A 130098-nucleotide genomic window follows, 5' to 3' on the forward strand; every position below is an offset into this window, starting at 1 on the left:
TTCCTCAAGAGATATCCAGCTTACTTTTTGAGACAGTCTCTCACTGAGACTTGGAACCTGTCAAACAAGCTAAGCTGGCTGCTTAGTGAACCTCAGGGATCCATCTGTCACAGTCTGACCAGAGCTGGAAATACAAAAGTTTGCCACCATGCCTGGTTTTTTGCGTGGGTTCTGAGGAATCAAACTCAGATCTTCGTTGTTGTTGTTGTTATTGTCACAAGGTCTCTAACTGAATCTGGAGCTCACTGATTTGGCTAGACTTCTTGGCCATTGCTCATTGATCTGGCTAGTTTGGTTGCCCATTGAGCTACAGGGATCCACTTGTCTCTTCCTCCCCTGGCTTTTCATGTGAGTGCTGGGAATTCAAACCCAGGTCTTCGTGCTTATGCGACAAACACTTTGCCCACTCAGCCATCTTCCCAGCTCCTTTTGTATAGTTTATCACGGGCAAATGTTTCCAGGACTCTTTTTTTTTAGATATGATTTGTGGGTCCTCATGAGCGGTACAGTTAGGATTGAGAACCTAGAAAACGTTCTCCCCAATCATACGATTTTAATTCCTACCAGCAGTTCAAGAAAATTCCATTGGGACGGAGAAGATGGCTCCTCCATGAAGAGATACTGGCTGCTCTTCCAGAGGGCCTAGGTTTGGTTTCCAGCACCACATGCCACATGGCGGCTCACAAATGACTGTAACACCCTCATCTACCCTTTGTGGGTACCAGGCATGCAAATGGTATCTAGGCATACATGAATAAAAAAATAAAATAAAAGTAAAATTCCTTTTCACATCCTTTCCAATGGCTGCATTTGGGGGGAATTGTGTTCATATGGGTTGTGTTTTCACTGCTTCTGCTTCTGCTGTTGCTGCTGCTGCTACTGCTGCTGCTTTTGAAAGAGAGTCCTGATGCAGCTGAAATTAGCCTGAGACTCATTACATATTCCAGGCTGGCCTTGAACTCTCTATAACCTCCCAAATTCTGACAGTATAGGTACATTCCACTACATCTGGTGTCAGTTTGCTTTTTGTTGTTTTTAATGTTACTTATTAGAATGCTATCTTAATTGGGCTTTAATTCTATTTCCGTGATGGTTAATGATGTCATACACCTGTACATACTCTTATTTGACATTCCTGAATCTATTTGGGCATATATCAAAATGCTTTCAATCTGTCCTTTCTAAATCCTGACTTAATACCCTTTAAATAAAGTTATCTAAGCAGACACAGTGGTTCATGTAATCCCAGTACTCGGGGAGTAAAAATAGAAGGATCAGGAGTTCAAGATCACCGTTGGCTGTATAGGGAATTTGAAACAACCTGGACTGTGGGGGACCCTGTCTCCAAACAACAAAGAGCAGTTATCTGGCGGGTATTGTTACTCATATCTGTACTCCCAGTGTTTGGGGAGTTTAAACAGGAAAATTACCCCAAGTCCAAAGTCATTTTGGACTATATAGTGAGTTCCAGGTCAGTCTAAACTACAGATTGGTACCCTGCCTCAAATAATCACAACAATAATAAAACTTTTAAATCAGGCAGTGGTGGCACACACCTTTAATCCAAGCACTTGGGAGGCAGAGACAGGTGGATCTCTGTGAGTTCAAGGCCAGCCTGGTCTACACGGAAAGTTCCAGGACAGGCTCCAAAGTTAGAGAAACCTTTTCTAGAAAAACCAATAATAATAATAATAACTTTTAAAAGGGAGAAAAGTGAGCCAGGCATGATGATTTATACCTGTAATGCTAACAACAGAAGACTAAAACAGGAGGGTTACCATGAGTTCAATACCAACCTGGGCTACATAGAATTATGGGCCAGACTGCTACATAGCAAGACACTATTAAAACGGGAGTGGGGAGTACTTACACAGCAGAAAAAATTAAATCTTTTATTTTGCAGGCAAATGGATGGAGCTAGAAAACATCATATTGAGTGAGGTAACCCAGACACAGAAAGACAATTATCACATGTACTCACTCATAGGTGGTTTTTAAACATGAAGCGAAGAAAACCAGCCCACAAATCACAATCCCAGAGAACTTAGACAACAATGAGGACACTTAGAGAGACTTACATAGATCTAATCTACATGGGAAGTAGAAAGTAGAAAAGACAAGATCTCCTGAGTAAATTGGGAGCATGGGGACCTTGGGGGAGGACTGAAGGGGAGGAGAGAGGCAGGGAGGGAAACAGAGAAAAATGTAGAGCTCAATAAAAATCAATTTTAAAAAAAGGAGGGGGAAGGAGAGGAGGAGAAGGGGGAGGAGAGGAATTGAAGGAAGGAGCTGTTAGCTCAGTCTGTTGTCTAAAAGATTTCCATGATGAAACAGATCCGTTTGAGGTGCATATTTAGCCAAAATTGCTTTTTATTCCGGTCCAGTTTCACTGTTAAAAAGCAAATACACAGCCGGGCATGATGGCTCCTATCTATAATCTCAACACTTCAGAAGCTGAGGCAGACAGATTGCTGTGAGTCTGAGACCATCTTAGGCTATATAGTGGGTTCTAGCCAGCCTGGGGTATAGAGTGAGACACTGTCTCAAAACACATATAATAAAAATAATTATAGAAAAACAGGTCATGAATTTGAGAGGAGGTGGTTAGGGGAACAAAGAATTGAGGAAGGCGAGGGAGGCGTGGAAGTAATGTAAATACAGTGTACTCATGTACGAAGTCTTCAAATAGATAAAAAAAAAAGGAAGAAAGCAAAACCTCTCCTCAAATAAATTCATCTAACTTTCCCAAAGTCAAATGCTGACTACAGTGTTTTATTTCCAAATTGGAGTATAAGCAGTTTCACCACAAGCATGACAGCTGGAGGCTATGATCTATTATAAATAAATTATGTTTCTCAAAACTAACCTATCTGATTTTGAATGAAGCTGGACCCAGGGGAACATTGCAAATCATAACAATTTCTATTCCCACAAAATGAGGCTGAAGGAACAAGAATATATACATTAATTTTCAGTTGTGTTGAGGGTGTAACCCGAGGCCTTGAATATGCTAGACAGGGGCTACAGCTCTGCCCATTAAGTGTGTGCGCGCACACACACACACACACACACACACACACACCCTTGTGTGTATATGCTAGTCAATGAGTCTTACAAGGTTTTAGAATGGTTTGGGGAAAAGAGACTTTCAGATTTGATTAAAGGATGATTAAGAAAAGTCTATTTTGGTCACTATCAGAAAAGTGTTTCAAACTGGGAGGAGTGGCATACACCTTTAATCCCAGCACTTGGGAGACAGAGGTAGGTGGATCTCTGTGCGTTCAAGGCCAACCAGGGTTACAGAGAGAAACCCTGTCTCAAAACAAAACAAAAGAAAGTGATTCAAAAAAAAGAATCAAAATATTAACCAGATAAAAGAATGTTACAACTGTTCCAGCACTCAGGAGACAGAAAAGGCAAGAGGATTTTAAATTCAAGGTCAACTTGAACTACATACTGAGACCTTGTCTTAAAAGAAAACCGAAAGGGAGACTGGGAAAGCTTGGGGTGTAGGTAGAGTGCTTTGTTAGCACCATGAAGCCTGGGTTTGAGCCTTAGCAGTGTCTTGAACTGTAATGTCAGCATTCGGGAGGTAGGGACAAAACCATCAGTCCCAGCTACACACTCAGCTAAAAACTCCCTTTTTAAAAGGCAGGGATGCTAGAAAAAAAAAGAAAAGAAAAGAAAAGATCTTATGTAAAGGACGTCTTGGATTTCTGAGGAGCAAGCCATCTGTCTGTAAATTGGATCTCCCTGGTTTCACTGGATTCTTCCTCACATTGACCATCTCCCCTTTGCAGGAGAAGACTTGTTAACTGGTATCTTCTATGCTGTGTAGAATTTAGTATGACAGAATAGAATTATCAATGTGACATTAGTGTGTTGGTACAATGGCCATCAGTCTAGTTCATCTTCGCTCCTTTTGGGGTATCTTGCAATATATTCACAACACAATTCAATACTTTATCATTTTCCTCCATCTATTATATTCAGTAAGACAGAATCTCGTGTGTCCCAGGCTGGCCTTGAACTGTACAGCCAATATTACCATGAAGGCCCAATCCCTCGGCCTCTACCTCCAAGGTACAAGGGTACACCATATTTCCTGGTTTATATGGTGCTGGGGATGGTACCAAGGCCTTCGTGCATGATAGGCAAGTACTCTACCCACTGAGCTACATGGCCAGTCCTCTTCTCTCACTGTTCTAGAATCCAGAAACCTGAACTGCCAGAGTTGGTTCCTGTCCCCAAGCTTGAGGTGTCTGGGGAAGTCCCTGGCATTGCTTGGGTCATAGAGATCCAGTCTCTGACTCCAACTTCACGTGGCCTTCTCCCCCATGTGCCTTTGTGTGATCCTTTCCTGTCTCTTTATTTTTTTTATTTTATTTTATTTTATTTTGATTTTCGAGACAGGGTTTCTCTGTAGCTTTTGGTTCCTGTCCTGGAACTAGCTCTTGTAGACCAGGCTGGTCTCGAACTCACAAAGATCCGCCTGCCTCTGCCTCCCGAGTGCTGGGATTAAAGGCATGTGCCACCACCGCCCGGCCCTTTCCTATCTCTTTAAAGGAGATATCTGTCATTAGACTTAGAGCCTACCTAAGACTAAGACAAGATGATCTTTATTTCATGTGAATTGGTGTTTTGCCTGCATGTATGCCTATGTGAGGGTGTCAGATCTTGGAGTTACAGACAGTTGTGAGCTGCCATGTAGGTACTGGGAATCGAACCAGGATCCTCTGGAAGAACAGTCCAGTGCTCTTAACCACTGAGGCATCTCTCCAGCCCCTCAGATGATCTTATTGTAAGATCTTGCTGTGATTCTAGCACTCTGGAGGCAGGGGCAACAAGACTGCAGCAAATTCAAGACCAGTCTGCTCTCCACGGCCTGCCGAAGTTACATAGTAAGACGCTGTCTTAAACATCACAAGACTAGGCCAGACAGTGGTAGTGCAGGCCTTTAATTACAGGACAGCCAGGGCCACACAGAGAAACACTGTCTTGAAAACAAAAACAAAAACAAAAAAATCACAAGGCTGGGAACAGAGCTCAGTTGGTAGAGCACAAAGCTCTGGGTTCAATCCCAGCACCCATGCCTCTAACCCCAGGACTCAAGAGACAGAAATAGGCTGATCAGATATCTAAACTGGGACTGAGGAGACGGCTCCATCAGCAAAGGACTTGTAATCCTAGCACTGAGGTAGAGAGACAGGTGGATCCCTAGAGTTCACTGGCCAGCCAATCCAGCCAAATTGGCAAGCTATGGATGCAGTGAGTGACCCTACCTCCAAAACTAAGGTGGGCAGTGGTTGAAGCAAACAGTGACCATCAACCTCTGCACACCCGCAGACAAGTATGTGTACATATACATGAATATGAGAACACACACTGAATAAATAAACGAAACAATGAAAAACACGGACTGGCTTTGGGGGATCTTATTCTCTTTGGATGTATACCTTGCTCAACTTGGATTAGTGGGGAGGGCCTTGGATTTCCCACGGGGCAGGAGGCCTTGCCCTCTCTTAAGATTGAAGGGGGTGGGGAGAGGGGGTGTGGAGAGAGTGGGAGGGGAGTGAGAGGAGGGGAGGAAGTGGGAATTTGGATTGGTATTTTTTAAGTAATAAAATAAAATAATAATTAAAAAATCAGGGGCTGGAGAGATGGCTCAGAGGTTAAGAGCACTGGCTGCACTTCCAAAGGTCCTGAGTTCAATTCCCAGGAACCACATCGTGGCTCACAACCATCTGTAATGAAATATGCTGCCCTTTTCTGGCCTGCAGGGACATATGCAGGCAGACCACTGTATATTTAATAAATAAATAAATAAATAAATAATAATAATAATAATTAAAAACAACAAAGTAGAAGGCAACTAAGGAACAGCTGAGATTGTCTTCTAGCCTCCACAGGTATACACATACATGCAGACATATACACATACACACATGCATGAACACATAAATATGTGCTCACACACACACAACTACAATAGAACTAGTGGATGACCCAGCTATACCATCCCAGGGCATACTCTCAAATGACTATACCCTGTCACAGAGACACTTGCTCGGTTTATGCCCACTGCTGCTCTTTTCACAAGAGCCAGGAAATGAAAACAGCCTAGATGCCCATCAGCTGGTGAGTGGACAATGAAAATGGGATTTTAGCCAGTCATAAAAATATGAAGTCATGAATTTCACAGGAAGTAGATGAAACTGTAAATTATCTCGAGCAACATATCTCAAACTCAGAAAGAGAAATATCACACCCATTCCTCATACAAAGATCCTAGATTTTAATTTTTATATGCATGTATATATGTAAGGGGTGAGAAGTATATGTCATGATAATATATGCAGACATAGAAAACTAGAAGAGGAAAGCAGATTTTAAGGGAAGGTTGGGGAGGAGAGGGAGGAATAAAACAGTGTATTAAAAGAATACATGTAGCATGGAAGAAGAAGGGCGGTGTGGGAGAAAAGGGGCCAGTGGAGGAGCAACGGATTGGAGAAGGAGAGCAAGGAAGACAAGAAACAAAAGCAAGTGAGTTCCCATTACTGTGTATAGTGATGTCAACTAAATAAAGAAGAGGCTAGGAATGGTGGATTGCCACTGTAATTCCAGCACTTTGGGGCTGGAAGCAGAAGGACCAGGAGTTTGAGGTCATCCTCACCTTCACAGTGAGCTCAAAGCCAGCCTGGGCTGCCTGAGATCTTGTGGTTTGTTTGTCTGTTCAAAAAAAAAACTTAGCCCAGTGTGATATCACACTCCCATAGTCTCTGCACTCCAGATGGAGCTCCGTGAGTTCAAAGTCAGTCCAATCTTACAGTGAACTCCAGGCAAGCCAGAATTATGTGTAAGACCTTATCTAGAAAAGAGAGAGAGACTTATTTTAGTAAGGTTATACAAAAACAAAACAAAACAATTCTCAGCTGGGTGGTGATGGTGCATGCTTCAATCCCAGCACTTGGGAGGCAAAGTCAGGCAGATCTCTGTGAGTTCGAGGCCAGCCTGGTCTGCAGAGCCAATTCTATGACAGCCAGGGCTACACAAGGAAGCCCTGTCTCGAAAATAAAATAAAAAAATCTCCCATGTATTTCCTATTCCTATAATGTATCAGGCTTTCTTTTGGGCAGTCAATCAGCTCCCAAATCATGACACGGAGACATTTTCTTAGTTATGAATACTCCACCTTAGTTTAGGCTTGCCCCACTACCTCTTATAACTTATTTTAAACTGTTTCTCTTCCTATATGTTTTGCTTCAGGGCTTTTTACCTTTATTTCATTCTGTATGTCCTACTCTGTGGTCTGGCTGGCTACGCCTTTTCTTTTTCCCTGGTTTTCTCCTCTCAAGCCCAGATCCCTCCTCCTGCTTTACCCTCTCTGCCCGCCAGCCCCATGTGTCCCTCTGCTGCCTAGCTATTGGCAATTCAGCTTCTTATTAAACCAATCAGGTGCCTTAGTCAGGCCAAACAACACACCTTTACATTATTAAATGAATACAACATAAACAAATGTAACATACCTTTACATAGTTAAATCAATACTCTGCAACATAAGCAAATGTAATACATTGTTGCCTAGTTAAGAAAATATTCCACAACACTATAAAAGATGAACAAAACATAGAAGCCTTCATCTCTCTTTGGAGCTTAAAACACTGGAATATAGGGGCTAGGCACAGTGCCATGCATCTGTGATACCAGCAGTTTGGGAGGCAGGGGCAAGCGGATTTTTGATAGTTCCAGGCCAGGTAGGGCTACATAGGGAGGCCATTTTTTTAAAAAGCACTAAAATATCATTCCTTTTTTTCTTCTTAGTTCAGTTTATTTAGTTAGTTTTGAGATAGTCTCATTCTGTAGTCCAGGCTGGCCCTGAATTTATGATCTTCCTGCTCAGCCTTTCACGTTTGGGATTACCAGTGCAGAAGACCAAATCAGGCTTCTTAGTCTGTTTTAGTTAGAGTTTTTATTGCTGTGAAGAGATAGAACAACCATGTCAATGCTTTTTTTTTTTTTTTTTTTTTTTGGCTTTTCGAGACAGGGTTTCTCTGTAGCTTTGGTGCCTGTCCCGGAACTAGCTCTGTAGACCAGGTTGGCCTCGAACTCCCAGAGATCCGCCTGCCTCTGCTTCCCGAGTGCTGGGATTGAAGGCCCATGTCGATTCTTATAAAGGAAAACATTTCATTGGGGTGGGTCGCTTATAGTTTCAGTTCAGAGGTTCACAACATGGCAGTGTGCAGACAGACATGGCGCTAGCTACATCCTGATCAGAAGGTAACAGGAAATGGTCTCTAACACTGAGCAAAACTTAAACAAAAGAGATGTCGAAGCTTGCACCACAGTGACTTACTCCCTTCAAAGAGGGCACATTTATTTCAACAAGGCCACATATCCCAATAGTGCCACTCCCTATGTACTCACGGGGGCCATTTACATTCAAACTACCACATTCCACTCCCTGGCCCCCATAAGCTTGTAACAATATCCTAATAAAAAATGTATTTAGTCCAACTTCGAAAGTCCTCATAGCCTATCACAGTCTCAACCATGTTTTAAAAATCCCTGGGACCCATGTAGCAGAAAGAAAAAAAGACTACAGGATATATGTTACCATTCTAAAACATAGGGAAGGGAGCATAGAGAGGAAATGCTGGGGAAAAAAAACAAAACTCAACACCAGCTGGGCAAACTGCAAACTCTGCAACTCTGTATCTGATGTCAAAATAGTCTTCATATCTCCAATTCTATTCAGCTCTGTTGACTGCAGCACACTTCTTTCTCGTGGGCTGGTTCCACTCCCTGTTAGCAGCTCTCCTCAGTATCCCACGACTCTGGCATCCCTAACATCTTGGGGTCTCCAAGGCAATCCAGGTTTCAGCCTCACAACCTCATGCAACAGTCTTGGTTTTTTGCCTTTTGTTTTTGTTTTGTTAGTTGGTTGGGGGTGTTTGTTTGTTTGTTTTGAGATAAGGAATAACTGTATGATCCAGAATGATCTTAAACTTACTGTGTAGCAAAGAGGTCTCAAACTCCTGATCCTTCTGCCTCTGCCTGCCAACCTGCCAAACTGCTGGCATTGCAGGTGTGAGCTACCATGCTCACCTCTTGGTCCAGTTTCAATGCTGTTTTGAAGTTCTCAAATATCCTATGAAATGGGGAAGCTCCTGACCAAATTCTTACGCTTACAATTTTAGAACTGCCATAAAAGAAAATGTTAGCCTTGCAAAGCTAACCACAAGCTGACAAACAAGAAGAAATGAGAACTAAGCCATTTATGGTGTTAAAAATAGGCATTCCAAATAGTAACAGTCCCACCCTGCATCTGGGTGCTTCATATTCATTTCTTTCAAAAATTTTTTTAAAATTTTTAAATAATTGATTTTTTTCAGATTAAGTGCTGTTAGAATTTGTTGTTGTTGTTGTTAATTTGAGACAAGGTCTCACTGTGCAGTTCTGGCTATCCTGGAACTCACTACATAGACTAGACTGGCCTTAAACTCACAAAGAACTGCCTCCCTCTGTCTCCCCATGGTGAGATTAAAAGAGTACACACCACTACATCTGGCTTCTTTTTTAATCTTCATTACATTTTGATTTCTTTGCGGGAGGTGGGCATGCTACAGCATGTGGGAATTTGTGGAAGCCCTTTTTCCCTCCACCATGAAAACTCATATTTTAAAGATTTGTTTATGTGCACCAGTGTTTTGCTTGCGTGTGTGTCTGTGTCATGTGCATCTTAGAACTTGATTTATGGATGGTTGAGAACCACCACGTGGGTGCTGAGAATTGAACCTTGATCCTCTGCAAGAACAAGTGCTCCTAACCACTAAGTCATCTTCCAGCCCCTGCAGTTATAACTCTTAATGGATACCCATTTCAAAGGAAATCGTTCAAATAGTCTTCCTTTTCTCCTTAATGTGTGATCTCTACATGTCAAGTTGAGCATGGTTGGCTTCTGTTAAGGCTATGTGTGCTTGCTGTCAGCATAAGCACTAACAGTAGTTTTAATATGGGTTTTCCTCCCATAAAATTTGCTCTGGAGTTTCTAGGTTTTCAGATGTCCTTGGGATTTATTTACAAAATCAATAAAATGAAACAGAGCCGGACGAGGGAGCATTCCAGAACTCAGGAGGAGGAGACAGGAGGGGGGGGGAGGAAGAAGTTCAAGGTCATTCTTGGCTACAAGACAAATTTAAGACCTTCCTAGGACGTGTGAGACGCGGACACTAAGGAAAAAGAAGAAGGAAGCAGAAAAGAAAGAAGGAAGAAAACACAATAAAAGCCCCATAAAATACATATGTTTTGAGAATGTTTGAGTTCCTCACTTCACATAAACAATGTCGATCCCATGAGAAAGATTCAGTTTTAAGCAAGCACACACATGAAAAATGTCTAACCAGTTGTGCTGGTGTGGTGATATTTAGTTCATGCTAAAACAAAGCTTGCCTGAAGATCAGAGTGTGGAGCGAGCCACTAGTTAGCCATAGAGGCCGGGCGGTGGTGGCGCACACCTTTAATCCCAGCACTCAGGAGACAGGGGCAGACTGATCTCTGTGAGCTCAAGGCTATCCTGGGCTACACAGTCTGGACTGATCCAGTCTCAAAGAGAAACAGAGCCAGGCTGTGGTGGCTCACACCTTTAGTCCCAGTATTTGGGAGTCACATATCTTTAATCCCAACACTAGGGAGGTGCAGACAGGAAGGGATATGGCTGGCGGAGAGAGGAACTCATGGCACTCAGACTGAGGACTTGTAGAGACAGGACACCCCATTCGGTCTGAGTATTTCATAGAGGTAAAAACTAGCAGCTGGCTGCTCTCCTTCTCCGATCTTTCAGCTTTCATCCCCTAATATCTGACTCCAGGTTTTTGTTATTAAAACCAATTAGAAATTGTACCACATGCTGACTAGTTTTTGTTTCATTTTGTTTCCTGAAACACAGTCTTTCAGTCTGGCCTTGAACTCACAAAGATCCACTAGCCTCTGCCTCCTGGGTGCTGGGATTAAAGGCATATGCCCAGCTATGTGCTGGCTACTTTTTATGCCAACTTGACATAAAAACCTCTATTGAAAAATTGCCTCTGTAAGATAGGGCTATAGGAAAGCCAATAGGGCATTTTCTTAATTAGTGATTGACAAAGGAGGGCCCATGCCCCTGAGGGTGATGCCATCCCTGCATTGGTGGTCCTGGGTGCTATAGGAAAGCAGGCTAAACAAACCATAAGAAACAGACAGAACTCTGTAAGTTTGAGGCCGGTCTGATCTACATAGTGAGTTCCAGGACAACCAGGACTAGCTGCATAGTGAGATGCATCTCAAAGAAAAAAAATTAAAAATGAAAAGCATGGCCCAGTGGTGATGGTGCACACCTTTAATCCCAACACTCAGGATGCAGAGGCAGGTGGATCTCTATATAGGCCCTGCACCTGTTCAGTTTGCGGCTGCCCAGTGGCAGAGGCAGTCACTCTCCTGGATTCCTCCCTCCCAAAAATCTCTCTAAAAGGTTTAGGTGAGCCTTCTTTTGCCTGGTGGGGTGGGGCTGTAACACTTTCACTGCTGGAGGCCTTCCCCTAGCAGCACCAAGTTGTTACAACTTACCTGGGGAAGTCAGAGATGAACCGCAGTGGAGCTGAGTGGAGCAGGGCTGTAACACTTCCAATGGGAAACCTTCCCCTAGCAGAGCAGTTGTTACACTCCTGGGCACTGGAGTCGAACTGTAACAGCTTCGCTGAGGAAGTCCTCTCCTGCCAAAGCACAGCTGTTACATGGAAGAAGCCTTTCCCCAGAGCAGAGCTTATGTTAGCTGCTACTTCCTGGCTACCAACTGCCAGAATACTCTTCCATCCGAGATGTAACACTCAGCATTCCTTGGCTCCTAAGTGATCCCTTCCATTCGAGCCATAATGCTTACAGAAGCTGTTTAGGTATTTAGGTGTCCGTGAGACTCTAGGCTTCAAAGAAGGCAATGTTGTCCTCAGGAAACAGAGGTGGGCAGATCTCTGTGAGTTCAAGGCTACCCTGGTCTACGGAGTGGGTTCTAAGACTAGCTCCAAAGCTACAGAGAAACGCTGTCTTGAAAAAAAAAGTTCAAAAATCAAAATTCATTGTATTTATGGTGAGTGGCTAACCCTCTGAAGTAACAGGAACAAAGAGGACAGCAAGCGAACCTGTGGCAGTTTGTCAGACATCAAAAGCAAGGATTTGGAGCTTTATCTCATAGGGGCTCACTGGTGATAGACAGGTCAGTTCTATTTCTTTCCCTAGCTCATTCTGACCAGGGCAGCTATTATGGTCAACGATTGATATACTCAATCCTTCACAAAATGACTTCCATCATATTCCTCTCCGTGCATCCATGCCTTAATTAGACCCTTCACTACCTTGTTCCTTACTCTAGACAATGTAATAGTGACAAACACTAGACTTAAAAGGGACTTGACTATTAGGGCTGTGCCTGGAACCTATTCAGCCATTACCACATAAAAAAGGCCAGAATGACCTGTCAGAGACATGTGACTCAGTCACCCTCATCACTCCAACCAACAATCCAGAATGTTCCCCAGGTATATAATTGGTGCACATGAGACAAACAGATGTTGTTTTGAGACAGAGTCTCACTATGTAACCATGGCTGGGCTAGAGTTTACTATGTAGACCATCCTAGCCTCATACTCATAGAGATCCACATGCGTCTGTCTGCTGAGTGCTGACATTAAGGGTTGCATTACCAAGCCTGACAAGGCAGTAGTTTCTATGAATAAATACTCACTAGAGAAAACAGAAATAAGAAAATATTTCCCTGGTTATAATATATTATAGCCAGTATCTTAGTTAGGGTTTCTATTGCTGTGACGAGACACCATGACCATGGCAACTCTTATAAAGGAAAAACATTTAATGGGGGTGGCTTACATTTTCATAGGTTTAGTCCATTATCATCATGGTATGACATGGTGGTATGTAGGCAGACATGATGCTAGAGAAGTAGCTGAAAGTCTTATAATTTGAAGGCAACAGGAAGTGGTCTGAGACACTGGGTGTGGATTGAGCATATATGAGACCTCAAAAACTCACCCCCATGGTGACATACTACCTCCAACAAGACTCCAATAAAACTATACCTCCTAATAGTGCCATTCCCTATGAGCTTATGGGAGCCAATTACATTCAAATGACCACAGTTGATATGAGTTTTATTGGTTTCTTGATTCCTAATCTTTTTCTGTACATATTCTTTTCTTTTCTTTCTTTCTTTCCTTTCTTTCTTTCTTCCTTTTTTTGAGTTTTTTGTTTGTTTGTTTGTTGTTTTTCAAGACAGGGTTTCTCTGTGTAGCTTTGGTGCCTGTCCTGGAACTTGCTTTGTAGACCAGGTTGGTCTTGAACTCACAGAGATCTACCTGCCTCTGCTTCCCAAGTGCTGGGATTAAAGGCATGCGCTACCACTGCCCAGTCATTATTTTCTTTATGGTTATAAAAATTAGATTTCATGCCGGGCAGTGGTGGCACACGCCTTTAATCCCAGCACTCGGGAGGCAGAGGCAGGCGGATCTCTGTGAGTTCGAGACCAGCCTGGTCTACAAGAGCTAGTTTCAGGACAGGCTCCAAAACCATAGAGAAACCCTGTCTCGAAAAACCAAAAAAAAAATTCAATTTCATTTTACTTATTTATTTTGTGTGTGAGTCTATGTGTGGGAATGTGTGTGCCATACTGCACATGTGTGGAGGTCAGAAGACAACTCTTGGGAGTCACTTCTCTCCTTCCACCTTTATGTGAGTATCAGGGATTAAACTCGGGTTGTCAGGCTTGGCAGCAAGTGCCTTTACCCACTGAGTCACGTCACTAGCTCATAATCATTCTATATAGATAATTTTATATCCTGCATTTTGGGGTTTTTTGTTTGTTTGTTTGCTGTTGTTTTTCAAGATAAGGTTTCTCTGTGTAACTGCCCTGGTTATTGACAGAGGTTTCTGTCCCACCTGGTCCCATAGCTATTCAGTCCCAAATAAACACGCAGAGGCCTACATTAATTATAAACTGGTTGGACTATTAGCTCAGGCTTTCTTTTTTTCTATTTATTTATTTATTAAAGATTTCTGTCTCTTCCCCACCACCGCCTCCCATTTCCCTTCCCCTCCCCTGATCAAGTCCCCCTCTCTCGTCAGCCCAAAGAGCAATCAGGGTTCCCTGTCCTGTGGGAAGTCCAAGGACCATCCACCTCCTTCCAGGTCTAGTAAGGTGAGCATCCAAACTGCCTAGGCTCCCCCAAAGCCAGTATGTGCAGTAGAATCAAAACCCATTGCCATTGTTCTTGACTTCTCAGCAGTCCTCATTGTCCGCTATGTTCAGAGAGTCCGGTTTTATCCCAGGCTTTTCCAGACCCAGGCCAGCTGGCCTTGGTGAGTTCCCAGTAGAACATCCCCATTGTCTCAGTGTGTGGGTGCACCCCTTGCGGTCCTGAGTTCCTTGCTCGTGCTCTCTCTCCTTCTGCTCCTGATTTGGACCTTGAGATTTCTGTCCGGTGCTCCAATGTGGGTCTCTGTCTCTGTCTCCTTTCACTGTCAGACTTTCTTATTAACTAACTCTTACATATTATATTAACCCATAATTCTTGTCTGTGTTAGCCATGTGGCTTGGTACCTTTTATCAGTGAGGCATTCTCATCTTGCTTCCTCTGCATCTGGGTGACAACTGTAGACTGAGCCTTTCTTTCCAGAATTCTCCTGTTCTGGTCACCCTGCCTATACTTCCTGCCTGGCTACTGGCCAATCAGCATTTTAGTAAACCAGTACAAGTGACAAATATTTACAGGGTACAAGACCATTGTCCCACAGCACTTCCCCTTCTTTTTCAAAACCAGAACTCTAAATCTAATCTCCTTTGTTTAGCTTTTTTCCTATCCATAATCCAAAACAACTTGTAATCAACATCCTAAAAAAAGACAAACATCCATAATCCATTTTGGGGTAATGTGGGCATAGTTTTCTAGGCTACTTCCTGCAGATTGGGAGCACTAATATTCTTATAGGAACCTAAAGAAAATTTTGGATTATGGTCAAGTCCTGACTAGAATATTCAGTGAGACTTGATCATCTCATCCAGCAGTCTTGAAGCTGTTTTGGATATAGAACTCAGAGGAAACTCCAACAGAAGTCCTCTGAAATGTTGGATCATCTGGGCCATCTGCTCCTATTGGAGATTTTTCAGGGGGTCTTCCTTGATTGAACCTGATTTTTTTCTTAACCAAAAATGAATCCACAACCTCTTATTTCCTGTGGAAACAAAAGCAAAACCACCTCTCCAAAGTAACATATCTTTTGACTTAAATTTTGAAATCAAGGCATTTTCAAAATGTATATGTTGGATTAATCCAGCAGCATTTATAATCAAATGTCTTTTAGTAACTATTGTTCCTTCCTTAGCATTCAAACAATTCAAAGATAACACAATAACATACAGTATCCAGATTCTCTGTGTATTTTCCATTTCTACGTGGCCTTATTATAAACTCTATTTCTGCTATTTTTACTTTTAATTCTTGGTTTTTTTGAAACAGAGTTTCTATTTGCATCTTTGGCTGTCCTGGTACTCACTATGTAGACCAGGCTGGTCTTGAATTCACAGAGATCCACCTGTCTTAAGCTCCCAAGTGCTGAGATTAAAAGTGTGTGCCACCACACCCAAATACTCTCTTTTTAAGGACTTTATCCTTTTTCTTTTCTCTCCCAAGCATACATATATTTTTAAACATACTGTAAACCATTTAGGGTTTTTTTTTGTCTGAATCTATCTTTACTGTTTATCTTTCTTTTTCTGACCACATGAGTCTTTAATTTGCTAAACAATATGGCTAGGATTAAAGCAGTGGCTTTGAGGGTTAGATCCACCCCATTCCTTAGCTTTCTGAGAGTCTAGCTTCATTGTGAAGGTACTAGGGGGAGCCATGATTATTGCCACAACTATATGGAAATTTCAAGGTCCCTGCCACCACTAAGAAACAGATCCTACCCAAGAAAATGCGGCTACCAAGAAGCTGTGCACTGTTCTTTTGTGTCTAGAATTACTTCCCAAGATCTCTCAGGTTTTATGTGGATGTGGTTGTCCACATTGGTGCCATTTGTTGTTGGAGGCTGTTCATGCATTTCCAGCTGTACAGACCAAAAATAATCACTTAGAAATTATATCATTTGCAATATTGTTTGGCCAATAGCTTTAGTGTATTGTTAGCTAGCTTTTATATCCTAAACTAACCCATTTCCATTAATCTGTGCATCACCGTGAGGTTGTGGCCTATGGCAAAGTTTCAGCAGACTCCAGGAAAATACATGGCTTCCCCTACCTGTTTCCTCTACATATCTTTTCCAACCTGGCTATATTTTGTTAAGCCATTGGCTGAAAGTAGCTTTATTTATTAACCAATAAAAGCAGTACAAATACAGAAGAATTTCCCATACCACCTGGCTGTCCTGGAACATGCTCTGTAGACCAGGCTGGCCTCAAACTCACAGAGATCCACCAGCCTCTGCTTTTACCCTGCTTTTTAATTTATGCTATCAAGTATGTTTCTCATAAATTACTCTTTCAATAGTCCATATATAATGAATTTTCTGGGGGCTGGAGAGATAGCTCAGTGGTTAAGAGCACAGACTGCTCTTCCAGAGGACCTGGGTTCAATTCCCAGCACCCACATGGCAGCTCACAACTGTCTGAAGATCAGTTCCAGGGGATCTGACACTTCACACCAATGCACATAAGTTAAATAAACCATAAAAATGTTAAAAAAATGAATTTTCTGATGAAAAATGAACTATAATTTCTCCACAGTTTCTATACGATTAGATATATGATATAATAAGCTTTTGTATAGATAAAGGTCCTACCAAATTAGGATTCTTTCTTCAGAAGAGTTTTATTAAGCACAACAATTGGATGAAAGCCTATAAGCGTTGCATTAGTTACTTTTGGATCACTATGATCACAATACCTAAAAATCAACTCAGGGAAAAAACTGCCCTTGCACAGCAGCTTGGATCAAGGGAACAGAAGCCTTTGATAGAAGACAAGTGTTCCCATCACAGGGAACCAAGAAGAGAGAGTAAGGCTAGAACCAAAGGCTGGGCACGATCTTCAGAGTCCCACTCCTAGTGACCTACTTCCTGCAGCTAGGCCATAGCTCCAGACATTTCTAGAACCTCCCAAAACAGCACCACCAGCTTGGAGCCAAACATTTAAAAGTTGAGCCTGTGAGAGACATTTCTGATAATTCTAATATTCAAATAACAAATATTAGTTAGGACCAATAAATAGTGACAAAATTTTTTAAAGGATTTCATTATTATTTACACACCTATCACCAATGTCTGGATGCTCTTTTGCTTTGCATGCTTGCTTGCTTTCCTTCTTTTTAAGATGAGGTCTTGCTATGTAGCCCTGGCTGGCCTAGAAGTCCCTATATAGATAGATCAAGTCAGTCTCAAACTCACAGAGATACATGGCTCTGCCTCCAAAGGGCTGGAATTAAAGTCATGCACTACTAAAAGTGGCCCATCTTTTATTTTGGAAAAATTTAAATTTTTGATTGCATTTTATTTGCTGTTTGTTTATTTATTTATTTGTTTGTTTGTTTGTTTTGTGGGGTGTGGACACATGCATACCACAACACACATGAGACAATCAGAGGATAACTTGTAGGAATTGATTCTCCTACTACTTTGGGGGTCCTAGGGCTTGAACTCAGGTCATCAGGCTTGGCAACAGATGGTTTTGCCTGCTGAGCCATTTCACCGGCCCCATCACTTGTTTCTTAAAGACAGGGTCTCACTGTGTAGCCCGCTTCACACACACTGAGCTTACAGATGTGTACCGCTGTATCCAGTTATGTTTGTTAATTTTGATCTGAGAGGAATTTTGATTTCTATTTTAATTGTTTCTCCAATAAGGTTGAAGAGCTGGAAAGTAGCATTTTTTCCATGCCTGTCAGAACAATAGGTTAGCTGATTTTTATGTTGCTTTGATTTGGGTTTTGGTTATGTGAGCCAGGGTCTCATTTATCTGAGGCTAGTCTTGAACCCCTGACTCTTCCACCTCTGACTTCTGCATGCTGGAATAACATATATGCATCACCACACACAGCTTGGTTTCTTTTTTTGAAGTAAGTGTTTTATTTTTTAAATTAAACTATATTTACATCATTTCGGCCTCCCTTTTCTCCCTCCAACCACTCCTATGTACCCCTCCTTCCTTTCTCTCTCAAACTCATAGCCTCCTTTTCAGCTGGATTTCTTAAAATAATTTTCTTCATATGATTCACACAATAGCTGCTTCCAAACTTGTTCCTATATAGGAAGTATCTGGAAATAGCTATCTGTTTGAATCTGTGCTTGCACAGCAATGTACAAATACTGAAAGAATGCCAGTTGTCCATTTCTAAAAATGGACCTATCTACATGAAGATTATTGGTTGAGGCCTAAAGCTTCCCCTCTACTACTCCTGGCCAGAAAATTCACATCATGATATTGTCCTGATTTACAGATAACCACCTTGGATGATTATCTTGGAGATCTTTGCTTAAAACTAACTTAAAGATGAAATTCTGAGGTCATACCTCCATGGTAGAATATTTACCTCTCATGCACAAGGCCCTGGATTCAATCCTCAGCAGAATCCATATTAGAGAATGTAAATCGACTATCAGGTAAAATGAATGATAGTCACAGCTCATAAAATGAAATAGCAAAGAAGGATAAAATGTCATTTCCAGATCCTTCTTCACTGGCATAATGACACACACCTTCAATTCCAGCACGTGGGAAGCTGAGACATTGAGATCTCTATGAGTTTGAGGGCAGCCTTCAGAATGAGTTATAGCTCTGCCAGGGCTACACAGAAACCCTGTCTCAAAAATTATCTTTTGGGACAGTGGTGGTGCACACCTTTAATCCCGGCACTCACTAGGCAGAGACAAGTGGATCTCCAAATAAAAGGCCAGCTTTGAGCTTGTCTGTAAAGCTAGTTCCAGGACAGCCAGGGCTACACACACACACACACACACACACACACACACACACACACACAAACTGTCTCAAAAAAAAGTCTTAGTATGAACATGTCAGAATGAAACCCATCATTTTACATATGCTAATTTAAGAAAGACTATATTGTTTATATCTCTTTAGATATTGCTTTAATTTATAATGTATGTTAACAGTTATGCAAACATCAGAAATTTATAGGCAGGATGGATGGCAAAGCATCCAGGTTAGGAGATGGAAGAGAAGTCATCAAGCCTTCCTTGATGCTTTGTGGGGAGTGGACTGGAAGAGTCCAGAGGGCAGTGGGAAGAGCACATTCTGCTCAGCCAATAGCTAATGGTGGCTGGGACTAGGTTAGTGGCTCTGAAGATGGAAAGAAAGGTTGGGTTGTAGCTCAGCGGCACAGCCCTTGCCTCCTAGCGTGGGTGAGGTCCAGGCTTCTAGCCCTAGCACTGAGAAACAAAAGGAAAAAGTGAAAATGTAAGGAATTGGCGGGGGGGGGGGGGTGTCTCAAGCTACTTGTGACCGGTAGACTCAAAAGAGAGGCTTGGCAAGCATGGTGGCACACTCCTGTGATCTCGGTACTTAGGAGGCGGAGGCAGGAAGACCAGGAGGTTAATATCAGTCTTGGATATGCATTGAATACAAGGCCAGTCTGGGCTACATGAGACCTCGTCTAAACAAGCAAACAAAACAAAAAGGAAATTGCTTTCAGAATCCACTTTCACCACACCGTAATAGACTCCTTTATTTATTTGTTTTCATTTTAATTTTTTGTTTTGAAAAATAGAGAGTCTCACTGTATAGCCCTTGCAGGCCTTAACTAACTATATAGATCAGGCTGGCTTTGAATTTGTGGCAATCCTCTTCCCTCTCTCTGCATTCGAAGTACTGGGATTATAGATCGGGGTCACCAGGGCTGGCTCATTTGTTTGTTTTTGATTTGCTTTGGTTTTGGTGTTTTGTTTTTTCTTTGATTCTTTAATTTTTGATACAGGGAGCGAGGTGCGCCAGGCTGGTCCCAAATTGGCTACACATTAGAGACGGCCATGCACATGTCCACTTCCTAAATGCTGGGATTACAAACACGTGCCACCATGTGCTTGCTTTCTCTCTCTCTCTCTCTCTCTCTCTCTCTCTCTCCCCCCCCCCCTTTCTCTTTTTCTGAGACAAAGTTTCACTGTGTAGTCCTGGCTGTTCTAGAACTCGCTTGGTAGAGCAGGGTGGCCTCAAATTTGCAGAGATCCACCCAAGTGCTGGGATTAAAAGTGTGTGCGGCCACCACCCAGCTTCGTTTGTGTTTTTTTAATAGTAAAAAAAAACATTACCCCTAGATGAAAATGCCAAAAAGATAGGTGAAGATTGTTCTAGAAAGAAAAGATCTTATACTGTCAGTTGTAATTTAAATTTGAAATAATTACTCTGAAGGAATTGGATGAAGCAAGTACTTATGACTGATGACTGATGATTCATAATGTCTAATCTCCAAAAATAACTTCTGAAAGAGAAATCGCTTACGGGTAGAATGTAAATGGCAGAATCAAGGATGTTTCCAACGCAATAGCTGAGCCATTAGCTGACTAGCACTGTCTCATACAGGGATAAGGACAGCAGAGTAAGGCACGAGGCGATGGCTCCACGTGAGGGCTACGCTCTAGGTTGGGTGGCAGAAGATGAGGGAGATCATATGGGGGGAAAACTCCAATCAAATGGTGATTGGGGGCACTTTCTTCAGTGAGATAGCCACTGATAAGGTGCTCGCGTTCCAGTAAATACCCTCCCATCCATGTTTATGATGGTAACCCCATTCAAACTCAGTGGATCACACACACACTAAGATAGGAAAATAGGAGAGGGACTTGTTGGAAAGAAGAAGAGTTTCTGTGGGAGAAAGACTGTCAGTGAGCTGGGGATGATGGGGGGAAAGAATCTAAAGTCCAGTGTATAGATGTAGAAAATTGTCAAAAATGAAAATGATGTATAAAGGACCTAGCAAAGGCACATGGAGCATGCTCTTTACCTGACCTGTGAATACAAGAGTGGGCAGTTACATTAAGACGATGAATAACTAAATGAACCAATGGTAATGCCACATACATGCCTTTGGATCCTAGCGCTTGGGAGGCAGAGGCAGGTGGATCTCTGAATTCAAGGCCAGCTTGGTCTAGGAGTGACCCAGGACAGCCAGGGCTACACGGAGAAAGCCTGTCTCGGAAAACCACTAAATTAATAAATAGCCAGGTGGTAGTGGCACACGTCTTTAATCCCAGCATTCGGGGAAGCAGAGGCACGGGGATCTTTGTGAGTTCAAGTCCAGTTTGATCTGCAAAGCTAGTTCCAGGACAGCCAGGAACCCTGTCTAGGAAAATCAAACTAACTAACAAACAAACAAACAAATATAAAAATCAATTGCAAAAGCATGTTTAAAAATAAATTTTAGAAAAAGAAAAAAGTTAAATAATTTAACTTTAAAAAAAATCAACCCGCCGGGCGGTGGTGGCACACGCCTTTAATCTCAGCACTCGGGAGGCAGAGGCAGAAGCAGGAGGATCTCTGTGAGTTAGAGACCAGCCTGGTCTACAAGAGCTAGTTCCAGGACAGGCTCCAAAGCCACAGAGAAACCCTGTCTCGAAAAAAAAAAATCAACCCTCTAAAAATAGTCTGGCATAACGGCATATGAATGTAAGGCCAGCACTCTGAAGGGGGAGGTGTGGGGGGGGATCAGGAGTTCAAGTCATAATGGAGTTCAAAGCCAGCCTCAGCTACATAGGGCCTCGACTCCAAAATGGTGAGAGCAGTTGGAGGTGCAGCCCAGTGGTAACGCACTTGCCTAATATGCACAGTACCCTGGCTTTGATCCTCAGGACTACAGTGGGGGCGGGGGCGGGAGGGTAACGTCACCCAAAACTACAGAGATAATAAAGATAGGCGTTAAGAACATATAAATTGCAGTAATTTGTGATAAACATAGGAAAAGATTACCTTATTTCTCTAAGACATTTTCTCCCAGCTCCGAGCCTGTGTTCTGAGGGATGATGTCAGAAGGGCCTCTGAGAACATTTGCTTCGTCAGGTGCTCATCTCTAGGCTCTGCCAGGAGAGGGCGCTAGAGGAAGACTATGAATCTGGGCGCTAGTAAAGAGACTTCCTTCTGCCCTTCTGCTTTCTCGACCTTGGCCTAAGTAGCTCCTTCCCTAGGGGGAGAGCACCCCTCCTTGAAGGCTCTTAAGCTTCTAAGCATTCTAATTCCAGTCTCTTCCTTCTGTTCATTCAAGAATGACAACCTAAGAATTTTCATTTTTATCCTAGCCTACTTAAAAACTTCCGATATTAAATGATGTGTGCCTGGATTGGCAAATTGGATCAGCAAGTAAAGGCGCTTGCTGCCAAACCTGAGAGGATCTGATGTTGCTCCCTGAATCCCATATAAAGGCTGAAGGACCCAGGCATGGTGGTGTATGCCTTTTATCACAGCACTCAGAAGAGTCCAGACTGGTCTACATAGCAAGTTCTAGGACAGGCAAAGCCACATACAGAGACCTTGTCTCAAAGACAAACAAACAAAAAAAGGTGAAAGGAGAGACCCTAATCCACAAAACTGTCCTCTGATTTCCAGCGTGCTTTGTGGCGCATGCGTGTGCACACACAGACATGCACATTATGTCTATATCTACACAGTATAAAAGCATGTGACTAACGTGGTTTCTGTCTCATTATATCCCTAGCTGATAGAGATTGGAAACTATAAAATATCAACTGATGTCATTTTTAAATGTAGATGTGAAATCCTAAATCAATTGTTTTGTTTTTGTTTTTCAAAACGGGGTTTCTCTGTGTAACAGTCCTAGCTGTCCTGGAACTAGCTATTGTAGACCAGGCTGGCCTCGAACTCACAGAGATCTGCCTTCCTCTACTATCTGAGTACTGGGACTAAAGGTATGCACCACCGGGCTCAAATTTTATTTTTTTTTTATTGATTTGTATTGAGCTTTACATTTTTTTCTCTGCTCCCCTCCCTGCCTCTCCCCTCCCCTTCAACCCTCTCCCAAGGTCCCCATGCTCCCAATTTACTCAGGAGATCTTGTCTTTTTCTACTTTCCATGTAGATTAGATCTGTGTATGTCTCTCTTAGGGTCCTCATTGTTGTCTAGGTTCTCTGGGATTGTGATTTGTAAGCTGGCTTTCTTTGCTTTATGTTTAAAAATCACTTATACGGGGGCTGGAGAGATGGCTCAGTGGTTAAGAGCATTGCCTGCTCTTCCAAAGGTCCTGAGTTCAATTCCCGGCAACCACATGGTGGCTGACAACCATCTGTAATGAGGTCTGGTGCCCTCTTCTGGCCTGCAGACGTACAGACAGAGTATTGTATACATACTACATAAATATTTTTTTAAAAAATCACTTATGAGTGAGTACGCACCGCCCAAATTTTAATGAACTCAACATCCAAACAGTTAAGATACAGCCTGCAGCCATGACCTGGACTATCCAGGTAGAGTGGGCCTAGTTTGCCAAACCATTTATTTGTTTGTCCCCTCTTTCAATATGGTCTTTTATCAGATCTAGTCAGGAAGAGGGGAGACAATAGTGACCCAAAGGAGAGCCATTCCTTCCTGGAGCTTACTACCTTCAGGAGGGACAGCTGATGCTACTTCAATAGTCACATAACCCTATGAGAGCTGGTCATAAGATGTGTGGCGTGGTGAGGAAGGTCATGGAGAACTTACATAAAGGAGCCTGGGATTGAAGATACAGATATACATATAAATAAAGAACTATACGTAGATATCTTTCTGAGTGAGCACATAGAACAGCACACACAAAACGTTATTTGCTAGGTAGTAAGAGAAATTGAGATACCAATTTGGCAAGAGCTGAGAAAGCAAAGGCGAGTGACCTAGAAAGTAAGACTGAAGAACTAGAAAGCACACCAAGTCACAATAGACCCTGTGAGTCAAATCTACAATACACCTAAGCAGTGGTGCACCGGTATGAGAACAGATATAGAAGACAATGGAACAAATTGAGATCACATATCTGTGGCCAAATGATTTTTTTTCTTTTTGAGACTGAGGTTGTATTTATTTGTAAGTTATGTGTATGTCAGGGCAGACAGAGTATGTGCAGTGCCCATAGAGGCCAGGAGATGGCGTCAGATCCCTAGGACTAGCGCTACAAAGCCTTGTGAGCCGCCATGTGGGTGCTGAAACTCGTCTCAGCCTTCTGGAAGAGCAAGCAGTAAGTACTCTTAACCACTGAGCCATCTCTCCAGCTCATGGACAGTTAATTTTTACGAAGGCGACAACACCAATAAATAGAGAAAGAAGTTGGGCAGTGGTGGCACAGGCCTTTAATCCTAGCACTTGAGAGACAGAGGCAGGTGAATCGCTGTAAATTCCAACCCATCCTGGTCTACAGAGTGAGTTCCAGGACAGTTAGGGGTACACAGAGAAACCCTGTCTCGAAAAACATAGGTAGGTAGGTAGATAGATAGATAGATAGATAGATAGATAGATAAGAATTGAGACGGTGTAGTTTCTATAATAAATGGTACTGAGACAAATAGATACATGCTTGCAGAAGAATGTATTCTAAGTTCTAGGACTGTCTGGGCTAAATAATGAAACTCTGTGTTAAAAACATTAAACAAAAATGTACATTTAGCCTAGTAATTCCACTGCTAGGTATTTCTAAAAAGGAAAATGAAACATGACCATACAGGGCTTGTTTTAAAACAAGTACCATAATACCATTCATTACTCATGATCACTCCAAGCCGAAAAAACAACCTAAAATACCTACCAACCACTGACTGTTTAGAGAAAACGTGGTGCTAAGAAGACCTGGGTAGGCCTGGAGATATGGCTCAGAGGTTAAGAGCACTGGCTGTTCTTCCAGGGGTCCTGAGTTCAATTCCCAGCAACCACATGGTGGTTCACAACCATCTGTAATGAGACATGGTGCCCTCTTCTGTCTGGCATCCAAGCATAGAAGAAGAGGGAGGAGGAGGAGGAGGAGGAGGAGGAGGAGGAGGAGGAAGATCTAGATAATCCAAGCATGGTGGTGCATACCTTTGGAGGCAAATGCAGGCATCAGGCATATCTTATGAATTCAAGGCCAGCCTGGTCTACAGAGCAAGTTCTAGAACAGCCAGGGCTACACAGTGAAAATCTGTCTAGAGAAACAAAAAAAAAAGCATCAGATCCCCTAGGACTCCAGTAATATGCAGGTGGTTGCATGCTATCTGATGTGGGTCCTGGGAACTGAACCTGGGTCCTCTGAAAGAGCAGCAAGTGTTCTCAACTGTTGAGCCATCTTTTCAGTTCCTAGGTTTGTTTTCTTGAAACAGGGTCTTATGTAGTCCAGGCTAGCCTCAAATTCACTAAGTAGTGAAGTATGGCCTTAATGATCTTGCCTCTACCCCTACCCCAAGTGCTGGGATTATAGGAACATGTTGCTACACCCTGCTTACCAGCTTTGAAAAGAACTGTTCTGTTCCCTATCATTCACCAAAAATAGATACATTTTTAATGTTATTTCTGGTTAATCATGATAGCTTCACTGATTAAAGTATATTTAAGGATGTTTAGCTTCTATTCTTAATATCTCTTCTTTTTTAAGATTTACTTATTTATTATGTATACAGTGTTCTGCCTGCAGGACAGAAGAGGGCACCAGATCTCATTAGAAATGGTTGTGGGTCACCATGTGATTGCTGGGAATTGAAATCAGGACCTCTGAAAGAGCAGCCAGTGCTCTTAACCTCTGAGCCAACTCTCCAGCCCCTCTTACTATCTCTTAAGACCTATTCATGTACCACATTACAAAGAAAAGCATTCCCCTTTGGTCCTGTTGACCAGAGATAGCAGTGCTAACACGTTGGGGTATCCCCCAGCTTTCATTTGTGCATATGATTTTATTGGGTAAGAACATACTGGATCCTGAACATTTTATCATTTCTTCACTACATCTGTGAAGAATTACCACAGGAAAGAGGAAGATCTAAACAATGCACCTAAGAAAGAGCTCAGAGGCCTCAGAGGAGGGGCCCTGTTATCTCACTTTACAGAAAGAAAAAAAAAAAGCTCAGGGCTGGAGAGCTGGCTCAGAGGTTAAGAGCATTGACTGTTCTTCCGGAGGTCCTGAATTCAAATCCCAGCAACCACATGGTGGCTCACAGCCATCTGTGATGAGATCTGATGCCTTCTTCTGGCCTGCACACATACATGGATGCAGAACACTGAATACATAATACATAAATAAATCTAAAATTAAAAAAAGCTCATTTCTGTGACTCATGTCACCTTTCCAAGATTCTGCCTTCCCAGGCTGAGTCATCTCTGTCTTGTGGGACTGTGAGATGGATCTGAGTTTGAAGCCAGCCTGGTCTACACAGTGAGTTCCAAGACAGCCAGGACTGTTACACAGAGAAACCCTGTCTCAAAAGCCAAAAACAACAAAAGGATGTTTCTGTGGTGGGTTGGAGGGATGGCTCAGTGGCTAAGAGAGCATACTACTCTTGCCTAAGACCTGAGTTCAGTATCCGTCACTCACATCAGACTTCTCACGACCGACTGTAACTCCAGGCCCAGGGGTAGCCTTTATCCTCCAGCCTCTGTGGAACCTCTAGCCTCCACCTATGCCAGTAGTTTCTGCAGGCAGCTGAATTCACATGCACAAACACAATCACACAGAGATACACATTTTTTAAATGTGTATGGTGGTGCAGGCCTTCAATCCTAGCACCTGAAAGTCAGAGGCAAGTGAATCTCTGTGGGTTCAAGTCTAGCCTGACTACACAGTGAGTCCAGGCCAACCAAGGCTACACAATAAGATCCTGTCTCAAAAAATATGTGTGGCGAGGGGTGTTTTGCTTTGCCTGTATGTCTGTATATCACATGGCTGCCTGCTACCTGAGGAAGCCAGAAGAGGACGTCAGATCCTTGGAACTGGAATTACAGATGGTTATGAGAAGCCGTGTGAGTTCTAGGAATTGAACCTGGATTCTCTCGGAGACTAGTAGCACACAACTTCTGAGCCAGTTCTCTAGTTCCCATGTATTACCATGAGCCAGGTATAGTGATGCATGCCTGCAATTCTAGAAATCAGAAAGTGGACCACTCCCACTTTAAGGTTCAATACCTTACATAGTGAGTTTGAGGCCAGTCTAGCCTACCAAATGAGACTGTAGCTCTAAAAAAATAACAACAACAAAAAAAACAAGAAGAAAATGAGGAAGAGAAGGGGGAAGAAGAACAGAGTCATTGCAAAGGAAGTCTCTGGGACAGACCCCTTGACCACATATTAGAACCATCTAGACTGCTTTTTGAAGGTCTCCGGGCCTGTTACAGAGGATTTAAGTCAAACTCTGGGCAGAATGAGCTAAGCATCAGCATTGGAAAGATCCCCTACGTGATTCCAAGGTTTAGAGTCACGAGATTACCGTTGTACCGGAAGTCTTAAGCTGTAAAAGCACACCAAGTGCACACCTACGTGCAGATGTGCTTTGCAAAGTTGTTTGTCCTTGAACATTTCTGTCTGTTCAAGCAACTAAAATAAACGGGCTGGTTTAGTCATTTGAACTCCTGTCTGTCTGTAACTTATTACTGCCCACTCCACTAGAGTCTGTGGGCTTAAGATGCAAATGGAAACTGTGATTTCAAAGCAATCAGAAAGTTAATGATTTGTCTTCTTCCGTTGTTATAGAACGATGACTTTGATAACCCTGGCTCCTGCTTTGAAAACACAGGAGATACCTATCTGTCATAAACAGTGATTCCAAACTCCTTTCCTTTCAAGTAGAAACCTAAAATGATAGCCACATTTGGAAGGTTTTTGTTTCGGGGTAGGGTAGAGACAGGGTCTCTCTACTTAGTTTAGCCTCATCCTCGGGAGTGCTTTTGCCTTTAGCTTCTCAGGTGTTGGGATTGCAGGTGTATGCCACTATGTCTAGGGTGTGTGTGTGTAACTGGAAACCAAACCCAGGATCTTACAACTACTAGGCCAGCATTCCTTCCACTGACCTATACCCCAAGCCTGAAAAAAGTTGTAAGAATGGCATAAAACATTTCCATACATTGTTTACCCCTTTCCCAAAACCCAATGAACAATTGCCACGTGTGCTTATACAGAGGTATGTGACAGATAACTAGGTAGATATAAATATATAAATGATAACTAGATATGGAGACAGTTTGGGTACATAAAAAAGTAAGTTTATCTTGTTCCTTTAACCCCTCCCCAAATGTTTCTCCATACTTCTCAAGGGTAAACGCAATCCCTTACAAAACCACAATTCAAGCACAAGAATCAAGATATTATCAGGGTGTGTGTGTGTGTTTGTGTGTGTATGTGTTATGCTGGGGGTTAAACCCATGGCCTCGTACATGTTAGGCAAGCCTCTACCAGGCTCCATATTCAAGTTTTTCCAACTGAACCAACAAAATCTTTTTCTAGAATCTTCTCCAATCCAGGATTTAGTGTAAGAGTACATATGACTCGACCCACAATGGAGCACAGGACTGAAATCTCAAGGTCCAAATCAGGAGCAGAAGGAGAGAGAATGCGAGCAAGGAACTCAGGACCGCGAGGGGTGCACCCACACACTGAGACAATGGGGATGTTCTATTGGGAACTCACCAAGGCCAGCTGGCCTGGGTCTGGAAAAGCCTGGGATAAAACTGGACTCTCTGAACATAGCGGACAATGAGGACTACTGAGAACTCAAGAACAATGGCAATGTGTTTCTGATCCTACTGCATGCACTGGCTTTGTGGGAGCCTAGGCAGTTTGGATGCTCAACTTACTAGACCTGGATGGAGGTGGGAGTTCCTTGGACTTCCCACAGGACAGGGAACCCTGATTGCTTTTCGGGCTGAGGGGGGGGACTCAATTGGGGGAGGAGGAGGGAAATGGGAGGCGGTGGCGGGGAAGAGACAGAAATCTTTAATAAATAAATAAATTTTAAAAAAAAGAGTACATATGACTCTTTCATGGGGAGACACCAAAGGTCTCTTGTTCTTAAGGGTATGACGTCAAGAGTTTCACGAAGTTAGTTTGTCTTATTACTTTATCACTTTGGGAGTTGATTTGTTTTTGTTTTGAGACAAGGTCTTATTATGAAGCCCAGGCTTGCCTCAAACTCAAAATGATCCTCTTGCCTCAGCCTCCTAGTGCTGAGATGACATGTCTGAAAAACCGTGCCTGACCTTTGAGCACTTGATTAAGATTAAGATAATGTCTTTTTATAAACTGGGCGGTGGTGGTGCACACCTTTAATCCCAGTACTCAGGAGGCAGAGGCAGGTGGATCTCTGTGAGTTTGAGGCCAGCCTGGTCTATAAAAGCTAGTTCCAGGATTGACTCCAAAGCTACAGTGAAACCCTGTCTCAAAAAAACAAAAACAAAAACAAAAAAAAACAACCAAACAACAAAAAGATGATGTATTTTTTTCTCCAGGTTTCTGCTAGAAGAATTTCCTTTTGTCACGCCATTTACAGTGACACGCAGGGGCAGGTATCAGCCAAGTCTCACTTAGTGGTTCTCAACCTTCCTAACGCTGCAACCGTTTCATACAGTTCCTCATGCTGTGCTGACCCCAACCATAAAATTATTTTCATTGCTACTTCGTAACTATAGTTTTGCTACTGTTATGAATGGAAATATAAATATTTTTGTAGATAGATGTTTGTCAAAGGGGTCTCAGCCCACAAGTCTGATCCTTTATGGGTTTATCCCCTTTTAAAAACACGTAAGTATTGGCTGGGGAGATGGCTCAGTTGGTAAAGTACTTACTGCACAAACATAAGGACCTAAATCTGGATTCCCAACACCCACATAAAATGCCAGGAGTGGCAGCACTGGAGAGACAGAGACAAGTAGATCCCTGGAGCTCAGTGGTAAAGCTGCCCATCCAAATAATGAGAGATCCTGTCTCAACAACAACAATGATAACAACAACAACAATAATAATAATGTGGAAAGAGGCTACAGAAAACATCTGGCACAACCTCTGGACTCTGACTCCAGGTATGTGTGCACATGCAGATGGGGTGGGGTGGGGGGGAGGAAGGGAGCCTATCAGCAAACCTAGCCCAGTAGGACAGGTCTGTATTCTCAGCTATTTCAGAGGCTGAGGCAAGATTGTAAGTACAAGGCAATCCTCAGTAACTTAACCAGACGCTCTCAAAACTGAGAGCTATGCCGGCGCTGAGGTGATAAAACCAACTGGAGGCCCTGGTTTCAGTTCCAAGCATTCCACACCGACAAACACAGACGCATGAGCAGTTCACCTGCCATCTCTCACCGGGTGTGGGTGATAGTTCAAAATAGAACTATCCGAGCAATGTGTTAAAACATGAGCTTGCTTACATTTTCTTTCTTTTTTTGAATTTTTTTTTTTTTACTTTATGCACATTGGCGTTTTGCCATGTGTGTTGGGTCCCCCAGAACTGGAATTACAGACAGTTGTGAGCTGCCATGTGGGTGTTGGGAATTGAACCTGGGTACTCTGGAAGAACAACCAGTGCTCTTAACCACTGAGCAATCTCTCCAGCCCCTACATTTTATTTCTTTAGGTCCTGATTGATAATGTTAGTTGATAAAATTTGTAGTTTGCCTGATAATTACAGTGAAGTTCTTGGTAAAGAAATAAAAATGGCCAAGCATAGACCAGCAAGAGGGCTCAGTGGGTAAAGGCATTTGCTGCCATGCCTGTTGATCTATGTTAGATTGCCAGAACCCCCACGGGGGAAGAAGAGAATTGACTCCTCAAAGTTGTTCTCTGACATACAGGAGCATGCTTGGGGCTACCCCCCCATACACACACCACATACACAAAATGAATCGATGTAATTTTTAAAATAAAAAATAAGTAAAATTTTGTCAGGTCATATTTTAATAAGTCATGCTTGCAGAGCATTTTAATATTTATTTTCTCTTGGTGCTACTGAATTATTTTGTAGCAGATATTTAAAAAAATTTTTCTTAAATTCATTTATTTTAAAGTTTAATGGGGGCCAGGCAGGGTGGCGCACAACTTTAATCCCAGCACTCAGGAAGCAGAGGCAAACAGATCTGTGTGAGTTCGAGGCCAGTCTGGTCTAAAGAGTGAGTTCCAGAACAGCCAGGGCTGTGTAAAGAGAGAGAGAATGAGACTAGAGAATAGAAAATGGAAGATAGAAAATAAGAAGAGACACTACACTTAATCTTAGGGCCTTTTTCCTCCTACTGGGTCGCCTCATCCAACCTTGATAAGAGAGTCTGTGCCTAGTCTTATTGTAGCTTCTTAACTTGTGTTCAGTTGCTATCCCTGGGGAGGCCTGCTCCTTTTTTTTTCCTTTGAAGGGCAAGGAGGAGGAGAGGACCCGGAGGACATAGGGGAGGGTCTGGGAAGAGTGCAGGGAGGGAACAGAGCAGTTGGGTGTAATGTATGAGAGAAGAAAAAAGAGCAAAAAGAAAAGGTAAGAAAAAAAAACTAGAAAATAATCTTAGCCTTTGTAATCTTGTAGGGTGGTAGAGGCTCACGTCTTTAACCCCAGCACTCAGGAGGCAGAGGCAGGCGAAACTCTGTGAGTTTAAGGCCAACCTGGTCTACATAGTGAGTTCTAGGACAGCCATGACTGTTACACAGAAAAACCCTGTCATAAGAAAAAAGAAAGAAAGAAAAGAAGAAATTGCAACTTTATTTCCTCCTTGCTATTTTGAAGAGTTCTTCTTTTTGGAAAATATATGTTTATATCTTTATTGTAGATGTGATTTAGAATTTAAGTACCTTTAAATTTACATCAAAAGGATAAAGCCAGCCTGGTCTAGTGAGTTTCAGGTCAGCCAGGGTTACATAGAGAGACTCTGTCTCAAAATACCAAAAAAAAAGATGTAAAAATTAAAATGAAACCTACATCACAGAATATACAACCTTTCCTTTTTTGCTATTGTCTCGAAGCTGGAAAGCTAACCTTATTTTTAGCACCTAAAATTATGCTATCAAAGATTTTAACGCAAAATGAAACTACAGTGTCAGTTTTAGTTTAAATAAGAAGAAAAAACGGGGACGTGGAGTAGGGCGAGGTAATCCAGGTGGATGCAGGTCCTGGAACAAAATCAAACACCGCAAGCAGGAACAAGCAGAGAAGGTAAGCCAAAGTTCCCTGGGGCCTGGAGCAGAGGGTGCCAGTGAAAATGGTCATGAAAGCCTCGCTCGTCCCTTTCCGTCCCCTTCAGTCTGTCTCAACATAGAAACTCCTGTGGACAAAAATGCCATTATGCAAGCACACCCCCACTGCCCCCAGAGCAAGAAGCTAAGGGCTCAAAAGGGGCCCTGTGGCTGCGCCCACACACGCCCCTTTCCGACCTCTCACCCACCACTGGTCATAGCTCACCGACCTCACCAGGCCACTCTGTACTGCTTAGTTCCACCCTGGGAGAACAAAGCAAGCTCTCCGCCAGCCTCCCCCGACCCGTCCCTTGCCTTGCAGGCCTTGGGCGCTATTAGCTACTTTGCTGGGCCAGGGACACTGTGTTCCTCTTAATCAAAGGGCTCCTCCTTCCCTTCTGCCGAGGTCGGCCTGTCCTCCCCAGTAAGGCCTTATCTGATAACCCACAAACCCCCCTCTGCTCAGTCGCCCTCCCACTCTCTTCTCTCTTTTTTATTGGATTTTATTGAAACTCCATCTCTGGTAGCTCAGGCTGGCCTCGACCTCCCTTGGACTGGGACTGCAGGAATTCGCCACCGAGGTGGCCTACCCTCTCCGTCTGTAATCTTGCTTTTCCAGCTTCCTTGCAGGCATCCACCATAAAACAAGCTTATCTGCTCTGTTTGCTCCACCTCACTAGAATGCAAGCCCCACACGGTGGGCATTTCTTAAAAGAATGTGTTGTTGGGGGCCCGGGGCTGAGGCTGGAAGCCAGAGCCCTGCCCATGTTATGCGAGTGCTCAATACTGAGCTACGTGGATCCTCAGTGCTAGATGTACGTAAGGCTTGTCAGGGGAGAAAGAAAAAGGGAGAGAGGCAGAGATAGAGAAACAGAGACAAAGAGAGACAGAAACGGGGGGGGGAGAGACAGAGAGAGGTTGGGGAGGGGGATAGCGTCAGAAACAAAGCAGCAGAGAGGAGAGGACCGAGAGAAGGGGAGGGGAGGTCAGATAAAGGGGAGAGACAGGTTGGAACTAGATTCTGTTGACTCTGTGACAAGGATTTGCCATTAAGTTAATGAGGCTTCGGGAAGAGCCCTAGCAACGAGTTGAAATTTGCCAAAGTAAAAAGCACAAGCCATGATCACCGTGTCTCTTTCCATTCCAAATCAACCTTTGCTGTGGTCGCTTTGTGCTGGGTCAATTTAGCTAAGCTGAATGCTGTTTCCCAGAATTCCCAGCCCTGTGCTGTTGCAGGTCAGTGCTGGCTTCTAGAAACATTCTGTAGGCAAATCATTAGGAAAATCTACTCCAGCATGTATATATTTAGAAAATTTTTGAAGCTTAATTCCAGGCATTGTGGCAGCTCTCACGGGGACACTGTTCTGATCTCAGTCCCACGGTCCCTTCGGCTGCTCTTGGAAAAGCCTCCACACGTTCACACTCTTGATCAGCTTTCACGGCGACAGGTTGAAGTCCTGAGGTTCAGTGATAGAGCAGCAGCCTAGGAAGCAGGAGGCTCCAAATCCAATCCGAAGCCCTGCAAAACAAGAAAGGACGAGGGCTGGCAAAGCAGAAGGTCTCAGGACAAAAACCACTCCGACCTAACATGATTTTTTTATTGTTTGTTTTGGGGAAAGAATCTCACTATTTAGTCATGATTGGCTGCGCACTCACAGAAATCTATCTGCCTGTGTCTGCCTCTGCCTTCTGAGTGCTAGAACTAAAGACATATACCACCATGCCTGGCTTTTTGCTATTTATTACATGTGTATGTATGTATGTATGCACGTATGTATGTATCTGCTTATTGTGTGTGGCCTATGTGTGGACATCAGAGGACAGTTTGCAGTTGGTATTTTTCTTTCTGCTATGTGGGCTCCAGGGATTGAACTCAGGTCTTGAGGTTTGGCAGCAAGCACCTCTACCCACTGAGCCATCTCTCGTGCCCTGCCTGAGAAAAATTCTTGGTGAACTTCAGTTCTATGCAGGCAGGGAGCTGCTGTGGAGATTTTTGAGTTTGTGTGTTGTGTGCCATGTTTTGGCCACTTTTAGAAGCACTGATTATAGCATGCGTAATTTACTATTCTACACTGGGTTTAGAATTACAGGAAAAGCTCACTGTCTTTGCCTTAGGGGAAATTAAAAAAAAAAAAACATACACTAAGACAGAGGTTGGGGAGATGGTTTGCAGGACCTGAGTTCAAAGAGCCAGAACCCAAGTGAAAAATTGAACACGGAGCCAGGCAGAGGGGCACACACCCTTAATCCCAGCTTTCAGGAAGATTTCTGTAAATTCGAGGCTAACAGGGTCTACATAGCAAGCTCTGGGCTACCCAGGTTCACATAATGAGACCCTGTCTTTTTTTTTTAAGTGGCTACTTCTAACCTCAGTGCTGGGAAGGAAAAGACAGGAAGGTTGTTGAGATTTACTGGCAGCCAGCCTAGCTCCAGGCTCAATGAGTGACCCTGTTTCAAGGGAATAAAGCAGCCTTCACATTCGCATGAAGAAGCGCGCGCACACACACACCACAAACGTATAAATACCGTATTCATACACATATATACACAAAATAAGTAATTTTAAAAATTTTATTCTACATATAAACATTTTTCACTGACAGTCTTTCTTATTTTATACGCTAGAGATCAAACCCAAGGCCTTGCACGTAACTCAACGTGCTCTTCCGTTGACGTTCTTAAACTACAGAAGCCCTATTTTCTCAAGCACAAGATGACATGATTAGAAGACACACCATTTTTATATTTTAAAAACCCAAAACACGGCTGGAGAGGTGACTCAGCAGTTAAGAGCACGGGCTGCTCTTCCAGAGGACACAGGTTCATTTCCCAGCACCCTCAGAGTGGCTCACAATTGTATGTAACCCCAGTTCCATAGGATCTATCTTCTTCTGGCCTCAGTGGGCCCTTGCCCAACACTCACGCACATAAAATAATAAAATGAATTTTAAAAAATACTAAGAAAACCGGCACCAGATGTACTGTGGTATGCTGTTGCTGTCAGATGGAACCTGAGTTCCGGAGGTGACGCAAAGGTAAACGGTGAATGGAGTCAGTGACACATGAACTGGCGCCGAGAGTCCTGGAGCATCTGGAGCGCCTGGAGCGCCGGGGGTGCCTGGAGCTCTGGGAGTCCTGGAGCACCTGGAACGCCAGGGGAGTGGGGTGCCTGGAACGCCGAGGGTGCCTGGAGCACCGGGACTGCCTGAAGCTCCGGGAGTCCTGGAGCACCTGGAGCGCCTGGAACGCCAGGGGGTGGGGGTGCCTGGAGCACCGAGGGTGCCTGGAGCGTCGGAGGTGACTGGAGCACCTGGGCCTTACTGCCTTGTTTGTGAAATGAGGAAGCACGGCTCTGGAGAGACAAACCATCCATCTAAGGCCAAGGCCTAACCAGTGACCTATATGGACACAGTGCCCAAATATTCGGCCTTAGATCACAGCTCGGTTTGCTAGACACGTATCTGGATCGAAGGCTGCTCTAAGGGCTCCTCCGTGTTCTATCAGCCCTTGGGAACGGGTGCTAAAATGTACTTATCCTCAGATCCTCACTTACCTTACATAGCCCAAGCCATAGACTAACAAGAACCCCAACAGCAATCATGAGAAGCCCCCTTTTTGAGTTATTGGTCAGGGACATCCAAGAGACTCCCTTGGTTGCCTCTCAGAAATGAAAGGAAAATTCCTATTGCTGAAGACACCATACACTATGGACACAGGGCTCGCTCAGAGGACCTGAGCTGGATCTGGCATGAAAGTCTCCCTGAGGGCTAGATTCTGTGATACCGGAAGGCGCCAAGCAAGCTTCCAAGGGAGTAAAGCAACCAACAGTCCAAACCAGCTATGATGTCGGGAAACCACAACAATCAGCATGGCACAGTCCCTCTAAGGGGACAGTAGTGGCACAGAGAACTGGGAGGTAATCAACAGCTCTCTAATCGGACTTTAAATATCCACTTAACAAGAGGGGAAAGATCTTAGCACTGGAAATGTAGACTACTCGAGGCTAGCGAAGTCGTGGATCCTGGAGGAGAACCCGCAGCCATCACTCTACTAAACCAGCATAAACCCAACTACATTCTGTATTTATCCCCATACTCCCAGATGAGTGGACCCTCACATCCCTCACCCAAGAAGCTGCTCTGCAACAGACAGATCCCATTGCAGAAAAACACAACCCATCAAAACGCAGCTGTGGCAATCAGTCTCGACTGACACATCTAAACACAATTCCTATACTCGAGGCTCAGGGATCATTGCAAAAGAGGGGGTGGGAAGATTGTAAAAGCCAGAGGAACAGGAAGTTTGCTGTGATATTGTGTTGCCTAGAAACAGCAGAGAAGCCTTGAGGTCTCATGACATCCATGAAGTCTCATCAACATGAGTGTCTAAACAACATCTGCACAAAGACAGCACCACTGGCCATGCTAACACGGAAGGGGGAACGCCCATGAGGCTTCCATCCGAGACAAAGAACTATAGACAGCTAAGGAGTGCTGAGAGTGGGGGAATAGCTTTCCCCGCGGAAGACCCCTCCCTCCAATTTGTTATCCAACATCAAATGATTAGCCCTGAAAGCATATACATACAAGTAACACTGTACAAACTAAAATGTGTGTCTATGCATATATAATGTCTATATGTAAATATAAAATCTCAAAATAAAGAAAAGGGAGCCATGAATTTGAAAGATATCAAGGTGGGGTACATAGGAGGGGTTGGTGAGAGGAAAGGGAAGGGGGGACAGGATATAATTATAATTTCAAGAATAAAAACAAATGTAAAAAGTGCTACAGAGGCTAGAATGGCAACTGCTTTTTTAAAAAGTCCCCATACCAAGCACTGGGTTCCTTTTCTTAGATTTTTTTTTAATTTATTTATTTATTAAGGATTTCTGCCTCGTCCCCACAACCGCTTCCCATTTCCCTCCCCCTCCCCCGATCAAGTCCCCCTCCCTCATCTGCTCGAAGAGCAATCAGGGTTCCCTGACCTGTGGGAAGCCCAAGGACTGCCCACCTCTATCCAGGTCTCGTAAGGTGTGCATTCAAACTGCCTAGGCTCCCACAAAGCCAGTACGTGCAGTAGGGTCAAAAACCCACTGCAATTGTTCTTGAATTCTCAGTATTCCTCATTGTCCGCTATGTTCAGCTAGTCCGGATTTATCCCATGCTTTTTCAGACCTAGGCCAGCTGGCCTTGGTGAGATCCCAATAGAACATCCCCATTGTCTTAGTGTGTGGGTGCACCCCTCGTGGTCCTGAGTTCCTTGCTCGTGCTCCGTCTCCTTCTGCTCCTGATTTGGACCTTGAGATTTCTGTCCGGTGCTCCCGTGTGGGTCTCTGTCTCTGTCTCCTTTCATCGCCTGATGAAGGTTAATATTCCTGAGGATGCCTATGTGTTTGTCTTTGGATTCACCTTATTTAGCTTCTCTAGGAACATGAATTATAAGCTCAATGTCCTTTATTTATGGCTAGAAACCAAATATGAGTGAGTACATCCCATGTTCCTCTTTTTGGGTTTTTTTTTGGTTTTTCGAGACAGGGTTTCTCTGTGTTTTTTGGAGTCTGTCCTGGAACTAGCTCTTGTAGACCAGGCTGGTCTCGAACTCACAGAGATCCACCTGCCTCTGCCTCCCGAGTGCTGGGATTAAAGGGGTGCGCCACCACCGCCCAGCTTCTTAGATTTTTTTAAAATTATTTTTATTTCATATGATCGGTATTTTGCCTGCATATGTGTCTATGTGAGGAGGTCAGATCCCCTGGAACTGGAGTTACAGACAGCTGTGAGTGCTGGGACCTGAACCTGGGTCCCCGGGAAGAGAAATTGGTGATCTTAACCACTAAGCCATCTCTCCAGCCCCAGACTGATTTATTTTATCTCATGTGTATGAATGTTTTGCCTACATGTATATATGTGCACAACACATATGCCTGGTGCCCACAGAGACCAGAAAATTCCCTAAACTTGAATATTCATGATCATGAATCATCATGTGGGTGCTCAGAACAAAACCTGGGTCTTCTGGAAGAGCAGCAAGTGCTCTTTGCCACTAAGACTCTGTTCAACCCCTAAGCAGTGGTTTCTATTATACATTCCCTTCTGTATTATTTATTTGTAATAAATCTTAGGTGGGTATTTTTGAACTCAATGACTTGGGGCCAGTAGTTTCATCTCTCCGAATCTTTATTTGCAAAGGAGGTACATTAACAACCATCTTTCACGTGACTAGAGAAGGTTAAATGAGAAAGACAGCCCGGACCAAATGCTGACAAACGGTGGGAACATCAATGTGAGTTTCTCTTGCCTCTAAAGCTGTTAATCAGTCAGATACCAACTTCATAATGCCTTTCAGAAAAGCCAATCTTCCTACCAAGTCTAAGGCTCTAGATTTGTTGAACCCAGTATGCTCACTAGTCCTTGTGGTTAAAGGTATAATTACACTAACTAAACTTTAAAATTAATTTCTAAGGCTAGGGAGATGGCTCAGTGGATCTTACTTGTTGTACAAGTAAGAGAGATCAGAATTGAGATCTCCAATACCCACATATAAAGCGGGGCATGGTAGCACACCTATAATCTCAGAGCAGGGAGGCAGAGTCATGAAGTCTGGGGGTCCTCCTAGCCTAGCCAATCGGTGAAAACCGAGGTTCAGTGAAAGGCCTGTCTCAAACATAATGTGGAGAACAATAAAGGAAGACATCTGGTCTCCACATCTGGCCTCACCTTCACTCATCTGTTCACACACTCACATCTTTGTCAGACTGGGCATGATGGCACGTCCCAGCACTGGAGAGATAGCAGAAGTAAGAGGATTAGAAGTTCAAGATCATCCTCAGATACATATCGAGTTCAAGACCAGGCTGGGCTAAATGAGACCCTGTCTCAAAAAATTTCATTTCCTCGGTTGTAGGAACAAAATTTCAAGGGCTTGAGAGTCACGAGTCATTAATGGACGATATGTGGTCAATACAGATGCAAAACACTTCCGTCGCCATAGAAAGGTCGTTTGGATAATGCTACTCCTCAGTATTAATAGCATAACGGTGCCCAACCTATTTTTTTTCAAGTCAAGACACCCCAACATGTAATGCCAACCCTCATTCGTTAATATATGTGTGCGCCCTCCTGTGGCTGGAGTTAGGAATTGGTCTGCCCCTTCTGAGCTCAGTGAGCAACACTTAAAAACAGGATAACGAGCCGGGCAGTGGTGGCGCACGCCTTTAATCCCAGCACTAGGGAGGCAGAGGCAGGCGGATCTCTGTGAGTTCGAGGCCAGCCTGGTCTACAAGAGCTAGTTCCAGGACAGGAACCAAAAGCTACGGAGAAACCCTGTCTCGAAAAATCAAAAAAAAAAAAAAAAAAAAAAAAAAAAAAAAACAGGATAACGTCGACATTTTAAAATCTGATCATGAGAGAAAGAATAGTAACAATGACGTGGGTGCAAACTGAACGCTCTGGTGACCACTAAAGGAAAACCTGTTTGGTTGACCACGAAATCACATCCTCCCGAAATCTCAGCATTTTCTGAACTATCTACGTAGATGTGACACTCTTCTTTTAAACAAATGATGGTACCGCACGGCTGTTTCAGTGTGGAATACCAGCGTCCCGCTAGCTCAGTCGCTAGAACATGAAACTTAAAACTGCGGAGGGAGAAACACGATTACTGGAAGAACATGGCAGGGGCTCTGTCAGTGGAACCTAGCAACACACAAGAACCCGAGGCTCACGGTGTGGGCCAATGAGAGGGCTAAACTGAAACTCCACCTCTCACTGGATAAAAGAGACGCCTGTTTCTGGGGTGCTGGCCACCTGGCCGGTCTCATCACTTCCTTAAACAGCTGGCATCTAAGCTTGGTTCTCCCGATATCTTAATATCCCAAAAATTTATGTCCCATTTCCTGACTCCCTGTACAAAGCTGTTTGCCCGCTTGCGCAATAAAACATGGAGGCCAGTGGTGTTGGGCGGGGCTTCCCCCTGGAGTAGTCAGAGCCTGAAAGCTGTGGTAACCAAGGACTCGCTCCACGACAAGCTGGGAGTAGGAGGTTAGGGTGTCTGGGGGAGGCGCTGGCTACTCTGCCAGAGACGCCAACTTCGACAATGATCCCCTGGTGTTGGTGAGAATGAGAGGTGCCAGCCTTCTTTGTAGAGGTTTTTTTTTCCTGACTACGCTATCAATACACACACAAGCCTGAAAACGCAGAAATACAAATAAAGATCACCCATAATCCCATCAGCCAAGGAGAATCGCATAACTAATATAACTAAATATAATCCTACATTGCAGCAGGGCATGATGCCACGTGCCTTTAGTCCCAGCACTAGAGAGGCAGAGGCAGGCAGATCGTTGCAAGAGTTCAAAGCCAGCACTTTCTAAATAGTGAGACCCTGGTCTCAAAGCAAGAAGAAAAATGCTACATAGAGTGGTACCCACCCCCACCTCCTGAAGCTAGTTTACTTAGCCTTTTAAAAGACATGAAGCAATACGTGGACTTGGTTGAAAAACTGCCACGTCCTTGGGACTGGACCCTTGACCAGGTGCAGCTTTCAGGCCTTTTCAACCCCCCTCCCCCGCTCCCCGTCCCCCCCCCCCCCCATGCAGGTTTGCTCAGTGCAACAGCTAGGTTGAACAGGTCGCACAGCCATCTCCTCCGTGGAGCACGTGTGTACTGTGCTCAGTACATCGGCTCTGTCAGAGAGAAAGTGCCCAGTCATAGCGCTCTGATTGCAGCTGCAATCCATCAAATGGGGAAGGGGAAGGTCACAATGAACGTTTTTGTAAACCAGGTACAAGCTGAACTGCTAGCATTCCAGATTTATCTGAGCTCGCTACATTCCAGGGAACAGATAGTGTTTCTGTCCTTTTTTTTTTCTCTTAGCTTTCTGAGCTGTATAATTCAGACTATACAATTCACCCATTTAAAATGTACAAGCGGATGGCTTTTCATTTCTTGGGCTTATTTCCTATGACGCTCACATCGACTTTAAAACGAGAGGTTATTTCTTCTCGTGCTTTTGTTTCCTGTATTGACCACAGTAACTTTAAAAATAGAGGTCAGTTTTAAAGCCTGTAAAAAAATGTACAAATGACTAGCTTTTAGTATTCACAATCTAATAGAACAAATTCACTCGCTTAAAAGAGACCACACAAACCATGTGTGGTGGCAAATGCCTGTAAACCCAGAACTCTGGAGGCAGGAGTGCAAGAAAGAGGAGTTCAAATCCACCCTGGGCTACTTAGGGAGGTCCATGTCAGTCTTTGTTGTGACAAGACCCTGTCTTGAAAATACAATACAGGAGACTGGAGAGTTGGTTCAGTAGTTAAGAAGTCTGGCCGCTCCTCCAGGGAACCTTGGTTTGAACCTTACAACTACATTGCAGCTCATAAACATCTGTAACTTGTGCTCCCTTGGGTACCAGACATGGACACGGTATACAGACATACATGCAGACGAAATACATATACACCTTTAAAAAAAATCTAACCAGGCATAGTGTTGCATCCCTTTAATCCCAGCATATGGGAGGCAAAAAGCAGGCTGACCTCTGTAAATTCAAGGCCATCCTGGTCTAAAGAGCAAGTTCCAGGACAGCCAGGGTTACACAGAGAAAACTTGTCTCAAAAAACAAAAGCCCTTTAATAAAAAAAACAATACAGTGTGGCTGGGAAGATGGCTCAGTCAGTAATGTGTTTGTTCCTCAAACCTGAAGACCCAAGTTTGATCACCAGCACGCGTGTAAAATCCAGCCGTGACATTAACTTCCACACATGCATGCAGGCTCTCTCTCTCACACATGAACATATGCGAATACACATGAAAATATAAATGAAGAAACACAATTATAGTTTTGAAAATGATACAGGGGCCAGGGAGATGACTGGGTTGGTAAAGCGTTTACCAAGCAAAGCAGGGAGACCTGAGTCCTGATCCCCAGCCCTCACGGGGAAAGTAGGTGTAGGTGTTGGTGCTGAGGCTCGGTTAGAGAGTGCCTACCCGGCACACACGAGGTCCTGGGCTTGACAGTACCGTATAGAAATCGTGTCGTACACCTGTAACCCCAAAATTTGTGGGGTAAAGACAACAGGGTCAGGAGTTCGGGGTCATGCTCAACTACATGGGAGAATTTGTGGCCACCCTGGACTGCATGAAACCTTGACTCAAAAAAAAAGAAGGGTCCAATGGAGTGTAACTGTATTTCCAGCTCTGGGGGTCAGAGACAGACAGAACCCTGGCTCCCAAATATTCAGTGCACTCCAGATTCAGTGAGAGATCCTGTCTCAATAAATGAGGTGAAACATAATAGAGGAAGACAGTGTCAACCAACCTCTGGCTTCCACACTCACAAACACATGTGCGCAAACAAAAATAAGAAAGGAAATCTAGGTGCACTTCGGACTTTCTGTATGAATTTAAGGATCTGCTTCTCAATTCCACAAAGAAGGTGGCTCAGGTTACAATGGGGACTTAATGGAATATGTAAATCACCAATACTTTTTTAGGGTGTATGGTTTTGCTTGCTTGTTATTTTTTAAACATCTCTTTTTTTATTTTTAATTAGGTGTACATGCGAGGTTATGTGCACGTGTGAGGGTGGTGTCTGCAGAGTCCAGAAAAGGGGATCAGACCTCCTGGAGCTGGAGTTACAGACAGTTGCGAGCCACCCAACTCGGGTGTGGAGAACTGAACTCTGGTCCTCTTCAAGAGGGATACCTAATATTAATCACTGAGCAATCCAGTCCAGTAATGGGTCTCGCCATGACGTTTTCACACATGTATATAATGTATTCTGATCCTATTCACTCCCATTACCTTCTCTTGCCCTCCCCCACTCCCACTGATACGCCTCCTCTCTCCAGCTGGCCTCTTCTACCAGCCCAACCTTTTACCTCAGTGGAGTTGTTTACAGGAGAAAGAAAATGTCCCCCAGCTGTCCTCAGGGAGGGGACCCATGAGTCTGTCCCCTTCCACAACAGGGTATAATTTTCACTAATCTTTTGAGATAGTATCTGCAGTATCCCAGTATCACTGCGCTCCAGAGAAATCAAATTGAATTCTCTCTTAACCACTACCCTTCCCCAACCCTAACCTGATGAGTCACAAAGCGCCTGTAGGTATAAGGAAATGGAAGATCTCGGTATTTGAGGACAGAGGTTGAAAACTCTGTAAAGGGCCAGAGCAGAGCTCTTAAAACCGAACCATCTCTCCAGCTTCTTGCTTTGTCTATATTTTGAAGTAACCCCGGATGGCCCAGGACTAGTAATGCTCCTTCCTCAGCTTCATGAATGATGGAATTCCTGGTTTTGTCAATCAATACACCTCGTTATTTATATTATTTTCTAACTGGCTCCCCCCCCCCGTTAAACATATTGTGAACAGCTTTCTATTTCAACAGCTACAACGCTCACAATTTCTCTTATGCAAAATAATTCAAGAAAGATTTATCAACAATCACAGGACACAAGACTCTCTGGTTGCTTAGATACCAAAAAGAATCTTGTATGTATCCCAGCTATAATAAAGGGCTTCCAGGTGGGTGTGGTGTCCACATTTGTAATAACCAGCGCTTGGTGGCTGAACCAGGAGGATCAAGACGTCAAGGCCAGCCTGAGCTACATAATGAATAAATTTCCCATGTAGTTGAGAAGTACTCTGAACTCCTGGTCCTCCTGCTTCACCTCAAAGTGCTAGAGTTTCATAACGAGACTTAGTCTCAAACAAACCAAGGCCAGGAATATTACGCATTAATGGAACATTTGCCATTGCATTCCTAACACTACACAAAGGAAAAAAACAGCTTTCAAGGATGAAAAATTCAAGGCCAACCTGGGCAACTGAAATTCTGGCTTGAAAACAGATAAATAATAACACACGGTTTTAATTCCAACACTCATGCTGAGGGAAACAGAGTACCCTGAGTTTGTGGCCAGCTTGGCCTATATAGTGAGTTCCAGGATAGCCAGGGCAACACATAAAGACCCTGTGTCAAAAAAAAGACCAATAACAACAAAAACTAAAATCAAACAAACAATATTTTTCCCCTGAGGCAGGGTTTCTTTGTGTAGCTCTGGAACCTGTCCTGGAACTCACTCTGTAGACCAGGCTGGCCTAAAACTCACAGAGATCCTCCTGCCTCTGCCTCCCAAGTGCTGGGATTAAAGGCGTGTGCCACCATTGCTTGGCAAAAAGGTGAATCTTTATAAGAAACAAAGCAAAACTTCCACATTGATATAACCACATAGGAATATTGGGTTTTCCTGGTCTCAGCATCATTAATACTTGAGGTGCTGTCTTGAGTGTTGAAAGATAGTTAACATCCCTTGCCTCTATCCACCAAAAATGTTGCCAAACATTGTTAAACTGCCTCTAGTTGAGAATTACTGAGCCAGACCCAACATAATCATTTTTAATGGTTTTGCAGTACACCCCATGAATAATCTACAATTTATGCAACTTATACCCTGTAATTGTACATTCCTGTTGTGCCCGATTTTTCACTGCTTTCATTTTTAACAAAGCATAAGTTTTAGAAAACATGGCACTGTGGCCTGGGGAGATGCCTCAGTGGGCAATGTGCTTGCTGTGAACGCAATAAGGTCCCGAGTTTGGATTCTCAGCACTCACATGGCAAGTTGGGCATGATAATGCTTGTAATCCCAGAGCAGACAGGAGAATGCCAGGATCTTGCTGGCCAGTTAGACTAGCTGATTCAGTGAGTGCCATGTTTAGTGAGAGACCTTGTCTCAACAATTAAGACAGAACAGGGAGCGACTGAGAAAGACACTGGCTATTGTCTTCTGGTCTCCAGATGCATCCATTTGCACACAAACAACACACACATAAATATGTGTACACACATACAAATAAAAAACAAAAGATGACACCAGCTCCTTGGCATAAACCGCCACATCATATTATAAAAAAAAAAAAATTGTAGAGCTGGCAAGACGGTTCATTGGGTAAAGGCACTTGTTGCCAAACCTGACAACCTGAGTTAGATCCTCAGAATCCACATGGTGGAAGGAGAGAACTGACTCCCACAAGCTTTCTTTCCTCTGACCTCCACATGAAAGCTGTGGCATAGAAACACCTCCTCCCCATGCAAAATAAATAAATAAATGTTTAAAATTAGTATGAGAAGAAAAACAAAAGTAAATTTGAATGTTTCTGTGTGAAAATTATTTTTCACATTGTTTAGAACTCTCTCTCTCTCTCTCTCTCTCTCTTTCTCTCTTTCTCTCTTTCTCTCTCTCTCTTGTATTTTATCCTTAATGCCAATCAGAGTTGTGGAGAGGGGTTTTGAATTGGTGTCTCATAGTTAAGTACCACAAATCTCTATTTAGCCTTGATTATAGAGGCTGGTTGAACTGATACACTTTCTGCATCCCAAAGACTTAATCTTTTTTTTCTATTGGTACCCTGAGTTCCTTCAATAGGGAAGTGGATAATAACAGGTCTAGAGTTTGCTTTGATGATTTGGGGGTTGAATTATATTGAGAGTTTTTGCTAACCTCTGGACATTTTTTAGGGTAATAAGAGGTCAGCCTTTCTCTGGAATACTGATTTGGCCCCAAGGTATGAGTGTGTGCTTGGTGCTTGTCAGGATTCTAGGGTAGGAAAACCTGACAGGATATTGAGGAGTCCCCAACATCATATATTATCCAAGATGACAATCCATGGTGATATTGGTCTCAAGAATTATCAAGTTGTAGATTCTGCAAATGAGGGTAAGTCTGCAAATGGAGACTGTGCTTTCGTTTCCCAGCCACCTAGACTTGAATAACCACACAGAAACTATATTAATTACCACACTGTTTGTCCAATGGCTCAGGCATATTCCTAGCTAACTCTTATATCTTAAATTAACCCATTTCTATGATTTTATATTTTACCACGAGGCTCAGGGTTTGTTACCTCTTGCTTCTTGGGCAGCTACATGGCCTCTGCCTCCTTCAGCAGCTACATGGCATCTCTTTGACTCCACCTACTTGTAGTAATAGGGGCGGCGGCGGGGCTGCATCCCCAACACCCCAGCCGCCTGCCCGGCTAGCTTATGCCCCGAAATAATTACACAGACACTGTATTCTTTTAAACACTGCTTGGCCCATTCTCTTCTAGGCTAATTCTCACATATTAATTTAACCCATTTCTAATCATCTGTGTATGGCACCCCAAGGTGCGCTTACCGGGGAGATTCTAGCCTAGTCCATCCTGGGTTGGAGCTTCATCCCGGGAGCGGGGCATGGCGTCTCTCTCAGGCGTCTGCTCCAGGGAGGAGAGCTGTCGAGACTCTGCTCACTTCCTCTTCCTCCCAGCGTTCTGTTCTGTTTACTCCTCCCACCTATCCTCTAACCAATAAAATGGGCTAGGGCAGTTCCTTTATTAGCCAATGACCTTCCTCCATCACCTACTCACTCTATATATATCTCTTCCAGCCTGGCTATATTCTGCCCTGCCATAGGCCAAAGCATCTTCTTTATTAACCAATGGTAATAAAACATATTCATAGCATACAGAGGAGAATCCCACATCATAAGTCACTCATTGACAAGAACTATATAGGGTCCTTTCCCAATAGGATTCGCCACATACCCCGTGGAGGTATTCTCTCGGCATCAATACACAGCAATGAGTCCCTCGAGGCTTCAGAGACTATAGCCATATGGATTTTCTACACAAGTGAGGCTTAATATGGGTAGAGTTTTTTTTTTTTGTCATAAGAATGACTCAAGAAGAGAAAAGCAGATCTCTATGAGTTCAAGGCCAGCCTGGTCTACAGAGTGAGTTCCAGGACACAGAGAAACCCTGTCATGGAAAAAAGAAAAAGAAAAACTTCAGGAGAGGCATCCAGTTAAGACTGTTTATTTTTTATTTTTATATTTTTTAGTTTTTCGAGACAAAGTTTCTCAGTGTAGCCTAGGCTGTTCTGGAAGTCACCCTGTAAACCAAGCTGTCCGCGAACTCACAGGCATCTGCCTGCCTCTGCTTTCTAAGTGCTGGGATTAAAGGCATGCACCACCACTGCCAGATTTAGACTGTTCATTTTTTTTAATAATCTTGATATGAACGGTGTTGCATGAGTAATAAAAACTCCGAGACAGATATTTGGATTCAAGCTGAAGGTCAGAAAAGCAAAACAGCCAGCCACTAGCTCTTACCTCTACCTCAGACTGAAATGGCAATCCAGCCTCCAGGAATCTCAGAATGAGACTGAGTTGACAGCTGTCTCCCGTTTTATATTCTTCTCTAGTGATGAGATTAAAGGCGTGCACCACTACTGCCCAGGTTCTATGGCACATTAGTGCGGCTGCTGGGATTAAAGGTGTGTGTCACCACTGCCTGGCCTGTATGGCTGACTAGTGTGGCTGCTTTGCATTCTGATCTTCAGGCAAGCTTTATTTATCAAAACACAAAAAATAAAAACATGTCGAGGTTGTATAAATTAAGCTATGTTAACTTCTTGCTGAGGGGAGGTGCAACATTATAAATTACTGTATCTTGTCTTCCTTATAGGCAGCAATAATGATTTGGTTTTGAGGAATGCTGAGGGCTGATCCCAGGGTCTTATACGTGCTCAAATTTTGACAGTCGTAAATGTTCAGTGACAATGTCCAATGAATGAGACTGACTGAAGGAAGAGGTACACAAGAACTAGATTCAGAACCGTCAGGAACGGCTGTAGTGCAGACCTAAGGCTTAAGCTGTAAATGGCGAAAAGCATTGTGGTTTCTTCCTTCCTTCATTTCTTTTTGTCTTTGTTTGTTTTGTTTTTGTTTTCGAGACAGGGTTTCTCTATGTAATAGCCTTGATTGTCCTGGAACTAGCTCTGTAGACCAGGCTGTCCTCGAGGTCACAGAGATCCACCTGCCTCTGCCTTCTGAGTGCTGGGGTTAAAGACGTGCGCCACCACCATCTGGCTCAACAGTGGCTTTTAAGTCGTTCTTGGGTGTAGCCTACGGTGTTTATATAGTTGTTCTTACTCTCATTCTCCCTGCCCCACCCCTCTTCATCTCCCTCTCTAGTCTGCTTAGCTTTGTGACATTGGCATTTGTGGGAATGAAGGAATTAAAAGTGCCCTCTTAGCCAGGTGATGGTGGCGCACACCTTTAATCCTAGCCCTCAGGAGGCAGAGGCAGGCGAATCTTGTGAATTCGAGGCCAGCCTGGTCTACAAGAGTTAGTTCCAGGACAGTCTCCAAAGCTACAGAGAAGGAACCTTATTTCGAAGAAACAAAAAAATAAAAAAAATAAAATAAAAATAAAATAAAAAATATAAAAAAAATAAATAAAACTGCCCTGTTACCGCCAGGTATGATTAGTTTGCCTTTAATCTCAGCATCTGAGTGAGAGGCAGAGGCCAGCCTGGTCTACATAGAGAGTTCCAGGTCAGTCACAGCTACATAGTGAGACCTTGCCTTTTAAAAACTGTTTTTGCTATGCTGTGTTCCATCCTTGGTGAACTAACTGTTAGACTTCTCTTCCACCATCACATCTCAGGGTTCACATATTACTGCTCCGGTCACCTATCTGTCGGGCCATTCCCTGGCTACCCAAGACCCACAGTTCCTGCAACATTCTCCAGTGAGCCGGCAGGACTGGGATGACACAATGCATCCTGCTCAAAGCGCCTTGCTTCCCTTCCTTGCCTCCACAATCTGGCTTTTGCTCCCTCCATCCCAGGGAGCCTACCTGTCACCGAGTGCACCAGGTCCCTGCAGATCATAGAGGGTACTCCCCAAAACTCAGTTGCCCTCTGAGTTCCAATATCTTTTTTCCCTTTGATAAGGGACAGGATGAATGAAAACACTGTTATATTCTCTACTATAAAGACAGATTTGTACTCCATATTGTAGAAGGAATCAGCCCTTACATGTTATTACTTAGTTTAGCAGTCCACACTGCTAATGGTTTGTTTGTTATGAGCTGTCTCCTCCCCCCAGCTCAGCAAGGGTGCTACCAGCAGAAACTGAACTTTCAAGAGCCTGGGGGAAGACTAAAAGGGTTGATAAGGAAAGAAGCACAAGTTTCAGCTATGTGGCTGACGTGACTGACAACCTCACCAGAGGGACGAAACTGAGTTTGGGAATGATTGATTGCCTGCCCTTGCTCCCTACCCTACTTCCTCCCCTTACAATCTACTTGCTGACAAGAAGACAGAAGACAGACTTCTCAGGAGGTTAATTCATTGTCTTCTTAGATTGCCAACTCTCCAAAGAAAAGTCAGCTTGAAAATTCAAAGAAAAATGTTATCAGAAACTGGGTAGTGGTGGTGGTGGTGGCGGACACCTTTAATCCCAGCACTCAGGAGGCAGAGGCGGGCGGAAGTCTGTGAGTTCGAGGTCAGCCTGGTCTAAAGAGTTACAGGACAGCCAGGGTTACACAGAGAAATCCTGTCTTGGAAAACAAAACAAAGTTATCAGAAAAGACTTCCTAAAGGATATTTCCAGAAAGGTTTAACTGAGGTAGGGAGACCCATCCTCACTGGGAGTGATACCATGGTGGTATCACTGTGTAAGCTGAAGTCTTACACAGAACCAAGGGGTGGGGGTGGGCAGGGGACTCACTCAGTATCAGCATTCCCCTGACCTCTGGATTTGACCAAGTAGCCTCATACCCTAGCCGCCATAGCTGAGAGCCACTCCACTGCCATATTGTTCCCACCATGAGGGACTGTACCAAACTATAAACTTCAATAAGCCCTTTCTCCCTTCAATAAAACAAGAACACTCTGTAAAGGAAATGTTTCCAATCTTTTCTGTGAGCCTGTCATTGCCGGAACAGCCACAGCCAAGCGACACCAGCTCAGCTGATCTACAAAGTAATGACCCAAGGCCACAAGGCAAGGAGAAACATAACGAAGGGAAAACTTTCAGAAACACAGATTGCAAAAAAAAAAAAAAATCTCAGTTGAGAAAGAAGCCCAGTGGTTAAGCGCTTGCCTAGCATACACAAAGTCCCAGAACACAAGCTTGAGCAAATTCACAAACACACACACAGATACACAGACACACACAAATTCAGCCAGGCATGGTGGCCCTTGCTTATAATTCTAGCACTCAGAGAGGTCTGCGACAAGAGGATCTCTGTGAGTTCCAGGCCAACCTGAGATCAGGTCAGGTTTAAGTACCCACTCTAGAAAGACGATTTTTGAACATTTTGAATAGCCTTTAATGGGGGTGGAAGTTTTAGGTTTACAGAACAAGTTAAATGGAAAATAGAGCCTCGTATTGTTCCTCTTCTCACCAATAGTGCTCATGTTAATTTATATGTTAATCTCTACTAATTCAATTATTCTCCTGTTAAACTTGCATTTAGATGATACATAAATTGGTTATAACCAGTGAACCAGTCAGGTTACATTAACTAAAGCCTATTCATTGTATTGAGACTCAATCTTTGGGTTGTGTATTATACATTTGACAAATGCATGACATGTATTCACCATTAGTTACAATATTATGCAGAATACTTTCACTGCCTTCCCTAGCCTTCCATGCCTCATCTATTCCGCCCTCCCCCCTTTTCCCTAGATTTCTGGCAAGTATTGATCTGTTTCTTATTTATTTATTTAAACATGATCTTGCTATGTAGCCATAGCTAAAGATGAAATCTAGTTCCTCTTGCCCTAACCATCCCCAGTGCTGAGATCACAGGTGTACACCATCCAGTTCAGCTCTGATATGTTTACGGCCTGTAGTTTTTCAGTAGGTATGTAGGGCTGGGGAAGTGGCTCAGGAGTAAGGCCCTTGACCTGAGAACATGAGGACCTGAGTTTGAACTCCCAGAACTCAGGGAACACCATTAGCGTTTGCATATAAATCCCAGCACTCTTGGGCCATGGGAGTGGGAAACAGGATAATCCCTGAGGCGAGGGGAGTCAGCTAGCCTGGCGCATACAGTGGAAAACCCAACAGACAAAATCAAGAGACCCAGTGTCACACAAGGTGGAGGGTGAGGACCGACACCCATGGTTGGCCTCTGTCTTCCACATTCAGGGGCTCCAGCGTGAGCACACCCACGTGTGTGAACAAGAATGTGCACATGCACACACACATGGCAGACACACAAAATTTGGAATTCTGTAATTGCTCATGATGTGGGGAAGCGTTCCGGAAAATTACTTGCCACTGAGATATCTTTGTTTAGACCCTTGGCCCATTATTAAATTGCTGTTTCCAAGGGTTGTGTTTTCAGGGTTGTTTCCGTCCATTTTTTGGATAGCTAGCCTTTATTCAGTGCTGTTTAGCAAATTGTTTTGTCCTGGGCTGTAGCCTGCCTACTCATTCTCTTAACAGTGTCTTTTGTTTTGTTTTGAGACAGGTCTTACTAATCCCAGGCTGGTCTCAAACTTTCTATATAGCTGAGAACGAACTTGAATTTTTTTATCCTCCTGCCTCTTCTTCCTGGGTCCCGTGAGTATTTTGGATTGGTTTTGCTTTGCCTTGTTTCTGAGAAGGTGGGAGTTCTTGGCAACACATCCAGGTGTTTTCCTGTCAGTTTTTTCTGTTGATAAGCTGCCTAGTGTTCAGCGTTTAAGGCAAAGATCTCTGGAGGAGCGTGAATTTAGCGTGTCACTGACAAGCTGTGACATCATGGCTGAGTTGTTTAATCTCTCTGAGCTTCGGTGTCCTCACCTGTACAACGGGTTTGTTGGTAATAGTATCAGTTAGGAATGACAATCTTTGGAGGGCCAGTGAGAAGACTCAGAGAGGAAAGCATCTTACTGCCAGGCCTGGCTGCCTGCGTATAATTCCCAGGACCCACATGATAGAAGGAGAGCTGACTCTTGCACTGACCTGTGCATGCTAGCACGTGCGTGCATGCACACACACAAACAAATAAATAAAATGTAATGAAATTTTTGTATATTTTAATGCTCTTTATTTCAGTTACTGGAAAATATAAGACATGTTCACAAGGCTCTGAAGTTATGCACAGAAGGCATTCTCTCAACAATTCCTTTGTGCTCAGTGCTACACACTGCCCTGAATGGTTTTATATTCATTTGTTTTATGTGTATGAGTGTCTCAGTGTTTTGGCTGCGTGTCTTAGTATTCTGCACGTATGCCTGCAGGCCAGAAGAGGGCACCAGATCTCACCACAGACGGTCATGAGCTACCATGTGGCCGCTGGGAATCGAACTCAGGATCCCCCCCCCCCCCGAACAGCAAGCAGTGCTCCCAACCACTGAGCCATCTCTCCAGCCCTTGGCTGGATGTCTTTAAGCCTGCCATGTACCTGGCACCTGAGGGAGTCAGAAGAGCATGTCAGCGTCCCTAAAACTGGAGTTACAGATACTTGGGAGGCCCCAAGAGGGGGGCAGGAAATCAACACAGGTCATTTGCAAGAGCAACATGTGCTCTTAACTGCTGAACCAGCTTTCCAGGGCATAATTTAAATTTTTTTAATAAATAAAAATAAAAGGAGAAAGAGAATGGAGCATCAACACTCACCACTCTGGTTTCTGACTACAGAGGCAATGTAGCCAGCCAGTTCAAAATCCTGCCACCATGCTTTCCCTGCCGTGATGGACTGTACCCTCAAACTAGGGACCAAAGCGAACCCTTCCTTCCTTAATCTGTCTTTGCTAGGTAATTTTTCACAGAACACATACAAACATACATTCACAAAGTAACCAATACACGGCGCAAAGAAGGTCCTCAATAAATGTTAGTTACAACTCATTCCAAATTTAGCTTTTCGGAATTAATTTATGTGTATAAGTATTTTGCATGTATGTGTATGTACGTGCACCGCGAGTGTTAGGTGCCATCCAGCACTGGAGTTTACAAGATTGTTGTGAGCTGCCGTGGGTGCTGAAAATCCAACCTAGGTCCTCTGAAACAGCAGATGCTCTTAACTGCTGAGCCATCTCTCCAGTTCCACATCTTTACCTTCTTTGTAAAAGAGCTGGCATCTTCATACATTGCTCAGACTGGCCTGGCTTTTGGAGACTTGGGTATTCCTTGAATTTCAGCCTCCTGAGTACCAGTGCGGTACACGGTGCTGAGCTTAAAGAAGTGGCCTACACCCAGTGTCTCCACACCCAGTGGTCTCCACACCTAGTCCTGCACACCAGTTTTCCTCCTACCTTCTAATGACAATGCATGAGGTAACCATAGTATCACATGTCGTTCTAAGAACTATTGGAGAAAGCTGAGCATGGTGGCACATGCCTTAAATCCCAGCATTCAGGAGGCAAAGGCAGGTGGATCTCTGTGAGTTCGAGATCTGTGAGATCTCTGTAAGTTCTGTTATACAGAGAAACTCTGTCTCAAAAAAAAAACAAAGCAAAACTGAACTATTGGAGAGACAGCATCCCCCAGTTTTCTACAAAGGTAAGAAATACCCTAAAATAACAACAAAAACACCTACAGAATTGTGGCACTGCTAGGTTATTTTTGTCTTGTTTTCTTTTGTTTTTGTGTTTTGAGACAGGGTTTCTCCGAGTAGCCCTGGCTGTCCTGGAGCTCACTTTGTAGACCAGGCTGGCCTTGAACTCAGAGAGATCTACCTCCCACGTCTTCCCAGTCCTGGGATAAAAGGTGTGTGCCACTGAAGTTTGTCCACAGCTAGGCTATTGATAACTTAGAAAACATACTTATCTGATTCAGATTTCAATAGGCAAGCATTCTAACAACTGAGCCACATCTCTAGGACAGATTTCTCCTTTGTATTGTTGAGTAGCATACATTGTGAGCGTGTCTCACAGTTAGTTTGTCTATTTACCCCTTGAAGGATGAGCTGATTTCAATTTGAGGCTATTACAAATAAAACTGCTATGAATATTCATAGATGCACTTTTTTAAAATTTAAAAATGCTCAGGTTTATTACTAGCTAGCTCTTACATTTTAAGTTAACCCATATTCATTATTTATGCTCTGCCATGTGGCGGTACATTTATCAGCATGGCACATTCATGTCCTGCTTCCTCTGTGACTGGCTGGGGACTTCTGACTCCACCCTTCTCCTTCCCATCATCCTTAGTCTGGTCACACTGCCTATACTTCCTGCCTGGCTACTGATCGATCAGTGTTTTATTAAACCATTTTTTTTAGAGAACATGCTCTGCTTTATTCTTTCTTTTTTCTTTTGTCTTTAATTTTATTATTTATTATTGTTGAGCATTTGTGCATGGGTGCTAACATGCGCATGTCATGGTATGTGTGTGTGGAAGTCAGAGGGCAACTTTCAGGAGTTGGATCTCTGCTTCTACCATGGGTTCCAGGGATCAAACTCAGGTCACAATGCTTGGGCAACAAGTTGTCTCACAGACTCTGTAGATATGTTTTTCATCAAATGTTTTGTTGCTAATACAAGAATTTTCCCCTGTAAAAAAAAGACAACCAGCTGGGTATAGTGGCGCACGCCTTTAATCCCAGCATTTGGAAGGCAGAGGCAGGGGAGTCTCTGTGAGTTTAAGGCCAGCCTGGTTTGCTCTACATAGAGAGTTCCAGGACAACCAGTGTTAGAGAGACCCTGAATCAAAAAAAAAAAGAAAAGAAAAGAAAAGAAAAAGAAAGAAAGGAAGGAAGGAAGGAAGGAAGAAAAGAAAAGAAACACAGAGAGAGGGAGAAAGAGAGGAAGTAGAAAGAAAATTTCAGGGTTGGAGGGATGGCGGATGGCTCAGTCGTTACTATCACTGGCTGCTCTTCCAGAAGCCCCACATGGCAGCTACCGCCTTCTGTAACTGGTTCCAAGGACACCAGGCATGCACATAGTACACAGATACTCATGCAGGCAAAACATCTATGCATATAAAAGTAAATTTAAAAAGAAAAGCACACAAAAATTAACCTTCTATTGATTAACCTCAGCTTTTCAGTAACTTTGCAGATTTTCCAAAGAAAATCTGTTAGCTTGACAGACCTATGCATTCGAAGTATGCATAAGTTCCCTTAAGACATTCCAATATAATTTTTTCAATGATCGTAATGAATTTTTCTGGCTTTTCTTCCAGCAGCTCAATTTTGTCTCTAGGAATCAAATGCAGAACCTTGTTCACACTATGGCACGGACCTTTTCTAATATATTTTGAAAAGGAATTTCCAACAGGAATTTGTAAACGACCTTACAATCACAGACCTTTTGATGACTATGATACCTTTACATCAACGCCGGTTTCCTCTTTGTGATAAACAGAACAATCTTACTGCACCTCCTGCACCTCATACATATGCATAGAGAGACAAATTCTCCAACTGATGTGTCCACAGGCCATCGCAAAATGCTAGAGAATGGATGGGTTCCGAAATTTTGCCCTTGGGTCCTTCAGCAGAGTCCAATAACAATCTAATTTACGTTCAGCCAGGAGTATATTGAAAATTTCCAATTAACTGGGGAATTCTATTTTCAAAAACTGTTACTGATCCTTCTAAAAATGAGGTGAGCTTTGTGGTCGTTATTTGCCTCCCTCCTGTCCACTCCCAGATAATCATTTTTATTCTCTTCAGAGATGTGGGAGCCACAAATTGTTTTCTCGAAACTCCATGCAGATTGTCTTCTCATTAGATGCATGGTTTTGTTGGGATATTGGAGGGAAGGAAAAAGAACTCCTGATTGACAGATTCGCAACCCCCCATAGGCCAAGCCTCTGCCTTCTTTCGACTTTCCAAGCATCTCCCTGCCATGGCTCCACAGAGCTAGCAGCACCCCCCAGCCTTCTGTGCTCCCAGCCTGAGCTGAGTATTAGTTGCTACAGACAGCTGAGGTATGACTATGAGCGGGCCTCCAGTGAGGCCTTGCAGCAACCAGCCAGGCAAGGTGACTGCTTCCTGAGCTTAATATCAGTCCTAGGGAATTGGACGTGCCAGCAAATAGCTGGGTTACCTTTCTGTTCCTGCTTTGAGCCTTTATTAGAAGGCTATGTACCCAAATGTCTAAATGGAATTGGCACCACTTGAAATGCTCAACCTAGTTTTTGTTTTTCTAGAATGGTAACTGTTTTACACAATTACAAACAAAATTTGCAGATTTCTAATTTAAAATGACTTTTTGACACAGTGTCTTATGTAGCCCAGGCTGGCTTCAAACTCTTTATGTAGCTAAGGATGACCTTAAACTCCTGATCCTCCTGCCTCCACCTCCCAAGCTCTGGGATAACAGGTTCACATCACTTTCTTAGTTAGGGTTACTATTGCTGTGATGCAACACCTTGATCCAAAGCCAATTAGAGAGGAAAGGGTTTATTAGGCTTATATTTTCATATCCTAGTCCATCTTTGAAGGAAGTCAGGGTAGGAACTCAAACAGGGCAGGAACCTGGAGGCTGGAGCTGATGTAGAGGCCATGGACGGGGTGCTGCTTACTGGCTTGCACCCCGTGACTTGCTCACCCTGCTTTCTTGAAGAACCCAGGACCACCAGCCCAGGGGTGGTCTCACTCACAATGGGCTGGGCCCTCCCCCATCAATCACTAATTAAGAAAATGTTCTATACGCTTGCCTGCAGCCTGATCTTATAGAGGCACTTTTTTTTTCAACTGAAGTTCCCTGTTTTCCAGTGCTCTAGCTTCTGTCAAGCTGACATAAGCCAGCACAACCACCATGCCTACCTGCAGCTCCCCTCCCCCGTATCTTATCTGCATCTTTAGCTAGCCTTATGCGGGATGGTCGGTGGTGGATGGAATTCACAAAGAAACAAGTCTAGGCAAATACCAGAGCCCTCTGTCAATAAGCAACAGAACAGGGACTCGGGCTAAGTTCAGGAAAAGGTATCTCTGGAAGGAGCTGAGCAGCTCACAGAATTGAAAGGGTTCGTCTGGAAAGGGTGGGACACAGAGTCATACCAGAGAGCTGGAAAGAGGGGCCCACTTCCTGGAGGGCCTTCCTTCTGCTCACATTTACAGCACACACATTCCAGGAAGGGTGCGGCCTGCTGGGGTCAGTTGCCTGCCCCTTGGTTGGTGGACAGCTAGACATCCCGATAGATAACCCTCCAGCGTGGAGACTGGTTCACCTAAGGGAAATAGATCATGTAGGAGAGCTGGATGGTGGCTGGCAAAGAAAAGTTTTGAAAAAGTTTTTGAAAAGTTTTGGAAGAGGCCTTCAGCTGTAAATAAGAATGCCTTTTGTTGAAGAGGTAGCTCAGTGCTAGAGCACTTGCCTGCCATGTGCCAGGCTTTGGGTTCAAGGAACAGCACTGGGAAAAAGAATGTGTTGTATACAATCTGCTAACGTTAGAAAGTTCAGAGATATTTTAAAACATTCTACAGTTAAACAGGAGGGATAAACGGCAGTAATCTATGGTACAGAAAGTTGATGAAACTACAGCGAGTCATTGTATATTTCAAAATTGCTAAAAAGAATATATTTTTAATGTTTTAATCACAAAAAGGTATCTGATGCAACAGATTTGTTCATTGGTTTGACTTAATTATTCCACAATATGAATATTTCAAAACATCACATTAAGCCCAACAATATATGCAATTATCATTTGTCAATTAAAAGAAAAAGGAAATAACGTTTTCACTGGGAGTGGTAAAGAAGGCTTGTAATCCCAGCAGCCCTCAGGAGGTTGGGAAGGGAGAATCACAGCTCAAAGTCCAGCTTGAGCTATAGTGAGACCTTGCCTGAATGAATGAATGAATGAATGAATGGTGTTGTGGTTGGGCATGGTGGTAAATGACTATAATCCCACAAAGGAAAGTGAGACTGAAAGAGTGACAAAAGTTTGAGGCTAGCCTGGTCTAAATGAGTTCCAGGCTGGCCAGGGCTACATAGAAAGACCTATCTCAAAAATAAAAGAAAATGAAATGAAAACAAAAACCCAAAACCATTTCTCATGTGATACCTTCTTATCACTGCTTACTGGATGGAACAAATCCAGGAGGAGTTTCATATTCATTATTTTTCATTTGGTAAATATTTATTCACTACGCCCCAATGATTCTAAGTCTAAGCCCCAGTAATTCTAGTCTAGGTCATTTCCTTTATTTGCTGTCACCAATGAACCAATGTGAAGCTCTGTGTTGCTCACCACTAACAGGCAGCACAAAAGGATAAGCTGGCTTTTTAGAAGCCAGAGGGAAGGCCCACAGAAGTTAACTATTAATGCATGTATGCATAAAGACAATTACCGTAACTAATATCCTACCAGTGAATGCAAGAGTGTAAAGTTCAAACAAGCAGTATATTTTCAATTGTAATCATTTTCCTTCAACTCTCCTGCATAATTACCTTAAACAGTATTTAAGATAATCACTTCCAGTCCTGCCACACAAAGATAACTCTTCTCGTTTGTATTGCTCCTCGGCCATTCCCTTCTATAGTTTTTCCAAAGGACATGGCATTTTTTTTCCGCTTAAAAAAGCCTGGTGGGTCCACTGGAGAAAATTTTAAAATAGGACAATATATGAAGGATAAAATAATCATCTACCAAGGCATTGGTAGAGTGCCTGCCAAGAGTTCAATTCCTAGTACTGCCAAAAAAAGAAAAAAGAAATCCTGAATGAATGAATTAAAAAAAATCTTCATCTGAGAGCAAAAAGACAGCAGCACTTGGTATATTAGTATTTTTTATTTGCTGCTAAAGAGTTGCATGAAAACTGATTTGGGAGAGTTCCTTTTGTTTGTTTCAAGACATGGTCTCACTCTGCAGTTCTGGCATCCTGGAATTCAATATGAGGGCCAGGCTGGCTTGGAACTCACAGAGATCTGCCTGCCTCTGCCTCCCAGTTTGAACACTGTTTTTTAACAAATGCTTTTGAAAGTTTAAAACATTTTTCTGTGTGTGGGTGTTTTGCCTACATGTATATGTATATGCAGCACAAGCCTGTCTGGTGCTTTTGGAGGCCGGATTCCCAGGAGCTGGAGTTACAGCTGTGAGCCACACACTAGGCCGCTGCTGGGAATCAAACCTGGATCCTCTGGAAGAGCAGTCCTAGCTCTTAACCACTGAGTCAACTCTTTAACCCAAGCGAAACAATTTAGTTTGAATTAAAATAGGTGTTCTTTAATACTTCCCTTTTGTTTGCATAATCTGTAGACTTTTCAGTAAAGGAGTTTGTTTTCTTGCTATTGTTTTGCATGCTGGAGATAAAGCCTAGAGCCTTTCATGTGCTAAGTAGTGGCTCCTCTGCAGAGTTAGAGTCCCAGGAAAAACAAACAATGAGGAACAGAACAAAGAGTGAGATCTCCCCAGGCGGTGGTGGCCAGCGTCTCTATTCCCAGCACCTGGGAGGCAGAGGCAGGCCTACCTGCTCTACAGAGCTGGTTCCAGGACAGCCTAAGGCTACACAAAAAAACAAAAAAACAAAAAAGGGGGGTGGGGGAGAGGAAAAAAGTGAGATCTCAGTGTTTCTTTTTCAGCCACGTGTCTCCAATTCCTACAGCACTATTTGGCACACAGTAGGGATTCCAAAATAATTTCTGACTAGCTAATAAGTATGCCCTCAGCTAGTGAGGCAGTGTCGTTGATAAACAATCACTCGGAAGCTACAATCTGGTATTATTGCTCTAGTACAATTTCAGTAAGTATTTCATTCTAACATACATGTTGGCTCGATGTAAGACTGAATAAATCCAAATTGCAAGTCCTGCACTCAAGAGCCATAATTGCAACCTGAGCAAAAAACTTACGCGCTCTCTGCCTCACCTTCTTCACCTGGTAAATTCTCCTCCAGGTGCTAGGGTGTAACAGAACGAAGATCTCAAATTTATGGTCCGGTGCAGAGGACCAACATGAGCCAACATTTGTCAGGTGGTGAGGAAGAGAAAAAACAAAACACTAAAGTGGTTAGAAAACAATTGCCCATGGAGACACATTAGAGTATGTTGCTATTTTATAAAGGCTCATCAGGAACAGTTAAAGGTTCAAAACCTACGGGAATGTCTTCCAACTGTCGAGTTCTGACTCAATGACGCAAGGCAGTGATGAACTCAATTTAGAAGGTGAGCTGCCTTTTTCAAAACTGAAATAAAACATCTGAGTGCCTCACAATATCAAAGGGCAGCACGTGTTTCGTCTCACTTGCTTCAGTTCATACACACGATGCACATGCGCCAGGCTACACAATTTACTGTCGGTCAAGCTTGAAGGAAATGGCAGCGAATGCTATGGCAACTTTGATTACTAGGACTGGTCCCTAACCACATGTGTGCATTCGTGCACAAATCTGCATGCAAAGGCCAGAGGAGGACCTCACTGTCCTCTTGCTTTCCGGTTTGTTTTTTGAGACAGGATCTCTCACTGAGCCTGAAGCTTGACTGGGCTGGCTGGCTGGCTAGCGAGCTCTCAGGATTTATCTATTTCTGTACTTCCCCCACCCCACATTGGGGTGACAGGGCAAGTGAAGTCACGTTCTGCTGAGTGCTGAGGACCCTAACTCAAGGTCCTCTTCTGGCAGAGCAAGTACTCTTATCCACTGGACCTTGTCAAAGCCCCCTAAAGAGGACCTTAGTTAAGGTAATCCGTGTCTCATGCATCAAACTATTTGTGCTTTATTTTCCAGTAGGACTTAACCGTGCACAGGAGAAACGAGCAGGTAACCATAGAAAAAAGTGCCGAGGCAGACTGAGAGCACAGCTAAGAGTTTGGGGAGACAGGCAAAATGAAACTGAACAAAGAGGAAACTGGTGCTATAATTTTATGGAAAAAATAGCACCTGATGGGAAAAACAAATTAAATTTAATAAAAACAACAACAAAAAAGTTAAAAAAGGAAGTGGCGATGCACGCTTGTAATTACAGCATTTGGGGAGCAGATTCAGGAGTTCAAGGCCAACCTTGACTACAAAGTAAGTTTGTGGACAAACTGTTCTACAGAGAGCTCATCTCAAAAAAAAAGAAAAAATAAATAAACAGATTCCAAAGTTAATGAAACATGGTTACATGATACTCTCAGAGTAAGTGTAGGATAGTGTGTGAATAGTCCCAGAATTCCTGAGATATCTGTTCCTCGCTTCCTTCTCACGTAAGATAAACCGTATAAAGAATTTAGTTAGCTGGGAAGCTCGGGATTACACTTGCCTGCCATGTGCAAGGGCCTGGCTGGGTCAGATCTCTCCAGGACTCCCTCTCTCTCAATCTCTCTCTCTCTTTCTCTCTCTCTCTCTCTCTCTCTCTCTCTCTCCACACACACACACACACACACACACACACACACACACACACACACACACACACAGTTTTCGTCATGTTTTTTGAGACAAGGTTCCTAGGCATTCCAGGCTGGCTTTTAAACAATGTCCCCCTATCTCCAACCTCCATGTGCTGGGATTACAGGCATAGCACCGAATCAGGCTCTTCCAGTCCTTTAAACGTTTATTTTGGAAATCCTAACTATCTATCAGAATGAGTAAATTATATTAAAGAGAGACAGGAAAGTCACCTCCCAAGTCTCCTCTGAGTACATGAAGTTCCCATTGAAGCAGAGCTCTAGGACACAATTATTCAGAACGAGGTAGAGAAACTACAGTTGGTTAACTAAATCTCACCCACCACTGGTTTTTGTATGGCCCCGAAGCACAAAATGATTTTTCCATTTCCAAGTGTTTGAAAAAAAATGAGAATATCTTGTGACCTGTGAAAAATACAGCAAGTTCAAATTTCAGTGCCTATAGTTTTACTGGAAGATGGCCATATTTATTCATATTTTCTATGGCTATTGTGCTACAACACGGAAGACTGTCTGGCCCCTTTTAAAAGAAAATGTTTGACCACCAGTGTTCTAGAACACGGAGGACACATGCTCCAACACTCTTCTAGCCCGCCCCCTCTCCAACCACCCCCTCAGCGTTAGTCACCGACAAGATTCTTGGAGCTGACATGGAGGGAGGGCGTTATAATAATGAATATTACCACATGGGAAAACACAGACCCAAGGCAGTAAATTTCTATATAAGGGAATATGACTGTTTCTGCCACATACTAGAGTAGCGTCTGAGTTTGTTTCCCGATCAGAAAAGAGGGCATCACCGTGGCATCTGCACACGGTTGCGTTTAAGCATGAAGGCACTTGGAAAGCTATCAAGGGAACAAATGTTCCGGGGGTGTTTCTGCAAGGAGAGCCTCTGCGACGAGATGTAGGACTGCGTTCCCTTTAAGCGTAGGCGCCCGGGCCCTTCTGTTCTAGCCCTCATTTTCTCTTCTCCAGTCCCCTTTGGAGAGCATGTGGCTTTCTCTGCAATGCCCGCATCCACCCCCCCCCTCTCCGCCTTCGGGCAGTAAAGCTTGACAGCAAAGCAGAGCTCAGGTATGCGGACCTAGATGAGCCCAGCCCAGCTCTCTCCAGAGCAGGCAGCCAGCAGCGGGGTCAAGATGGGACCCCTTCTGGGAACGAGAATGACTCAGCAGGGGCCTAGGCAGGAGCTGAGCTAGGAAAGCCTGGGCAGGCCCCAAATCCCCTGCAGCGCGAAGCCAACAAACCAGACTGTTAAGGACGCAAATAGGCGAACAAACAAAAAGTAATCTTAAGTCAGCGTTAGGCCACGGGCGGACAGGAGGCCTGCGCCATGGCAGGCTTCATATTTAGTTTAAAAGACCGGCCCCGTTTAAGGCAGGAAAAAAACACAGTCCCCCCCTAAAGGTCCCTTTCGTTTATGACAAACATCGCCGTGCTCAACTGGGCTCTCGAAACGGCTGGGTGAGCCCCTTTGAGGGGTGCAGAAAACTGCGTGTCCGTGATTATCTGGGAGACTTTGCGGGCACTGTAATCTCTCGAGACTAGGAAACCATTTTCCTCGCTAGCTCTGAGATTGTGCTTTGCTAAAGTGGCAGCAGCTTCCCCCATCCCCCATCCCCCTCGCACCCCCACAGCTGCTGCAGCTTCCAGCAACCACGCCCCGCGGGCCCCAGGGCTACTTGGCCCTGAGGCTCGCAGCCCCTGCGCAGCCAGCACACCGCGCTCCCATCCGCCCCACCCCCGTGTGGCCCCATCCGCCCCTGCAGCCAGCCCTGGGAGCCTGAGCAACGAGCAACGCCTTGCGCCTGCGCCTTGCTAATTTCCTGCTGTGGCCCGTCCCACCCACTCTGGAGAAGACCGCCCCCCGAAGCCTCGGAAAGCCCGCCCGCCGCCCGTGATTGGTCCGAGCGGTGGAGCCTTTGGCTCCCAGACCCGCCTCCCCACCGCCTCTCAGGTTTCCCAGAGCGGATGCGCCTGCTCTCAGCTGCCTGGGCGGGCTGAAAGGAGCGGGTTGGAAAGTCTTGTTCCAAGTTTGGAGAGAGAGAGAGAAGAGCATCTCAGACATCAGTACCCGCAAGCGGGGAGGAGGCCGGAGAGAAGGACGCGGCGTCTGGGGAGAGCACCCCGGCAGCCCGACCGAGCTCACACCACCCGAGCTAGGAGCGCGTGACGTGCTTGCGAAAGGCAAGAGCGCCTGCGATCCGGGCTGCTCTTGGCTACCGAGACAAGTCCGAGGCGGCAAAGGGGAGCGAACGACCGCGATGCAAGATGGCGAGTAAAGAGAGTAAGTAAGGAGGCCCTGCGGGGCGACGGGCAGGCGCGCGAGGCCGCAGCACGAGCAGGCTAAAGGCGCGAATTGGCATGAGGAGCAGGGGGCGGGGCTGGACCCGAGGCTGGGCGCGCGCCTGGAGGGGGCCTGCTCTGGATGGGGCCTGCTGGCTTGGTGGAGGGCTGCAAGGACTTCCAGAGCCAGGCGCGGGGCCGAGGGCTAGGCACCCTCCCCCACGCCGCCCCCTCCGCGGCCTAGCTCCCTCCCGCGCCCTTGGCTGGGGGGGGGGGGGCGGCGCGGGCGCGGGCGGATGCCGCCGATCCTTCCTTGTGCATGTTCGCAGTCCATCTCAGGGTCGCGGCCATCGTCCGTGTAGGGAGGGGGGGTGGGGAGGCTCTGAAGCCCGCCGGACTATGGCTGCCAATGCTGGCAGGGTGGGAGCTGGGGCCTCCTCTGGAGCGGGGATGGAGGAAGCAGGCCTGTGGGGTTCTGTTGCACGTGGATCTGTCTATTTGAGTGGGTCGTGGCGCCTCTTTACAATACAGGTCATCTTCGAACAGGTGCGAACAGCTATAAAAGGCTGAAACTCTCGATGTTAGATCAATTAATGACCCAGTTTGTTGATCGCAGGAGATACTGATCTTGAACGTGGGGGGGGGTGAAAAAGCTTCCTGGTGTTAGTATTCTCTTCACTTTTTGGAAGAGCAGTTCGTGTGCTGCACGTAATAGGTAAAAGGAAAGAATAGATAAGGTGTGGCCATCTCGAGGTGACCTCCAGTATCCGTATCCGTATTTTGACTTCGATCCTTCTCAGCCACTTATTTGCGGGCTTTCTCCAAATTTCAGTGTTTGAAGATACCGTGGAGGAGCGTGTCATCAACGAAGAATATAAAATCTGGAAGAAGAATACACCGTTTCTGTATGACCTGGTTATGACCCATGCTCTTCAGTGGCCCAGTCTTACCGTTCAGTGGCTTCCTGAAGTGACTAAGTAAGGGTTAAGGGTTTCTGGCAACTTTTATTTTTGCTTAGATTTAACTGCTCTCTCTCTTTCTCTCTTTTCTGATTTTACATACAGTGGCAAGTGGTTTTTATGTTCAAAACTTAAGATTTCTGGCATAGAAATGTAGTATTGAAGGGAGAGACTATTGTGAGACTACTGGTGTTTATAAGAAATGCTCAATATTTTGGCATTCCATGGGTTGTATTAGACCAGCATCTCTGGATTCCAGACCAGTACGATGTTTTGTTATATACATAACAAAAGCTTGATGGATTTTTGGTAACTGAAACATTTATTGATGCTTAAAACAAACACACACATACACACATAAAATCTAGCAACGGAGAAACGAATTTGGCAATAGGTGATGAAAGAAACGGTTGTCATTTGTTTTCCGTATGGAATTTAGGTTGAGATTCTTGTTAAGTGCTTGTCTCAAATATTTGTAAAATTTCTCTGGCATAATTGCTGATATTTACTGAGCCACTCAGACGAGGACCTGGCAAATCTGAGGAGTTTAAGCCTCATAACGAAGTGTGATAGAGGTACATTTTATCATTCTAGATTTGCCGAAGAGGAAAAGGGCTGACAAGTAAAATACTATGCTCAGGTGCACACTACTGGTGATTGCCTGACTTACAAACCCCGGCTCAACCAACCCAAACCGGTTGGCTCCAGAATCAAGGCACCGCCTGCATTAGATTACCTTTCTTATATAGGCATGTACCTTTTCCATAGCAATATGGCCATATACCTTAAAGTATATTGAATTTCTGTGTTAAGAGTCTATAATTAGGATTAAATAAAACTGATACACAAGAAAGATTTTGTGACCAGTTGTAAAAGGAAGCTAATTTGAAGTAAAGTTACTTGTAATGACTAGATTCCATACATGAACATTGAATTAACAGATGGGGGCTTACTTTCTCAAATCTGTGGTGTTTTTTATTTGCAAGTTTTTTTTTAATACTAAAAGTTCATTTTAAAATCTAAATGTACAGGGGCTGGAGAGATGGCTCAGCAGTTAAGAGTATTGCCTGGCTGGGCGGTGATGGCGCACGCCTTTAATCCCAGCACTCGGGAGGCAGAGGCAGGCGGATCTCTGAGTTCGAGGCCAGCCTGGTCTACAAGAGCTAGTTCCAGGACAGGCTCCAGAACCACAAAGAAACCCTGTCTCAAAAAACCAAAAAAAAAAAAAGAGTATTGCCTGTTCTTCCGAAGGACCTGAGTTCAATTCCCAGCAACCACATGGTGGGCTCACAACCATCTGTAATGGGGTCTGGCCTGCAGGCATACACACAGATAGAATATTGTATACATAATAAATAAACAAATATTTTAAAAATAATAAAATAAATTTTTTTGCTTTTTCGAGACAGGGTTTCTCTGTTAAAATAAAAAATTTAAAAAAAAATCTAAATGTACAGATGTGGGAAGAGTTGGGAATGGCTAAATAATGGGGACTTATAGGCATTAATTTTTTTTCAGCGCTGTGGGTTAGTCAAACCCAGGGCCTTAGCATGGTAGGCAAGTGCTTTGTGGCTGAGCTGTTTTTGAGCAGATTCTAAAATAGACTGAGGGCTGTCAGTGTTGCTCAGCATAATGGTACTTGCCTCTATGCCCGAGGACCTGCATTCAGTCTCCAGAACCCACATGATAGAATTGATTGCTGCAAGTTGTCCTCTGATCTTCACATGCACACTGTTACAGACATACACATCCACACAATCAATAAGTAAATGAGTAAATAGTATAAAAAGTAGATTGAAGTGGGTGTGGTGACACATGGCTGTAATTCCAAATTATAAGCCTGCCTGAGCTACATTGTAAGACTGTTTCAAAAAAAAACTAAACTAAAACAAAGGAGAGAGATAGTTCTGCGGCTAAGAGCACTGGCTGTTCTTAAAGAATACCTGGGTTTGATTCCCAGCACCTACCTGGTATCTCATAACCTTCTGTAATGCAGGTTCCAGGGATCTGATGTCCTTTTCTGACTTAATGCAGGTCTGAAGCATGCATATGATGACCAGAAATATATGTAGTCAAAATATTCCTATGTGCCAGGTGGTGGTGATGCACACCTTTAACCTCAGTACTCAGGAGGCAGAGGCAGACGGATCTCTGAATTAGAGGCTAGCCTGCTCTACAGAGGTAGTTCCAGGACTGATGGGCTGTTACATAGAGAAACCCTGTCTCAGAAAAACAAACAAAACAAAACATTCCTATGCTTAAAATCAAATAAATCTTGGAAAAAATTAAAAACAACAAAAAAAATCATGGCCTATATACAAAAGTATCCAGGTTCTTTGGAATTATGTTACATTTTTCTTTTTGTCTTCCTCTTAATCAGGACTTAAAAATTATTGACAATTAAAGGTTCTTTTTAAACCTTTTTTACTTAACTACAGCATAATAGAAAAGAATGGGGCCTGGCGGTGGTGGCGCACACCTTTAATCCCAGCACTCGGGAGGCAGAGGCAGGCGGATCTCTGTGAGTTCGAGACCAGCCTGGTCTACAAGAGCTAGTTCCAGGACAAGCCCCAAAACCACAGAGAAACCCTGTCTCGAAAAACCACAAAAAAAAAAAAAGAATGGGGACTTAAGGTCAGAGACTTGGGTTTGAATCTTGACTCTGCTTATTAGCTTTGTATGCTAAGGCAGGTTGTTTAGACTCATCTACCTTAGTTGTCTCATCTACACATAACTGAAGATGTTAGTATCAGCTTACGTACATTTGGGGGAATTAAATATAGTCTTGTATGTTAAGTGTCTTGTGTAGAGTAAAAACACAGTTACATGATGACTGATGTTGATTCTCCTACCTCATCCTGTTTTTAATTTATTTATTTTAAAGACAGGGTCTTACTATGTTGCCCTGGCTGGCCAGAAACTCACTGTGTAGATAGACTAGTCTAGAACTAGATATTCCTGCCTCTGCTTCTATAATGCTGGGATTAAAAGTGTGCCTGGCCTATTTAGACATTTTTTTTTTAGAAAGGGTTTCTCTGTGTAACAGCCCTGGCTGTTCTGGAACTTGCTCTATAGACCAGGCTGGCCTCGGACTCACAGAGATCCACCTTCCTCTGCTTCCAGAGTGCTAGGATTAAAGGCTTGTAACAACACCGCCTGGTGTTCATAAATAATTTTACAGGTTGAAATACCTCTTTATTTGGACTTCAGCAAAAGCTTTTTTTTCTTTCTTTTTTTTAAGATTTATGTCTATACAACATTCCTTCCATGTATGCTTGCATGCCAGAAGAGGGCGCCAGATCTCATTACAGATGGCTGTGAGCCACCATGTGGTTGCTGGGAATTGAACTCAGGACCCCTGGAAGAGCAGTCAATGCTCTTAACCTCTGAGCCATCTCTCCAGCCCCAAGCTTTTTTTTTCTTTAGACATGGTCTCACTATGTAGCCCTGACTGGCCTAAAACTGCCTGTCTGTCTCTAGAGTGCTGAGATTAAAGACTTGTACCATCATACCTAGTAAACACTGCTTAATGTTACCTATGATGCCTTTTACTTAAAAGTTTTTTTAAAATATTTTTATGGTTTATTTAACTTTATTTTATGTGCATTGGTGTGAAGTATCAGATCCCCTGGAACTGATCTTCAGACAGTTGTGAGCTGCCATGTGGGTGCTGGGAATTGAACCCAGGTCCTCTGGAAGAGCAGTCAGTGCTCTTAACCACTGAGCCATCTCTCCAGCCCCTTTACTTAAAAGTTTTAAAAAATAATACAGACTGAATATTCCTTATGAAGTGTTTAGGACCAGAATCTGCATTTGGGAGAGTTTTATTTGCATATACTTAATGAGTTATCTTGAGGATGGGACCCAAATCTATATATAGCCTAAAAATAATTTTACACTATTTTTAATTGAGACAATTGTCAGCTGTTATGTGTGGGTGCTGGGAATTGAACCTGGGTCCTCTAGAAGAGCAGTCAGTGCTCTTAACCACTGAGCCATTTCTCTAGCACCAAGAAAAAGATTTTTTTGAAATGGTTTCACTAGGTAGTGCTGGCCTAGAACTTGCTATGTAGATTAAGCTGACCCCACTCAGAGTGCTGCCTGCCTCTGTTTCTCAAGGGTTGGAATTAAAGGCATGCACCACCATGGTCTGACTTTAAATAAGGGTTGGAATTAAAGGCATGCACCACCATGGTCTGACTTTAAAGTGTTATTTGTGTAGAAAGAATTTGTGAGATCAAATTGTGGGGTGTTCAAACACTTGAAAATTATAAGAAAATGAAAGGCACATGAATTGTTGAATATTGAGGGCTGCTGTGTGCTGCTTTGTGGGATTTTATTTTGAGGGTATGAAGTGACTTGTACTGTATCACCATATACAGTGGTGGAAATACTGGCTGATTTTTACAAAATGCCTGTCTTTGAGTAACAAGACCCCATTTTACCTCATGTGTCCTTCTGCCTATATTCAATATGCTTTCTAATAATTACTTTGACTTGCCCAAATGATTTAGATTTTTAAAAAGTGTTTATAAACTTAGGATTGAATCTAGCAACATTCAAGGCAAGCTGAATTATATTCTTGTTCTTTGTTAAAAACATTCTTAAGTAACAATGCGTACATAAATATATAATGTGAAAAGTAGGTCCCCTTACATGTTACATACTTCTAATTCCCCCTTCCCTAACAGAGGCAGCTGTTTTCAATTTCTTGCCCATCTTTACAGACTATAGAAGTACATTATCCTTTGTTGATTTTGTGTTTTGGTTTTGTTTGTGTTTTTGTTTTCTTTTGGTCTTGAAGATTGAATCCAGGGCCTGGAGATTACTAGTCAAGCACTCTACCACCAAGCATTGTTCTTAGACTTAAAAAAAATGCATGTGGTTTTCATTTTGAAATATAGTCTCAGTAGCTGAGACTTGAAAGTAGAATCCTTCTGCCACCTCAGCTTTTGAGTAGCTAGGATAACAAGACCTGGCTTTGTTATCTTTTTTTTTCTTTTTGAGACCATCGAACCCTCAAACTTACCATGAAGAATGGGTGACCTCTACCTTTCAGTTCCTGGGATTTATTTTGTATGGTAGCAAGTTTTTATTAAAGAATGTATTGGAAAGCCAATCATGGTGGCGCACAACTTTAATCCCAGTACTTGGGAGGCAGAGACAGGAAGATCTCTGAGTTTGGGGACATCCTGGTCTACATAGACCCCCTCTCAAAAATCAAACAAAAATATATTGGAGACTCTTCTATCACTATGCTAACATCCATTCTTTATAAGGATACCACACAATTTTATTTATGAATACAGTTTATGTCTTTGTTTCCTTGTTGATAAATGTTTAGGTTGTTTCCACAATTGGTGATACAAATAGTGCTGCAAAAAACAGCCTTGTAATAGAGCACATTTTAAACTTGAGAAAGGGTCTGTCTCACTGTGCAGCTTTGGCTGTCCTGAACCTCATTATGTAGACCAGTGAATGGGTCCTCAAATTCCCAGAGATCTGCCTCAGCCTTGGAGTATTGGGATTAAAGGTGTGCACCACCACACCCAGCATAGTTTTATCAGTGCCTTTGAGTTTATCCTATATTGAGGAAAATAATGTAAGTTTAGGAAAGTAGGTTGTGTTTTTAATGATGGAGATAAAAGGAAAAAAATCCCTATGTAATAATCAAGTCATGGTAAAACTGAAATATTTGCATTTGATTCAAGAGAAAATTTTTAAGATTCCTCTAGTTTAGCCTCTTAGAAAGGTCGTACAATAAACAAAGCTGTCTATCTACCTGCTTTAATTTACCTACTGGTCTTCGTTTTCTTCCTTAACCCCACTTAAATAGTCACTTTTTGTTGTTTTCTTTTCCAAAATAATTCCCTTATGAGATATATTTAAGATCATTTTCATTTTAAGTTACTTCCCTGTAAAGGTTTTAATTTGTCCCAAGATTTCCTAAAGTACATTATTTTACTACCCACCCCAACACTAGAAATTGAACCCAGAGTTTCATGCATAGGAATCAAATACTGTACTACCAAGATAAATCTTTTTGTTTTGAATCAGGGTCTTTGTTTAGTTACGCACACTTACCTTTGAACTCATTACATGGTCCTATAGGCCTCAGTTTGTGATCATCCTGTCTCAGCAGCCTGAATAATTGAGATTATAGATGTAGGCCACCCAGCTCTAGAGCCTAAATTATCTGTTATTTTTGCTGAGTAAAAATAAGTGTGTACATGCCTATCCCCGCATTTTTGGCTTGCTGTGTGTGCATCAACTAAAACTTAACCCCCAAAGTAACTACTGCTTAGCTATGGCTACCTATTCTTTTCAGGCGTTGTGTATGTTTTACCATAAGCCAAACTTTACCTTGTTGGAACTTAATTTTGTAACTTACTACTAAATAACGTGTAGACGCCGGGCGGTGGTGGCGCACGCCTTTAATCCCAGCACTTGGGAGGCAGAGGCAGGCGGATCTCTGGGAGTTCGAGGCCAGCCTGGTCTACAAGAGCTAGTTCCAGGACAGGCTCCAAAGCTACAGAGAAACCCTGTCTCGAAAAACCAAATAAATAAATAAATAAATAACGTGTATGCATAACCTCCAAACCTTTTTGTTATTGAAAGTCACTGATAACCTTTGTAGAAGTGAAATTTAGGAATAAAAAGATAAACGGCCTAACTTGAATGTTGGTGGGGCCTAGAGCCCTACTTCTATGTGGGACCATGGTACGTGGTTAAATTGCTGTTCTAGATAAGACAAATGGGAAAGCATTATTGATATGTAGCAACACAAAAATCACTGTTTGGATCAAGGTCCAAGAGGCATTGGGTAGTTTTTCAGCTTCAAAACAAGGTAACAAAAACAGTAACATTGAGAATTTTCATTGCATAGGCATCATAAACACAAATAAGTGGTTTTATATCTTGCCATTTGCACTTAGGCTAATTTTTAGGTGAAGAAAATGAGACCAGAGGGAGACTGTGCTTTAAACAATTGTATATAGCTAGTTGTAGTTTGAACCAGGATATAAACACATTTTTCCTGAATTAAACACTTTACTCATTCTATTTTACCTCATTGTCTCTTACGGAAAAAAAAGAAACATCTAGCTTATTAAATGTCAGCTGTGTTAAAATGTGTCTAGGGGGTTGAAGGTATAATTTGAGTAGGAAGCTGGAATATATGTGTATATGGACTATGATGTAGATGTTGGTGTGTTTGAGGAGTTGATCTGTCTTCAGAGTGCTGTTCTAGGAAAGGTAGCATTTATGATGGTAATTGAGGTCAAGGAAGATAACTTCAGTGGAGGGGAGAAAAAAAACAAACCTTCATAAAAAGAACATTTTCATGTATTTGAAAGTATGGGGATAATAAAACTGGTAACTAGATGGGAAGCAGGTTTATAGTTGGTCCTCTATATATTTCTTAAAGAAATTTTAATGTATTTTGAGGAAAACAGATTGAATTTGTTAGTAACTGAAAAATTTGTGTAGAGTTGGTGTGACTTTTTTTTCTCCTAAACAGACCAGAAGGAAAGGATTATGCCCTTCATTGGCTAGTGCTGGGCACTCATACATCTGATGAGCAGAATCATCTGGTGGTTGCTCGAGTTCATATTCCCAATGATGATGCACAGTTTGATGCTTCCCATTGTGACAGTGACAAGGGAGGTGGGTATCCTGCACATTACGATATTGATGACCAAGAAAATATTCCTTCAAAGCATGTATATTAAAATTTTATACTGTTAGCTTTAGGCTTAGCAATGTAACTTTAAAGAACTATTCATGCAGCATGTATGTCAAGTTTTCACAATAACATTTACAGGATTTAAAAATTTGGATCATAGTAAATTGGTTAAATACATTATGGTATGTTTTAAAGTATTACTCAGCAGTTTAAAATGAGAAAAAAAACTATATGCAGTAGTACAGAAGGTGAGATTTTTGTCAGTGATCACATCTTAACAACTGAAAGACTAGTTTGCTTTAAAAATTTAATCCATGGTAGAACTATATTAACTTCTATGAGGTAGATATCAGTATAGTGCTGCAAATGGGCTTTGAGAATAAATTTCATATGGCAGGGAGCCTATATTTTGGAGATTTTCTTTTTCTCCTCAATTTGTGTTCTATTTTGTCAGTAAAAACTGTTGGGTTGATTGAATTAAGCGACTTACGAGTTTTAATTCTGACTGTATGTTTTGTGTGTTTCCGCACTCTAGAATTTGGTGGCTTTGGTTCCGTAACAGGAAAAATTGAATGTGAAATTAAAATTAATCATGAAGGAGAAGTAAACCGTGCTCGTTATATGCCGCAGAATCCTTACATCATTGCCACAAAAACCCCATCTTCTGATGTATTGGTTTTTGACTATACAAAACACCCTGCTAAACCGGGTATGTAATAATAAAGCCAGGCCATTACTTAAATTAACATCTTTTTTATTCAGTATGGTAATATTTTAAAAATCATTTCAAGTACTACACTATGGAGACTGAAGAGATGACTCAGCAGGAGTTAGGAACTCTGCTTTCTCTTCCAGAGAATCTGGGTTTGATTCTCAGCACCCACATAGCACCTTACAGCCTCTGTAACTCTAGTTCTAGTGGCTCCAACACATTTTGGCTTCTGGGCACCACATATGTATATGACATAGACGTACATACAGACCAAACACCTATACATAAATAAATAAAAAAACTAAATAGTATATACTGTCTTAATATTTAGGTTTACAAATTGGGGTAATCCTGTAACCATCTACAGGTTTCTGTAATTCACCAGAAGAATCTTACAGCAGGTTACTTGCAGATGTAGTTTATTACAGCAAAGGATCCAGAGCAAATGCAGAAAAAAAAAAGAGCATTAGTCAGGTAGATAGGCAGTAGATAAGTCTCTAGAGGGAACATACACAGGCTTCTGAGGTACTTTTTAGGGTTAAATGGGACACACTTTTTCTATAGCAGAAAACCACAGGAATATGTGCTAAGTGACTGTCCAGAGAAGCCTGTTTGAGTCCCAGGGTCTGGAGTTCCTAATGGAAATCTGGTCACAGACTCCATGTCCATTCATGGTAATGAAAATCAACAGCTTCAACAGTAAAATTAGATGAATCCTTGATAGACAGTCCTACAACAAATTGCTACAGCATGCCTTCACTGCTCTGAGAATGTCACATTCTGAGAGGCTGGCCAAGGGTCATTCATGGATGGTTTCAGGCTACCCCACAGATATGCAAGGACTAAATGAGTGGCAAGATCTTCTATGTTAGATAGATTTCTAAAAATTGCCTTTGGGTGAGAATATGGGGTGCTAATACACTGATTTATGGGATAGATGTAGTTTTCAACATTTTTATATTGGTGATAATACTAAATTTTCCAAAATCAGTCAAAGCAGTTGTAGGTTAGATGTGCTCCTTATTCTTGTAGAATTGTTACTTGGTTCACTGAGTGAAGGAGTCTGAAACTTGGCTCTTACCAAGTCTGATAAACAGATAACTTAGTGGTTAATTTGTTTTCTTTATTTCTCTTAGATCCAAGTGGAGAATGCAATCCTGATCTTAGATTAAGAGGTCACCAAAAGGAAGGCTATGGTCTTTCTTGGAATTCTAATTTGAGTGGACATCTCCTGAGTGCATCTGATGACCATGTAAGAACCATGATTTCCTTCTGTATCTTATATTAAGAGTAAAAGAGTCATAGACAGATCTAAGCTAAAGGATCTCTGTATAGATGCAAAATTTTCTAAGATAATGCCATACATTGTTGTGTTAACATTTTTCTAGGTTTTAAGACAGTGGCTGCAGACTACTCTGTTAAGAGTCTTAGGTTATCACAAAGCTCTTTGAAGATTGGAGGGGTACCATTGTTTAAAAGAAGACTGGCAGATTAACTTTTTATATTTATTATTTAAGTGTAAAACTCAACAGGTTTTATTTTGTTCAAAAGTTGTGTATTCATTGTTACTAATATTAGACTATTTTCATTAGTCCCCAAATGAAATTATACAGACATTAAGCAGTTACTCCTTGCTAAGTCCTTCTGCTAACAGCAGCTGTAGCTAACCCACTGTGGCCTATGGCCTCCTAAACCATGAGCTTTGACAGGTTTACAGTGCAATATTTCCTTCCTGTGGAATGGGCCTCTCACATACAAATAAAATAAAGTGGTTAGTCACTTCTGTAACAATCTTGCCACTATTGTACCAGTATGTACATTTTGCCTTGGTATGCAGAATTCAGAGCTGAATAAGATTGTTAATGACTTTTTTACCCTTCTGGAACCAGGGTGGAGGTGGAAGGCTAGCCAACAAGTAGAAAAAGCTTCTGTCTCAGTTCCAGTTTGATTTCTCTATCCTATAACCATAGGCCATATTGTCTTCAACATTAGGATCTTACCATTTAGTTCTGGTTGACAATAAATCACAGTAGCAATTGTCTGTTTGGTTAAATAAGATGTTAACTTTTAAATCTGACATTTTTATAGCTTTAGTTCTTTTTCCTTCTCCCTTAGACTGTCTGCCTGTGGGATATAAATGCAGGACCAAAGGAAGGCAAAATTGTGGATGCTAAAGCAATCTTTACTGGCCACTCAGCTGTTGTAGAGGATGTGGCCTGGCATCTGCTGCATGAGTCCTTGTTTGGATCTGTTGCTGATGATCAGAAACTTATGATGTAAGATGGAAGGTTCAGTGGAACCATGATGGGTGATCTGGATGACCATCACTGATTGATAGACTGAATTTTATTTCATTAAAGTTATGTTTTTGGCTAAAAATGAGAAATAGCTTGAGTGGCGATAAACTCAAATTAGTACAGATTAGAGTGTGTGGCTATAGAGCTGCATTAAAATCATTGAACACCTTGCTTCATAAGTAACTACTGACACGAGAACAATATACTGAAATTTGACAAGGCTAATTATTACATTATTCTGTAGTCTGTTTTGTGTATACCGAAAATAGGCAATTAAGATTAGAAAGCCAATAAAAAGGACCTAGAAATAATTGCTCCAGTTGTTATCTGGAGGTTTAAAATATGTCATTTAGTAGTCAAAATCTAAATTGCCACCTGTGTATGGGTGAGCACATCAGAACTTGTGCAGAAAGGAATAAGCCTCTCCTGAGTCAAGCATTTGGGAGCTATAAGTGTTGTATGCCTTGTGTTTCAGATGGGACACCAGATCCAATACTACTTCTAAGCCAAGCCATTTGGTGGATGCACACACTGCTGAGGTCAGCTGCCTCTCATTCAATCCCTACAGCGAGTTCATTCTAGCAACTGGCTCTGCGGATAAGGTTTCATGGGTCCCCTCCTTTATAGTGTTTACCAAGCCCTGTTATTTTGTACTTTATGTATTATAGAAGTCATTTTCATTTGGTTTCTTCTCTATAGACTGTGGCTTTATGGGACCTGCGCAATCTAAAACTAAAACTCCATACCTTTGAATCGCATAAGGATGAAATTTTTCAGGTATGTGACATTCTTTTTGCAAATTTTAAGGGTGTTCTTAAAATTTTTTTATTTATAATTGTGTGCATTTATATAGGCATATACAATATACATGTGGGGGGGTCAAGATACCTTCAGAGAAGTCAGTTTTCTTCTACTACCATGGGATCTGGTTGGTGAACTCAAATTTTCAGGGTTTTTTTTTTTTTAAGATTTATTGTGTATACAGAATTCTATATGCCTGCAGGCCAGAAGAGGGCGCCAGATCTCATCTTGGATGGTTGTGAGCCACCATGAGGATGCTGGAAATTGAACTCAGGACCTTTGGAAGAGCAGCCAGTGCTCTTAACCTCTGAGCCATCTCTCCAGCCCAGGGTTTTTTTTTTGTGATAAGCACTTTTATTCATTAATCTGTCTTGCCAGCCCAGTTTTTTGATGTCTTTTTGTCAGGTTATAGTGACTTTTTTAGTGTTTTTTTTCCCTAAGATAGGGTTTCTCTCTGTAGATTTGGGTATCATGGAACTCATTCTGTAGATGAGGCTGACCTTGAACTCATAGCTCTTGATTGCCTCTGCTTTCCTAGTGCTGGGATTAAAGGTGTATGCTACCACCACCTGGCAAATTTTTTCTTTGATTTGGTGGGTTATTGGACATTAAGTTCTTGTCAAAGTTCCTCTTGGTTTTACTATATGTAAAACTATCAGGATGATGGATTTTTGTTGCTGCCATTGTTTTTGAGAAGCGCCCCCCCCCCATCCAGAAGTAGAAGAAAAATTTCAAGAACAGAGTCAGTTTGAAATGTATGTTTCAAGGATTCTTTAGTTTAAGAGTGACACTGTGGTGGATCCACTAGCAAAAAAAGGTCTTATACATGGTTTTAGAATAGAGGATTATGGGTTAGGACAGACTGAATAGTTTTAAAAGTTTCATAAATGGTTATGGGCCTGAAAAAGTTTTCTTGAGTTTCTACCTGAGTTCTTTGGTACTAGAGAATTTGACTTTTTTGGGTGCAGGCTGGGGGGGCAAGGCCCTTTAAGAGATAGGAGATGGAGGTAAGTGGTAGAGGAAGCACAAAGCATTGGGTTAAGACATCAGGGTAGTGGTTAGGGGTCACTTGAAAGCCTTGGGCCTGAAATGGATGTAGAATGTGAAATGGGGAAATAGGGTTTAGAATGATAGCTACAAACCAAGGAACGGAGAACTCTTTAAATAAGTTTTTGAAATATCTATTGCTAGGTTCACTGGTCTCCACATAATGAAACTATTCTGGCTTCAAGTGGTACTGATCGCCGCCTGAATGTGTGGGATTTAAGGTAATGGAGGATCTTGTGATGAGGTACTGCACAAGTGTGCTAATCTGACAGATTACATAATAGAACTCAAACCAGGAAAGTCATTTGCTAGTCCAGCTTCAATAAGCTTAACTACCTAAGAGTTTTTGTTCTGTAATATAAAAGTAAATCAGCAAATAAGAAATTGCTCATGAGTATGGTGCCTCTGTGTGTGTATGTGTAGCACATGCATGCCAGGTGCCCACAGAAAGCAGTAAAACAGCATCAGTTCCCCTGTAACAAGAATTATGGATAGTTGTAAACCGTCACTATGTTGTAGGTCCTTGGAAGTAAACTTCTGTTCTGCATGGGCAGCAAGTGTTTTTTTATTTTTTGAATTCATTACTATTATTATTATTATTTTGGTTTTTTGAGACAGGGTCTCTCTGTAGCTTTGGAACCTTTATTGGAACTCGCTCTGTAGACCAGGCTGTCCTCAAACTCAGATCTGCCTGCCTCTGCCTCCCGAGTGCTGGGATAAAGGCGTGCGCCACCACTACCCAGATCAATAAGTGCTCTTAACTACTGAGTCACCTGCAGCCCTGAATTTTGTTGCTGCTCAAGTTTGAAACTCTGATATATGTGTTTTGCTAATTAAAACACCTTTTTGCTGCACATGACTAGAAATGATGTAGTTCAGTGAGATAGCTAGCATATAAAAAGGCAATGGGTTCATTCTCTAGCACCACAGTCATTAAAATATTGACTATATCTCATTGGAATCACATAGCATATAAGCAGAATTACTGTGTTTGTGTGTGTCGGGGTCTTGTGTAGCCCAGACTGGCCTCAAACTCCTGATATTCCTGCCTTCCTCTTCCAAATGCAATGATCATAGGCTTGCACTACTATGCTCAGGCCAGAGGCTGCAGTAGACAACCACAAGTTCAAAGCCATCTTGGAACTACATAATCTGACCCTGTCTCAAACCAACAAAGAAAATTTAATTTGAGGGGCTAACTCAAAAAGATTTTTTTTGTCTGTCATGTGTGGGGCCCTGGGCTCAAGCCTATCCCACCCCAAATTCATGACATAACCATTCTTTGTCTTATACATTGCATAGCCAAAAGCTGCTATATTGTTAGACAGATGTGATTTGCTAGAATGCAAAAGGCCTAAAGAATATAGAGGCTGTACATTACTTTTGTATGTGTATGAATTGTGATGCATCAATACCACCGTTAAAATATTGAAGGAATTTTAAGCTAATGTTTATTATGAGCAACATATCTCCATTCTGCAACTTTAATTATGAATGGCTCCAGCTCATTTCTAGGAAATAAACCACAATACTATAATAGAAAAATAATCCTAAGTCAGTGGTTCTCAACTTTCTCAACCTGCATGTTGTGACCCCCCACATAAAATTATTTTTGCTGCTATTTCATAACTATAATTTTGCTACTGTTATATAAGAGTCATAATGTAAATATCTGCTTTCTGGTGGTCTTAGGAGACCCCTCTGAACCCTGAGGTTAAGAACTACTGTCCTAAGTAATTCTCATAGAGAAATACTTTTTTAAAAAAGATTTATTTATTATATATACAACATTCTGCCTTCATGCATGCCCGCACGCCAGAAGAGGGCAACAGATCTCATTACAGATGATTGTGAGCCACCATGTGGTTGCTGGGACCTCTGGAAGAGCAGCCAGTGCTCTTAACCACTGAGCTATCCCTCCAGCCTGAGAAATACTTTTATAATGGATGGGTAGATAAAAAACTTCATGGAAAACTTTTTGATGATGAATGTTTTATTCTCTTAATAGTAAAATTGGAGAAGAACAATCTGCAGAAGATGCAGAAGATGGGCCTCCAGAGCTCCTGGTATGTATTAGGTTAAATATCAGATGCATACTATATTTCTCATTAGTTTATCTCAGGAATGGGTCAGAGCTTCAAGTTTTAGCTTGCCAGTGGTTTCAAAGAGGAAGTCTAGGAAGTTATTGTGAATAGGTTCTGACATTTATCAAAAATGTTAAATACAGCCCCAGAAGTTTTCTGGAAATGTTTAAGTGACGGTAACTTGAATATAGTATCTGAAAATCTTTTGAGAGTAAGCCCAAGACACAGGTGTTTATTAACTCCCACTTTGTGAAAGCTCCCTAGTCCCTTTGGCGCTTGTGCCCAGCAGCCACAGGCAAATAAAGGATAGGAGTTTTAGATAGACCAGTAGGTTCGGCACTCATTGTAGCTTAACGAATAATCTGACCACCCAGGAAGCTCAAGCAGGAAAGGAAAGTCTCGACTTTTGAGGCTACAGTGGACAGCGTGTTACCCTGAGGAAGGGTAAGGGGAGCAAGTAAAATTATCTCTCAATAAACTGATACCAGAACCAGATGGTGGCATCTAAATATTTTATTGTGGCTTACGTATTCCGAAGTCTTGTTTGTGAAGCAGAGCCTTCATGGTTTTATAGTATTTTCAGAAAGTTATTTGTCTATAGGCAGTTTTCTCTTTATATATAGTTGCAATAATTTTATAATATAGTCCTTATGAAAAACCACTAGGGGGTTAGTGAGTGAGATAGCTCGGGAGTTAAGAATACCTACTGTCCTTGACAAAGGACCAGAGTACAGTCCAGTCCTCATACCAGGTAACTCACAATGATCTAGAGGAATCTGGGATCTGACACATCTGGCTCCTATGGGTACTGCACCCACGTGTATATATTCAGACATACACATAAATAAATACTTTTTAAAATCTATTAAGATTTTGCTGTATTCAAAGAAAACTTGAAGTCAAATAGTACTTTCACTATTTAAGAGTAATAAATTTGGAGCTAGATAGCTAGAGAGGTTCAATAACTAAAAGCAAAGGGGGGGTCAGAAGTTTGAACCTGGCCTACAGAGCAAGAGCCTACTTGGGACAGGGGAGGGAGTATGTGGCATGAGATTGTTCATTTGTAACAGATTACCATACCATTCACTTATGGGAAGTTGTATCCCCCCCTTTTTTTCTTTTTTTTTTGTAGATGGCCTCTAGCCTCAGCTTCAAGTGTTGATATGATTTTTTTACTGATAAAATTAGGGAGTTTTATTTAGATTGAATATAACCTAGTGGGCAGAGGACTCGTCAAACTTTTTGTTCTTCTGATGAATCAATTCCTCTAAGTGCTAATATGAAGTATATTGGGCACAGTGACCTTTTTTGTTTTGTTTTTTCGAGACACTAGTTTCTGTGTAACAGCCCTGACTGTCCTGGAACTTGCTCTGTAGACCAGGCCGGCCTTAAATTCAGATCTATCTGCCTCTGCCTCTTGTGTGCTGGGATTAAAGGTGTGCACTATCACTGCCTGACTGGGCACATTGCCTTCTTATGAGGTAATCTCTTGCAGAAAATAAGATCCCTTCTTGGGTATTTCTTGGGAAAGTTCATTGCTGCAGTTTGGATCTTAAGAGTCTTAGTATTTTTTTTTAAGAAAGGAGAGGAAGAATGGCTACTGTTAAAGAGGGCTAGAGAACACCCAGGAAATTTCCTTGGTTAGGCCCATAAAAGAGTACATGAACATACATGTTGGAAATGCTTGGTTACAGGAAAATGTTTTTATTATAGGCAGAGGCCAGAGAACTTAGGGATGAAATGTCCTACCTGCTATTTAAGATATGAATAACTTGCTTGAGCTGTTTGAATGTGTGGGCACATGTGTGACTAGAACATAGCAAAATACTATTAGGTGTTCACTGTAGTATTCTGGTCCTTTTTCTGAAAGTTTGGAATTTTTTAGAATATTGGGGGTGTGAATCGATTATAGAGGTCAGGTCACTCTAACTCTAAATTGTGGGGCAGCCTAAGAAGGCTTCTAGAAACTATTTTAAAGTCTTGAAAGTTTTACAATAGGAAAGGATATGAAATCAAGACTTTCGTGGGTTTTTTTTATTAAGTTTATTCATGGAGGACACACTGCCAAGATTTCAGACTTCAGCTGGAACCCCAATGAACCTTGGGTCATTTGCTCAGTGTCTGAAGATAACATCATGCAGATATGGCAGATGGTGAGTTGAAATATTTTTTTCATAACTCTTGTAAAACTGTTTCGCTGGTGATAGAATGTAATAGAAATCTTTTATTGTTTAGGTATAGTATGGGAACAGTTTAAAGAAACTTTTTCTGAGCCTGGAAAATGGCTCAGGGGGTAAAGCGCTTCCTTCCCAAACCATATGACCTAATAATATCATTGCCTCAAGTAAAAGTGGAAGGAGAGAACCAACTCCACAAAGTCTTCTTACCACCACACATTCACATGTGTATACAGAGTAGTAATAGTTAAAATTCCTAAACCTTTTCCATTTTAACAACATAGTAAGGTTTAGTAGCTCAATACCATTTTATCCACACATTCATATAAGTAAACATGCACAACATCTGCTTCACATTTGTCGTGAACTGTCAGCGGGAGCCTTGACATTGATTGTTCTGGTCTCTGGTATCATCAGTGCAGTCACAAGAAGAATATGGGAGGAAAATGTTAAGGTGTTCAAAGATGCTGAGTTTTCTAATGAGGAACACTAAATATCTGACTTTCTGAGTTAACCATTCCAAGTGATGCTTGAAAAAATTTTAGAAAATGCCTTTTCTTAACAGTGATTAAATAGTAAGTATGTGGGTGACTAAGTATGTCTAGGGAACTTATATATTGGCAAATAACTTAAAGGGTACTGAACACTAAAGCAAATTGACAGTAAATTTTAAAATGTATATTCACAGATATAAATTCTGTTTTTACCTGTGAATTTATTTGGTTATCTCCAGGCTGAAAATATTTACAATGATGAAGAGTCAGATGTCACTACATCGGAACTGGAGGGACAAGGATCTTAAACCCAAAGTATGAGGTGTTTCTATTGAATGTATTGCGCCAAAAAGGCATTGTATAGTAGGAAATGTAAGTGGGATGGCTTATGGCGTTCTTTACCCTCTCATTCTAGCACTTTCAAGTGAGCTTTTGCGTATTGTATCATATTGTAGCTGTTAGGGGGAAAAAAAGGAATGTTGCTTAAGAAAGGACATCATTATTGTTTTAAAATACATGTTGCTGGGTATTGCCTTTGATTCAATTGTTTTAAGTCCTCATTTTCGCAAACTTTTAAGTGCTTGCTGCAGTTCCCAAATATGCAAGATACCTTTTACACTTTCCTTTCAACACTCTTGATTGGCTTTGCAGAAATAAAGTTTTAAAATAAAGTTTGCTTTGTTCTTTTAGAAGCTGGGAATGGGTGGATGTATGTGCACGCTCCCATACATATCTCCTTTCTCCAGGAGAAATAGGTAAAATTGTTCCTTTGGATTTGTACGCAATTAAGGCCACATGGGCAACCAAAGAATACACGAAAGCTGTTAAATTCATCATACATATTTACTTAATCTATACAGAATCGAGTAGATAAAATCAGATTCACGTTAGTGAAAAATCTCTACAAAATGTATTTGAAAAGCAAAACAAGACTGCCTCTTAACAATTCATATCCTCATGAATGACGTGGGCTGTAAAAATAAAGCAGTGTGTTTAGCACAAACTAGAAGATATCTGCATCATTTTTTCACAGTTATTTCCATCTACAGTCTGAAAGAGGTAGATTTTTCTGCAACACCTGAGAATTGAATTGTAATAACCAGGTGTGTAATAAAGGCAGTTGCATACATAACTAAAAAATACTGGTCTCAAGACCAGGAAATGTACTTCTACAAGTCTGAGGATGAAATGGCCTGATATCCAAGACCCAAGTTTTTGCTACATTTTGGGGTCTATTGACACTATAAATATACATCAAGATTGCATGGTAGTGCACCAAATGCAGTAAGTGAATTCAACATTTAAACCTTTTCTGGGCCAGCCTCGTAGCATTACAGTGTTCTAGATTATGGTAGATACAGGGCGTGCTACAAAGCCACAACACTGGGCTGGTGAGGTGATCACTTTAGGGGAGGGTATCCTTCTCTGAGGTCCCATTTGTTTTTATTCACAGAGTAATGGGAGGAGGAAAGATTCTGAATACATTACCAGACAGAATCACTGTCCTCCAAACATGTAGCTAAAAATGCACGTAAGCCAAAAGCAGCAGGCCAGGACAGTTAGTCACATTGCTTTATAAAGCCCTTGAAAATATGCAACAGGTTCAAGATTTACAGTCTTCCACACAGGACAAGCACCACAAAAAAATGTGGCAGGCTACACACGTGGCTTAATAAAATGTTAAGAGCTGTGTATCCAGCAGACTTATGAAATGTGATCATTAGTAATAATTTCAAAGTAGATTATATTTCTGATATACCTTCAGGGGAAATGATCCAGTATTTCTAGTAGCTGAAGGTGGGAGAGTATTTATGAGGCTATTGGAAGGGATTGTTCTTGTTTCTGATGAACTGACAGTAATAATCAACTTTATGAATTTCTTCTACTGTCTGACCCCTTGATTACATGACCAATGCGGAATAGTTTTAAAAAGATACTCTATTCCCGCGACTGTTTTCTATTTTTGGACAGTTTTCAATTCTTTGAATCCAGTTTAGACCATGAATGTCACAGGAGTTTACAGATAAAACTTTTAGCAAAGAGAAATGGAGTTTATTCAGTCCAGTAAGCAATTCAACAAGTGTCAGTCAGTCTGAAAGATTTGCTGAATAGAATGTGGTATTATTTGAACCTTTTGAAAAATTACTTTATAAAGCATTTCATTCCAAATTATACCAAAATAATGAAGACCTTCTAGCAGTTTGCATGGCTGAGCCACATTCAACACTGAGAAAACAAAAAAACTAAGACATGTTTTGCTTAGTTTTGAAATTCCCCAATTTAAAGTATAGAAACATTAATACTGGTTTGTTTTAAGTGACAACATCTAAGAAAAGAGAAATGAACCAGAAAGCTTATATAAGTTATAGGTTGTTTTCACTATGTAAACAATCTGCCAAGTCTTCCCAAGATTAAAAAAAAAATACTGGTTCCAGTGTTTTTTACTTTGGAAATTTCTTTCTGGAAACAAAGTGTTTTGCTGATGGAACTTGTAGGGACTGAAAAAAAGCTTTTGCCTAATATAAGCTTCATATGAATTTATTCTTGTTCTAAACTCACAGCAGTGAGCAGTTTTCAAAGAATAAGCTTTTTGTGGGAAATGGAGAACATGTACATAAACCACCACCATCTACTACAGTAATCATCAGGTAGTCCAAATTAATTTCACATGTGGTACATTCTATCCCCAAATCAGCACAATATGACTACTTTTAGTCACAGAAACATTGTCTGTTCATCCAATACTTTGCCTATTTTGTTCACAAGTAACATCTTTATATATGTTCTGTCAGAACTTCAAGGTTATACGGTCATCTCAATTTGTCAAGTAAATCAAGAAAAGCTAATTTGAATGAAAAATGCTAAGCTTGTTTCTGACATGTTCCCCCTTTAAATAGGCTATTAAGCAAAGGTAATCACCTTGGTATTTTCCTTTGTATTAAGGGGCCAAAATGCTTAAATTAAAATTGTTTTCACATCAAGGAACCATCATGAGGACATAGTTCCTTTAATGGCCCTGTCTTGAATGATTTTAGTTGGGAAAATTAGGTGCAAGGAGCAGAAAGAGAAAGGACAAATCAATGAAGACATGCACTCCAACAAAGGGGAAAATGAGGCAGATGTGCAACATAGATGAAGGAAATTTATAGATTAAAACTATTTCAAACTGCTAAGCAGCCTCCTGTACCACATAAGTCCAGTAGTTCTAAGAAAATACAGATATGGTAGAAAAAGTAAGAAAATTTTCACCACAAAACCAATAGTTACTACTAACAGAGGAAGTTATACACAAAATATATCTCTCAATACAGTGATCACATTTCACCCTAGTCAACTGACTCAATGCCTTGCGCAGAACCTGAAGATGAGGGCTTTTGTGCAGCACTTCTTCTCTCACTCACTGACTTGGCTTTGCCCCTAGCCTCCAAGTGCATTCCCAGGGCTCTTGAAGTGTTCATCTCCTTGAATGAATCCAGGGCAGCACAGGGCTGCATCGCAGGTGCCACCAAGTCCCCATCTGCTGCTTTGATAGAGACCTGCTCTTTCAGGACTTCGACCTTCTCGTTGAGCTCATTTCTCTCTGTCTGAAGAGCCCTGCACAGCTTCTCTAACCGTTCCAGTTTTATTTGAAAGGCCTTGTACTCTTTATCATGGACAGTTTTCTGTTGGTTTTTTTTTTTGTCAAATGAAAAACAAAACCAGTCGACAGTTCCATAACCTCATTAAATATAAATTAGGTGTTGTTTTTAAACAAAAATAACTGCACTGAACCACATTGTTAACTACCTGGTATTGTTTATTATATATGTCTAGTTTAGAAACCTAATACTTTCATGCCTTGATGGTCTGTGCTATTTAATAATAATGGCTTTAAATTTTGTTCTTAAAAGTAGATGAAATCCCCTTAACTTGAAATTTCACATTAACTTTAAAGAAATTGAAGGTAGTTGTCAAAGACTTGCAAAAACTAAGATTACTTAGAACAATAATTTGTTTTTCACACATGATTTCTCTTTAGCCCTGGCTGTCCTAAAACTGACTCTGTAGACCAGGCTGGCTTTGATGTACCTGCCTCCCAAGTGTTGGGATTAAAGGCAGGTGTCATCACTGCCTGGCAGAATAAGATTCTTATACACATGTGCTCTAACATTGTGCAGTCCTGTCAAATTTATGAAGATGTGTAGTGACTGCAAGCAATACATTTTCACTTGGAACATGGCCAAAAAGTTTTTTTGTTTTTTTTTTTTCAGGTAGAAAGGCATTCGGGGTGTTTGCTGGTAGTCATACTAGGAAGTCCAACGAATGAGCTTCCCTAGGCCTGGACAATGCATCAGCACCTCTCAGTTGATTTTGTTTTAGTCTCTCAAGATAAGGTCTCACCATGTAGCTTTGACTGGCCTCAAACTCATAGAAATCCTCCTGTCTCTGACTCCTGAGTGCTGGTAAGGTGTACACCGCCAAGCCCAGCCATCTTTTAGCCATTCTTGCAAGTGCTTGACCTAACTTAGACAGTCAGCACCTTTGGCTGGGACCTAGTAATCCTGGCATTTTATAGCAAGAATTATTATAAATTCAAGTTTGAGAAAACATTGTCTCAAGAGGATGCTTGTATTAACTGGGCAATAAATAAAATGTTTGATCCTTCATTCAGGACTCTACCACTATCCATCTACGAGGAAAGGCATCATCAGTCTACTCAGTAACTATCGTACCCTGCGCATAACTAATGACACATCCTAATCTCAGGGAACCATCTTACCTCTTCAGCCATCTGGAGAAGTGCTTTATTATTGTTTTCCCATTTGGTGCGCCATACCATTGTCTCTTTTTCCAGTTTTTTAATCTTCTTTGTCATCTGTGAATGAACATAATTCAACTTTAAAATCCTAAATTACCAGTTAAATTTTCCTCATATATGTGAATGTTTAGACTGCATGTATGTCTGCACAACATGTGCCTGGTGCTCTTAGGAGGTGAAAAGAAGGCATCAGATCTAGAACTGGAATTATGGATGGTTGTGAGCCACCGTGTGGATGCTGGGAACTGAACTCGCGTACTCGGCAAGAACAAGTAAGCTTAACTGAGCCATCTCTCCAGGGCTTAATTTAATTCCATATCTTATCCTACCAGCTGTCCTATCAAAAAAGCTTTAACGTTGCTTCCCTCTCTGCATTTGCCTCACTGAGCTGTTACAAGCATAAATCATTTGTGAATTAGAAGCGGTGGAATTTAATTATCTACCTTAATTTTGCTAAAGATAATAAAGTAGACCCAAAAGAATCATAGGAACATTTTTGGGGTGTGTGTGTGTGTAGCATTGACTGGGCTGGCCTCTGATTGCCCATGCCTCTGGATTGTTAGGACTAAAGGCATGTAATATGCCTGGGCAAAGGAAAATTCTTAAACCTCTGCTACAAGAAAAGTTGAGAATGAGATTTATCTATGCTTATCAATTGGTCACATTCTCAGTATTCCAGCTGTGATTTTCAAGTCAGGACACTGAACCCCAGGTGCTATTAAGGGAAACAGAACAAGGCAGACCAGATGCTTTCTACTGGTAGCTAACACAAATTAGGACAAAGGCGGTGGAAAGAGCTCATGGAAGAACTGAGTTGAGTACTGACCCACAGTGATCTGTATTTTTCCATCCCACAGGATCTTCCACAAGGATAGCAAATTTGGGGAATCCCTGTCTTGAACTGTGTTCCACTTCAACAGTGAGCATGTGCTGGAATTCAGCTAATACTTACTGTGCCTAACAGTTACCCCTCGATCGGATTATCAACTCAAAGGACTGGTAGGCAGAACAAATCACCTGCTCATGGAAGTCTCCAGATTACTAGGTCTAAAAATACTTGAAGGTGGTAATCTGAGTACTATTTAGCTCCTGGTAATTGAGCACATGTTTAATGAGCCAAACACTATCTGAATTTGGTGGGTCTTTTTATTTCCTTTAAAGGGCCAGTAAGGCCGGGTGGTGGTGGCGCACACCTTTAATTCCAGCACTCGGGAGGCAGAGGCAGGCGGATCTCTGTGAGTTCGAGACCAGCCTGGTCTACAAGAGCTAGTTCCAGGACAGGCTCCAAAAACCACAGAGAAACCCTGTCTCGAACCCCCCCCCCAAAAAGGGGGGGGTCAGTAAGAAGGTGTTTTCCACCAAGCCTGATGGACCTGTTTGATCCCTGGAACCTACAAGGTGTAAGGAGAGACCCTACTCACAGAATTAGTCATCTGACCCTCACACATGTGCCATTGCACATGCATGTATACACACAGTAAATGGGGGGGCACAAAGTCAGAACAACTTGTTTACAATCACGCTTTTTAAAGATTTATATTTTATTTATGTGTATATCTATGTGCACGTGGCTGTGGGTGCCCATGCAGACCAGAAGAGGGCATTGGATTTCCAGGAGCTGGAGTTACTGGTAATTTATGATTGACTTGACTTGGGTGCTGAAACTGAGACCTCTAGAGGAAGGAATGACAGCCACTATTAACCACGGAGCCATGTGTGTATTCATGTGTCTGGGGGGTATATGCACATGAGCAAAATGCCCAGACTAGGGATAGCATGAGATCACTTGGAGTTACAGATGGTTGTGAACCACCCAACATGGGTGCTCTGGAACATCAACCAACACTCCAATTCAGTGGAATAATAGTCATGGCTTACACTATTATAATACTTTTGAACACTACTTTTTTTTAAAGGTTTATTTATTAAGCATACAATGTACTGCTGGTAAGGAAGGCACCAGGTCTCATTACAGATGGTTGTGAGCCACCATGTGGTTGCTGGGAATCGAACTTGGGACCTCTGGAAGAGCAGGTAGTGCCCTTACCCTCTGAGCCATCTCTCCAGCCCCTTGAAAACTACTTTTAAAAATTCTCCATTATAGTCTGATGTGACATGTACCTATAGCGGCAGTTACCTGGGCTGAGAGGCTGAGGATTGAAGCAAGAGAGCTGCTTGAATTTTAGAGGTTAAGACCAACCTGGAAATCATAGTGAAACTCCTAAAACGTAAAACATGAGGTGTGGCAGGCTAAGCTTATAGAACATTAAATATTCAAGGTCATGTCAAATTATGCCAGTCTACTTTTAATGTAGCCAAGAAAAGGAATTTTTTTTGAAATGATGAGAAGTAAGCCTGTTACGTGACTGAAAAGGCCTATTTCTAAGTTAGCTGAGAATTGGTGTTGCAAGTCTTTAATTCTAGCCCTTGGGAAGCAGAGGCAGGCAGATCTCAAGGGCCATCCTGGTCTATGGGGCAAATTGCAGGAGAGCCAGGCTGTTACAAAACAACAAAAAAGGAATTTATTGCAATTAAGGAAAAATCTTAGAAGTATAAAGAAGCTACTTGGTTGGGGGCACACTAATATATAAAAGACAGTATCATAACAATATAAACTCACTCTAAGTAGTAATAAAGAGCTCAAAATATCCCTTTTATATTTCAGTCTACTAAAAAACATACAAATACCTTTTCCATTTCCTGCCTGAAGGTTGTAAAAAGTTCATTGCTTTTTGCCATAGTAGTCTGGAATTCTTCAAATTTATCCATATAAAGAGAAAGCTACAGAACAAAATAAAAAGTTGGTTATTCTGAGTTCCAGGTAAACAATTCAAACTCATAAACTTAACTACATGATGGTATTTGTTATAAATGACAGAAAAGCAAACACCCAATCTCTGGATAGCAGCCAGATGCCTGAAATTCTAATAACTCACAGAGATCTAGTACTTGGGAGGTTATTGCTGTTAACATATATTTAAATTGCAGGAATATTAGCATTAATTATAACCCCATTAATTAAAATGCATTGGGTGTGGCAGTCAGAAATTTCATGCCCCTGCAAAGCTTTGAGCTATGCCCCAACCTGTGAAAATTAAAAGACCATGTTTCTGCTTAGTATCAAGAATATCTCCTGAGTGCAGGCAGAATGGTGGTTGGGGATAGTGAGATGATTAAGGAAAGAATAAAAAGTAAGAAGCACCATTTTTTTCTTTTAAGTTCAAGGAATTTGATGTATGTATGTATCAAACACGCACGCACACACACATATATCAAACATAAGCTAGCCCACCCTTTATTCTACTTTAGAGAAAACCTCCAGAGAGGAAAGGACATCATGTCAAAAGAAAGGAAAAGCTTTAAGATCCAGGAGGGAACCGTTCAGAGATAGTCTAATGTTATTACGAGGAAACAAGTCCAGAGGAAGAGATTCTTTCCCTCTCCTGAGATCACAAAATACACAGAAGTAGAGGGGCAGGATGGAAAGAGTGCTTGGTGTTCTTGCAGAGAACGTGGGCTTTGGTTCCCAGTGCCTGCATGGAAGTTCACAACTATTTGTAATTCCCTCTTCTGACTCTGCACCAGGCATATACATATATTACACACACACACACACACAGACACACACACACAGGCAAAGCATTCATGCACATAAGATTCTTAATCTTAGACACCAGAAGACCATGTAACCAGTGATGAGAGGAATATTATACATAACATCTAACAAAATGTGGGAAGTTGAGATGGAAGGCAGCCCGCCCACAGTTATAGGTGGGTGTGCCATATGGGAAGCACTTGGAGCAGGTGCTGCTGTGGGGGAAGCAGAAGCAGACAAGTTCATCAGGCTAGAAGTGATCACTAGGAGACAGGCAACAAGGAGTATCTGCATAAAAGTGTAGGAAAAGAATAGAACTACAATAGAATGCTGAGGATTGAGCATAAGCTAGTGGAGGTGTGTTCCACTCTAACATCCGAGGCTGACAGCCTGAAGTCAGGGACAACAGTGGTGCTCAAGTTGAGTCGAGAGCTCTTAATGCACTTGGAATTAGACTCTCCAGTAGTTTCAGTGAAGCCTGTTTTGATGATGGGACATCCAAAGGAAGTCTGTCTGTCTCTCTCTTTGACACAGGATTTCTCTGTGTTACAGCCCTAGCTGTCCTGAAATTAGCTCTGTAGACCAGGCTGGCCTCGTACTCCCAAGTGCTGGGATTAAAGGTATGCGCCACCACCGCACCTATACCACGGCTGTCTCTTTAGAGAGTTCAATGTTGGCCCACAGTAGTGAATAGACAGTAACTATCATTACACTTGGACTTACATGGCTAATCACAAAACAGTGGGCCAAGGCAACTACTATGAAATACCACAGTAAAAGCAAATGAGATCAACTCTTGAAAAGGATAGTGACAGCAAAGGAAACAGATGGCAAATGTCAGTTTATCAACATCTGCAGAAACATGGACTTTATACTTCATCCACATTGATACTCATCTCCATTCGTACAACTGAATGTATAGGACTGAGCAGTAATGGGATTTGAATTTCCTACCAGTCTTCTGGCATGATCATAACTTATGGTGAAAAATACTAAAATTTGTACTCTTAAATTAGGCTAGCTTTGCGAGGTTGTGGTGATGTATGCCTTTAATCCCAGTATTTGAGAGGCAGGCAGATCTCTAAATTTGAGACCAGCCTGGTATACAGAGCACGTTCCATGACAGCCAGAGCTGTTACACAGAGAAACCCTGTCTCAAAAAAGTTAGAATCGCTTTGTAAGAAGTTTATCTCACCAATACTGTAGAATGTCCTACCCGACTCAAAAAATAGTATCCAGGGGCTGGAGAGATGGCTCAGAGGTTAAGAGCACTGACTGCTCTTCCAGAGGTCCTGAGTTCAATTCCCAGCAATCACATGGTGGCTCACCTATAATGATCTGGTGCCCTCTTCTGACCTGCAGGCATGCGTGCAGACAGAACACTGTATACATAATAAATAAATAAATCTTTTAAAAAAATAGTATCCAGAAGAGGTGATTATAAAGATTGATGCCAACCAGGGGTCGTGGCGCAAACCTTTAATCCCAGCAGAGACAGGTGGATCTCTGTGAGTTCAAGGTCAGCCTGGTTTACAAGAGCTAGTTCCAGGATGGCCAGGGCTGTCAGAGAAACCCTGTGTCGAAAAAAAAGACTGAAGCCAGGCTTAATGTATCTAGAGTATTACTTAAAGAGCCTTGCACTAAACTTGATAATTATTTCAATAATATTTAAGCTAAAAAGGGGTAGATTATAATTACAAACACCTAATTTCACCTATTAAGACAGAAGTCTCTCGGACCATCTCCTCAAGAAAAGAGATGAATAGTACACACTATTATTCCAAACATTGTAACAACTGCAGAATTTGGAGTGAAAAGGAGAGAAAGCCTTGGCTAAAAGCATTTCACAAAACTACCTACAAGTGAAACTATGGTTACAAGTAGTTTTAAAACCGTTTAGGTGCTACATTGGCACAAAATTACAAATATGTTAAGGTATGTGAAATTTTATAACATTCCTTGGATCTGGAAGTTTGTCAGTTTCCTTTAGTGAGAAATGAGGTAACACAAATGAAAGCCATGAAAGATGGATAACTAATTTTATCCCAGCTGGGCTGAGATTTGGGAGTGGGAGCCTACTAAGACATAAGTCTTTTAGTACTATAAACCAGGGACACTCAAATTTGGAAGGACACCCTAAATGAAAAGAGACTTCCAAGAGATATGTGTGATTGCTTCCTTTTCTGGGAACAAGCAACACCACCTTAGAGAAGATTGAACGTACTTATTAAATGAACGATTTTTCTTAAAATTCGCTATCCCGAACTATCAAGTTACCTGCTGTTTTAGTTGTACTTCTTGCTGTTTCATTTGTTCATATTTGTGCCTGGATTCTGTTGCTTCTTTTAGTAACTAGAAAACAGAAACATTCTTGCAAAAGTACTAATAGCAATTACAACTGTGAATATATCGAATAATGATCCAATTCTACCGCACCCTTTTGTTCACTGTTTTAGCAAGAATGACTACCCTAAAAATGGAATACCTTCTTTCAGTTGCTGTCTACATTCACCTTCCATTATTATGCTTCTTAGCAATGCTTACAGAAGCAGAAAGGCATCTTTTACTTCTTAATTAGAAAAAGGTAAAGGTACTGTGGAGGCCTAAAACAATTTACAAAATTGAGGTTTAAGGGTGGTATTTTAGGTAAAAATAATCACATGTCTAATATTAGCAGAAAACACTGCTAAGTACCTCAAATGGCTGAGCTACCTGAGGAGCAAGATAAGACTGGGTAGAAGGCTATGGACAAAAGAAATGAAATTAGATAACAGGATTCTAAGCATAAAAAAACAAGAAAAAATTGGTGAAGGATGATGCTTCAGTTGATAGAGCGCTTGCTGTATGCCCACAAGCCCTGGGGTCCAGTCCTTCGCAAATCATAAATTGGGTGTGGTGGTTCATGAGTTCAAGTTCATCTTCTGCCAAGGCTACAATAAGACCCCAACTCAATAAACTCACAAAATAGTTACACCGATCATAGTGTCAACTTATTCAAAAACAAAACTAGGGCAAGGTATGGTGGTGCCTATCTTTACTCTTCTATTTTACTTTTCTTTTTTTTTTTTTTTTTGCTTTTTAAGACGGGGTTTCTCTGGGTAGCTCTGCTGTCCTAGAACTAGGCTGACCTCGAACTCCCAGAGATCTACCAGCCTCTGTCTTCTGAGTGCTGGGATTAAAGGCATGCGCCGCCACCACCTGGTAGTGGGAGACACTCGGGAGACAGGCAAGTGGATCTCTGAACAGAAGTAGCCAAAAGCTTTCTAGAACTAATAATTAACTATCATACCCCTTGGGTGACATTAAACTTTTTAGTTAAAATACTGGCAATACCTTTTTTCTTTTTTTTTTTCTTAAGGAACAGAACTTACAAACTCTCTTTCTCTTTGATGTTTTTCATCAGCTCCTTTTATCAGCTGTGTCGTTTGCTGAAGTTTCGCATCCACAAGCTGTTGTTGCAATTCCTTGTGTTTGAATACTTTATCAATGTGCTATGAAAAAAGAATTCCTTTCATCACTTCATGAAGGGAGGAACACAATGGGGAGGAAATATAAGATGTTAAAACACTGCTTGCCCTGCTTTCCTGTAAAACTCACATAGCTAATAATCTAGGTCTTCCATCCCTACACCTGTAACAATGTTTGACACCATCTGCAAGAACATTGCACTGTTGGAGCTATGCACCACCACTACAAGCTTTGAAATTCTTGTTTCTGCTGTGTACTGAGAAAGTAAACATCAAGACACACACATACACACACCTTTTATGCCCATTCCTTTTTTCCCTACCCATTAAATTTTGCTAAATTCCTCAATTGAAGGTAGCATAAGTCAAAGCCAAACGAAGGCAAATTTATCAATTAGGTAAGTTTCTGTCCTGCTAAATCTCAGTGCCAGAATCTGTTTGCTGAGTCAAACCAAAGGTGTTTGGTGCCTTACCAGACATCAAAACATGCCACCTTGGAACTACAGAATTGGGATTCTTCCAGTTATAGTATGATATGTGACAGGAAGAATACTAGTTGGTGATAAGATAGCCTAGGTATTAAAATGGCAAATTATATTTTCATTTATGAATTTGAACACATGATTCTCTAATGAAGAAACAGTCCATTAAATAATAAAAGAATCGTTGTAAGAAAATTAGGATTTGGCCTGGAGGCACACTTCTTTAATCCCAGTGGGAGGATCTTTGTGAATTTGAGGTCAGCCTGGTCTACATAGCAAGCTCCAGGACAGCCAGGATTACAGAGGAAACCAAAAAGAAAATTAGGGCTTTAATAATTTAATAGTAAATCTTAGCCTGAATGACAACAAACCCACAAAACTTTATTTAATAAGCTCTTCAATAATAAAAACAGACCAAGGAAATCTGTATTTTGGAGATGAGACATAATCTAGTGAAGTAGACAAACTTTATTTAGATTTTAATTCAGATTTTTTAATAACAGGAAAGTAGGAATGCTTAAGCGTTCTTGCTGCTCTTCTTGTTGTTGCTCTTGCAGAGGACCAAAGTTTGTTTTCCAGTACATATGATGGGCAGCTCACAAATGCCTGTAATCCCAACTCCAGGGAATCCAATACCCTCTTATATGACCTCTTGGGGCACCCACACACATATAAATTTTAAAAAGACAAGCAGATGCTAACTTCACCTTTTAGATGTGAAAATTATATGGCCAAAAAGAGCTTTCTGAGTTATATACTGAAATATCTATGAATTTAAGAATTTTAAGGCTGTTCTTCCAGAGAATTTGAGTTTGAATCCCAGCACTCACATGGATGCTTACAACCAAGTATAACTCCAGTTTCAGGGGATCTGACACCTTCTGGCCTCCTTATGTGCACAGATACATGTGCAAACAGAACACCCATACACATAAAATAATTTTTACAAATTTTTAATGAGTTCAAGCCATAGGAAGTAGAGACATGACTCAGCAAATACAAGTGCTGCTCCGATTTTGGTTACCAGCACCCACCTTGGGCAGCTCACTGTCACCTATAATTTCAGTTCCAAGGGATCCAGTCCTCTTCTGGCCTCTGTGGCCACTGCACTCATGTGCACAAACCCACATCCAGACAAAGACAAACATGAAAAATTAAAAATACACTGTTGATAAAATAAACAAAAACAGAAAAGACAGAGGTCCGGGATATAAGTTCAATGATGAAACATACTTAGCATACATAAGGTTCATGGGATTGATCCCAACACTAAAAGATAAATAAAAAATAGGGCCGGGCGGTGGTGGCGCACGCCTTTAATCCCAGCACTCGGGAGGCAGAGGCAGGCGGATCTCTGGGAGTTCAAGGCCAGCCTGGTCTACAAGAGCTAGTTCCAGAACAGGCACCAAAGATAGAGAAACCCTGTCTCGAAAAACCAAAAAAAAAAAAAATAGGGTTGAGGGTAGCTATGTTAGGAACAGAAAGTTCATATAGTATGGCCAAGGCCTTGGATTTGACCACTAGCAGTGCAAAAACCTAAAAAATTAGTTGTTGCTAGGCAATGTTGGCAAATGACTTTAATTCCATCGCTCAGGAGACAGAGGCAGGTAGATCTCTGAGTTTGAGGCCAGCCTGGTTTACAGAGCTAGTTCAAGAACAGATAGGGCTGTTACACAGAGAAACCCCATTTAAAAAAAAGAATACTTTTTTTAAAAAAAATATTTATTTTGTTATGTGTACAGTATTCTGCTTGCAGCACCAGAAGAGGGTCCCAGATCTCACTACAAATGGTTGGGAGTCCCCATGTGGTTGCTGGGAATTGAACTCAGGACCTTTGGAAGAGCAGTCAGTGCTCCTAACCTCTGAGCCATCTCTCCAGCCCAAAAAGATGTAAAGGCTGGGCTGGGCTGTTCAAACAGGAAAATATATTTAAGCCCATGAATTGGAAGTCACCCAGGGCAATAAGCAAAACCCAATATCAACAGGAAAAAAAATCAAAAACAAACATAAACCTGAGACACAGATGTAATGAAATGGCTATAGATTATCACAAATGTCTTGAGATGCAGGGTATTCCGGGGCCAAGCATTCATTCATTATTAGTCCAGATAAGAAAATAATGTAAAAATTGCCATCTTCTAGTACTTCATGGAACTAGTATTTAACAAAACTGGAAATTATCTTGCCTATTCATGCAGATAGACTCTTATTTAATCTTTCTGGTTATGCAATGGTTTGATCCTTTCCCTAGTCAATAAACCTACCTTATACTATACACGAAGAATTCTAAAACATCCTGTAACAATACTTTTAAAGTAAACAGAAGTTACTACTAATAGGGAGAAACTGTGGAAAGCAATTGAATGGTATTACCTCTTCCCTCACTGCATACTGCTCAATGAGCTTCTTCAGCTTCTCTCCCAGTTCGATGTTCTCCTGTCGGAGTTTGGCATTATGTATGTCATGCTGTTCTAGCTGGGCTTGTATTTCATTTAGAGTAATCTGGAAATGTGCTGTTGCTTCTTTACGTCGCTCTTCTTCCTCTCTTGCCTGCTGCATATTTTCCTCCTAATACCCAAAGGAATTTTTGTTAATAGTACACCCATGAGCAAAATGCTCAAAGAAGCTGCTGTTGCCAGGCCCGTGACCTCAGCTACTCAAGGCTGAGAAGTTCAAAGCCTGCCTGGGTTTAAAGAGTGAATTAAAGAACACTTTGGGCAACTTAGTGAGACCCTGTCTCAAACGAGAGGGTAGGGGAAATAGTTTAGTTGGTAAAGTGCCTACTGTCTAAGCCTAGGAACTGAGTCCAAATCTCCAGCACCCACATAAAAAGTAGGGCATGGCAGCCTGTGCCTGTATTCCTAGCTCTGGAGGGATTCCACATGCAAACTTACTCTACTACCCGCAACACACAAATGGACACACACACCAAAAATAAAAAAGGTTAGAAATGCAGCCTGGTAAAAAAGTATTTGCCTAGCATGTGGAGAGGAAGAAAAGCTGCTGTGGCTGCCCTGAAACACTGCTTCTAAAGTACAATTTGTCCTCCTTACTTAGGATCAGAAACTTTCTCTGAGTTCGAGGCCAGCCTGGTCTACAGAGCAAGTTCCAGGACAGCCAGGACTGTTATACAGAGAAATCTAGTCTTGAAAAAAACAAGGCAAAAAAAAACATACAGAGTGATGAGATATAGAGTCCCAGTTATATCAATTGACTGTATACTGGAACAGGCTTCTTGATAACCACACAAGAAATCAACTTAGATGACTCTGAGCAGACAACCCTCCTTCAGTTTACTTTCTAGGCCACACCTCTCTTACGAGGTCAAGAGACCAATGGTATACTTATTTTAAAAAGCTTACCTTCAAATGTAAATTTTACTACATTTAAAACAACTCTAGTTATAGGGAAAAATGCCTAACTTTTAATTTGGGGGTAGTGGAAGTAAGTTAAAAGGATTGATTGAAACAAGGGCTTTGAGCATACTCGGCAAGTGAGTAGGCTATATATCCCCAGTCCAATTTTTATTTTTCATTTTGAAACAAGATCTCATTAAGTTGCCCAGGATGCCATTGAACTTGTTCTGTAGCCTAGCAGGTCTTAAATTTGCATTACTTCTGGCCTCAGTCTTCTAAGTAGCTATGATTACAGGCGTACACTGTTAGCCCAGGCATCTCATTAAGAGGTATCTTATTTAAAGGTTCAGGGCTGGAGAGATAGCTCAGTGGTTAAGAGGACCTTGGTTTGATTCCCAGCACCCATCCATAACTTCCAGTTCAGGGTAATTCCCATTTCTGATGCCTGCTTCTGATTGTAGCCACCAGCTATCTACTGGTACACAGGTATACATGCAGGCAAAAATCTCATACACATAAATAAATCTATTTTTTAAGTAAAATAAATATAAAAGATCAAAAGTAAGACTGAAGAGATGGCTCAGGGATTAAGAGCACTTACTGCTCTCATACAGAACACAAGTCCAGTCCCCAGCATCCATATCAGGTGGCTCACAACCACCTATAACTCCAAGAGATTCAGGTTCTCACTGTGAGCGTGTGTGTGCACACCCGCCCCCCCCCATAAAATCTTAAAAGGAAGCAAATGTTAATTCCTATCTGGTGAAAAATCCATGTCCTAAGTGCTGTTGTATCTAGGTCCCTGGGATGTAGTTAAGAGATTGGGTGTTTGATCAGAGTTCCAGCTCAAAATCCCACTCTGTTGTATGTAAGGACAGGCCAGCTACAATGTTAAGAGGCGGATCCTTTTCATGGCTCTTTTTTCTCTCTTCCTCCATGCATCTTTGGTCATCTTTGGGTATCTGCTCACTCTTCCTGTATAATCTGCCAAGATCTACGTGCAACTGCCAAAAGTACTCAGTACCTGGGAATGGCCACGGAATGTTGGGCAGTTCAGCCCTGACATCCACCTAGTGCTCAGCAATGCTCCTTTCTGAAAACACTGATTCTAAATTTACCAGTTTCTCATTTCATGGCAACTTCTTTAGTTTTCTACAGCAACTCTGGGCTTCCTAAACCATGGCTTCAAGAGGGGTGTGGGTGGGCTGGAGAGATAGGTCAGCGGTTAAGAGCACTGCTGCTTTTGCAGAGAACCATGTTCATTCAGTTCCCAGCACCCAGCAGATAGTGGCTAATAACTATCAGTAACTTACTTCAGTTACAGCATATCCAACACCCTCTTTTGTCCTCTTCCAGCACTAGCCATGGACACGGTACATATATATACATGCAGGCAAAACACCATACACATAAATAAAACCTTTTAAAAAGGAAGCTAGAGAGTGGGGGTTGCAATGTTTACTTATTCCCTGTGACCAAAATATGAGGGAATGAGGGAATTCCTTTTTTTTTTTTGAACAGGAAACCCACATTTAACATACAATGTTAACTATCAGTCTCACATTATATTGTCTCATATGAAGCATCAGCCCAAGCAAACCAGAAAGGCATATCTCATCTCTGGGTAGGCACAGATTTCAAATAGATACAAGATGACCTCTTGTAAAATCAGCTGAGAACATTATTTCTGTAAAATAGAAAAAAATAAATAAAAACTAACCTTTAAGGTCTTATTGTGACGCTGAAGTTCCCTGCAAAGAGACTCCAGTTTGCTTCTTGCCAAGATGGCCTTGCTGTGTTCACTCTGCAGGTGAACTTTCTCTTTCACGATCTGGGCTTGCTTCTTCTGCATAATCTTCATTTGTTTCTGAACATTTCTGCTCTCCTCCAGCTAAAATTATCAAGTACTTTACATTCAGGAAACATATCAAAAGCCCCTCAGTACCTCAGTGAATGCTAGAAGAATCAATTTTCTTTTTTAGACTTACTATGCAATTTTCTTTTTTAGACTCATTATATAGCCCAGGTTGGCCTACAACCCTCAATCCTCCTGCTTCAACCTGAGATTATAGGCATGTGCCACCAAACTCAACTGAGAGCTAGGGCTGGAGGGGTGGCTAGGCAGTTAGGAGCACTTACTAATCTTCCAGGGGACCAGTTCAGGTCCCAGCACCCACATTAGGTGGCTCATGGTTGCCTATAAGCTGGAGAGCTTCAAGGGATCCATCACACTCTCCTGACCCCCATGTGCACGGGCGTGTGTATACACACACACACACACACACACACACACACACACACACACACGACATTTTAATTTAAAAAAATAAAATAAAATGTTCATTGCCCAGCATGAAGGTCCTGGAAAAAATGTGAGCATCACAAACATTTTATTCAATAAAGATGAATATTCAGATGTCATAAGCCCAGTCTAATCCCAGCACTCAGGGAGGCAGAGGCAGGAGGATCACCATGATTTCAAGGCCAGCCTAGGGGTACATAATGAGTACCAGCATAGCCTGGGCTACAATATGGGCCTTTAAATACAAAAGAAGCCAACTATTGGACTGAAGAGATGGCTTCATGGTTAAGAGTGCTTGCTGCTGTTCTTGCAAAGGATCTATTTAAGAGTTCAGTTCCCAGTACAATCTGTAACTCTAATTCCAGGAGATATGATCCCCTCTTCTGGCCTCCTCAGATAATGCATTCAGTGTGTGCCAAATACTAAGAGATTAAGTTATAGCTCGCCCAGTAAAGAGCACTTGCCTCCCACATGTAACACTGGGGCAGGGTTCCATCTCTAGCATCACCCAATCATAGGGCATGCAGGAGGGGGGTAATACTGCATCATATAATTTTATTCAAACTGTTTCATGCTATGTGACACTACCAATGTCTCTGTTCTAGTTGTAAGGAAGGTAAGCAATTTAGTGTAGACAAAAATGACCTTAATCTTTCTTCAGCCATTTAGATATACTTCATCTTCAGAACAACCTTTCAATATTCAAGTTCCACTTTATTATCCAAATTTTATATAACTATATCATCCCAAGAATTGCCCGAGAGTACAGAGTGTGGTGGGAATTGGAATCTTGAAACTTTCTACATTGACCTGCGGACCTTTGACAGACTTCAGAGACTAATTACAGATCTTTTTGGTTTCAAATCAGTGATTCACAGGTAATTTAGGCTCCTCAGTTTCCAGCTATAATCCTATGAAGTGATCTATTTCTTGTCCAGAAGTTTCATGTTCTCAGTTCGTAACTTAGTTGGCAAAGCTAGCGTCTCTTGAGTTTCTGCTTCTTGGGTAGCTCTCTGTCTATAGACTCTTTCCTATCTATTAAGATTTGCTGAGGGGCTGGAGAGATGGCTCAGCGGTTAAGAGCACTGCCTGCTCTTCCAAAGGTCCTGAGTTCAATTCCCGACAACCACATGGTGGCTCACAACCATCTGTAAAAGAGGTCTGGTGCCCTCTTCTGGCCTGCAGACATGCACACAGACAGAATATTGTATACATAATAAATAAATAAATATTAAAAAAAAGATTTGCTGAAATCAAAGAGGGATTATTGGGACTGGAGAGATGGCTCGGTGGTTATTAAGAGCACTGGCTACTCTTCTAGAAGACCTGGGTGAAATTCCTAGAACCTACATGATGCTCTTAACCATCTGTAACTCCCTGGCTTCAATTTCTAGGATACACAGGCAGCTTACAATTGTCTGTAACTTTATTCCCAGTGATCTGAGACCCTCTTCTGGTCTCCAAGAACACCAGGTACATGCACGGTACACAGACATACATGCAGACAAAATACCTATATACATAAAGTAAAAAAATTTAAATAAAAAAAAACAGGATTATTGTGCTTTTTGTCTTTATTATAAAAGAAGCTGATGTTGTTTCGGCACAATAAGGTCGCTGGGGTTGGGAGGAGGCTTGCCACGCAAACCTTATGGTTTGGGTTCAATCCTTGGAACTCATTCTGGAAAGTTGTCCTCTGACCTCTACATGCACGTTATGGCACTCAGGTACCAGCACTCTTTCTCTCACACATAAACACACACATACACAAAAAAGCTGGTGTTTTATGAATCAATACTGAACTTTTTTTTCCTAAAATATCCACACATTATTGAACTAAATTTAGAACTTTTTAACTAAGCAGTACTCAGGGTTCTCTGTAAGAATTGCTACAATTTTAGGCTTGAATAAAATGAATCCCTTTCAAGGTGACATCCACACTAACAGATAAGATGGCAGCCTTACCAACCTTCCTGAACATCTTTGAAGAAATTCATGCAGAGTCATAGAGAACAAGAGTGCCATCTTGTGGCTATTCAAAATGCACTAAACCTTGTAGAAAGATATAGTGGCTCATGCCTGCAATCCCAATACTTGGGAGGGTAATGGGGGCAAGGTGATCAGGAGTTCAAGGACATCCTTGGCAACATGAGTTCCAGAATACCCTTGGACAAATAAAACCAGCTAACCAAAAATTCCTACCAAACTATCTACTTACTGATATTAACACTTTTACAGAAATTCCTCCAGGAAGAATTGCTGATTTTATATAATATATAAAGTTGCCCTACTATGGACTAAGCATAGCAATATAATTTCAGAGGCTGAAGAGTCAGATTGAACTACTTACTGTCAACCACCTCTACTCTAGGACCATCACAACCCTGTGTTCACTAATCCTTTTTATGTTATTTCATCTGTGTAGTCCTAAATTAAATTTTAAAAAGCAAAAACACTTTTTGTTTTTCTTGTTGACTGAGGAACTGATATTTTTGCTTTCTTTAATAATTTCCATTAATTTACACTAAGCAGTCACATGGTGATTCTGGGACGCCACATTCTGGATTATATTGCTACAACTCAACAATACTGTTGGCATGTATCTGCTGATCAGGAATTGTTAGGGGCATTGTGGGCCACAGACCCTGCCATGTTAAAAAAATATACACTTCTCTCATGGTCAGGTGGGGATAAAACTGGAAAGGATTCCTGTAGGTTTCATTCTAATGACTTACAGGCAGGAAGTGAGGAACTTCAGGTTGAAAATTTGGGGAGACATAATGCCACAAGTCAAGAAGGACTCAGGCATTCACAGATTCTTCTGGGGGTGATGTAGGTGTTTCAGCTGACTTCAACAGAGAAGGGCAAAGAGCAGAAAAAAGAATCTAGCCAGTAATGAAAGCTCACTTGGCAGTTAGTCCCAGCAGGCATAGAGGATTGTTCAGGACCAACACCACATTCAGCACACTGTAGACATGGTGCAGCACAGCTCAGATGGAGCCCACATCCAAGTCAGCAGCATTTATGGCAACTTCATAGTGATGGAGATTCTAATAGCTAGCAAGTTTTGAAAGCCAGAAAGCCATGTTCCATGTCTAGCAGGGACATGTTACTGACAAAAGAGTCAACAGAGAAGTGCATCCCACACATAAGCTTATATTCCTTATTTCTCTTCTTTTGAGATACTGATTTCTTCTTGCAGTACATGTGTATAGTGCAGACATGCTCCATTCTGGTTAAATAGGTACAGGGTGTAGGCAGTCATAAGAACTGCTGAATGCCAATAACAAGCCACTTCCGATTTCCAAAGCTTATCATGTATTCATATATATATATATATATGTGTGTGTGTGTGTGTGTGTGTGTATGTATTCATGTGTACACACACACACACACATATATATTTTTTTTTCAAGACAGGGTTTCTCTATGTAACAGTCATGGCTGTCCTGGAACTCGCTTTGTAGACCAGGCTGGCCTTGAACTCACAAAGATCTGCCTGCCTCTGCATCCCAAGAGCTGGGATTAAAGGTGTGCACCACCACCCCGCTTCATGTATTCTCTTTTTGAGCATGGTATCACTATGTACATACTCCAAGCTGGCCTCAAACTCAGAGGTCCAGCTGCCTGCAGAGTGCTGGAATTAAAAGTATGCACCACTACTCCAGCCATCATGTATTCTTTAAACAGATTGAAAACTTATTCTTTCTTGTGGACAGTTGAGAAAAAAACAGGCTTTTGATGGAGGAAGGTCATTGGCTAATAAAGGAACTGCCTTGGCCCATTTTATTGGTTAGAGGATAGGTGGGAGGAGTAAACAGAACAGAACGCTAGGAGGAAGAGGAAGTGAGCTCTGAGACTTGACAGCTCTCCTCTAGGGAGCAGACACCTGAGACAGACGCCATGCCCCACTCCCGGCATGAAGCTCCGACCCAGGATGGACTAGGCTAGAATCTTCCCGGTAAGACCGGTTCTCACAGATTATTAGAGATGGGTTGATCGGGATGTGAGAATTAGCCGGTAAGTGCTAGAGCTAAAGGGCCAAGCAGTGCTTAAAAGAACGCAGCCCCACTGCCCTTATTACTACAGTTGGCGCCCGACGTAATGGACTAAACCCACTTAAAAAACCTGAGAAGGCTTAAAAATAAGGGAGAGAGAGTTTAACACAGATTTTTGCTGTTTGTTGGTGGCATGCTGTAGAGAGATTTCCTGATTCGGCAACAGTAGCAGAAAAACGCTGTGTCATTTTAAAGCACGACTTCCTGGGGCTGTGCTGCTATTGCTCCTGCGGGAGACAGAGCTTTTGAATGGAGCATTTGGAGTAAAGTGCTACGATTTGTTTGATGGCAACTAGACTCGCTGTGTTCTCGGGTCTGCTCTGCTTGCTAACAAGCTAGCACCTCATCTAAGAGAGGCTTCCTGACTCAGCTTCAGCTGCAAAACCCTGCAGCTCTTAAGAGGTCCTGCCATGAAACACTTAAATGGTGTTGATGAAAAGCTGAACGCATGCTTTTCGGGTTTCAGCCATAACAGGAAAAAAGCTGCGCCGATTAAAAATGCCGGCTTTCTGGGCTGTCCTGCCAGGACAAACTCTGACACTTTTACACAGGCGGTTTGTGCGGTTTGCAAGCACAGGCTGCTGAAGCTCGCTTGCTGGCTACAGCCAGTACCTCAGCCATGAGGCTGGAAAGCTAAGGAATGGGCTGGATCCAGCCGGCAAAGCCACGCCTTTAATCCTACTGATATTGCTTGGTAAATTAAAGACTCGTGTGGTCAGAAAAAGAGAGATACAGTAAAGAGAGATTCAAAGACAGAGAAAATTTCTAAATGATTTGCAGTGTGTTAAAAATATATGCAGACTAAAAGTCAAAATTATTAAAGTAAAATACAAAAAAAAAAGGAAGAGAGTTGTTGTGTGTGGTAGCACACGCCTTTAATCCCAGTGCCTAGAAGGCAGAGGCAAACAGATCTCTGTAAATTCAAGGTGTAGTAGCTTACACCTTTAATCCCAATGCCTGGGAGGCAGAGACAGGTGGTTCTCTGAGAGTTCAAAGACAGCCTGGTCTACAGAGTTACTTCAGGTCAAAGATACAGAGAACCTGTCTCAAAAAGCAAAGAGTTAAAAGTAAAAATAAACAAAATAGAGGTTAAAACAAAGCTGCACAAAGATGGAAAATACACAGAGAATTTTGATACTGTATGCTATTATGCTCTCTTTAAATTATTTAAATGCTGAGGAAGGAGCAACAGATGCTAAAAGATATTTATTTATAAATGCTGCTGAACTAATTCAACAAAGATATTTTGAAAATGCCTTGACTTTGAAATTTGGCTCTAAGGACATGATGCTTTGGAAAGGAGTTTCTTATTTTGTTTTCACAGAGGATGAGACGCTGTTCATTTCTTCTATTCCAATTTGGTATGATGGACCACGCCCTCCTGAAGGGTTGTTGTGAACATCTTCAGAAAATTGCTTTGCTCAACTGCCAACTGAGATGAAACTAGCACACAGGTTATACCATGAAAGACCTAATTAACGACGCCCCCATTCAGCAGGAAGCAGTTTGGAGAGAAATAACTGCGCCCATATTCCCAAATAATGTTTATAAATGTTCTTTTACATTTAAAGGGGGATATGATATAGGTATGAATAATTTGCATTAATATAGATTTTGCTTTATTGATAGAGATTTACGGTCAATTTTGTTATATGTATATGTATTTCTGATTTTGATTAAGGTATTGTGATTGTGTAGTTCATTTAAATATGTACTGTATAATTAGGAAATATAGGTTGTTGATGGATAATCATAAGTAATCGTCAAAGTTTGTAGTCATGTTAGTTAGATTTTCTAGATATATAGAGATATATTTTAGATAGACATTCTTCATGTCTTTCAAAGATTACAGAATAGGACATTTAATGTTTTAATAACTTAGGACTTTTCATGACAATGAGACACTCTGCTCCTGGCAGCACCAATCTACTTCAAGAGGAAGATGGGCATCGAAGAGGATCCTTATGGAGTTTGATAGCCATTTGGGCAAGAAACAGCTCTCGCCTGGACTATTGCATAAACTGGACACAGAGAACCCACAGAGAGAGGTCTACTGAACTTGCCTAAGGTGAGATGATCTTTCGGGGTTCCTGATTCATGAAAGAGTCTGGGAGACATTCTGCAGGACACAACAGATAGTGACTGAACTGACTTTGAATTTTCCTGCTTTATGGAAATGTCTGCTGGATAGCATGGGCCTGAAGGCTGAAGATGGATGCCCCAACGGTACAGAGGAACTTTGGGTGACTGTCCAGGCAGCGAGATGTTTCTGTCATTTCTAAAGTTTTAAAAGTTGCTTTTTTCCTGTTTGCTTAGGTAGTATTGTATCTTTCTGGAGTCTTTGATGGAATTAAGAATAGTTAGTTATAGTTATAGTTTTCCTTAGTTATGATAAAGATTATTTTAACTTTTACTTGATAACTGTTTTGTTATATGCAATTTTGCTATGTTAAAGCCTTTTTTTTTTGTTTAAACCGAAAAGGGGGAAATGATGGAGGAAGGTCATTGGCTAATAAAGGAACTGCCTTGGCCCATTTTATTGGTTAGAGGATAGGTGGGAGGAGTAAACAGAACAGAACGCTAGGAGGAAGAGGAAGTGAGCTCAGAGACTTGACAGCTCTCCTCTAGGGAGCAGACACCTGAGAGAGACGCCATGCCCCACTCCCGGCATGAAGCTCCGACCCAGGATGGACTAGGCTAGAATCTTCCCGGTAAGACTGGTTCTCACAGATTATTAGAGATGGGTTGATCGGGATGTGAGAATTAGCCAGTAAGTGCTAGAGCTAAAGGGCCAAGCAGTGCTTAAAAGAATACAGTGTCTGTGTAATTATTTTGGGGCATAAGCTAGCCGAGCAGGCAGCCGGGGTGCTGGGGACGCAGCCCCGCTGCCCTTATTACTACAGGCTTTGGTTGGATTTAGCCCACTAGCTACATAATATATTGTCATTGTGTGTGTGTGTGTTTCTTTCATATATATGAATGAAATTCTCCAGGGTGCTGGCTTCTAGATGTTGAATTCATATGGCATTATTAAACTGTGTTTTCAGAGTGGCTGGCAAATCTGTATACCCAACAGCACTGTACAAAAGATCATGCAGGGGCTGGAGAGGTGGCTCAGTGGTTAAGAGTACATATTGCTCTTGCAGAAGATCCTAGTTCTATTGCCAACACCCATGTAAGGAAGGTCCAAACTGCCTATAATATAATCCTAGCTCCAGGGATCTGAAATCCTCTTCTAGCTTCTGTGCACAAATGTGCAAACACACATAAATAAGTAATTAACAACAATTTCTTAAACAAGTAGGAAAAGAGACAAGAGACCATGCAAATCTATTCTCTTTAAGTCATATGAAGATTATATGTCTTAATTTTTTCCATGTTAGAAACATAAAATGGATCAGGCACGATAGCATATTCCTTTAATTCCAGCATTCAGGAGGCAATGACAAACACAGGTAGATCTCTGTTGAATTCTAGGGCAGTCAGGGATAAATAGTGAAAGTCTGTCTTGAAAAGAGAGGGAGAGAGGGAAATGGCATTTCATTGTGGTCTTCCTCTCTGACCACTATATGAAGTTAACACATCTACATGTCTTTATGGCCCATTAGGCTAAGTTATCTTTGTATCTTGGTTTTCTAGTTTTATGTCATACCTCTTTGTTATCTTCTTCCTTGCTTTCCACTGTTCTTTTGTTGTTTCCTTTCATATTTGTAGGTATTCATTTTTTTTTCATTTTTATTTTACTGTGCTAAGGACTGAATACAAGACCTTGGACATGTAAGACAAATGCCTTACCACTGAGCTATACATCCTTTGTCCTAGGCGTCCTTTCAGATATAGTTAGTAAAATGTTCTGTGTATGGGCATTTTGCTGCACATATACAATATTTATGTAGTACCTACAAAGGCCAGAAGAGGGCATCAGAGTCCCTGGAACTGGAATTATAGGAGGTTGTTAGCTGCCATGTGGACTCTAACCCTAAATCTTTTAGACAAGCAGCTAGGGGCTTAAGCCTGCTTCAGATATTCTTGTATTAAGTCTTACTCTGTTGGAAATGTTCCAGGTTATTAATGTCATCTTTTAAGGTACTTTGATTTTTTTTTTTCGGTTACTACAGATTGAACCTGGGGCAGCCTCACGACCACTAAGCCCTTTTTTGTTGATTTATTTTAAGGCAGTGTCTCACTAAGTTGCCCATATAACCCTTGAACTTGTGATGCTCTTGCCCTAGTCTCCTGAATAGCTGGCATTACAAGTCTGCGCTAACAGGCCCCAGTCTTTAAAATATTTATGGAAGGAACATATTAATTTCAGCAAGACCAATTTCTACAATTTTTATTTAGTCACTTATTTATTGTGTGTATGTGCCACAACATGCCTGTGGAGGTTAGAAGATAACTTGTAGGAATCAGTTCTCTACCACCATGTGAGTCCTGGGGATCCAACTCAGTTCATCAGGCTTGGCAGTAAGTACCTTTAGCAGCTAAGTCACCTTGCTGGCCCATTTTTTTCTGTTTTTTTTTTTTTTTTTTGGACACAAAGTCTCATCGTATAGCCTAGGTTGGCCTCAAACTCACAGCAATGCTCTGGCCTTAGCATCCCAAGTGCTCGAATTACAAGTGTGTATCACCACACCCAAACAATTTGTGTAAATTCTTAAAAAAATATCTAATCTTGTGTGTATGTATGCATGCCCGCCCAAGTGTATGTATGTGCACCAAACCACATGCATGCAGGAACCCACCAGATTCAGAAGAGGTATTAGACCTCCTGGAACTGACTAAATTGGAGTTCCAGGAAATTGTGAGGGACTACAGGGGTGCTAAAAATCCAACCCACGTCATCTGCTAGAACAGTAAACATTCTGAACTGCTGAGCCTAGCTTGTACATGTTTGATAATGCTTTTCATGTTGTGAGAAACTCATCCCAAAAGCACTCAGTGGGGTAAGAGTGCTTTTTGTGCAAGTATATTAGTTCAAACCCCCAGTACACATATAAAAAGTAGACAGTTATAACCCTGTGTTATTTGGAGAAGGTATGTGTGTGTCAAGAGGATCACTAGCAGCTTCAGTAAAAGACCCTATCTCAAGACAATAAAATGGAAAGACCCAATGTCCTTCCAGTGACCTTTGGCACAATTGTATCCTCACACAAGAGAGTGCCTTAGCACTTGTTATCTCAACATCTGGGTTATAAAAGGAGGAGTCTAAAGTCAGCTTAGTCTATATATCAGGTTCCAGAACAACCAATGCTATTTCAAAAAAAATTTTTTTGAGTAGGTCTTATGTATGTATTCCAGTCTAGCCTCATACCCTCTATGACATTGAATTCCTAATCCTCCTACCTCTACCTCTCAAGTACTGTAATTACAGGCATGCAACACACACACACACACACACACACACACACACACACACACTAAATAGTAGTAACACTGAGTTTTAGAAAATCTGTTCCAGCCAGCATATGCTTGTAGTTTCAACTACTCAAAAGACTGAGGCAGAAGGATCATTTGAGCCCAGAAGCTGAAGACTAGGATGCACAATAAAACCAGACCCTCAAAGACAAAGGAAAGGAAAAGGTCTGTCTATACCGCAGCTTTTGGTCTTCTCTGTGTGCTAGAAAAAGTCTCTCGGTGTGCTGGCACACACCTTTAATACCAATGCAGAAAAGGCAGAGGCAGGTTAACAACTATGAGTTATTTAATACCAATCCAGTCTATATAGCAAGTTCCAGGCCTGCCAATACTACATAGCAAGAACTCGTCTCTAAAAACCAAAAAATAAATAAATAAAACAAAATAAAATCATGAAACCAACAAAAAAAGGCCTCAAGAAATCAGATTCTCTTCCAATTTTTGCATAAGATATTTTACATTTTAAGATACATCAAAATTAATATTTTAAAAAGCCTATCAAGCATACACATATATTCTGTTATATTTGTATGGCCCTCGCAGTTGACTGAATACTCACGAGATCAGCATATTTCTTACAAAGAGCTGCCAGCTTCTCCTCTGGGGTTGAAAGGGTGTTTAGTGCTTGCATCAGCAATAAAACTTCTTTTCCTAATAATTAACAAGATAAGAAAGAAATCCTGAATAATACGATCAAATCTAACCTGTGAATTCTACCAACACTTCCCATGTTCTAATCTCAGAACAAAATAATTTATACCTACAAATAGGAATATAGTATTTGCCAGCTCAATTCTGAAAGATATTTTGAGCTGGTCATGTTGGTTCAAACTGCTAATTGTGGTTCAAGACCATCCTGGGCCATAGAGTAAAACCCTGTATCAAAAAACCAAAACCAAATCAAACTATTTAGGATATATAGGTAAGTGGAAGAGCAATTAGTTACCACTTGTGTCCTAAGTTTGATTTTCATCAAGGAAAGGAGCTACTTGTACATTCCAAATTAATGGACTCTACCTCCTCTATTCTTCATTCACCCCCATGCCAAATGTCTACACCCAATAACACTGCTAATTAGGCCTTTTTACTTTTTTTGATTCTTTTTTTGGAAACAGGGTTTCTCTGTGTAGCTTTGGAGCCTGTCCTGGAACTTGCTCTGTAGACCAGGCTGGCCTTGAACTAACAAAGATCCACCTGCCTCTGCCTCTGGGATTTCTTAAACTGGATGACAAGTACCATTTTCTTTTTCTGAGATTTATTTTATTTTGTGTGTGTGTGTGTGTGTGTGTTGCCTGCATGTATGTACACCTTGTGTATGCCTAGAGCCTACAAAGTGTCTGATTTCCTGGAACTGGAGTTACAGATGGTTGTAAGCCATCATTTGGGTGCTAGGAACCAAATCTGGATCCTCTGCAATACCAATGAGCCATTTCCCCGGCCCCAAGATATTTCTCTCTCTCTCTCTCTCTCTCTCTCTCTCTCTCTCTCTCTCTCTCTCTCCCTCCCTCCCTCCTTTCCTTTTTTTTTGAGTCAGGGTTTCTTCTAATAAAAAGCTTTGGCTGTCCTGGAACTCTCTTTGTAGATTAGGCTGGCCTTGAACTAAGAGAGATCTGCCTGCCTCTGCCTCCTGAGTGCTAGGATTAAAGGCTTGCACTACCATTGCCTGGCACCATTTTCATTTTAAAAAAGTTCACTCTTACACCCGAGCTATATATGTATATGTCTTAGTGGCTCTGGTATATAGATTGCTATAGAAATAAAATAGCGGAATGACTTCAAAACTGAATACTTTTAAATGTGAGTACAGTGATGGCTTAAGCCTATGAAAGACCCCTGTAGCCCAAGATTTCAGGCCAATAGAATAAGACACTGTCTTCCACCTCCCAAAGGAGGAAACTTTTCTAGCCACATGAAATTTTATTAGTAAAACTCAAGACTCATTTCAACAAGAACATTATGAGAAAGCCTGGCAGTGGTGGCGCATAACTTTAATCCCAGCAGTTGCAAGGCAGAGGCAGGCAGATCTCTGAGTTTGAGACCAGCTTGGTCTACAGAGTTCCAGGACAGCCAAGGCTATACAAGAAAACCCTGTCTCAAAAAAAGAAAAAGAAACAAACCATAAAGAACATCGAGAATTCTTAAACTCAAGGGTTTTTGTTTTGTTTTGCAATGTTAGGAATCTTTTGTTTATAAAACAGAATTTGGATACTATAATTTAGTTTTCATTTATTTTAACTTTTTTGTTTTTAGAGATATGTTATACAGTTTGACCTTGAACTCCTAGGCTCAAACAATCCTCCTGCCTCAGCCTCTAAAGTAGCTGGGATGATAGGTATGTACCATTCCCCTACATAAAATTCACTTTTAAAATACACCATTTAGAGTAAACAAAAAGTAGACAATTTAGTATATTTACAGGGTTGCACAACTAACTGTCACAGCTATCCACCTGGGTAGTGTTCATTAACACCCAAAGCAAACCATACCCAACAGCAGTCACTTCTTGTTCCTCCATCTACCTCTAGCCCTGGCTATTGATTTAAGAAATGTATCATTTTTAGGGAATTAAAAATATTTTTTAGCCAGGTGTTGGTGGTGCACGCCTTTAATCCCAGCACTCAGGAGGCAGAGGCAGGCGAATCTGTGAGCTTGAGGCCAGCCTGGCTTACAAGAGCTAGCTCCAGGACAGGCTCCAAAGCTACAGAGAGACTCTGTCTCAAAAACTATTTTTCATATTCCTTAACTTTTTACATTTTTTTTTCGTTTTTCAAGACAGGGTTTCTCTGTGTAGCTTTGGAGCCTGTCCTAGAATTCACTCTGTAGACCAGACTGGCCTTGAACTGTGAGATCCACCTCCCAAGTACTGGGATTAAAGGCGTGTGCCATTACTGCCTGGCAACTTTTTACATTTTAAAGAGTAGCAGGAGATTACGTTAGTAAGAAAGGTAACCCAAGCAAGCCATGGTGGTACACACTATTGATCTAACTTGGGAGGTGAAGTCAAAATGTTTAGGAGGCTAGGGTCCTCTTTGACTACACACAGAGTTCAAGTCCAGCCTGGGATACATATGAGAACTTGTCTCAAAAGAAAAAAGAAAACCCCTTCCAAAAAGAGCTGGTGGAAGCGGCAAACACCTTTAATCCCAGGTGAGTTCAAGGCCAGCACAGTCTAAGTAGTGATTTCAGGTCAGTCAGGGCTCTAAAAGAAGATCCTGTCTCAAAACAAAAAACAAGCCTTTGAAAATTAGACCTGATGCCACTTGAATGTTCACCAAATAAAATTTGGTAATTTTCCAAGTATGTATGTAGATATTTTGATGAGTTGTGTTTAGCATAGCAGTTATGTTTTCAGCATGGTCAATTTGACACTCCTATTAAAATTGTCATTGCCACTTTGATCAAATAATTTAGTAGAATTATAAGACTTTACAATTGCAAAAAAATCCACAACTTATCAATCTAAGATGTAAAGTATGAAAACCTGAGGGGTTTCAGTTATAGTGGTAAACTTTTTTTTTTTTTTTAAATATTTATTTATTTATTCATTATGGATACAATATTCTGTCTGTGTGTATGCCTACAGGCCAGAAGAGGGCACCAGACCTCATTACAGATGGTTGTAAACCACCATGTGGTTGCCGGGAATTGAACTCAGGACCTTTGGAAGAACAGGCAATGCTCTTAAACCACTGAGCCATCTCTCCAGCCCTAGTGGTAAACTTTTAATTGCAGCACTTGTCACTTGGGAGACAGAGGTAGTTATCTGTAAGTTTGAGGCCAACCTGGTCTACATAGCAAATTCCAGGCCAGGCAGGGCTACATAGTAAAACCCTGTCTCAAAAATAAAACACAAAACAATAAATAAATAAATAAATAAATAAATAAAAAGGCTGAGGGGTAAGACTCAAAGGAGATTTCAGTTTTCTTCATGAGATTCAGCACATCACAAAATGGTGATCTAGCACAGTGGTAGAGTCTTCGCCTAGCATGCATGAGGCCACAGGTTCAATCCTTGCTGTGAGGGAGAATGACACAACATACAACACACAATTTAATGGTATGGTCAGGCATGCATGCCTTGATGCACTTGAGAGCTAAGTCAAGAGTTAAAGGTCAGCCTCAGTTACATAAGAAGTTTGAGGTTGGCTAGGTGGTGGTGGTGTGTACCTTTAATCCCAGCACACAGGAGGCAGAGGCAGGTAGATCTCAAAGTTCGAGGCCAGCCTGGTCTACAGAGTGAGTTCCAGGATGGGCTACACATAGAAACCCTGTCTTGGGAGAAAAAAAAAAAAGCAAAAAGAATTTTGAAGTCACCCTGAACTATATAAGACCTTGTCTCAAAAAAAAAAATACCAGATATAAAAATTAAGCATATCACATCCTTGATCTGAAATACAAGCAATATAGAAGAAAGAAAAAAAGTTTTGAAACTTGGTGAGCTCATTTTCTGCAGTACAGTTAACATACTATCTATAAAATTTTTTGTCCAGGGGCTGGAGAGATGGCTCAGAGGTTAAGAGCACTGGCTGCTCTTCCAGAGGTCCTGAGTTCAATTCCCAGCAACCACGTGGTGGCTCACAACCATCTGTACTGAAATCTCATGCCCTCCTCTGGCATGCGGGCATACATCGAGGGAGAATGTTGTATACATAATAAATAAATCTTTAAAAAAAAATTTATGTCCAATCTTTGATCAGCCTAGTAAAGATGCAAATAAGTCAATTGTCATTGTGTCCTCAAAATATTTTTAGAATTCTTGATTATATAGAGAGAACTAAGCTTCCTATTGTTCTTTCCACCTCCTGTACATAGAGGTACAGCAGACAAGATGACTCACCTGAGGCAAGAGGTGTTTATTTTAAATTGATGTACTGTGTGTGTGTGTGTGTGTGTGTGTGTAGAGGGAGAGAGAGAGTGCATGCACACAGGCGTGCACAGAAGAAATGTGTGTGTGTGTGTGTGTGTGTGTGTGTAGAGGAGAGAGGGGAGAGAGTGCATGCACACAGGCGTGCACAGAAGAAATGTGTGTGTGTGTGTGTGTGTAGAGGAGAGAGGGGAGAGAGTGCATGCACACAGGCGTGCACAGAAGAAATGTGTAGCAGTCCTGCTCTCCTTCGACAAAGTGAGTCCCAGGGATCAGACTCATGTTCCCAGGCTTAGCAGCAAGTACTTTTACACACTGAGCCATTTCACTGGCCCGCAACAGGTCACCTGTCTCACACACAATGTGAATAAATTGAGCACTAGATGAAAACAACATTGAACTATTGACTAGAGTTTATTACCTAAGGTTTTCTCTTTGTTTTTGCTGCACTCTGAATCTTGCTGGCCATCCGGAGGACCGGTTCGAGCTTCTTGTCCAGGAATTTCTTCTCTTGATTCCTGTGCACAGAATGCTGAGCTCACCAAATTCCTGTTCTTTGTTATAAAGTCACTGTCTTCATCCCCTTCCAATGAATGTGTCTTAGTTGTGCCACCACAACTGGAGTCTTCGTGTTGAAGAATATCATTTGCTTGAGAGTTACACATGTCTGGTTTCACTCCTAACCCACAAATTCCAGCTTCTTCCATTGTACCAATCTCAAACTAGAGGGAAGGGAAGAAAAGATAGAGTTAAATATAATCAATATCTATAACCAATGGCATGCCATATCTTGACAGCTTTTTTACTTAATGACTTGTGAATGTAAATAAGGTAGCTTTTAAGCTTCACTGAGACATGATCTAAACTGTTAAACATAAGGTTATTAATAGCTCTGCAGTAGCAGTGCTTTGCTTCACGAGCCCCTGGGTCTCATCCAGAGCACTTCCAAAAGATAAAGCTAAAACAAAGCATAACTATATGCTACCAAAGGAGGCAAAAATGCCAGTCAGTAATAAATTTAAACTTATTTCCCTATAAAAAATTCACTACTTCACCGGGCGGTGGTGGCGCACACCTTTAATCCCAGTACTTGGGAGGCAGAGGCAGGTGGATCTCTGTGACTTTGAGACCAGCGTGGTCTACAAGAGCTAGTTCCAGGACAGGCTCCAAAACCACAGAGAAACCCTGTCTCGAAAAACCAAAAAAAAAAAAATCACTAGTTAAAATAACTATCTTTTAAACAGGAAATTGTCCCAAGTTGATGAACATTATCTATCCTGCTGTTATATTAAAAGATGACAGTACAGTTAGCTAGCTAGGTGGCTATCTACCAAAAACTAACTCCCAAAGTACCCAGTGGTAGGCACCAAGGACAAGTGCCAGCACCCAGTAGAAGCACACTCCATTTCCCAGCCCCTTGACAGCTAAGTGAGACTCCCATTTTAGTCAAGGCTGTGATTATCACTTCAGCAATGAGATTTTTATTCTCAGAAGGTAGCTGAGGCTATGACTGTGTCATTTCAGCAACCAGATTTTTATCCACAGAAGGACATGTTCTTTGTCCTCCATCTCCATCTCTATCTCTTTCCCACTCTGCTTGAATACAGAGGTCACCAAGGTTCTATAAGATGGCAGGGCCAAACGACAAAAGCAGCCTGGCCAAATGCCATATAGATACACGAAAGATACTCCATCTACAAAGAAAACACAAATTAGACTATTGGGTGAGTAAGTAATAAACTTCTCTCATGTTATACCACAGAAATTGAGACTGGTATGTTAAATGGCTCTCCCTATCATGAATATAGAAGGCATGCATACAAAAACAAACCAGACCAACAAGGCTTCACCTTCTAGTCCTTCTAACCCTACCAAACAGTTCAACTCTTCGGAGACAAAAAAAAAAAAAAAAAAAACAAACCAGAAAAGCATTTACTATGGTTTTCTTCTCCCTTGAATCATTATTTTTTACCTTATTCTATTTCATAATATTTCAAGACAGGGTCTTGCTATACATACCTCAGACTGGCCTAGAACTTGATATTCTTCTGCCTCCTGGCCGCCTGAATTTTAAGATTATAGGTAAGTATCACCACACCTGGCTAACTCTACTTACTTGTCTTCTTTGTATCCTATTTGTTAATATTATTTGGTCACATGATATATCACAACTGTAAACTCTACATTTCCCTTCTGGTTGAAAAGAGGGTCTTTTTTTTTCTATCTGAAAACAACTGAGATACAAGGTATCTAATACAGTTCTCTTACAAGAAGAGAAAAGATACTTTGAAAAATTAATGGAATTAGGATTGTGGCTCAGTGGAAGGATGATTGATTACCTAACATGTGCATGGCCCTGGGTTTAAAAACCAGCAGCAAAAAAGAAAACAAACAACTATAACAAAACCAACAATACTTTTTTCAAATTATGGCCGCTCAGCTTGGTAGTTCACACCTATAATCCCAGCACTTAAAATGTTACAACAGACAGCAGACCTGGGAAGAATTTGAGGGAAGGAAAAAACATAGTCAAAATATATTGGACAGAAATTTTTTTTTTAAGATTTTATTTATTTTTTATGTATACAACATTCTGCCTCCATGTATGCCTGCAGGCCAGAAGAGGGCGCCAGATCTCATTACAGATGGTTGTGAGCCAACATGTGGTTGCTGGGAATTGAACTCAGGTCCTCTGGAAGAGCAGTCAATGCTCTTAACCACTGAGTCATCTCTCCAGCCCCCTAAAATTTGTTTTAAATGAAAAAAAACGTAAAAACAAATAAAAGGTTAAAACAGGAAGACTGAAGAAAATTCAAGACCAGCCTGAAAAGTATAATGAGTTCTGGGCCAGTCCAAGCTACAAAGTAAAACCCTGGCTCAAACCAAAACACAATTAATGGGAGTCAGACACTTAGAAAACTCAGGTAGGAAAATTTTGAGCCTGAGCAAAGATGATAAAAACAACTAATGAGGGGGCTGGAGAGGTGGCTCAGTGGTTAAGAGCATTGCCTGCTCTTCCAAAGGTCCTGAGTTCAATTCCCAGCAACCACATGGTGGCTCACAACCATCTGTAATGAGGTCTAGGGCCCTCTTCTGGCCTTCAGGCACACACACAGACAGAATATTGTATACATAATAAATAAATAAATATTAAAAAAAACAACTAATGATAGAGCAGAAGTCTGATTTTTAAGTCTTTTAATATACTTATTTATTTTTGTGTGTGCATGCAAGTAAGCATGCCATAATACATATGTCAAGTTATTAGAGGACAACTTGTAGGAGTTGGTTCTCTCCTTCTACCTGTGGGTCCCAGGGATTGAACTTTTGTTTTCAGGCTTGATGGCAATTGCCTTAACCCACTAAACCACCTGTTGTTTCCAATTGTGACATACTAGGGCTGGAGAGATAGCTCAGTGGTTAAAGTGTATACTTTTCTTCTGAAGGACCTAAGTTTGGTTCCCAGCAGCCCATACCTGTCTATGACTAGTTTCAGAGGGATCCATCATCTCCAGCCTATAGGAACAGTGTCCACACATGCACATAGCTATAAACACATTTATATACATAATTAAAATATTTCAAACTGCAACATATCTAACTGAAGAGCTAAAAATAATTGAAGAATCAAGGTAGAAGGGAATAAAGATATTAAGGCAATGAATATTTATCTTTCACAATCTAGGATTGATATAAATAAATTACTATACAATTGATATAAATCAATGCTTTTGGGAGGTTGTTTGCATCTTTTTAAGACAGGGTCATGAGTAGTCCAAGCCTAGAATTGAAAATTTCTCCAAAAAATGACTTTGTGAAATCCAGATATCATGTACCAAGTGCTAAAATTATAGGCCAGTGACACTGTGCCTTCTGGAGAACAAATTGGCACTGCAATTCTTTGGCAATATGGATAGCTTCTAACCCACTTAATTCCACTACTAGGATTTCACCCAAGTGTTGCATAGGTGCACTGAAAGGCCAAATATGCTTAAAGCAGCACTACTTGGAAGTAGTGCTCTAAAACAAAATCAATTCAACAGAACTGATCAAGTGCAGTATGTTCAGACTATTGAGTAATGAAAATGAACTACTGCAAATACAACAGCATGGCTTTCACAGACCTAACATTAAGAGGAAGGCATCACAGAATACTTAACTGAAGGAAACAATTTATATATAAAAAGAAGATAGGTGAATAGATTGTACTAGAAATGAGGCACTGGTTGGGCTTTCTAGAGCATTTGGGTATAACGATAGGATAACATGGATGTTGTCCTCTTAAAAATTTATTAAATCCAAGCATTCATAATCTATGTACTCTGAATACAGACAAATATTACTTCAAAGTTTGTTAAAAAATTATACAAGGATGCTGGGTGTGGTGGTACTTGCCTTTAATACCAGCACACTGGAGACTGCAGCTGTGAGTTCAAAACAAGCCTGGTTTACATGAGTTACATGGTAAGACCTGGCTTTGATAAATAAATAAATGACAAAAATTTTTAAATGATTTCTAATGCCTTGTATACTATACTAGTTTTAAAACTAGCCAGGCAGTGGTGGTATATGCCTTTAATCCAGTATTCAGGAGAGATGCAGGCAGATCTCTGAGTTCAAGGCCAGCCTGATCTACTAAGTGAGTTCTAGGACAGGCTCCAAAGCTACAGAGAAATCCTGTCTTGAAAAGAAAAAAAAAACAACTAAACACACACACGTTGCAATTTAGGGGCTAGCTCAATGATAGGATGCCTAAGACCAAGGGTTCAATCTCTGGTACAGAAAATACATACAAGTTACAATTTACATATATACTACTTATTTATTTTATTTCTATTGAGTCAGAGTCTCACTAGTAGCCTGTCCTGGAACTTACTATGTACAGGTTGGCCTTGAACTCACAGATTAAAGATGTGTGCTACCATGCTCAGCTTACTTAAAGAGTTATAAGAAACAAAACAAATATTTATTCCTAAAGTGATAAAAATCAGTTCCTATGAAAAGCAGCTACAATACTGAAGAGAGCAGGAATCTGAGTTTGAGAAGCAGCTAGTGGGTACCATGGTTGAGATGTAGCACTAGATCCAGGTTTCACAGCAGCAAGGCCATGATGCAGGATACAAGTGCCTCCAGAGGAAGTAAGGGAGAAATGTGAACCCATGAACAGACAGGCCGACATAGCTTCCTTGCACCACAGAATACAACTGGTTAAAGTGGAAGAGTTGCACAATGCTCAGGAGCAAAAGCTCTGAGAAAGCAGAGAAAGTTGCTGAGAGTGAGAGAAATTTGAAGGGATGTGGGATGTCCTTCTGTATATACGTTGCTTTTATTGATTAATGAATAAAGCTGTTTTGGGCAATGGCTTAGCAGTGCAAAGCCAGGCGGGAAATCTGAACAGAGATATATAGAGTAGGTGGAATCAGAAAGACACCATGTAGCTGCACAAGAAGCAAGAGGTAATAAACCACAAGCGTTGTGGTAAAATACAAAATCATAGAAATGGGTTGATTTAAGACATAAGAGCTAGCTAGAAATATGCCTGAGCTGTTGGCCAAACAGTGTTGTAATTAATATAGTTTCTGTGTGATTGATTACTAAGGTCTGGGCGGCAGAGAAATAAACAAGCAGTCTCCATTTATAGAATGTATTGAACACCATACCCTAAATGATAAAGATGGAACTTTAGAGAAGTAAGCTCAAAGAAGTAAGACCTTGAGTCAGAGGTTTGCTCTGAGAAGTCCCATCTTTTTGCTAACTCCTCTATCTCCTCCCAGAGATTATAACTGTGTAGAGACTGAGTTTCTATGGGAACAACACAATTCAAAGTGCCTTTAAAAGAAAGTTGTGATATTATAATTATTTTTTAATCTGTTATAGGTAGGCAAGGTAGTCTTTTGTCACTTTAAGAAACCTTGAGGGCTGGAGAGATGGCTCAGTGGTTAAGAGCATTACCTGCTCTTCCAAAGGTCCTGAGTTCAATTCCCAGCAACCACATGGTGGCTCACAACCATCTGTAATGAGGTCTGGTGCCCTCTTCTGGCCTGCAGGCATACACGGAGGCAGAACATTGTATACATAATAAATAAATAAATATTAAAAAAAAGAAACCTGAGTCCAGTGTGATTGTGGTTGTGTGTAATATATATATATATATATATCAGTATTAGGAAATTGGAGATAGAAGGACAGGAATTCAAGGCCGTCCTGGGCTATAAGAGATGCTTTTTTTTTGACACAGGCTTTTCCTATGTAGCAGCTCTGGCTGTCTTGGAATTCACTCTGTAGACCAAAATGGCCTCGCACTCAGAGATCTGCCTGCTCTGCCTCCTGAGTGCTGGGATTAAAGGCCTAAACCACCTTGTCCAGCAAGAGATGCTTTCTTAAAGACCAAAAGCAAACAAACAGCAACAATAACAGAAATCCCTTGAACTTTTTAGCTATTAGCCTTTCATCTTCCACACTAACTCCAGGCCTAGGTAACTAATCTACTTTCCCTATATATTTTTGTCTATTTTGGACATTTTCTACAAATGGAATCCAAGTCTGTGGCCCTTCCTGACTTCTTTCACTTAACATGTATTCAATGCTGCAGTACCTATTAATAATTCACTCCTAATAATTGAATATTACTTCACTGCAGACACAAACCACATTTTATTTATCAATTTGCTAACTGATGGGTATTTAAATTATTTCCAATTTTTGGTTATTATGACCAATTCTGCTATAGAAACTAATGTATGTTTTTGTGAACATGCACTTACTGCAGAGTATATAACCAGAAAAGCTGCTAGATCCACAGCCATCCCATTTAACCTTTGGAGGAACTTAACTGTTTCCCCAAGCCCACTGTAACATTTGAATTCACCAGCCATGCATAAGGTTTCTAATGCCTCCACATACTTGCCAAGGCTCATGATCTGTCTTTTTAATTTTGCCCATCAAGAGTGCTGTGATAGTAACCAACTATGATTAGGGTTAGCACTTTTCTGAGGATTGAATATGTTTGGTATCTATCTTCTGCTTATTAGGCATTTGTATACCTTCTTTGGAAAAAAGAACATTTATTCATATGTTTTGCCCATTTTGTAATCTAGTTACTTGTTATGTTAACTAGATATAAATCCCTTATTAGATATAACTGGTAAACATTTTTACCCATTTCTGATTTTTTTATTGCCTCAATTTGGAGAAAAGGCACAATTTTGCCTATTTCAAAATGTCAAAGAGATTAAATTAAAAATTATTTCTGGGCCGGGCGGTGGTGGCGCACGCCTTTAATCCCAGCACTCGGGAGGCAGAGGCAGGCGGATCTCTGTGAGTTCGAGGCCAGCCTGGTCTACAAGAGCTAGTTCCAGGACAGGAACCAAAAGCTACGGAGAAATCCTGTCTCGAAAAATCAAAAAAAAAATTATTTCTGGGCCAGTGTGAAAGGGGCTTAATCAGAAGGTTCCCAAAGTTCAATCCTCAGGTCCCATATAGAAGGAAAGGACTGAGTCCTGAAAGAGTTGTCCACACATTTTCTATGCCCACACACAGAAACACTAAAATAAATAGGACTAATTAAAAAAATTTCTAAGTTGTTCCTGTCTGATGTAGTGGTACAAATCTGTAATCCCAGCACACAGAAGGCAAAGGCAGGAGGATTGCTACAAATCCTAGGCCAAGTTGGTCTACAAAGCAGGGTCTAGGTTAGTTTCATCTACAGAGCAAGGCCTTATCTCAAAACCTTGAAAATTAAATTAATACATAAATTTAAGTTATACTGAAAGGTTGGGGAGATGGCTCGGAGGGTAAAGGTCTTGCTCAAAACATGAGGACCTAAGGTAGAAACCCAGCAGTCACGTAAAAAAGCCAGGCATGGACACACCAGTAATTCCCAAGCTGTGGAGAGTGGAGATGGGAGAATCACTGGGGCTAGCTGGCCGCCAGTTTTATCTGCAGGTTGAGTAAGAAACCCCATCTCAAAGGAATAGATGGCAGATGACTGAAACAACAGAACATATCAGTCAACAGGCAGTGTGGCATACACCTTTAATCCCAGCACTCTGGGGGTAGGCACACAGAGGCAGGTGGATCTCTGTGAGCTCGAGGCCAGTCTGGTCTACAGAGTGAGTTCCAGGACAGTCAGGGCTATACAGAGAAACCCTGTCATGAAAAAGAAAAAGAAAAACAAAAAAAGAACAACTCTATCCTCTGGTCTACACACACACACACACACACACACACACACCTACTTTAAAAAATTTGCCGGTAATTTCAGCTTTGGGGAGGGAGAGACACAAGAATCATAGGACCTTGAGTGATTGAGGAAGACACCCCACACTGGCCCCTTGCCTCAGCACATACATGTACGCGACATGTGCACATATGTGTGTGTGTGTGTGTGTGTGTATATATATATATATAACACAAAACATTATTACTGTTTTCAGATTAATAGTATATAGTTACACTTAGCATATATGGAAAAGACAAGTTAAAGATTTAAGAAAAGCAGTGTATAGTATCACACACCTATAATCTAAGACAAGACAGATCTCTAGGAGTTTGAGGTCAGCATGGTCTACACAGCAAGTCCCAGGCCAGTCCAGGTAACATGGTGAGACCTGTCTCAAAACATAAAATAATATAAAATGACTGAAGAAAGGCCAAAAAAGACCCAGCAAAGATAGCTCAGAAATTAAAAAGTGCTTGTTGCACAAGCCTCACAACCTGAATGCTATCTCTGAACCCACATAAAAGCACAAGTAGATAAAGAACTCCACAAAATTATCTTCCGACCTTCCACACACCATGACACATTCACATGCACACATACACAACAATAAAAATAAGGACTTTTTTTAAATGCCAAAAACAATCACCCAACTCAAAATTGCCAGTGGCATTCAGTATAAAGATGGTACACAGTGCACCATCACATCTCATGTTTTCCTTCTAATTTTATGCCTGTGGTCATTTGAATGTAATTGGCCCCCATAATCTCTCAGGAAGTGGCACTATTGTTAAGTGTGACTTTATTGGAGTGGGTATGGCCTTGTTGGAGGAAGTGTGTCACTGTAGGGGTGGTTTTGAGGTTTCCTATGCTCAGGATAACACCCACTGTCTCAGTCGATTTCCTGTTGCCTGCAAGATATAGGACTTTCAGCTACTTCTCCAGCATCATGTCTACCTTACACCACCTTGCTCCCTACCATGATGATAATGGACTAAATCTCTGAAACTGTAAGCAAACCACCCCAAATAAATGTTTTCATTTATAAAAGTTGCCATGGTTATGGTCTCTTCACAGCAATAGAAAACCTAAGACACGGTCATTCCCTATGTAGTTAAAACTTTCCATTTTTCAATTGTTTTCAGTTTTTTTGAGGCAGGGTTTCTCTGTGTAGTCTCGTCCTGGAACTTTCCCTGTAAACCAGGCCTCGGATTCAAAGATCCACCTGCCTCTGCCTCCCAAGTGCTAGGATTAAAGGTGTGTGCCACCACTACTCACTAATTTTTCAATATTTGTAGCTATTTCTACCTCTGAATTTCTGTCATATATCAAAGGAAGTGCCATTATTGTTGTTTTATCTTTAAACAAGGCAAGATTACTTCTCCCTTCTCTCCTATTAACTACTTTTGATGTAGTAGTATTATAGAATTTTTCATATTTGTTAATGAAAGGCTTACTTTGGCTCTATAAAAACTTTCTGGTTTTAAATAAGCCTAGTTCCAGCTAAGGTTGAAGTCAACAAATATCACTAAAACAGAAAGTTCATTTTTCTACTCTCCATTTTTACTAGTGTACTTCAAGCTCTATACTGGACTATTTGTTAAATATAAAGCAAAGTTTTAGGCCAATATGTGAATGACTTTCTAGTCCTTGTGTATTCTGCATAATGTAGTCAATATAATTTCTTACTCTGGAAGCTGGGATGTAGCTAAACTTGTATAAAGCCCTGGGTTCAGTTCCCAGCAGCATTTTAAACCTGGCATGATGGTGCAGTGCATGCCTACAACTCAACACTTTGGAGGTGAAAGCAGGATAATCAGAATTTCAATGTCAATCTTGGATACATAAGATCCTATCTTTAAAATAAAACAAAAAAGAAACTTGCTTTATTATTATTTCATAAGCATTCTAGGTATATTTTCTTTCACACATCTTTTCTATAAACAATATCTGGAGCAGCTAACACAGTGACTACTATAGCCAGGGACCATAATAAGCACTTCCTATTATTAACTAACTTCATTTACACAAGGTCATGATGAAAGTTTTATCACTTTCTTGCACAGATAAACAAATTGTGGCATGGCAAAGTGTATGATCAAAGGTCACTGTATATTGCAGGGCGAAGATTTGAACCCTAGTAATTTAAGGTTCTTAATCCATGCTGGTAACCTAAACAACTGACTGCTTTATTTGTTTTTTTTTTTTTTTGATTTTTCGAGACAGGGTTTCTCCGTAGCTTTTGGTTCCTGTCCTGGAACTAGCTCTTGTAGACCAGGCTGGCCTCGAACTCACAGAGATCCGCCTGCCTCTGCCTCCCGAGTGCTGGGATTAAAGGCGTGCGCCACCACCGCCCGGCTCTGACTGCTTTATAATTATCCTCTATCTACTTCTATACAAACATCTTTGTACAGTGTCCTAGCCATCCTACCACAGTCTACGAATAAACAAGGAGAAATTGGTCATGGTGGCACACATTTGTAATCTCAGCACTTGCGAGGCCAAGGCAGGAGGATCAAAAGGATCAACATCATCTAGCATGGCTATACAAAGAGTCCCTGACTCTAAACAAACAAAAAGCAACAATAATAGTATTTAAAAAAAATCAAACAGCAGGTATGAAACAGCTTAGTGGTAAGAGCACTTGCTTAGCATGTGCCAGGACCTAGGTTTAAATTCTAATACCAAAATTTAAAAAATCCAAAAAAACAGTACACGTACACACACGCATGTGTGCGCGTACACACACACACACACACATGTATTTTTTGACACAGGGTTTCTCTGTGTAGCTCTGGCCGTCCTGGAACTTGTTCTGTAGACTAGGTTGGCCTCTAACTCAGAGAGATCCACCTGCCTCTGCCTCCAGAGTGCTGGGATTAAAAGCATGCACCACCACCACTCGGCATGCCCTATATTTTATTTTTATTTATTTTTCAAAAAATATTTATTTATATTTATTTATTATGTATACAATGTTCTGTCTGTGTGTATGCCTGCAGGCCAGAAGAGGGCACCAGACCTTATTACAGATGGTTGTGAGCCACCATGTGGTTGCTGGGAATTGAACTCAGGACCTTTGGAAGAGCAGGCATTGCTCTTAACCACTGAGCCATCTCTCCAGCCCCTGCCCTAAATTTTATATGCGCACTATTTGTGTGCTCATGTATTTATATATATATATATATATATATATATATATATGCACAATAAAATGGTGAAAGGAGATATATTTTACATGGTTATTATTTTTATTTTTGCACAATATTATAGTATATATCTATAATCAACCACTTGCGAGGCTTAGGCAGGCCAACTGTAACAAGTTTGAGGTCAATCAGGTCTATGTATTATATAGCAAGATCCTATCTCAAAATACCAGGGAAAGGCTGGTAAGATCAGGTAAAGATCCTGAATCTACAAGGTAGAAGAACCAATTCTCCCAAGTTGTTTTCTGACCTCCATTTGTGTGCCATGGCATATGCTCATCTACATACATGAACATGTGAGAAATTAATAAATGTTAAAAACAAACCAAACACCTAGATATGGTAGTTTCTACCTATAACCCCAGCATTTGGGAGGTTGAGGAAGCAAACTCTGAGTCCGAGTAGCCCAGACTGCATTACAGAGTTAATTCCCAGCTACTCAGAACTGTATACTGAGACATCTGTCTCAAAAGAATTAGAGGGCTGGAGAGATGGCTTAGCAGTTAAGAGCACTGGCTGCTCTTCCAGAGGTCCCAAGTTCCATTCTCTGCACCCACATGAAGGCTCACAATCACCTGTAACTCCAGTTTTAGGGAATCCACCAGCCTCTACATGTGTACCTGTTTTCCTCAGAGCCAAACAAACATACCACTATATCCAAGAAGAAAAAAAAACTACCCAAATACTAGTAAAAATAAAATAAGTGTATAATTCAACTCAGTGTCTCCGTTTGGGGAGCAGGGTCTCACTAAGCAGCCCTGCCGGGCCTTGAATTCACGGAGATCAACCAGCCTCTGCTTCCCGAGTACTGGGATTACAGGTATGTATGCACCACCACACCCAGCCTCAAAGTTTCCTTAAACAGTGGCATGTTTTTCTGTGTTGGGACAGAAGAACCAAATGAAATGAAAAGGTTTTTACCTTTAACAGAGTAAATGATAATTACTGTGTACTAGTGCATATTAGATTTATATATATATATATATATATATATATATATATATATATACATACATACACACATACACAATTTTTTATGTGAATTTGTTTGTTTGTTTTGGCAGCTTTTGTCTTTTGAGACAAGGTTACACTATATATCCCAGACTGGCCTTAAATTTGTTGCAATCCTCTTGCCTCAGGTTTCAACATGTTGGGATTTCTATCACGCACCACCATACCTGGCTTAGGCCTAGATTCAGAAGAACAAATTAGGAACTAGGGAAGTGTTTCAATCAGTAAAGTACATGCTGCAAGAGTATGAAAACCCAAGTTCAGATCCCCAGCATCCACATAAAAACAAGAACGGGGGGGGGGGGGCTGGAGAGATGGCTCAGTGGTTAAGAGCATTGCCTGCTCTTCCGGGGGTCCTGAGTTCAATTCCCAGCAACCACATGGTGGCTCACAACCATCTGTAAAGAGGTCTGGCGCCCTCTTCTGGCCTTCAGGCATACAGACAGAATATTGTATACATAATAAATAAATAAATATTTAAAAAAAAAAACAAGAACAGGGGTATGCATCTGTAACCCCAGCATTAGAAGTGAGGGTGTATAGGGAATAGCAGATCTCTAAAAGCTCACTAGCCAGATGGTTTTGTCAAATTGATGAGCTCCAGATTCAATAAGAGACCCTGTCTCAAAAAATAAGATTCAGGCTAGTTATAATAGCACACACCTTTAATCCCAACACTTGGGTGTTTGAGGCCAGCCTGGTCTACAGTGAATTCCAGAACAGCCAGAGCTACAAAGAGAGAAAATATCTCAAAATACATAAATAAGGTTTGGAGAGTTACCACAGACAATATCTATCTGATGTTAACTTCTTCTGGACATACAAAAAAGTGATAAAGTTCTTCATGTCTTTTCAAATCTGTTTTTTAAAAAAAAGTTCTTCATGTCTCAAAATATAAACTCATGACAGGTGACAATTTCTATTTCAGTCATGAAATACTTATTTGAGAATTTCTAATTATATAACACTATTTTCACATATAGACCACACGAACATTAAAAATGGTGTCACTTCAAATTGGCAAAGAAAACAAATGATTTGGGACATATCCCAAACCATATTGGGAGGGAGTGGGATGGGGGAACGAAGGCAAAGTGGTACTTTCACACCTGCAGGTAAACCAAAACTGAAACATAAAAAGTGAAAACCACAAACAACAGGAGGTGTGGGTATGTGTGAGTAGAATTAAGTCACTAGATGGTAACAGAAAAATTCAAACTAACCCAAAAGCTACAGGAAGCCCTAATTTTCAAGGGTTTGTGAATAGATATATCACAATTAAAGAACTGAAGATACCCTATAGAGAAAATATTTTTAACCTCACTCATAATAAAAGAAATATGAATACAAATGTTAGTTGGACTGGAGAGATGACTCAATGGTTCCAAGTATTTGCTGTTCTTGCAGAAGACATGGGTGAGGTTCCCAGCACTTACATGGTGGCTCACAACTCACTTTAATCCAGTTCTAGGTAGATGTCTTCTACTGGCCTCCAAGAGTTCCTACAACACACAAACTCACAGAGGCGCACACACAAATACACAAAAATAGAGAAAACTTTAAAATGCCAATCAATGGGTCTGCAAGATCTATCAATGGCTAAAAGTACTTGCTGCATAAGCCTAAAAACCTGAGTTCAATCCCTAGAACCCATGGTAAGAAGAGAACCAACTCCCAAAAATTCTCTGCTGATCACCACACATGCATCCATATTCCCACATGCATATGTAATAATATATTCTTTTTTTTCTTTTTTCAATTTAAGTTCTAAACAGTGGGACAGTGGTGGTACACATATTTAGGCTGAGGCAGGTGGACCTCTGTGAGTTTAAGACCAGCTTGGTCTACAAAGGGAATTCCAGGGCAGTCAGACCTACACAGAGAAATCAAAACCCTATCTCAAAATGCACCCCCCAAAAAAGAAAAAAAATGCATCATCTTTTACCTACCAATATTTGTTTTTCAAGACAGGGTTTCTCTGTGTAGCCCAGGCTATCCTCGAATGCTCTGTAGAGCAGGATGTCCTCAAACTCAGAGGTCTGCTTGCCTCTGGGATTAAAGGTGTTGGCACTGTTACCCAGCTACTACCTACCAAATTTTAAAGATTAAAAAATAAAACAACACAAGAAACCCCAATGTGCCTAAATAGGCCAATCATATAATATCAAAAGATTTAAACTAGTAGTTCTGGGGTTTGTATTAACATCTGAATACATATTCACTTTCACCTAGCAATTCTGCTTGATTTACTATCCAGGCATTCTCACTTGAATACAAAAGGTTATTAACCAAACCACTGTTTTGTACACTGAAAATATGGAAACAATCTAAAAACTGACTAAAAAAATAATGACAATCCATACAAAAGAACAACACTATTCAAAATAAGATTTGAGGATCAGTGACATAGCACAGTGGGTAAAGGCACTTGTTGCCAAGCCTAACAACTTGAGTTTGATGGTCCTTTGAACACACGTGGTGGGAGAACCAAGTCTTCTAAGTTGTTCTCTGACCTCCATATGTGTACTGTGGCACACACACACAAACACACACATAGAGTCACTGACTCTCTCACATGCATAATTATAAATTATGCCAGAAAAATTAAAATTAAAGCAAATTCATTTAGAAAGGGAACTGATTTTGTGCCAGCTGTCTATTTCTTTTTTTTTCTTTTTTTTGGTTTTTCGAGACAGGGTTTCTCTGTGGCTTTGAAGCCTGTCCTGGAACTAGCTCTGTAGACCGATCAGGCTGGGCTCGAACTCACGGAGATCTACCTGCCTCTGCCTCCCGAGTGCTGGGATTAAAGGCGTGTGCCACCATCGCCCGACTCCAGCTGTCTACTTCTGTGTTCATTCATATCACCACAAAACTTTAGTAGTTTGACATACTTATGATCTCAATTTTCATAGTTTGGCAATCTGGGTATGGCTTGATGGGGTCCTTGACAGGGTCCAATAGGTTGAAATTATCTCAAGCCTTCATTGGGAAAGATTCACTTCCTAGTTCACTCTCATGGTTGTTGCTGGGGTTCAATTCTGTATGTGTTATTGGATTGAGGCCTCAGTTCCTCATGAGCTGTTGGCTAAAGGCCTTCTTTGGTTGTCTGCCATATAAGTCTTTCCATCAGCCTCTTAAAACAAGATAGCTAGCTAGCTTCTTTAGAATGAGCCAAGGAGCACCAATGTAAGGGAAAGACAAAAAGGCAGTCTTGTAATCATACAAATGACATTTCTTCAGTTTCTCACTCTGCCCTCTCTTGACAGTCTTGCTACCTTATAAAGGTTGTTCTCAAATTGCCAAATTGCTAGACTCAAATGATCCTCCTTTAAAATAAAATAAAAAGCAGCTGTTTTTCCAAACTAAAAAAAAGAGCAATTTTCTTTTTTTTTGGGGGGGGGTGTCATGTTATTGCATTTTATTTGTGTCTCCAGCAAACTTTTTTTTTTAATCTTAAAAAAATGTGTTAAGCACAAGAGC

At 41.6% G+C, this 130098-nt stretch overlaps 2 protein-coding genes across 2 annotated transcripts; one reads left to right on the top strand and one right to left on the bottom strand.

Annotated features, from left to right (window-relative positions):
- Positions 1-63375: 63375 nt before the first annotated feature.
- LOC121439473 (histone-binding protein RBBP7-like) lies at positions 63376-82455 on the top strand. The gene is made up of 12 exons (XM_041639967.1): positions 63376-63586; positions 64418-64562; positions 72064-72209; positions 72764-72937; positions 74077-74192; positions 75056-75216; positions 75713-75839; positions 75937-76014; positions 77230-77306; positions 79094-79151; positions 81212-81322; positions 82080-82455. Exons 1-12 carry the CDS (start codon positions 63571-63573, stop codon positions 82146-82148), a joined length of 1278 nt encoding a protein of 425 aa, XP_041495901.1. The 5' UTR covers positions 63376-63570; the 3' UTR covers positions 82149-82455.
- Positions 82456-86096: 3641 nt separating this feature from the next.
- On the bottom strand, positions 86097-109965 carry LOC121439484 (gamma-taxilin-like). The gene is made up of 7 exons (XM_041639985.1): positions 109876-109965; positions 99259-99429; positions 96556-96750; positions 93605-93724; positions 92511-92585; positions 89327-89419; positions 86097-86695 (listed from the first exon to the last, which is right to left on the bottom strand). The coding sequence occupies exons 1-7, from the start codon at positions 109945-109947 to the stop codon at positions 86564-86566; spliced, it is 858 nt and encodes a 285-aa protein (XP_041495919.1). The 5' UTR covers positions 109948-109965; the 3' UTR covers positions 86097-86563.
- Positions 109966-130098: the final 20133 nt, after the last annotated feature.

Source organism: Microtus oregoni, unplaced genomic scaffold (assembly GCF_018167655.1).
Source record: "Microtus oregoni isolate MIOR12 unplaced genomic scaffold, Mior012 000061F_ref0000440, whole genome shotgun sequence".
Taxonomy (NCBI): domain Eukaryota; kingdom Metazoa; phylum Chordata; class Mammalia; order Rodentia; family Cricetidae; genus Microtus; species Microtus oregoni.

What these genes read in the sequence shown, in the direction of transcription:
- LOC121439473 (XM_041639967.1), top strand. An exon ending in AAAACACCCTGCTAAACCGG is followed by an intron (nt 72,938 to 74,076) that starts GTATGTAATAAT and finishes TATTTCTCTTAG; the next exon opens with ATCCAAGTGGAGAATGCAAT. An exon ending in ATGGGCCTCCAGAGCTCCTG is followed by an intron (nt 79,152 to 81,211) that starts GTATGTATTAGG and finishes TTTTTTATTAAG; the next exon opens with TTTATTCATGGAGGACACAC.
- LOC121439484 (XM_041639985.1), bottom strand. Translation starts at nt 109,947, where the DNA reads ATGCAAGCACTAAACACCCTTTCAACCCCAGAGGAGAAGCTGGCAGCT. An exon ending in GTCACAATAAGACCTTAAAG is followed by an intron (nt 96,751 to 99,258) that starts GTTAGTTTTTAT and finishes TTTGGGTATTAG; the next exon opens with GAGGAAAATATGCAGCAGGC. An exon ending in TCAGGCAGGAAATGGAAAAG is followed by an intron (nt 86,696 to 89,326) that starts GTATTTGTATGT and finishes GTTCATTCACAG; the next exon opens with ATGACAAAGAAGATTAAAAA.